This window comes from Prinia subflava, chromosome Z, assembly GCF_021018805.1.
Source record: "Prinia subflava isolate CZ2003 ecotype Zambia chromosome Z, Cam_Psub_1.2, whole genome shotgun sequence".
Lineage (NCBI taxonomy): Eukaryota > Metazoa > Chordata > Aves > Passeriformes > Cisticolidae > Prinia > Prinia subflava.
The window spans coordinates 100,831,517-100,975,695 of NC_086283.1; the positions used below are offsets into that span (position 1 = coordinate 100,831,517).

At 37.5% G+C, this 144,179-nt stretch overlaps 1 protein-coding gene across 3 annotated transcripts; it reads right to left on the reverse strand.

Annotated features, from left to right (window-relative positions):
• Nucleotides 1-11,169: 11,169 nt before the first annotated feature.
• Nucleotides 11,170-116,207, reverse strand: RFX3 (regulatory factor X3). 3 transcript variants are annotated; one of them, XM_063422485.1, is made up of 17 exons: nt 115,862-116,207; nt 64,797-64,921; nt 56,589-56,686; nt 46,425-46,683; nt 34,949-35,023; nt 30,680-30,861; nt 30,005-30,124; nt 27,371-27,492; nt 26,056-26,168; nt 25,181-25,296; nt 24,448-24,602; nt 20,264-20,361; nt 19,850-19,999; nt 18,185-18,393; nt 17,091-17,244; nt 15,003-15,045; nt 11,170-14,108 (listed from the first exon to the last, which is right to left on the reverse strand). In XM_063422485.1, the coding sequence occupies exons 2-17, from the start codon at nt 64,911-64,913 to the stop codon at nt 13,870-13,872; spliced, it is 2,250 nt and encodes a 749-aa protein (XP_063278555.1). In that variant the 5' UTR covers nt 64,914-64,921; nt 115,862-116,207; the 3' UTR covers nt 11,170-13,869. The 3 variants fall into 3 exon arrangements, with proteins under 3 accessions (XP_063278555.1, XP_063278554.1, XP_063278557.1); XM_063422484.1 differs by lacking the exon at nt 115,862-116,207 and adding an exon at nt 115,562-115,668; XM_063422487.1 differs by lacking the exons at nt 34,949-35,023; nt 115,862-116,207 and adding an exon at nt 115,562-115,668.
• Nucleotides 116,208-144,179: the final 27,972 nt, after the last annotated feature.

A 144,179-nucleotide genomic window follows, 5' to 3' on the forward strand; every position in this document is an offset into this window, starting at 1 on the left:
AGGTGCACACTGCATGCAGTCAGTGCTTCAGCATTCAGCAGGATTATTTGCACCCAAAGCCAACTCCACACAGCTTCCTAATTAACATCTAGTCCAAATACCAGTGATTTCTGAGCTGCCAAATTCATTATTGCAGTGAAAGGTTGAATAAATACAGGTAAGGCAACACTGCATTTGTTTAGCACAGAAGAAGATATTTACAGGTAGCTGAAATACAGGGCAAATACCAGCTGAGAGTTGTAGAAGTCCAGTGGATAAGCAGGAAAGTGACATTCAGATGGATTTTACCTGATCACACATTGGTAATAAGATGGAGCAACAGCCAAGATGTTGTTGCCCACAATGCTCTGGAAAAGATGGTAGCAAAGCCAGTTTGGAGGGGTTTTTTTCACACATACAAGGAGATGGAGGAATATCTTTCTTTTACCAGGATCTTTACTGGATGAATACCTCACCTCAGCGAGGTACCCCTTCTGCTGAGCCGGGTGGTCATCTGACACTGACCAGCTGGTCCTCAGCAGCTTCTCATGCACATAAAAGATAAACAGTGTCCCAAAAAAGAGGCTGACTTCAGGCAATGGCTGTTGCTGCTTTTACCTCCTCAGCTTCAATTTCAGCTTGGGTTCCAGCTTCAGGCACCACCACCAGACCACTGAACAGCTGTATGCCCGTGGCTCCAGTACACTAATTTTTAGCTGCAAGAGTGAGTTTAAGTGCAGGATTGCTTCCTGAGCCAGATATGTGTGTTTCTGAGGAAGGAAGTGGGGAATGGGGACATGCAGGGAGGAGTTTGAGATAATTTCTGTGTTGTAGCCCTTTATGAAACATACACTGGGCAAATATGTTTTCTGAAGGCATAAATTAGTTTCAGTTATCAAACCAAATAAGAGGGCAACGTGTCTGAAAAACCTCACATGCATTCATAAAAGACTGAACAACAACAGCTAGTGTGAACTTGGACTAATGAAGACAGGAAATTTTGATCATTCCTTTTACCTCTTAATGCACATATTGAATTGTGAGGTGAATCAGAAAAAAAACGCAAACCAAATCAAAACAAACCAAAAAAAAACCCCAAAAAACCACCACCACCACCAACAAAAAACAAACAAAACCAAAAAACAAAAAACCAAAAAAACCCCACAAAAAAACCCCAAAACAAAACAAACACCAAAAAACAAACAAAAAAACCCCAAAACAAAACAAACAAAACCAAAACGAACCACCCCCAAGTGATAATTTATATTCTTTCTTTGTAATTTCTGTTAATTTTCCTGTCCAGATTTCCATCAGTCTCTTTAAACTGTGGTGTTATTGAAGAATGTGAAGAAATAACTTCAAGGGTTATTGCTCAAACAAGTCACTACTATATCCCTCATATGGTGAATTCCAAAATTTGACTGTAAACACTGCACAAGATGTTGCTCACCTGAAACTCCTACCTTGTTGTGAATGCTTTATTGTGTATGCACCATTTTGGTTTCAAAACTGATCTGTGGAAGTAATAGGAAAACACTTTTTAATTTAGTTTTGTCTTTCATTGGCCATCAACAAAGTCAGCAATATCTGTACTATCAAATTAATGCTACTAACCAGCCCATCACTAATGCTATAAAGACTAGATTTTCCACATCTCTTGCTACATCAAATATTTTTAACTTAAAACCAAATTTAAGTCTTGAATTGCAACAATATGTTCTATTAAACATTATTGTTAAGCTGCTGCTTTGACATTGAAGGCTAGAACAGATCAACCAGCACTTGTTCCACAGGCATACCCTGTGCTGTTACACAGATTTGGGTTTGAATGTCACAATCTTTCCCAGCTGGGCTGTTGCCTCTGCAGAGCCCCACTGCTTTTAAAGTGGAGAGCAGCTGCAGTTACAGCTTAGTGGGTTTAAAGGTATCAGATCTGGTGGTGTTAAATGAGACTAGCTCTTTCCCCTTCAGGCATCACAGGATTTGTCTATAATGGATTACTTATTTGACCGCTTTTTTATTTTTAACAGAAAGAAAAGTCCACCTACACTTTAAGGAAATTTAAATCAATTAAATTCTCTTTAGTAGGAAAAAAAAAGAAAAAAGCTTGATTGGGGTACATTATTTAGAATAGATCTTGTTAGTTATTCTGGCAAGTTTGTCAGCAGAACCAGCCAAAACCAAGGCTTTTTTTGGTCTACTTGTTGGTGTAGTAAAGCATGGATTTGAATTTGCCATAATAAGTGAATGGAGGTGAAGTGTGCAGATAGAAGAATTATACTTCCCAAAGACATGTAAAACAGTCCACCAAGAAGTTCACAGGAAGGGAATGTGGTCATTTATGTGGTGATGATTAAGGCTGTCCCATTTTCTTGCAATTTTATTATTGCACCTTTTGATTTGGGCTATTTGACTTTATTGGCTGAAACTAGAGGAAGAAGGGGAGTCTAACTTTTTCTTTGGCCTTGGAAGCCATGGAAGACCAGCGAAATAAACTGATTAAATGATTGCTGCTGTTCTGAGCAGCAGTCACCTTGTCACTCACATAGACCACTAAATTCAGTGCCTGTGTTGTAATGACACAATTTGTGATCCCAGCTTCAACATGTTGCTCTTGCTGCTTTTTCAGCCTTTTCTGACAGTCTGCCAGGACACCATTTATTGTGGGGAAAGGTAACATCAGCTGCAGGGCATTGAGACAGCAGCTTTTAAACATCTCTTCCATTTAGATCTCTGAAAATATGTCTGTTTTACTAACAAGTAGGTTACTAAATGAGTACTGACCAACTGTATCTGTCATGAGCTCTGATCTTAAAAGCAGCAGCAGATCTTTTGTAGAGTGTGGCTATGGCAAATGCCTATATACAGAGTTACTGCTACTAGACCAGTTTTGCTTATGAAACATTTAGAATAAAAAGTCAGCGAAACACATTTCAGTCAAGAAGGGGTCATTTTGGTTTTTGAACAGGAATCCTACATGTTAGGTTAGTTAATGTATTTGGAAGTATATGTACCATGGAATTTAACAAAATTTTGAAAGAGACCAGCAGAACCAGGCCAGAATAAAAATTCTCTCTAGCATACTGTTAACAGTGCCAAAAATAGATCAAGGTTTCCTCCTCCTTGCCTTGGTCAGATGCTTTTGTGGAAAAAATAACAGGCTTATATTTAATGTGTTTTTTGGCATAGACCTTGATAGATAATTAAACAACTGATGCACACCGGATTGCTGCAGGCTTTATGTGATTTTACATAATTAAAGTGAATGCTTCAGGTAAGTCAAATTAAATGCACTTAAAATAACTCGATGTAGAATGACAAAAACATTGTGCAGAAGATTACTTACAGAAGAAATAGAAATAGAAATAATTTATTACCTTTCTTACACTTCTGTTTTCTTACAATACCCAATATTTTCAGGTTTCTCCTACAGTTTACCTGTACCTCAAGCTTAGAGGTCTGGATCTGTGGATCTGTATTACTGTGAACAAAACTCTCATAATAGAATCAGTTCCATTAATATGAACAGCAACAGAGGCTGAATTTTGCAGGGTCTTCCTGGTAGCACTGTCAGTGGAAAAGAGCTGAGCAATGTAGGCTGTTGGTTAAATCAAAAGTTGGTTGGTGATCCCTCTAGGGATGATGTCCCCCTGCAGATTATTTTCCCATGCATGTGTCAGAGAAAAACCTACTTAGTCTCAACAAGGCACCTGCTAGAAAATGAAGCTTCATCTCAATTAGCAAATCAATTAGGAGTATTTTGAAAACATAGAATAGCATGGGGTAGCACTCTTAGGGAGTGATTTGATTGTACTGAAATTGATGATTATGATGAAGATGACAAGGCTGAGTGCTGTGGTAAAACAGGGGAAGATCAGCAGGGTGAATATCATGGTGGGAGTCTGTTACAGACCACCCAGCAGGATGAACAGGCACATGAGGCATTCCTCAAGTGGCTGGCAGAGGCCTCGTGGTCGTCCTTTGTAACTGAATTCTTAGAGATTGTGAGCAAAATGTGCTGTGGAATGAGATTTGAGCTATCCCAAACTGGGCCTGAGATTTTGGCCCGTGTAGAAGTAGATAAGCTTTGTGGTGCAGTTAGAAATTGGGTTAAGGTATGGGCACAGACTGTATAGGGCAATTAGAGTGAAGATACGGTAGCTGCCTTAAACTGAAATAGTTTACATACTTGTTCACTTGTTCAAATAGGTTAGTTTAAATTGTAACTGTATACTTAATCAATATTAGAAACATTAGCAAAACTAACTATAGATAAAGCCATAGTGTTAGAAACTTTTTTTTCCTTGGCAAAATACTATGAGAACAGGACATGAGACCAAGGACAGTTAGAGAGAAGTGTCCCTGAAGATTCTAAAAAGGGATTGAGAAGAGTCCAGGAGCATTGAGATAAGCCCAAATGTCCAGATGTTCATTTCTTTTTTTGTTATAATGGTACTTAACTATTGAAGCACACACATGTAACTAGCAAGGTCATACAAAGGACATACAAGGAAGAGGAGTAGCCTTCATCACCTGTGACCACCACATGGAGTCAGAAGACCCTCAAATAACAACTGGAGCACGCACGATGAAGAAAGTGACACAAACTTCAAGAATCGAAACTGGGAGGAGACAATCGAAGATGGGAAGAGATGGGGTGTTGGCTACAGTATGAAAGTACAGATGAAATAGGCTTTGATTCATACATGGGGTAGGGTCCTGAACCCTGCACATGTACCCTAAAAGGCCAGCCATCCTTTTGCTCATGCTTTATTGATACCAGATCCATTCACTGTTAAATTACTTTTATAAAGAATGCAATACGTTTTTATTTGAATGTATCCATTTATTTAATTATATTAATCTCAATTAAAATTTGCTGCTAAATTTCAACCTAGATGTTTTTGGGACCTTTTCATTTATAATATAACCACATTGGTTGTATCTGCGTTTGCTCCAATCCCAATAGAGACCCTGTTATCAGTCCTTTCATGTGTGTACGAGTTCAGCTTACCAAATGGCTGCTAGAAATAGAACACAGTAAGACCAGAGGGTTCTTGGAGTGTGTGGAAGGACACTTCTTGACACAGCTGGTGAAAGAGCCTACCAGAGGAGATGCCCTGCTAGATCTGGGGTTTTTTTGTGTATGTGCTCATTTTGGCAAGGGTAGAGGTAACCTTCTTCATTGTGGCTGGCATGGGGCTGTGTTTTGGATTTGTGCTGAACCCAGGGTTGATAATACAGAGATGTTTTTTGTTGCTGCTGAGCAGGGCTTGCACAGAGCCAAGGCCTTTTCTGCTTTTGGTGCTGCCACACTGGGGAGGGGACTGGGGGTGCCTGGGAGGAGACACAGCCAGGACAGGAGACCCCAAGTGACCAAAGGGATGTTCCAGACCATGGGGCATCATGGCTTAAAATATAAGTGGTTCTGCTTGGATTGTGTGCAAGGCTTTTGCTTTCCCTATTCAACTGTCTTTATCTCAGCCCACAGGTTTTTTGGCATTTGCTCCTGGGATTCTCTTCCTGATCCCACTGGTGAGGGATGAGCAAGTGGCTGCCTGGGGCTTGGCTGCTGGCTGGGCTTAAGCCATGGCAGCGAGCAAAGAAGGACTTGTGGGTGATGCAGTGGTTGGTGGCTGTCTTGGGCAGAGAGACCATGAAATATGAGAGTTTTTAGTACTGTATGGATTTAGGAGGGGCACCAGCAGAACTTCCACCTTGGATTTCCATCTAGAAAACTTTGGCCACTTTAGGACATTGATTGACAGACTCTCTTTGCAGTCAGTCCTGAAGGGCAAAGGAGTCCAGGAGAGCTGGAGGTCCTTTAAAAAGGAATTATTACATAATCATCCCCAGGCAGCTCCACAGGCTGGGGCAGAGGGGCTGCAAAGCTGCCACAGGAAAAGGCCCTGGGGGCTGTGACAGTGACTGAACAGGAGCCAGCAGTGCCCAGGTGGCCAAGAAGGCCAAGGGCATCCTGGCCTGTGCCAGCAATGGTGTGGCCAGCAGGACACAGGGATTGTCCCCCTGTGCTCAGCACTGGTGGGGCTGTGCTCAGATCCTGTGTGCAGTTCTGGGCCCCTCACTGTAAAAAGGACATTGAGGTGCTGGAGCATGTCGAGAGAAGGCCAACACAGCTCATGAAAAGATTTAGAACATCTTATATGAGGAACACTTGTGAGAACTGGGTTTGTTTAGTCTTGAGGAGGCTCAGGGTGGACCTCATTCCTCTCTACAAGTGCCTGAAGGGAGGCTGCAGTGAGGTGAGGGTTGATCTCTTTACTGTGCTTGCAGTGAGAGGACAAGAGGAAATGACCTGAAGCTGAGACAGGAGAGATTCAGATATAAGAAAATTTTTTTCATTGTTAGGGTGGTCAGAGATTGGAACAGTTTGCCCACAGAGGTGGAGAACTGTCCCTGGAAGTGTTCAAGAGGCATCTGGGTCTGGTGGTGTGGTTTGGAGGTTCATGGGTGACAGGGGGTAGTGCTGAGTGGGCACTGAGTTGGACTGGGTGACCTTGAAGGTCTTTTCCAGCCTTGACAATTCCACAGCTCTTTAGCTGCAGCTGGTCACTGGTGTAGCTGCAGTCTTGTAGGGTAAGATGCAGTGCAGAGACCAATATTGTACTGTACAAAGCTTTTGGTTTCTATTTGAAATTAAAGAATAGACAATGAGTGGACCATGATTTACAGCTGAACATCCTGAGAAAAGTAAGCTCTAGGGTTGCAACTCTTCTACCTTTACCAGAGTTTTGTGTTTTGATCTTGGTATCCAGTTGTTATTTTGATGTTCTGGCATCTATTACTTGGTGGGTACTCCCCATTAAAATAAAATTCAGTATTTCTTTATATGAAATATACTATGAAACGTATATGGTGCCTGCAACACATATTAGAGACCCATAGAATAAGTGAACTGGTAAGATTAGGCCTTCAACCATGTTTTCTGAAATAGTCGAAACATCTAACACACCAGAAAAAATTTACAGCAAAAATTGCTGAAGTAGGTTCTGCTGGTACCAAACTGACTAATTCCTGGAGGCCAAAGTCTGCATGCCTCCAATATTAGCTGTTAACTACCTAAATCTGTAATGGAAAATTACTGTTAACATTGAAATAAGGGTGGGCTGGATGAGCTGATCTTCAGAGGTCCCTTCCAACCCCAGCAATTCTGTGATTCTGTGATTCAAAATACTTGGGTTTTTTGCTTTTTTTTTTCCTTAGTTCTGTTGTTGTTAAATAAAAAATGTGGTCTTATTTCTAAGGTGCAAGTGCAATAATTTTTCTCTCACAATCAACAGTACAACAATCCAAAATATCTATCTATGTAAAAACTGAAGCCATTCAGATGTGTTTGTAACAAGAAAACAAATTTATTGATTTTAAAAGACAAGACACAATTTTGTTTTGAAAAACACAAGAAAGCTAGCCTGAGTTCAAGTCTGAAATATTCAGAAAAATCCTACTGTCTTTAGTATGTTCCAGTCATTTTTTTATACAACACACTAAAAGTTAATATATATTTTTATAATTATAAAAGGTCCCCAGTTATTGTACAGTACACAATACAAATTGCCAACAAACTATTATTTAGCTCCTGCCAGTTTTGAGAGGACATTATATACTAAAAGATTTAGCATTTGTCACAAAAATCACATCAGGAAATACGTATTTACAAAATCAAATACATTATACAAAAAAAACCATCACGTTATTCTGTAAAGATGTCTTCTTTAAATAATTAAAAAGTATATTCAACGGTAGCCCAAAAACTGGAAAAGAACATTACATTATCTCACACATACAATCTACAAAAAGTTGCTTACCTCATTTACATAATATATTCAGTCAACTGGAAAATAAAGAGTTTGAGTATGTCCTAGTGTTATGATGTTTCTGTGCTGTGGGACTGGATAATGTAATCTGCCACTTACTAAGTGAAATTTAAATGATGGCACTTAAAAAAAATACAGTATAAAATAAATGCAACAAGGGAAGTTTCCTAGAAGGTAAGAAAGCCCTGAGTGATGATAAAATTACTGATTGGTAGCTCTAGAATTAACCTAATTAAAGTTTACCACCTCAGGCACAATTTTCCAAGTTTTTGAAAGGCACTCAAAGTTTCTTTAACAGCCTCATTGGTTATTAACTGTAAATCCAAATTTTCAGTGGATATGAGTGGAAATGGGCAACTTGCTTTGGTACAAAGTGGTATTTTCCCAACACATTTTAAATTGCTTAACTGGGTTACTTTAAGATGGGTATTTAATGTTTAAATACAAGGCAGTCACTTTAATATTGTATGGAAGGAAACTTTACTTGGGGAACCCATTAAATATTCTTTGTGTAAAAAGCTTTTGCTGGTATCAGTGAGTCAAAAAGAATTGAACTGAGTTCCTGCTAAAAACCAATCTATTCAAGGTTGTTCCTCTGAAGTCTGAATTCCTCCTAAAACAACATTTATTATTTCAGAGTAAAATTATTCTAGAACTGAAAATTCCTGTAAGATGTTTGCACCATAACCAAGAAAGTGCTTAAGAACATACAAAGAACATCTTCCTGAATTAGTGAGGCTCATTTGATGCCCACAGGTTTTTTCTGGGCCTTGTTTTCTACAGTGAATTTCAGCCTTAATGAGCAATCTCCAAGAACAATTCTTACCAAATGTTTAACTACTCAGGGCTTCCAATCCCAAAATGCCAATTTATTGTTTTTAACAGGAAAAGGAGAAAAAAAAAATCAGAACAAAACAAGAGTTAAAATGATCATTTTCAAACTAAGGCATAGTTTTACTTCAAACAAACACTAGGCAGTCACTTTGTAAGTGGCTTTTACTATTTCTTAGTTAAACTGGTAAATTAAACTCAGGTCTACTGGCACATAAAATCACTAGCAGCAATGATCAAGGCATGCAAACTCAGAAGCATTTACAGTAAATTATGAATAAAAAAAGTTGTTAAATTAAAACCCTTTGAGTATTGCATTTATGTTAATTAATTATGCATTAATTTGCATTAACTGACTAAAAATGTTTACAACTTACTTGCACTATACTACTGACGTAATTCCCTTAAATAACTTCAAATGATACCCTTTTCTCTGCCCTCAGCTAGACTTAAATAAGTACAGCTGCTTTAGTGTTTGCTGACTGATATTGCAAGAAACCAGTAGAAAATGTACTGTATTCTCACTTAGTAAGGTGGCATCAGATTCTCTAAGTTAAAAGAATCTTTACTTGCTGCTACACGTGTTCCCTTGTTCCTGTAAGCAGTAATTGTAAGAACAAAGGGGCTTTTAAAAATATTTGCTCATGCAATTTCTAGGTTGGTTCTAAAATTCTGACATTCAGTAAGGGCCATCCAAACTGTCCCCTTGTATGTGAAATTTAACAAAATACCTTCATCTTCTAGCTAGTCATTATTGCAGTGACTGAGTTTTAAAAGGAATATTAACATAATTGTGCACTTTTTGTTCCTGTTTCTCACAAACACTGCCAAAAATTTCAATGCAAACACATCAAATATTCTGCAAAATTTATTATTACTAAACCTTCTTTTAATCCTAAAGATTTCTCTTTTACAGTACCAGAGTATTCCAATACTAATCTATCTCAGGAAATTTTCAAAATAGCTGAATATATTTTCTAAACCTTTATCTTCTAAAGGCATCTTAAAGTAGACAACTTCCTATCTGTAGAATCATGTTTGATTTTCTTTGTATATATATATGCAGTTACGAAAACCAGGGAGCTGAAGTACTGCTTTATATTACACAGTACATATCAATGGCAACAAATATTTTGCCTACATCTACACAGCCCCCTATTAATACAAAAAAATCCCCATATTGTATGCAAGTATTTACTTGAGACATGATTAAAAAAAAAAAAATTTACAACACTACAAGCTATTTCAAAGTATATGCTCAGTGGACTAGTTAAATTATCTAAAAATCTTTGTTCTCATCATGTTACTTACAATGCTCAAAGGGTTAATGCAAGGCATTATATCAAATTAATTTCCTAATACTAGAACTAAGCACTGTGTTTATGCTTCTATTCCAGTTTTTATTGTCGGTGTTAAATCACCAAACAAATTAGCAGAGATACTAGAATTCCATTTATCAATTTGCTTTAAACTGTATACAAAGAGCATGTCCTGTTAGTGTGACAAGGGCCCAATTTTCAGAAATTCATCTTGCTCTCTCAAATTTGTATTTTAAACTCTGAAATTATTGTTGTGTAGTTTTATCACTATTAAATCTGGGGTTTTTGTCAGCACATTTATGGCTCTCAGTGGTTGGTTTTGTTTTTTAAAAGCATTCTGAATTAAATTGGGTTGCAGTGCATCTCTAACGGGTTTTTTTTGAAACAGTGCAGATGTCAATGATGAGAATGATAAAGATATCAGATCATTTGTCCTAGGGAAAACAAGATAAAACAAAAAGTGTTTCGTATATTTAAAAATACCTCGCTTTAAATTAAATTTGTATATAGACCTATGCATTCCTGAATGACAGAACACTATTTTATTTTTTTGAACTAAAGGCAGTAATGCTGTAAATCATCATTTTATAGGCAAATAATTTAACATCTACTTTCCAATTTGTTATGAACTTTTTAAAAATGAAGGTGCTTAGAGCATGCTACAGTACAAGTGGAAAAAACAAAAAAAAAGAAAAAATATGTTTTAAAACCGATTTAGCACAAGAAAGATGAAAATGTAACAAAACACTTCAACAAACAGAAAACTTTTGAAAATTGGGCCCTGTGCTTTGAAAAGGTAGTTCAACAAGACCTCTTCCCCCACACTGTTCACTGTGCTGTATTGTGCTAATGGGGGAAACGCCTCTAAAATGATTATTCTGGATTCCATTTGAAGATTAGATAAAACACAGAAATCGTGTCAGCTCTCATAGTGTCCACCCTGTGCACACAGGCTACACCTCTCTGTTACAGAATACACACTGAGGTATTCACATCTCTCACTTCAACCACAAACAGCAAGAGTGTGCAAAATGATTTATCTAAGTGTTTGATTGGAATTTTGTAAAAACAAAAAATCTGTGAGTTTACAACACAGTAAGATAGTCGCTCTAAAAATATCTAGTTAAGTCTTTAGAATTTAGGCCTAAGGATACAGACTCCAGTCAGTTTTCTGAACCTGTGAAAGTTCCAATTTCTCTTGATAATTCTTTATTTTTTTTTTTTTTTTTTTTTTTGATAATACATTCCATTTTTTGTATCCAGATTTTTGTTCAGTTTTGTTTTTCACTTTAGGACAGTTTACAACTGAGTGGAGTGGAGAGCTAAATAATGAAAGACACTCAGGTCCCACCATATTTAGCAAGCTAGGTTTATCTCTTACAATTGTACTCTTTTCTCAGCAACAACAAATTCAACATTAAACCAAGAAAGAATAAAAATAAGAAAACACAAACGAACACAAAAGTTAAAACAACTACTACAGTATTAAAAAAAGCTGAAAATGAAAAAAAAATTATTTCACTTTATTTTACTTGTAAACATCTTATAATGCACAATGAAGGGGAGTAAATATTTATCACAGCTTAGTTTTAGCATTTTTGGTGAAGGGTACAGATGTGCTGATTTCTAAGGAAAAATCAGAACACACTGAGCGATATATGTGACAACAAAATCTATCATGAGATTCAGTGCATTTATGAGTTTAGAAATAATGAATATAAACCTCACTTTTATTTTTTACTGAGGCAGAAGCCATCTACTGACATTAGTAGGAATTATGCCTACACAGAATGAGCTGGATGGATAGGTTCACAATTCTGCAAAGGGATTAAAATTCATTTCTGTGCACCAGTAATGCTAGGACATTTTAGTTTATGTGCAGCTGTATTTGGAGCATATGTAAACTCTAGCAACAAACTTGTTTGCTATAAATACACTTCCATTTTACATGCTCTTCTCCCATTTGGTATATATGACTTTAGAGTCATTTTCAGACACACTAGATAAATCAGAATAAAAGAATCCTAATTTTTTTACACAGTCTTTTCTGTAAAGTTGATATTTTTGTGTTCTCATTCACTTTTTGGCTTTTTTTTTTATTATTTAATTCCACTACTTTAGTGTAGCAAATTCATGTGTCTGCATGATGAAATGTCTGTGAAGAAAAACTTGAGTTCTTTAATGTCAATTAATATGGTCTCTATAAACTGATATTATTTAACCATTAAAATGTAATATCTGGCTGATACACCACAAAATATAGAAATTGAAAACATGCACTGCATTATGTACCTGCTCATTTATTTCTTTTTAGTTTTTAAAATTAAAAGTAGGCAAGGGTTTAAAAATATATAATCATGCTTGGGACTATGGTCAATCTATTTTGACATTTGAAGTTGGTATTAAAGCTAGTTTTGCTTTGCAAATTCCCAAGCAAATTTTATTTCTATTAAAGTGAAATCCACCTAGAAACGAGAAAAAATAGGTCTATTGTCATTCTAAGAGGGATATTAAAATCATTTAATAATAAAAAAATCCTTTTATACTTTTGAAGGCTGTGTAACCTGTCCTTACTTCTTAGGGAATTTGAAAATGACAGGCACACCTTGTTGAATGAATTTAAGAGTTAAGAATAACAGAAAGTACTAAGTCTTAGCTTCAGTTCTGTTTAAGGCACCATGTAATAGCCGAGGTACAATGATCCCTGATGTACATTCTTAAATGGCAATGGTCCATCTAGCCACCTATTCAAATTCTACACAATTGGGAATAAGTACAAGTGAGGTGTGCCAGTTACACTGCCTTGTCTAATTTTTGTAAAAATTTAAATCCACTTTAACAACAAGGAAATGTTTTTGAAAGGAAAATGATGCAGGTTGCTACATTCCTTGCATTCTATAAATCATCTTTTCTAAGAGCAGCAGATTGAACCACTAGTAGGAAAAGACCTGGAATAGAAGAAAGTCATCCAAATGGAATGTTTTCCTGTATGTCCAGTTCAGCATAAGTAGCACATACACTTAAAATTAACAATAATCAAGTCACTTCCATTTTAGCTTCAGTTTCTAACAACTACAGTGCCACTGAACAATCAAAAGCATCTGTTCAGTGGCCTCACATATAATAGAATCAGTAGTCTTCAAAACAGAGGAACTGGTATGCAAATAATATCTGAAACTGTTGATTTCAAATGAAGCTTGCATTGTTTACATCATGTTCAGATAATTAGGTACATTTATGCCATACAGATTACCACATTCTAATACAATTCCATCATTTAAGCAGCTTCTTCCTCACAGGAAGAAACTAGGAGATCTTCTCAACCCTCCAGCATTATTACAAAAAAATCCCCCTGAATACTCACAATTTTATCAAAATAGTGTCTTCTCGTAGTACGATGAAAAGCACCTTTAATAACAAATTTGATACATCTGCTGTCAAATAAGTATGCCTCCAGTGTAAATCAAAGAAAATAGTTCTTTTGATATTTCACAGAAGTGCATCTAATTAAAAACCTATCTATATGAAATCAGCATAATAACTAATAATTAACATTAAAATATTTTTAAAACTATGAAAAAATTAAATTATTATAAGAGGACAAAACATTAACATTAAACTTCTTGCAAAAATCTTCCTTGCATTTGATACAAAGAAACCTCTTCATATTGAGTGGTCAGTGTGAAATGATTTCGTTTACAAAAATTTCTCTGTTTCTAAGCAGACCTGGCAAAACACGTACACCCATTCCATTTAACAACTCCAACAAAATAATGATCAGAACAGTTACATTTGACAACAGTCACCCTTCGGACTTACTCTCTTATTTTTTTTTTTCTTTTTCATGTTAAAACTAAACAGCTAATGCCATGGGGTGTGTGTCGGAGGCCAGGGGAGGTTTCACATTAGACTGCAGTGTATGTGTTTCCAGTGGCACTGCACTGTCTGATAGTCTGAGTGGTTGCAACGATGTGCTCGTTGTGGATTGGGTTCAGGAGGTTCTGCTGGACTCCACTCTCCAGCACTGGCTGCATGCAGCCCACCTGGAAGGCCTGGTTCAGCTCAGTTTTCTCCCTCTTAGCTTGTGGCTCTCCACTTTCATCCAGCTCTTCATCTATTTCACTTTCAACTTCGCTGCCCTCATCTGCACAAACAAACCAGCATGTAACTACCACAAAGAGAGAAGCTTCTAATGCAAGGCTCTTTATTTTTTAAGCAACAGTTGAAATACAGGAGAGCAATCTGATAAAGCACAAAATGAAAATTAAAATTTTAATAGAAAAAAGTCAACTGTTATCTCAAATAGATAAACAGATTCAGGTTTGATCACTTGAGGTACACACTTTTGATGTGGAAAAAACAACTGCAGTCTCAAAAGGTGTAACAAACAATGTTAACTTCATGTTGGAAAACACCTCATTTCCTAAATATGATGAACAAGAGTTGTTACTTTTAGATACAGATAGGGAAACTGAGGTGAGGAGAGTTGTGGTCACTCGACCCCAAATTTTGACAAACATTCTTGTACTCACTAGTTGAGTGTTCTGAGGTCACCCCAAATCATTCAAATAGTCAATATAAGAATGCATGTCAAAAGAGGGCATGAAGAGAATGTAAGAAATTAACTTCTCCCTGACTGCTTGTGTACAATTCTGCTTCTTGACTTAGCAAAACATTCACTACAGTGAAATATCCATACTTTGTCTTTCTTTCCACACCTCTTACCCTCCTCCACTCTATTAGATATAACAAAATTTGCATAAAAATTGGAATATTTCTTTGTGACATTAATAAGCATCTTTAAAATATTCTTGTTGTGAAACAAACCTACAATATTTCAGTCATTGTTACATGTGGCCTATTACATACACAGCTATTGTATTGTATCAATGCCTCCATACAGCACATACATGTACTTCAAAGGATGATACAGGTATAAATTCTGTTTGACTGTGTTTTTAAAACACAAGGATTTATTTTGCTCAGAGACACATTAGCTCTACACAGAATTATACCCTGGAGATACTAAAATGCTTACCTTTATCCATATTTCCAGGGGACACAGCATTTAAATCACCAAACTGTAAAATAAACAATAAAAAAATGGATACAGTCTTAAGCAAATGTTGACTTAGAATATCTGTGATGTAGGAGATATGTGCTCCACTGGTTTTATGGTTGCATCCATTCAAATGCATGATCTTAGCTGCATCCACAGGTGAGCAATTTCCCATTCCATTTCACTCTTGTGCTTATTAAGACAATTATCACTAAGTATACCCTCAAAAATTGGAATGGAGAAGTACAACCTTTTTTAAAGATTGCTTCGTCAGGGCCTTTGTTATTTGAAGTGAGCTATTTCCGTGTTTTATTGAGCCATAAATTGTATTGGGTATTCATTCTGAACTGCCAATATTATAACAAAAAACTCTCTTGAAAATTTCCCAGGCACCGTTTTAATTCTGCTGGAACAAAACTGAAGTGTGTCAGTGTTGTTAATCTACCTGTAAGGCAAATGAAAGGCACTGCTGAGGAAGGGTTTATAACCTGATAACTGATTTACATCAAAATCTAGGCCTTTTAACAGAAGCTGCATATAAGTTAGAAACCTTCTTCCCTCTCCTTCCTCCGTTTCTCTTGTGTGAAATTTGGAAGAGTAAAATGCTACCACTGGGTATCAATGAAAAACTCGTTGTTAAATAGATAAATTTCTAACCACAAATTATGATACCAGTCTTTTCCAGAAGAATTTTGCCAATACCTGTGTCCAAGGGTGGAAAAAGAGAAAGGGAGAAGTATGAGAGTGCTGTTCTCAGCTGCAGCCAGTTTATACTGTTTTACAGTGCTTGTTGGACTGTAATGTTCCTCATTTTATTTCAGCTATTGAATACACAGAAACATCAGAATTCATCCATTTCATGCATCACTTCTATTCTGCCCCTCACCTCCAAAAATTCTGCAATACTTACTTCCTCACAATATTTCCACCCTCAGTCTCATGAACTTTACAGAAGGCCCTATGCTACATTTATATCTAACATACAAAGTCTGCTGAGACAACACGAATGTAGTAACTGCATGCTTGTGTAGTGCTTTCTGCAAATGTAAGGCAAGAAATGTAAGAGCATGTGGTCTTTCTAATAAGTAGAAACATCAACTTTTCTGAAACATGTCATGAAACATGATATAAACTAATTTTGACAAAGCAAGCTGAGACATTTTCCAACTTCTCTTGAAAGTATATAATCTCTTTATAATATTTAATAAATCTATCAATATATCATGTGGAAAGAATGACAACTCCACTAGCAAAACTACCTGTTATTTATAGGTCACACAGAACATGACATGAGTGACTCGCAAGTGTAAAAATGTAACAAATCCGTTCTAGTAACGTTCTAGCGTATTTTCAAATATATCCATTATTCTTTGGGAACAGTTCACGCTTGCCTTACTGCCTCACTCAAAACAAAAGGTCAGATGAACTAATGAGAAGAAGAGGTATCTGCCTTGCAGATGCTACAGCTGAGTATAAAAAACCAGGTATGAATTGAGACTCTACATCTGCTTTTTAAACCAATAGTCTTTGAAACAACTGTATGAAAATGAAATGTGTTGCAAACCTCTATGTATGTCTGTGCTGGTATGTGAACAGGTCTGTAAAAGCCAAAATTCTGCATGTAAAGCAGCCTTCTTACGTCAAAGAGGGTATACAGTCTGTGTGGGAATTATGTGTGTAAACGCATGTAACCAGAACCATAGAATTGACATTTTCCTATTACTACACTCTTTTTTATTTTCACAGAAAATATTTGGGTCTCAAAAAGTGGAAAATGGTCATAGGTTAATCAACATTTTCCAAACTATGCACATGAATCTGTGTTCAGATCCGTAAATGAGCAACTTCATTTAGAAATAATTTATTTTACGAATTCAGTGTGATTTCAGTACTCTTATAATGAACCAGTGACACAAATTTGAAGCCACTGTATGTGTTTGTCCCTCAGTCTGCTGTAGTACTGCGGAACATCTTACCATTCTACACACACGCCTAAAAATGTGCAAAAACCACTTTCTCCAACTCACCACTGGATCTATCAATTTATTCTCTTACACTTAATCTTACCTCTCCCATAACTGCAATGGGTGTCTCTCCTGTTGCCTGAGCAACACGATGTTCCACCAGGTAAAACATGTACTCATCGTAAAGCAAGCGGATCAGGTGGAAGGAGCCAAAGCTAGCAGCACTGCGCAGGGTTAGATCCCGGATCACCATGGAACTGTTTGAAATTAAACATACAGACATGTGCAGGAATTGTATGTCACAGCCATTTTAATGTTTATCCATGTAGACAGACATTTCACCTCAAAACCAATATTCTCAAAAGCAACGTTTTCCTCAAATGTCTGATTTAAAGGGATGACCAGGAAAGAGCAATCCTTTGCTTCTCTCCTTTCTCTGAAGAAACACCACATAAGAAACAACCAGACTGGTTTGGTTTTGGTATTGACCTATGCATAACTATCATTAATCGAGCAAGTGTAAAACTTAATGTGAAAGAATTTTGTTGCAAACATAAACAACTAAAATGGTAAGAAAACAAGTTCGATTTTAAAGAAACTATGGCTTAAATAGTGTCTGTTGTGGCAATCTTTCCAGGGGAAAGCTTTTAATTGCCAGAACTTAAAAAGCTTTGAAACTTAAAATTCAAAACCAACAGACTTGTGTGTTCATACTATATCTTTGCATCTTCAACAAGCAGTTGCTCCAGTGAGGTTCAAAGAACAAGGTTTACTCTGGTAACTGTTTCAATGAGCAGCTACCATGGAATGCTTGTCTTAATGTTCTTTTTATATACTAAAAATAGCTTCTACCTTTCTTATCTAATAAACATTGATGCCACAATGTTTTAGTAAGTCATACTAAAAAACAGTGACTTAATAATTGCATAGTTTTTTAACTGAAACAATTCTTAATATGAACTCTGGACAAAACTACACCTGCATTCATTTTCAGATGGCCTTTAAAAAAATAAACAAGGGTAATTTAATTCCCTGTTCATTTGCTGATAGCCCTGAGTTCAAGGTTAATATAAAACCCCGATGTTTTTCATGGTGTACCAAGCCACTGTTTGATATTAGATTTGTCAGCTTCAGCAGAGCACACAATTCAGCCATCAACAGGACAGTCAGAATGTTTTAAAATCTATTAAACACTACCTGTAGAAAGACCATTTTAACAGGAATTGCCGTGCTGCTTTGGGAAAGCTGGGTCTTCCTTCGTAGGGTTTCAATGCTTGCATCATCACGTTATCAAGCCAGGCAGCCCACTGCTCCAGAGTGCTCTGCTGTTGAAGAGTCATCTTGAAATCTGTCTCGAGTCTCTGAACCATGTTGTCATCACACTGGCACACCCAGGAAGCCTGCTCCTGTTACAGCACACGGCAGCTCTTGAATTGGCAATGCATGAGCCAAAGCACAGTGTAATTGTACCTCAAAGGTTAAACTGCTCAGTGGGTGGAAGAGACTGGACCCACGTACTAGACAAACTGAGAAGTGGTTTTTATTTTCTTTCTGTTGTGATTTTGTTGAAAGCAAATAGGTGGGAAAAGCACAGGATAAAAGAACGGACATCAAGTTAAGAAATTAGAACAAACAACAGAAGTTTCCTGTTTCCCACATTCATTTGTGAAGAAAGGCAAAAGGCTTCTACTTCTGTAATTTGTCTACTGAAATACTTATATCTTGTAATTTTTGTCTGGGATTTCAGGCAGGGCAGGCAGGAAGAAGAGTCAAATGCAGGGGACTACAGTAATAAAAGATGAAGTGAGAAATCAAGTGCAACATTCCTTTTGTTCTGAAGAAGTTAAGCTTAAAGATCAATCCCGTTACATCGTCTTATAAAAGAAACTTTGTATGCAAACAAGGATTGTTTGCTGCCTCTAGACATTAACAGATTACACATGACTTAAAGACAACATAAGCTGCACCCAAGTGGAGAAACACACTATGCATACAGTAATCAGCAATTCAGTCAGTGTTACCAGGTTTAAATAAAGCTAACTGTTCAATTCAGAAAATGAGAAAAAAAATGACAGCTCACTAACTGAAGCCATTTCCATTTAAACTCTCGTTGTCATGTGCCAAATTAACATCTCATTCACAGACTCTGTATCCATATCAACGTATTACTGTACTTAATATATTATATCTTTGGTCAGGAACTCTTGACTAGATTTCTGTGAAGTGTGTTAACATTTACATTAAACAGTCATTCACAACAAAGAGAAACAGAACTAACAGGAATCTGAAACCTTTCACTTTACTGGCCAAAAGAACAAAAGTATTTTTCCTCAGACAAGCAAAAACCTGTAGAGAAATCAAGCTTAGTAAAAACATGAATTTATGCTCTATATGTTCTAACCATACTAATCTAATTCATTATTCAGGAGATCTTGTAAATTTAGGTAGTGGCACATAGAAAAAACCATAATAATGTATGGGGTTTTAAATGATGGAGAGAGTCTCTACTGAAAATGCTATGCATGTAATACTTTTAAGAGACATTTAAGAAATCTAAAATATCACTTTTGCTATTAGTAAGACACGATTCGTGGTACCCATTCAAAGAAAGTATTTGCTCTACATTTGCATGAAAGTTGGAAGAATATGTGCATTTCAAGAGAGCAAATGGAAACAGATAATGGTTCTGAGCTCTTACCTTCCTAAAGAATATGCTGTCACATTTGGATTGAGTCACTACGTTTATGAATAAGCAAAATATTAGCACTTAACCTTCTTGATAGAACGACGCCTGACAATAACATTGAAAATCATAGAGGAAATAACATTTAAAAAGCCCTGATATTCAAAACTAAATTTTACCTGAACATTGGCAAAATCAACACGGTTGAGATCATTGAGCATCTGGTTGATTTGAGAAGTATTTTGAAGCACAGCACGAGCTGCTTGAGCCAGGTGATTAAGAGATGTGTATCTTCGCAGAGTCTGGGCAAAGGCACTTACAGCGGCAACCTGTGAAGACATTTGTTTATTTTTAAATATTGTACTCCATAGAGTAATTCTACAGATTGAGTCTTGACTTTCATTTTAATAGTGTATACTAATGGGTCCTCATATTTGAATTATACCATGTAGCAGATCAAATAATATTATTTCCTCTCCCATTATCTGATGCTTGTTGCTAAACAAGAAATTTAGCATTACAGATAAAATGCTTCTCCTTTTAGATGCTGTTGCCCCCCCCACTGCAAGAATAGTGCTTCAAATTTCATCTACCTTGGTTTGTATCATCCTCTGTGGAATATTGTTCATGGCATTTGAAAGCCAACCTTCAAGGCTTTTTGCAAAATTGCGAATGGCTTGGGTCAAGGCACCTGTGCATTGGAGAACAAAAATAGAATGAAAAGAAAGCAGTGCACCTCTCTGGAAATGCTTTGCATCCCCAGAACTCTTGTACTCAACTTTCAGGTCTGCTGCATTTACTTGCTAGACAAGTCTAGTCTAGGTTCAAAATGACTAACTGAGATAAAGATGACACAATAATGATTTTATTTTTGGTTTAATAAGCAATTTTCCAAAGAGGTTTGTGACTTAGCAGTATTGTTTGGGGCACTCCTATACAAGAACAACACCAATTGCAGCAGTTATGATGGAATTTTCCATCAAAAACTTTCAGCTTTCCATTTTACCTCTTTTACCTCTAAGCACCTCTTTTAAAACACCCAAGTCTGGAGAAAAATCTGCTTATAGGAATACTGCAGTTTCCTCAAATAAATCCAAAGTAATCTTAAACTATGTCATAGTGCTGCTTAATTCAGTTTTAAAGAGTAAATTCCGTTCACATGCAGTGCTAAGGATTTCATCAGTAAGCAGGACACACGAGTGTGTTTCACTGACAGCAAGTGAAATTATTCCAATGACCAGAGTTTGATCTTACAAAGTATCTGAGTTAGCTGAGCCTTCTCATGTTATCAGGTTTTTCCTCCTTGAAGATTTACACATGAAGAACAAGCTTTTTTCTTCAACCCTGTCAATCCCCTAGCTCACCTGTGCTGCTTTGTAAATTATTTATGTGCACTTACTAATTGATTGTGAATTCATTCACATATTCTTACCTACCAGGCAAGATGGAACTAATAATGTAAATATTGTATGAATGATACTTAGACATGAAAGGAAAATATTCCTGCTTTGCCACTTCTAGTGTTCTCATTACTCTTTTTTACCCATGTGTGTTTATATATATCTCTTACAAAATTATTTGCATCACTGCAATGCTGATCTCCTTTAAAAATAAATATAGAAAAGCAGCTCAGGACTTAAGGAAGGCCTTTAACTAGAATGGAAAATGAACAAATAAAAGGACTAAGTTCTGAAGAAATAAAACAGCTAAGGTAGCTAATCAGGCATCAGTATTGTACAGAACCATCATGAATTTCTAATGAGCTTTGGACATATATTAAAAACAAAACTTTTCTCACAGCCTTAAGTATACATCTAGCGATTACCAAAACCACAAGTAACCATCCTTGAACTTTTAAGTTCATCTGAACCTTTTGAAAGAATCTTTCCATGATAAGCACAGTGCAAAGTAAATGGCCTAAACCATTAGGTGTTACTAGTCACACACTGAATGATGTGGCAATGGAGTTACTGAAAGTTTGATTTGCATAAGCACCTAAAAAGCTTGGCTTCTGAACCAAAACCCCTCTGATTTGTACAAAACTGAGCTTTACAGCGTTTCCAGTACTTTAATTTTTCCTCTGTCTGGAATTGTGCAATATGGTGTGTAAGTGTATTTTGCATAAATTCTCCACCTACCATGGAAACTAACTCACAAGCAAATTTGTTACTGTCCATTCTGCCATGTGTGAAGATGCAAGATGTCCATTCTACAACTTAATAGCTCCTGTCTATTGCCAAGGATGTTAGATAATTATGGTCTTCATTTCTGACTCCATTGGACAGCATTTCACTTTTTTTAGGAAAGCGAATTTTGTTGTTTTATACACAGCAATTCTTCACCCATTCTGTGGGTGTGAAATATTTCAGCTGACAAATTTAATACCAAAGTTCAAAATAAAACCATTTTTATCCTCAGTAGTTCTTTTTCTTTCTACTCCAGTAATATGTATCAACAATAGGACCTGTCTAAAAGACAAAACACTGAAGATCTAAATAAAAAAAATAACCTTGAAAAAGTTATGCTTTCTTCAAGCCCCTTTCAAATTAATATTTTCCCCTACTTTGAGCAGCAGCTGCTGCTATCTTCCCATTTATTAAAAAAAATCATGAACATGCCTATAATGAAACATTTAATCCCAGCTCCTCTACAGAGTCCAAACTTTCCTATAAACTGCTCTTTTCCCACACAGGATGATGAATTTGTCTGCTTCTCCCAGCTGCATTTTTGTTACATTCAACCTTAAGCCATTATCTCGGTCTCCTGTAATGACTGGAGATGATTTCAAAAACAGGAGTTTAAAAAAAATCATAAAATTTTAACCATTCAACAATGAAGAAGAAATTTGGATGGCCCATCTTTAAAGGGAAACAGCTGAAAAAAGCCATTTAGCTGGCTGGTCCTAAAGGACAAAGTAAGAAAATAAGTTAGCTGTCTTCCAAAGGTAGCTCAGTGAGTGCAATTCTGAGCAGAAAACCATTTGGACATTCACAAAATGATGAATTTGTCCTGGGACCAGATGATGTGTTTGAATCCAGCAGTCTGATAACCATCCCCAGAAATGGAATGTCAAACACAGCAGGTATCAACTATTCAAATATGACTGGTAATTCCAGAAAGAAGGAAGTAGCATGAAAAGGACATGATGCATGTAGTTATTGATATTAATTGATTTTTCCCCATTTTCTTGAAATCCTGCATGGGCAATGCCCAATGCATCTTGTGAAGCAAGGCTGGAAGACAGCATGATGTGATTTAAACACCTCCCTAAGGTGCCAGGCTTTGAAGGAAAAGCAACTGAAAAGGAGAGGAGCAGGTCTGATGAAGAACTCAGTCTGCACTACATTTTTATTCAGAAATTAGCTTGCTTTTGCAAGTGAGAGTTTTCATTCAACCTATTAAATGTTATAATTAAATTTGTGGGGATTTTTATGATTACCTAATTGTTTGTGATGCATTATATTACTCTAAAGTCCTACCTAATGGTATTGTCCTTAGAGAAGTAAAACCTTAAATACAAACCAATGCAAAATAATTTACACAAGTAATAGTTGTCAATCATTGCATGTATTTGAGAAAACATTTTTTCTTTATTCTGCTATACAGATGCACAAATTATGTCAATTGCTACCAAGAACTTGCTCATTCCTGAAAAAAAAAGGTAAAATGGGCATTGTAAATGGCAAACCTATTGTATACTATTCCAGTTTCAATTTTTTTGGTATTATACATAATTTGCTAAAACCTGATTTTATTCCACTGGCAAGCAGGAAGTCAAGAAAATGTTTTTGCAAGGCACCAAATATTCTTATTGAGTGCTTATTACTGCTGGAGTCACTACAGCAGAGGAGGTGTTCACAGCATGAAGACATAGCTTTGTTACCTGCAAAACTACTTATGGCCCTAATTTAAAAAAAAATCCAACTTCCTAAAGTAAATACTATCTTTCTCATTGGAAGAAGATAACACATAGGAATTATGAGGGTTTTTGTGGGTTGCTAACATTTTTTTTATAATATTTAGGACAGTATATGTCAGACAACAAATAGTTCATGAAGGAGTTCAACTTTCTTCATGTAAATTTGTTTTCTACCAAAGGCAGCCATAAAAATACACTGCCAGAGCAATGACAGATTCTAGTAAAATTAAATTTGAAAAGAAAGCTCTGCTCCTGGTAATAGAGGTGTGAGTGGACAATCACTCACTATTTCATGCAGGATGTATGACAAGAAAACAGTAGATTGGAGTAATAAATTGGAATAGGAATTTTTCATTGCCTTGACAGTTATTAGAATTGATTTCAGCAGTCAGGGACAAAGGACCACCTCTCCAAACATGGAATCACAAAGACCACAGTTCTCTTCCAGACTAATCAAAGATTAATATGTGATGTTTGAACTGAAAATGACTGAATTAAGAGGAAGGATTGACTGACAATAGTGCACATTGCCACGGAGCCACAGGTCCTCTTTCCACCTGGCACCCTGGAGCCAGGGTAAAAGGAAAACATTTTTACCTGAAGATGTAACAGATATAGAGAAAGAAGTACATTTAATATGAACTTGTATCTTAAAAACTAGATCTACCAACTTTTAGAATTCAAGGCATTTCCCAGCACAACTCCTTACACAACAAGGAATTATAAGGATGAATTATAGACGGTATTTTGTAAATTTCAAACATTTTTCTTAAGCTGCCCTGTGAGGCACAAGTACATCTCCACCATACACACACTTGCAGAAAAATTATTACAAAATGTTTCAGGTGTTGAACTTACTAGGAATAGGTCTAAGGACGTCAGGAATGAGAATCTCCACCAAAGCCTGGTACATCACATGGTCACAGTTACACATCCATTTCAGAATAGACTCATTCTTGCACAGAGTAATCAGCTTTGCTTTAGGAAGTCGACTTTCTATTTCACTCAGATTGCTGGTGTTAAAAAGAATGTAGCAGATTAATAAATGAAAATGCATTTATGCGGCATGATTTAGCAGCTAACATGGCAGTGCTAGGTGAACAGTTGAATTTGACTTTTCTGACCTAAAGTTTCTATGATTCCGTGATTTACAGAAGGTAAAAACCTGCATGTTAAAATGTACTTTTTTATACAGGTCTCACAGATGTCTCAGCTGTACCCAGTATAACTTATTTACATGTTGTCTCACTTGGAAATGCATTTAAAAAAAAGTCTCCATAATTCTCCTACAGACTATAAAGAGTGTATACATATGAATGATCCTTTTGACTTAAAAGAAGTGGATTGAATGTTGGGAAGAGACACCTTCACTGTAGTTGTCCATGCAAAATACTCCCATGGATGACACAACTGTTTCAAGAGTGCCCTTTGGTATACATCCAGGCTATGCAAACAACTGACAGACAACATAAACTTAATTTGGAAAATAACAACAGGAGAAAAAATTATTAAGTTAAAACGGATATGATGTTTTTAATTTCACACTTAGGTTATCACGAGACACATTAAACAAAGAGAAACGTTTACTGACCTTGGCTCATTAACAGGAGTGCCATCAGGTGGAGCAGAAGGAGAATAGCGCCAGAAAGTTTGCCACAATTTCTCTATCAGGCTGAATTGAAGATTAACAACCACATCCAGTATTGCCTGAAAAAATAAAACGTGAGATCATACTGTCTTTTACCAGAATCCCTCCACTCCCAATTCCAACTAGATCTACAGCTCTTTTCCTTCATCACAGTGGAACCAAGGCAAAACATTCCTCCAGTTATAAATGGTGTCTGTTTGAACACCTTTGATATCCATGAATTATCCAGCACTATAAAGTGTTGTGCACAGAGACTTGCATAAGGCTTGCATGGAAGCCTCCAGGAACTATCATGGCCTATGTAAACATATCAGAGGAATTTAAGCACATAAAATATTTACTGCTACTGCAAATAAAAAAAGAAAACCTGACAGAGTGCTCCTTTTCATAATGCCTTATAAGTTACAAGCACCTTCAAAAATAATTTTAAAGGACATACTCAGTATCAAATGTGGTTTCAATGTCTCAATGTCTCTTCGCTATGAGAAAAAAGTTGCTGCTTTTAATGTGAAAGGAAATTAAATTATAATCTAATCTGATTCATATTTCCCATTAATTAAATCAAAGATCTGCATGCACAATCTAAAGTCTAACCTTCTGAAACAGCATTTCATTCTCAGTATCTATTACATATTACTCTTTCCCCTGTAAAGGGGATCCTCCAGAAAACTCTTTTTGCTATCCTTTTCAATGAGATCAGTAAAATATTGTGGGGAAAGTCACATGCCACTATCACAGCTGCAATGTATTTGGCACTATCCTCCAGGCCTCCAGGAAAACTCACGAACTTGCAAAAATAAATGGTTTATAGGAAATACCTCACAGTGCTCTCGATAAAGACTCTGTAGTGATTTGATGTCCTCAAAGGTTGTACCATCTGGCAGAGAAGATATTTCAACTTCTCCAAACTCTGGCAGTACTCGAGATGCATCTGTTGTCATGACAACACAATGACAGAGGTGCCAGTGACAGTATGGTTTAAAAAAAAAAAGGATATTATACAGAGAAATAAATAAACTCCAAAAGGTCATAATATTCGAAGAGGGAAGTATTTAATACCTGTTGTATGCCAAAATACTAAACACATGAATAATTTTTAGTAAAAAACAAATACACAATTAAACTTGAGTACATTAAAATACTATCATGTACATAGTATACTTATATAGAGAAGCTAACACATGCTTTTTCAGACTATTACAGGGTGCAAGAAAATATCTAGAGTCAGTGCAAGAGAGACTAATCCTTGAATATTTTTTTTTGTTGTTCAGCTGAAGTGTTTCTATGCAGGCAGGTGTGATGGGGCTGAATAAACTCAATATACATTTTTACTTGACATTTACTAGACTTTCAAGTAGAACCAACGTGTTCTTTAACTATTTGCCACAAATGTTTCCGAGACATAAGCTGGTAAGATAAAAACACTGAACTGAAGGGTACCTGAAAAAAAGATTCATAACAATTTAATGCTACCCTTATGCTCCAAGTGGTTTTAGTAAAAGCAAAATCAGGCTGAAGGATTGGGGGTTGGAAATCCTAACCACATAAGCCTACACTAATAGCACACTCTTATCAGCACAGCCAAGGACTCTTTTTACATAAACAATTAACTAAATTACAATTTGTTTCTATGACTGGAATACGTGCTTAACTGGGATCAACAAATCCACAATTTGGATAATTTTGAACATGACCTTTAGGGTTTTCAGTACTTGCCTCTTTCCACTTACAACACTAGAACAACCCTTTCAAAACAGCCAGGGGTGGTTAACCCACATGGCAGTGCAAGGCCATCCTCCTACCCAACCTTCATGAAATAAAATGCACTGTAGTGCACATGAAGGAAACAACTTTCATGGCAGGAATTTCAATAATTATGTAAAGCAACTTCACTTATGGAATATGAAGTATATCTCATCCTGTTTTTTGATTTTATACTTACAAGATGCATATTAAATATTACAAAAAGCTCATGTGTAATTTAGTTGTCTTTCTGTTCTGTTGAGAGTAAGGATTTTAGAGAGGGCATGATAACTTCAGAAGCAACTATTGTACTTGTGTGTAATGATATTGACTGTGATAACAAAGTTCATCTTACTTATTTATATAGCAGCATAAAACCTGCTTCCATACCTAGAAACTGTTGATGATGTTGACTTTGGGCAATTACAGTTTGCTCAACAGATGTGCCTGTCTGTTGACCACTTCCTGTGAAGCCATCTGCAACTCCATCCACTTTCTGCATAGGCTTATACCTACAGAAATATCAAGCACAAAATTGTCTTTTCTGTTTACTTCTTCATAAATGGAACACAGAGTTCGATTTTTCCATCTCAAAATAAAATTTTCAAGAGAAGTGACAAAAGAATTTAGAGATTCTTACTTACTTTGTAAACAATAGAAGAAAAAACCACTAAGGGAAGCTAGAGTGTTAACAATGCATTACAGAATTCACAAAGGTGGTATTCCAGCATTATTCCCAATTTCTGGTAGAATTTAGCTTTGCAACAGCATATTGTAACACTGGCAAATTGATACCAAAAAGAATCAAATCCTTCCCTTTCCACACAACTTGACACAATTGTGTGATATAAAGGTAATGTTTCATTACTTTTAAGAAGAAACAACATTACTGTCTGAGGATAACGAAGACTCCAACATGAGCACTTTGGGATACTGAAATTATGCAAATACAAAAGGTGAATGGTTCCCACATTAAGAAAAGGAAAGAAGAAAAATTATGTGTGGCATACATTCAGCCTACAGCCTTTGCTGAAGAGGACTAGAAGTGTTTGTTAATTACATGTGTCTGACAGAGATGGTACATTTGGTATAACTACCCAGAAAAAAACTGTATTGACTGCAATTTACCACTAATTAAAGACAAAAGAACCACTAGAAATACTAATAAGCTGACCAAACAGCAATATTACCATAATCATGAAAATTGCAATATTCAGTCTTTTAGTTTTCTCTTAATAAATCCTGCTAGAATTTTTCAATACACTTGGATGACAATGATAGGAACACATACATAGTCATATATGGAACACTAAAGTTCAATACACAGCCTCCTATAGCACAATATTTTTCATGTGACAGCTGCCTATTGTGCACAGTGGTACCTTGCAGTTCCCACCCCTTCATTAACACCTTTACAGATTCCCACAGCAGAGCTTAGGACTGGTGTGAATCCAGCCCAAACTGGTGCATGTTGGTGCAAGCACACGTGTGCAAGTGCAAGACATGGGGCACAGGAGAAGTGTGCACCAGCTGCACACAGACCCACTTGTGTGATTTTGTTCAGACAGAATCAAGGAACAAGGAAGGAATCAAGTTGAGAAAATTATGCTGAACATACTTAGGTAAGAAAAATAAGGGAACTATGTAAGACATACAGTGATGTTAAATAAAGTAGTCAAGGGAATAATACACAAAGAAATATCCAGTCCTAACAGCTATATAATGAAATGCCAAAATCACTTTTCCATTGTGAATCATGAAGAAGACAAGAGATGTGACAATGTTTAGCTGACTGGCATAATTTTTCCAGAAATAGTCCTAGTCAGACCATTGTGGCATATGTTTTGGTGGACATATGTAATGTTGAATGCAAGTGGATAAAACGTCTAAGTGAATGAGATTGAGTGGGTAAAATAAGCTTGCTGGGAGATTTAGTAAATATCTCTTGTCATTCCTGACTATATAATCCTGCCATGGTTTTTGTAACAAGCATTTTCTACGTGATGTTTTTATGAGACATCCCATGCTCCTGTGCTCTGCTCAGCAAAAGATAGTTAAGACCATATATCTTACCATGAGCTTCCATTTAGTAACTAATCTGTACTGTCTGGAAATGACAATAAAATAATTTCAGATCAATGTGATCTTTGTATTTTAAGTCTAAACCTGTGTTTTCCATATCTTTGTGTACAAAGACACAAAATATGCTTGGTACACTATACCAAACTCTTCATTCAAGTGAAATTTTTTTGAGAACTAAGTGTTCTAAAGGTGACTTGCTTGATATGGTGCTTTTCTATCTATGTGTGTCATGAAATTATGCATCTAATGTATTTTACTTTGGGGTAATATGGGTGGCTAGTGACATCAGTCAAATCAAAATTAATTTCAAAGAAATGTACTCATTTCCATTTTTCCCCTAAAATTTTCTGTTGAATGTTTTGATACGCACATTCACACATTCTTTCACCACCATTACCGGCCTGTCCCACTGCTTTCAACTACTTTGGAGCTTTTCACAGGTTCCTCAGGAAAAGCAGATACTCTGGGAACATGCTTTCATGTACTGGGAGGAAAACCATTGTGGTCACATTAATTCTTCACAGGGAGATGAAATACTTACCAAGCTTACTTAAGAGTAAGTTCTCTGATTAGAACTGTGAACATAAAATGGTATAGCAATGAAAAGAAACAGGAATGTTTGAAATTAAAGCTCTTACTCCTTTTATTCAGCTTGTGGGACAAGAAATAAATATAGTTTAGAAGAATCTGTTCATGCTATAGATCACTTTGTTATTACTTATATAACCTGTGCATGTCCTTTTCTGCAAATTTTTGACAATTTCTAGGTAAATATTCTTTCACGTTGACCGGCGTCTGATATCAGTGACATCAGCTGGGTATCCAGCACACTTTTATTTTCACAGCAGAAAAGCTGAACAGGAATTCCAGCCTGTCCATGTCAGGACAAGGAAGACTTGATGGAGGAGAAATAGCAGTGGACAGTTGTGTTTCACACTTTACCTCTGTTTCTGCTGCATGGGCTGTTGTCTCATGGCCATATATTGCATGTCCTCTTGTAGTCGATTTAGAGGAGAGTCTGGCTTGACTCGAATCCCATAGTAATGATACTTGGAGTTCCCCCTTTAGGAAAGCACAAGAATTAAAAGAGCAGTAATACTAGTTTTCCATATTTACATTACATTTACTTTGCAATTTACATTGACTGGAAAACAACACACACAAATCAGGTCTGGCTTTCATGTCATACTTGTTTTATATGAGTGTCACTGTACTACCTCTGGGAAATTAATTCATTCTCTTAAACAAATATCAGCATAATAAATCGCACTCCACTTGAGTAAGAAAAATAAAATAGAAATAAATACACATTCTCTAGTTATGGAAAAACAGTATTCTTAATGATTTCCAAATGGCAAGTTATGTTTTATTTGTAATGATAAAAATCTGAAGTGTAGTTACCAAAATATAAACACATAAACTGTCAAGACCAGAAGAAATAAAACTATAATAGCACCTTGAAAAAACATAGAACTCTTCAACACGAAGAAACAGAACTGGCAGAAAACACTAATATTTTATGCAGGTGTTATGTACTCTTTTGCCTCACAGACAAGCTTCTTAATCATAACAATTACCTTTATTTTGATTATAATTCAGGATTTCAATTGCACAAACCTAGTTCCAAGCCTTCTGGTGCGCAGCCCCATGAAGATTGACCGTATGAGCTTCCCAAAGGAGGCAGCATTGACTGGATCCAGCTTGTGCTCCTGACAGTGTCGCAGGTAATGGTTGTAAAGGGTGCTTCTGGGAAGGCTCACTCCCTCTGCAGTTTCATAGTTGTCTAAAAGCCACTGAAGCTATATCACATACAAAACAGAAAGAAAACCCCTATTATATACCTTATTAAAAATATTGTAGCCATACAGGATTAACTTCTGATAGTTGGAACCACTCTTCAGGTCTATTAAAAAATTACTTCCTTCCTCAGAGTGTCTTTAAATGTTAGTTAAATAATGCTTTAATGTTGTCAGAATTACCAGGAAATAGCAGAACTCATTGCACTTTTGACCTCAGGAAAGTGTCCTTTTCTTAAAATATTTTTTGATTCAGTACCACACATCAGTACGTGATAAAGGTATCTATGCATTGGAGACAAATTGTTAGTACCACAAGAAATAAAATAATCATGAATGTAATACACATAAATTGCAGAAAACAAACCCCTTGGACACGATATGTAGTTAATGTATTTGTAAACATGGAATATGATAGCGTTTCTCTTTGTTAATTGAAAACATTGAGATCCACGTCAGAAAAAAGCTATTGCATAAAAGTCAAAGAGCTACCTAGGTAACATTGAAAATAACTGATACATCTATGAATCATTAGGGATATAAACCCTTTCAGCTGCAGCCTGCTTGCCTTTGACTTCCAAAAGGAGCAGAATGAGTTTCTTGGAAAAACAGTAATCTTTTCCTGTAATTGTGGTAGATAATTAGAAACATGCAAGAGGAGATTTTATGTAACATCACTGCATGTTCTAAGTACAGCACACTCATGAAACACCTCTAGCTGTTGCTAGTACACAAAAAGAAGTTAAAAGGACAGTTTAATACTCCTAGATTTAATATTAAAGGAAAATGACAAAATATATCGAAACCAATATAGTCTGAAAATACATTAAATTTCATTGTTTTAGTTTTTTGACATGTCAACATTTTCCTTATTTTTCCCAGTACTTGTCATGGATCCCTAGAATTTTCTAAGCTCTAAAAAAATACAAAATCTAGAAAGAATATGCAAATGCTTCCAAGACATTAAATTTTTAGCTTGGTTTGCAGGCAATTTTGCATTTCAAATAAAAGAAAGTGGAGAAGTACAGTTAATCATCCCTATATAATTGTTTCATATGTACTAACATTCCCAAGTGCTTCCAAACTGAGAGTTGGTCATTTTGAAATAAAGCTAAAGAGAAGGTAAACATTTGAGTTTTGTGTGAATGTATTAAATTATGTCAGATCACTATTTCACTAGTGATCTGACATAAACCTGTCTTGCCTTACAAACAAAGGTAATTATAACTTTCAATGGTTGCAATCTATCCACATTGAAAATCTGTTATTAAATCTCTATTTTTATAAATACATTTCTATAATGTTTATCATATATTATTACATCTAGAATTGAATCAGAACGATACTGAACATGAGGAACTTCTGCTTTCCCCAAGGGGAAAAACTGTCAATCCCAAAAGACTGACGAACAAAAAATAATTATTTTGTAATTAAGTTCTGTATGTAGCATTAAAGATATTTTCCTCCAGATGGTTTCTAATCTATTATTAATCACTTCGAGTGCACTTCATTAATTATATGAATTTCTAACAGCTGTTATTTCAAACATAACTTGCATTATTCAACACATAAAAAAACCAAAATCAAAAGTTAAGTGCAATGTAAGAATTTTTGGTCTTGGAAGGAGGTACTTAGTATCAAGGGCTTGAAATCCTTACTTGATAGATTATAGCCTGAAAGAAAAAGTGCAGTTAATTCATGATTTTAAGAGAAAATTCAATCCAAACATTATTGTAAACAACTTTTTGAAGAATCCAAACATTTGTCTACCAAGTTGAAATACAAATCTAAAACTGTTAAGGTTTGAGTCCTGGCTTATAAATTTGTAGTACTGACCATAATGTATTGATAAGTGGGAAAGGTGTGAAATATTTACAGAGCCCGACCTGTTAAATAGAGTGTGACTTCAATTAAGCTGCAATGTTTATAAAATACTCAACTATCAATTAGTTGAATAAGTTGATCCTATGCAGAAGTACATCAAGAAACAAAAGAAAACAGTGGAGAAATGACAAACTCCTTTAAATGAGAACTCATGTATTTAGGAAAAAAAAAATCCTACAAAACCTCATTGAGGTATGAAAGGTTGAAAATTTATACCCCAAATTAAAATATTCCCACAAATTAATCACCTGCAAATTGTAAAAGTTAATTAAAAACACAATTTAGAATTCTATTTTAAAATCTTTTAAGCCAATTATTTTAATAAATGGCACATCAAACCATTAGAAGGCAAACTCAAGAAATATTTAAAGAGACAAAGTGTACATCTACAGTTCCTTGACACTGTCCTTGAGTTTGAAGACAATAAGCATTGCTTTAAAAAAGCAAAATATCCTGTAGGCTTGATCTAGTTTTTAAATTTCTTTCAAAATGACCAAAACCAGGAAAGACTTATTGCCACAAAAATATGTACCAGAGTTGTTTTAAATTTTTCTTTCCCCACAGAGTCAAAGACATATCCCTATCAATATTTTTCACAGTGTGTTCACAGGCAAGAAGTACCATGATAAGTCTTCACAGCTGGAAAGATTTGATCTTCTGTGCAAATCTTGTTATTAGGAAGATACTGTGAATAGTGCCTAGAACTAGGAATGGGTAAACAGAGTATACTGAGGCACTGCAGTTATCTTGTAATTTTTCTTGGTTTATACAAAGACTGTGGACTTCTTAATAGGTTTAAGCAGAAACTTATAATAGTTCCAGTGTTTTAAGTACTTCCAGAGTTTTAAAACATTGCCAAAAAATTAGGGTCTGTTAAAAATGACATTTAAACAATGTTTTTGATATTATCAGTCTAATAATATTTATTATCATTTAATATAATAATTTTGATACCGGCTTATCTTCAAAGTAATTATTCTGAAAGCACACAAGGTGAAACCTAAATGTCCTTCTATATAATTTCTTCTAACATTTTATCATACAGTTTTCCTCTTCCAATTTTAGATTTGAGAGGAAAAAATAAATTTGCCTAAATTCTGTACAAAACATTTTTCATTTTAACAAAATTAAAACAAACTCCTACAGGAAAAACCAAAACCACACCCCTACAGGAAAAAAAAATCCAAAATCCAACCCCAGAATTTCTAAAGCATACATTTTTAATTTGATTTCCAAAGGACAATCTCTACCATCACATTTTACATTCAGACTGCAAACTAAATTTCAGTTTTTTCTGTAAAGCAATAAGAGTATTTGAATTTATATAATAAGTAAAGCTGAGAAAGGAAAAAATAATGTGAGTACAAACCAATCAACATGGCAAAAATACAAAATTCAAAACTGTAAGTACTAATAGAAAAAAAAAAAACATTTCAGAAAGGCTAACAACTTACAAAGTTATAATATTATTTATATAATAAGTTTAAAATTAACTTGGTCTTTTTCCTGTATTTTAAAGTTATATATAATGAACTTATCACTATATTTGGAGATCACGTTTTTGCCCAAATATCTTTTAGCTTTGGCTATGAAAAGTTCTTAACTGTAAGACTTGCAGGTTAAGAAAAAAAGTAAAAGGCAGATGAATAAGACATTTCTGTGTACTTCAAATTAAGGCACTGCTTTCAGTTTTTACCAGGTCATCATAAGGATCCTTAGGGTTCTTAAATAAGTAATTTCAAAATAAACTCTCTAGTCAGAATAAATGAAGAAACACCTAGGAATAACCTAAATATATTATTTAAGTGTGCTGTTTCTTCTCTTCCTCTTCACATTCCCCAAAATTAGTATATGGAACACAGTTCTTACGACATTGACAACTGTATTTAAAATGCCAAAACCCAGCTAATTTAGAATTAATTGAAGCTTAGCTTGACATTTACACTGTAATCCGCAAAACAGTCAAACGTTTTAACTCATCCTAACACAGGTGTAGAGCATAGGAAACAGGTAACACTCTGCAATATACCATAAAGACATTTAATCTGACAAAATAAAGCCATGGGAGGTGTAGTAGAAGATTACAAGCAACTAAGATGGGAAGATTAAGAGCAAAAAGTAATAATAAAATAAAACAAACATTTAGAGGCAGGCTAAGCATGCAGAACAAGCAAGAGAGAGTGTATGTGAAGAAGAGACAACTTACATGGCTGTTGAGAAGAGAGCTTCTGTGAGTGGACAGACCATCAGACTTTTGCAGTGTCTCAATCGCCATTTCAATCTGATAATAGATGTCATTAAAAAAAGGACTCAAGATGGGATAGTAAAAAAGCCTGATCAGAGAAGTTTTGACAGATTCCTTAAAGATCAACAGAAATGCCTGCTTTATTCCTGGCTAGGGCATATATTTTATCAAAATGCCACATTCTAGAGTCCCAGTGAACACAAGCCTCCTCAATGAGGTCAGAAAGTCATTTTGCTTATATGTATACTGCAGAATCACAGCTGCAAAGTTCATTTTACCTTCCAAACTGCTCAGAATGAGCTCAAAGAAGTAGAATTACTGGTGAGCTGCACTGAAATAAAAATAACCCAGATTGAACAAAAATATAATCACTAAAGTAAAAAAAGTATTAAATAAAAAATCCCTAAACAATTTTCAGAAAGGCCTCCATATGTTTTCCCTTCAACTAGACCAGGAAGAAACATGCAGAGCTTGCAATAAGAATTGAATTAGAAACAAAACTTTAACTATCTGAAATCACAGAATCAAATCCCAAACCAAAGTAATTCAGTAGGCTTTACACCATTAGCTTCACTGGGACAGGACATCAAGCCTTACTCCTGCCAGCACCCTTTGAAGATCCCCAGCTGTCAAAGTAAATGGAAAGTCAGGAGTTACACAGACTGCAGGATCCAGCCTTTAGAAAAGCAGATTTGTTCACAGTAATTTTGATTTTAAAAAGGAAAAGAAAACACAGTATAACTAAAATACAAAGTAGATTTTTTTTCAAATGTAAATGTACGGTTACTTGCACGTCCATTTTCTTTCTTTTCCTTTTAAATAACAATGGATATTTTGATTTTGATCCGTTTGGTAACAGCATTAAAGAAAAAACCTAAGTGTAATTTATCTGGGAGGCCAGAAGAGCAAAAACCAACAATGAAAATGACAGAGACAATGGAATGCACAGTAAGAAAAGGCACACAATTATTAGCTACAATCAATGGCCAAAATGAAAGCAATGGAACCACCACTTAAACTTTTTAAAAATACTTATAATTATCTCTGTAAACATTTTTAATGAGTTATCTCTATTCTAATTCAAATACCATAGTACTAATTACAATTTTAGTGACATAATTTATCAATATTGACTGAATTTACTCTCTGTATAACAGAAACAGAAAACTACTATAGCTTATATTAGAATTTACCTGTAAAATTAGTTTCTCCTTTTTTTCCAGGGCAATTATTTTAGCGTATTAGCTGTGAGGAGTAATTTCTCTTAATTGTGTAGTATTAGCTTTGCAAGTCTTTAAAAAAAGTTACATTATCAAACATATACAATTATTATGTAAGAAAACATTCTTGCTTGGCAATAATGTTGTTTAACAGTCTGACTTCTTCACTGACTTGCTTCAGTGGAAAATACCATGAGGTCAAAGTATTCAATCACACGGCTAAGATCAAATTTTAAAAGCATGCTGCAAGATAAAAACTACAAGCTGAAAAGATCATCATAAGGTCAGTTTACTATATATTGTAGCCAGAGAGTTTCCCTTGCTATGATCAAACAATTGAGACTGTATAGACATTTAAATCCTAAATCTGAATGTTTGCTCACAGGTACCACAGCAGTACTGTACACTGGGGTCACACCGCCTGCTGCTCATTCCCACTGCTGCCCCACTCTTATTTTGTTGCTGCAACTTGTGGCTTTCTTTGTTCAGGGAACTAATCTATTAAAAAGATTGCATCTCTAGTAATTTCACATGAAAAGTGGCATTTACAGATGACACCAACTCCTCACTTTCATATTGATTCCATGGCTTTTGGGGGTAACTGCTGGGATTTTCGCCATTTGGGAGATTTTTGTTGCTGGAGTTTCTTTTACTAGATTTTATCAGTATGGCCACTGAAGGCAAAGAATCTGTGTTCAATTTTAATGCATCACATAAGCCAAGCAACACTGGTTACCACTAATACATGTAAATTACTTTATCAAGCACAGAAACTGGATCTAGATTTAAAATGAGTCTCCACAATATTCTACTAGGACAAGCTTAAAAGAGAAATTGTTTCCACTACTAATTATTTTGTTCACATTATTAGATTTTATTTTGATAAAATGAACTTTCACTTTTATCTGACAGATATCTCTACAATGGCAGAAACCCTCTTTGCATATTGGTTGTAAAATTACTTCTTAACTGGTTTTGAGTATAGAATATGATTTTGATTTGAAGACAGATTTTTTAGACACTAAGTGATTCACTTGCCCTTTCTGAAACCTTATGGCTGCTGATTGTTTTACTCTATTGGTGCCCTGCAGGGCTCAGTTCTAGGGCCAGTTCTGTTCATATTTTTATCAATAATCTGGATACAGGAGTTGAATGCACTGTTAGTTAGTTTGCTGGTGTTATCAAACTGGGAGGTGCCGTTGACTCTCCTGAGGGACAAGAGCTCTTGCAGAGAGAGGGATCTAGATGCAGTGGAGCACTGGGCAGTCACCAGTGACACAAAAATGACAAGTCACAACGCCAGATTCTGCACCTGGGATAGAGCAATGCCAGACACAAATCCAAACTGGGAGGGGGCAGCTCTGGGGTTACAGGGAGGGCTCTGGGGGTGCAGAGCAGTGTGCCCTGGCAGCCAGGAGGGCAGCAAACCCCATCCTGGGCACACCAAACTTGACATGCCCAGCTGTCCAAAGAGGTGACCATCCTTCCATGTCCAGCGTTGGGGCAGGGCCTCCCCTCGACTGCTGAGTGCAAGTCTGGGCTCCACCACTTCAGAATGAGGGGAAGGTCCTGGAAGGGCAAGACAGCTGGTGGAAGGACTGGATGCCATGGCCTGTGAGGAGCTGCTAAAGGCTTTGGGCTTCTCCAGTTTGGAGAAAACGAGGCTGAGGGGCAACCTCCTGTCTACAGCTTCCTGGGGAGGGGAAGTGCAGAGGGAGGTGCTGATGTCTTCTCCCTGGGATCCAGTTATGGGGAGTGTGGGAATGGTTCAAAGCTGCACCAGGGGAGGTTCAGACTCGTCATTAGGAAGCATTTCTTTATAGGGAGGGTGGTCAAGCCTGATGATGCCCTGAGCCTGTCAGTGTGTAAGGCGCATTTGGACAGAGTCCTTAACAACCTGTTTGACCTTTGGGTCAGCCCAGCAGTGAAGCAGTTGGGCTAAATGATTCCTGTAGGTCCCCCACAGCTGAAATACTTTATTTTCTTCTACTCTGTTATTGCAGAGTTTTGGGTTTTCAAGCAGTTCTACTGGATACAGAGTACCATGTGTACAGGAAATAGAAGCTACCTGAGTAAAAAGTGAAGGATCTGTTCCATCAAGCTTTTAGATTCTAAATTCTGGCCAGGGACTTCTATTTAGTCTCTATAAAAAATGAGCATTACGTCTCTATTCAAATAGCACAACCACAGAATAACTACACAGGTAACATAGTGTGTATTATTATGATATTCTGTAGAAAGATGAAATTAATTTTAACACTTAAAATTATATTCTGTGTAAATAGAAAAGGAAGACTGATACCCTTCAATTTTTAACAATAAGCAGTGAGAGATTCCAGGCACAATTTTCTACATGTTTATCTGATACGTTAAATAAGAATTTCACTTATTTGAGTATGTGATCAGTCATACATTCTCCCTTCTCTTAATAAGACTAAAAGCATTTATTTAAGAGTTCTGATAACTGAAATGTACACTATCACTCTCACTTCAATTCCAATTAAACCATGGTAAATGTTACACTACATGTAGGAACACTAATCAGTTTGTACAGTTACAAACATAGGCAGTCACTAAATTAAGAGCATTACAGGTGAGAAAACCATGATTGTGAATTTCTTCAATTTACTTTGTTTGCCAGCTAAAATACTGCCCTTTACTCTTGACACGATCATTAAGAAATCAGGATATTCTCCTGGGGTTAAAAAATTCAGCAGTTTGATCCTAGTATGTGCATCTACAATGTAATCCTTTCATGATCTACTGATTTGGAAGTTATTGAATGTTTTTGCGAGGTTATATCTTAGTATTCATTAACATGTTACTAGATAAACAAATTACATATTATAGTTTAAGATGCATATAGTACAGACATAGCAAACTACTATCCCAAACCCACTTTGCAAAAAACTCCCTTCCTCCTAGGAAGAAGAATGAAATTGTGCTTTCCCATAAGATTCAACTAACAACTTCCACCATCAACTAACAATTTAACAATTAGTACAAAATGTTTATCGTAAGTTGCTCTGAGGAGGTCAAAAGAAAGAAAACAATGTGCAGAAATTGAGGACCTGAAGTTTAGTGAATAATCTGGGTACCCTGCAATTTTTTTTTCTTTATCTGTTTGCATTTGCAAACCAGCAGCAGGGCAGGCAGGTGGTATCCTACTATTCAATATATTGTTGCAACATGTTGAATAAAGATAGCTCCTGTCTCTTTTTCCACAGGCACCTTTCATTCACATCGCCCTTTATCCACTTCCAAAGGTTCACCCTTTTAGGCTTTAAAGGAAGTGAAATTCTAAAGCAGCAATCATCACAATGCTCCATTATGAAGGAATTAATAATTCATCATATGTATACAAAAAAGGACTGATTTGGTGGTACAGCTAGCTAAGTCCTGGGTACTTGTGGCAATTGTGCCTACCCAAACAAGGCAGAACTAATCTGAAAATACAAGATAAATGGACACAGGCCTTTTGAAAATGTGGCACTTTCACCCTTTTAGGATGCCACAAACATACATGGTTTATGGTGGCTTTCAGTTCTATTTAAGGGCAGAGTATTCATGTATGTCACGCTGTTTTGTGAAACCTGTGCCAGAGTGTTAGGCAGACAAGCTCACCCACAAGAAACAAGGGTTGAAAATGAAATTGTATTGACCACGTGAGTAGAAATCCAATCCAGCTCATACAGCTGGGAGTCTTAAATCTAAAAGATTTGCATTTCTGTCAATAGAAAATGCTGTAGCAACACCTGCAAACAGGTTCAGTGAAATTTTCCTCAAAATATTCAAACAGTACTAGGAAGACAGAAAGAAGGATACTTCTTTAGGTCTGTGGAATGAAAGAAATGTAAACATGCAGAAGAGAAGAAAAAAAAAAAAGATGCAAAATAAGTGCAGTATTTTACATAAAGCTGTCCTTAAAAGAATGCTGATAAACCTTAAAAACTTAGAAAAAGAAACTTTTTTTTTTTTCCTAACAACTCTCCTGATTAAATTGTAAATATGAAAGTTTAATATACATTACAGATTTGGGTCAAAACACCTGCTGCAAATGCACACCACCAGTAGTTTGCAGGTGCATAAGGCATGCATTCTGGCTAATGAATACAGCATGTTCTCTAGTGATTATAAAAGAATATACAGAGTCATTTGTGAGAAAAAGCACACCTAGCAGTCACAGACTGAAAAATAAAAAATGCTTGGAGGTAAATCTGATTACCTTTTCCTTCCCAAATTTTCAAATGTAATGTTGCTGCCTAGGTCCCAAGGGACCTTGACACACCTGAGGTGGGCTAATGCAAATCTCCTGAAATTCAATTAAGTGAAGTGCAAGGTCCTACACTTGGATTGTGGCAAGCCCAGGCTACAGGTTGGGTGGAGAAGTGTGAGAGCAGCCCTGCAGAGAAAGATTTGGGGCTGATGGTTGAGGAAAAACTCAACAACAGCTGGCAATGTGCACTCCCAGCCCAGAAAGCCAAACGTGCCCTGGGCCAGGGAGGGGATTCTGCCCCTCTGCTCTGCTCTGCTCAGAGCCCACCTGCAGTGGGGGCTGCATCAGCTCTGGGGTTCCAGCACAGGAGGAACATGGATGGACGTGTTGGAGCTCTCCAGAGAAGGGCATGAGGTTGATAAGAGGGCTGGAGCACTTTCCTCATGGAGACAGACTGAGGAAGTTGGGTCTGTTCTGCCTGGAGAAGGTTTCAAGGAGACCTCAGAGCAAGTTCCAGCACCTGAGGGGGACCTGCAGGGAAGCTGAAGAGTGACTCCTCATAAGGAACTGTGGTGACAGGAAAAGGAGTAATGGGTACAAACTGAAAGGGGAGAAACAAAGGTTGAATCTTAGGAAGAAATTCTACTGTGAGGGTGGTGAGGCACTGGAACAGGCTGCCCAGAGAGGTTGTGGATTCCCCATCCCTTGGGGGTGGTCAAGGCCCGGCTGGATAAGGCTGGAGGGAGGTGTCCCTGCCCATGGCAGAGGGCATTGGACTAGATGATTTTTAATCTCCCCTACCAACTCTTACCAATCTACAATTCTATGTTTATCTTCTTTGCTAGAAGTTCTCAAATGTAGGGTCAAATCAACTAATTTACCATCTTTTCCCCAGATCATCCAGTTATTTGTATACCTAATGTCTCTTATAAATGTTTTTAAACATATTCTAAACTTTCTTCTCTGTGGTCATTTTCCCCACGTTGGAAAACAAACCAAAAAATCCCATGTAAAAATCTGTTGTCAAGCTTGCCATAAAGACTTCTAAAATATATACATTCCACCTAACACTAAAAACCACATGTAAATACATCAATTATTGGATGTAAATACAATATTCACACCAGAGAACCAAAACAGAGAAAGTAAAAAGGAAATTCAATTCAGATTACTATTAAAATCAAATTTGAAAAAATTTATAGCATGACAGCCTTAGACAGAGAGAGTGGCCATTTTAGGACAAATGTGTATTTTATCAAAAACAAAACCTGTAGTCCTTTAGAAAGGTGATGCATTTGTGCCATTGATAACCAGACTGCTTTGAGAACATCATGGCAAATCTCCTGGCATCCAGTTTATTATGCATTTTCAAACAAAAAAGTAATTAACACAAATTCTTCCCATGGATTGAAAGATACCTATTTTTGACTTCTTATGATTAAAAATTGTGTCTCCTAAAATCTTTTAAAATCAGAAACTAGAACACTACATTGGAATAAACTGAGTTTCGAACAGCTCGGGTTTTTGATAAACAAATACCAGAAAAAACATTAAACTGCCAAAATTGCAAACACTATAGTTGCTACAGGGCTTTTATGCAGAAAACACACTAAGAGCCCATGAGGCCAGGCTGTATCAGAGGAGAAGCAAGAAGCACAGACAGATGAAGCCAGAATGCAGAAGGGTAGGTGTGGCTGACCTCAGCAAGAATCGCTCTCCCTTTTCCCCCACATTCCTTGTCTTGTGAAGATGACATTGTCTCAGTGCAAGACTTTATTTACAGTGTAGCAGCAAGGCACTCAAAGGGACAGAGAAATACATAAATTATTTTGGTGACTGCTACACTGAAACCTCTTGAAGAGAGAGGGAGAAGCCATGATGCTCCCCAGCTCTGAAGCAGAAACCAAAGCAGATTTATCAAGGCACAAGATCCACCTGATAACTCTTTTTTTCCAAAAAAGAAGCCACTGTGATCAGTTGCAGAAATGATAAGTAAATATCTTTTCTGTACACGATGTCAGACAAAAAGACCTAATAATCTTTTTCGCATAACAGTTTGCGCATCTTTGATATCATCAGAAATATTTTATTTTATGCTAGAATGGATTTAGCTACATCAAAATTATCAGAGAAGTTAAGAAATAGAGGAGGAAAAAGCTCCTGTACCAAGAAAGAAATTAACAAGTAGAATCTCACCTCAAACTGAAATCCAAATTATAACCTGGATGCTCTCATGTAAGATTTGCTAGTTTTTCTGAAATAGTTATGATACTTCCACTAGCACTGTATTATCAGGATATGATATTTACATTGGGCCTTCTTACTTCTTCTTCTTGTTTTTCTCCAGTAATTACAACATATTTTCAGCAGGTGCCATCCTCCCTTTAAAGTTAATAGCAACGTCTGCATGTTGTGTTTACTAGCAGAACTAACAGTCTGTGGTGATACATTACATCCGTATTAATTTTGATTTTATTTTCATGCAGATCAAGATTTGCACTGAAGTAGGATGAATTTCTGTAACAGCGTGAGTGGAGACCTCCTATGGTTGGTGATGACTGCTGAATGACAACTGTAAATTGAGGATCAGTCTTAAAGCTTGTTAGAAAACAAGACTAATAGATGGGAGCCTCTCACTGACTGACAAGCATAACAACACATTTATTACTAGAAACTGTATGAATTTTTAAACCTTGTGGTATTATGAAATATGGTGATTAGATCACCTCTTTTCATCACAAGAACAATCCTTAGGTGTTTACATATGGGGAAAAAATGGAAGGTGATTTATATTTCATTATTAACATGGAAATCCAATTTTTTGTAGAGTCCCTTACATGTAGTGGTTCCTTATTTAATGAGAGCTGCCAGTAAACCAAAGAGATGACTCTTTCATACAGGTTTCAACATGCAAATTTGTTTCAAATAGACATCCAGCTAGGCTAAATCAGTTCTTCTTCAATGCAATCACAATATGTTCTAAATAATCCACAAACATACTCACATGAAAATGAAAATTTTGAAAGCTGCTTATCTACTGAGCATCTTATATAGAAGTTCTTAAAATCTGAATGCCTTTCTGGTTTTGTGAAAAAAACCTTTTTAGCACGTAGATAACGTAGTTTAATAGGCCAGCAGGGTATAATGGGAAGAAGCAGTGAAATCAATGGAAATGAAAAAAGTAAAGAAAAAGCTAACAAATGTTCTTCATGCATACCAGCATAAACCACTACTGTATATATGCTGGAGTAACTGTGACAGAGCACAAATCTTGATATTTTGGCTATAAAAGCAAAGCTATAGCTACTGCACGCTATAGTTTAATAAGGACAGCTTTCTTGTATGAATGTTTGACAGAAAATTAAAAGAAATTAAATGTTACAACCAAATATTAGCTCTTCATTAAAATTCTGAGGCAGAACTCAGAATTACATTAAACCATAAACAAAAATGCGAAAATAAACTTAAGTTAAAAAATCTGTTTCATTGAATTCTGCATAAAATAAATAGCTTATCTGCTGAAGAGTAAATTAGATTTTTAATTTAATTTATCTAAAAGACAGTTAATAAAATTTACCTATTTTATATATTTGACTTTTAACCTAGAACTCTCTTGTTTCCTTCTTTTAACTTAAGCTAGATGTATCAGAAAGAGGTAACATCATTCATACAATAATCTGCTTATAACAGAATGTAATGATTTGATCAGTGAGAGTGATAAATGACATAACAAGTGAAGTTATCAGTTGAAAAGAGTAAACAGAACTAGTACTTCTATGGCAAAATAAAGAGAACTTGTGATGACCACATAAATATGCAAATAAATTCTTATTGATTTCTATATCCTTTTTCTCTATATGAAAAATTTCCAAGCTAATTCAAAATTGGGAAAAATCTTCTGCATATTATTCTAGCAAAATAGTGTGGATACAGGTTATTTTGATGGCTCCAGTATATTCTCTACACAGAAATGAAAACAGTAATTCTGTTAAAGATCAAATGAGGATCACAAGTGAAACAAGCTCTGCCTATCTAAGGTGCAATTCCACTGAAGTATTACACTGCTCTATTTAACTCAGTTTAATTATGCCCCCTAGTAAAATTAAAACAGACTTGGTGCTTTCAAGTGAGTTTAAACTGAATCTTTAGTCTTTCAATTAATTCTCGAACATTTCAGCTGAAACACATCTGTTTCTATCTAAATTATGATCTAAAATCATGTTATGTCCCACCTCCTTAGCAATAAATGTACTTCTGACATACTCTAGTGTATCATTCTTATAAATCTCTATTATACAGAAGAAATAATACCCTAAGAAACAGGAAATTAATTTAGTTCCAAAATGAAATTTAATAACTGTTGTTTAACTAGCAGTATCTTTCCTACTCCTAACAGTGAATTGATATAGCAGTATAGAATTTATTTTGAGCAACTAAAGCAGGGTATTTTGTTGACACATAGAGGAAGAGAAAAATGCTGCTGGAGCCATGAACTTTAGCTTTTGTTCAGTGTTAGCAAATTCTACTTTTAATTTTTGAAAAAAAATCAAACCAGTTTTTAATTTGCAAAATATAGTGTGGAGTTCTGACATTCAAGTAATGTCAGATTTAGGATTTTCAACTTCAAGGTAACTCTACTGCTTTGTGTTTACTGGATACATTTAATGTGAAAACATTTCACTTGTTTTCACAGTCAGTTAGGTATCTGAAATCTGAAAGAGGAATGACAATTTTTTCAGAAACTGTTCTCCTCTTAAGTCAGGCAAAATACAGGCAAATGTTAATACACGCTCTTTTTCATAACTCAAGTATAAAATTCTCTGCTGCTGTGAAAGCTCCCACTGTGTTCATGTGGGATAGTTATACCATTCATGAATTATGACTCTTCACATGTTTTCAGGAAATAATACTGTATGGGTCTTTTGGATAAAGTAATAATTCTTGCATGGTACCAAAAAATTTGTATTTGTCCACACCAATCATCTTAAGCTTCAAACGGGAGAGAATTTCCTGATCATCTAAATTATCCCATGCTTTTACATTAGTTCCTAAAAATTAAGTCCCCTAACTTTATTGCCTTTTTGAATACTGACAAATCTGTATTATTACAGATGCTTTATCTCCTGTCTATATTTTTTAACTGCTGCTACCCTGGGCTTCACAATTCTCTTCCCCATTAGTTCCAAATCTCTACATGCAGACCAGAATACTCAGAAGAATGAGGTAAAAACACTCCTTAGGGCAGTAAAGGAAAGATTAGTATAAACCCATTTTCCTCACTGAAATACAGGCTGATTGAGTAAGCTCTTAGGGAAAGTTCTCCATGCTCATGTTTATGTATCCACAATATTCTATACCACAGTTGTAACAGAATGCATCTTCCCACAGCACTGTCAGACATTCCCACAATGTGGGAATCTGGTACAGAATTTGGAGAATACGTACTGAGATAAGGAAGAATAAAGTGTTAAAACGTACTACCTCAGTATGCTGAACAATTGGAATAAGCTACCAAAACTATACTAATATCAGGCAAACAAACTGATTAAATGCAAGGAAGTTACAGATACTGAGTGATAATTTACATTACTTAGTATTTACATATTATATTACATGACATATTATGTTATTTGACATTTACATCTAACATAGTTGCACTCAACAAAATCGCATTTTTCTTACATTTTCAGAAAAATTACAAAATGTTAAAATATAACATATGAAATGTAATTATGCTGGAAAGGGAAAGGGAAAGGTAAGCATTCATGATTAAGTTTTTACTTAATTCTTACTCCTGTATCTTATACATGGTGCTTTTCTTACAAAAAGCACTATGTAGTCCTTATTCTGACAACATAACACCGCAGTGCATTCTGTCACAGAGACTGTGCCAGCCTGCAGGAACATCTGAGTGCCTAAGAGAGCTGTTTCAAAGGTTTTGCATCAGTCTGAAATACTTAAGGCTGTTCTCAAAGGGTTTGCATCAGTCTGAAATACTTACTGTCGCCGGGGAGGCCCGCGTTGTGTGAGTCACTGTGTGACCAGAATTTTCCATGGAATTGCCAATCAGATAGGTCCCTCCTGAGCTGCTAATGAGTTGTCCTCCTGTTACGCCCATCTGAATCCCTCCAGTGCCCACCATGCTATGGGATGAGACCACTGTTGTCACCTGTGCAGAACTTCCTTGAGTATCAAAATAATTTCCCCCAGTGTTTTGACTGTACATCTGGGTTTCTGTGTAAGGATAAGTCGTTGATCGGCTTCAAGGAAAGAAAATAAAAAAAAGAGGAAAATACATTATTTGTATTTCATTTAGCTAAGGGTAATGTTATAACTCTAGAAATTGATTTATGAAAACTACAATCAAGTAAGATTGGCACACAATCCTTGACTCCTCAGAGAATAACAGTTAATCAAGTCAAAGCATTAAATAACTAACTCAGTGTCAATGACAAGCCAAGTATCCACTGAACATTATAGATGAACTATCAAACTTACACAAACAGGAATAGAGAAAGAAACAACAAAAATTAAAGGCAGGCACATACAGCTAATCCAATTATTAATATATAAAGTAATTTATAAAGTTCCACCTGCATCAGCATGTTTTAAAATTTGACAATAGAATCATGATTTCTAGTTTTCGGATGTTACATGTTTTGCACAATGTACAGTTTGCAGAATTACAAACAACTCATATAAATGTCAGCTAACAGAGTTCAACGTTCAAGAATTCTCTGTTGTCTATTGTTTCTAAATTCACTGAACCTCTTCACTGAAGCTTGAAAATCGGAGTCTGCTGGTATTTTGGGAAATGCAGTTATTTGCACAGGGCAACCCCAAAATTAGACATGAATTCATGTAATGATAAAAAACCAGCATTTAAGAAATAAAACCAAACAGAACTATAACAATGTAAAATGGTCTCAAAGATTAAAGAAGTTAAAGGAATGCTACAGTAAAATTTTAAAAATACTTAGCAAGTATCAAACATTCACCTGTCATTAGGCAGTTCAGCCTAATAAACTGCTCAGCTACTGAAATCTCCTATCATGTGTTTCATGTTCTTATTTATTTATTTTGAATAATTATTCTTCATGTGCTATAATCCACTTATAATTTTTGAATTTGTATTTGTTCCCACAAACTAAATTTGATATTTAACTCAATGTATTTCAAAATCATGACGTAAATATAAGTCATTATTTCAAAGACTCTATCTCTGTATGTTGACAAGCATGACAACAAGTAAAAATCAGTTTACCCAAACATTAATTTTCCTATTTAGGCATCACAATTGGTAACATTTCTTGTAATCCACAGGCAATATCAATTTATACGGCATGTAACTATATAAGTTAAAAAAAAATCCCAACAACCCAACAACAAAATCCCAGACACTTTTGTACGGAAATACAAGAGGTGGATGCAACACTCATGTTTTATGCAGTAAGCTGGTTATTAAGACAACTGTGCAAGAACCTGAAGTCAAGCTTTTCTTTCCCTTCATCTATACAATATTTACTTTTTCATTAATACAGAAAAAAAAAGTCAAGGCAATTTACTGTTGTTAATTTTTTAACTATGAAAACTTCTGTAAGATTACTTTGTTAGTAAACAACAGACCTAGAAATCATAATTTCTTCTTTACCTTGAGAAAAGAATTACTTCTACATAACAGGAACATAATAGTACCTCATCAACAACCAAAGTCAGAAATTTTGCTTTATTAACTATGGCTACAACAGTTTCTCCCTTCCCCTGCAGAGACTTCCAGAATCTCCAAAACTGAAGTTTTAAAATATGAAATGTTTCATAAGCCTCAAACTACTTTATTCCCTCTTACCCCCTTTAAGCTACTTAAAAACTTTCCATTTTATTTTGAGTATTTCAAAAGCCTCAAGATCAGCTGCAAAAAACCTTGAAGCTAATCCAAAAGAAATGCCTTGCAGTCTGCTGAAAACAAAGCACGAGAGTTTTTCTAGGGACTAATGCTCAAACAGACATTTAATCCATTAACCTTTCTTCTGGAAGTTAAAATCAGTTGATCTTTGCATTGCAATAACCTATGTACTGTGCAGGTCCTCATTAATCTGTTCTCTCAAGCCAAGGTATCATGGTGATACCCTGTGACACCTTAGGGATACTCTTTATCTTAGAACTATGGAAAAGATCTACTGAGTTAAGGTTCGAATAAAATACTGAGTCCAACCATTAACTGAAGGCTGCCATCTTCATCCCTAAATCATGTCCCCATGTGCCACATCTAGATGTTTTGGGGACATTTTCAGGGATGGTGGCTCCACCACTTCCCCACACTGCCTGTTCCATTTCCTGATCATCCTTTGCAGTGAAGAATTTATTTTTAATGTCTAACCTGAGTGTCCCTTAGTGCACCTTGAGGTCACCATCTTGTGCTGAGCACAATTACACCAGCAGACTGGATGTTACATCTATATTTACATCTGTGAACAATGCCATGCAGCAGAGGACAAATGTAGGGAAAAATGTGATGTAGGCTCAGGGGAAACAGTTCATGGAAATGATCACCAAGTGACTGACACTGTAATTTCTCCCAAAAGAGGAAAGAAAAATCTTGGTATCAGCTGTCAGAAAGGAAATAATGAAAGGATAAAATCATTGTTGACAGCAATAATAGACATGGCTAGAAGAAATACACTTTACAAAAGATGCAAGAAGAACAATTCTCACCTGCAAAAGTGGAATTGAATATTGGAAGCAATGCAAATCCTAGAGAATGCTTCAAATTTCAAAGAAAACTAAATCACAGACTCGGTGTGGAATAGGAGACTCAATATTTGTTTGCTTTTATCTTGTTTGGGTATATCTGTACATCATATGTATCATCTGTATACCTCTTTATCATACAGTCTCTAAATAAGGACTGATGGTAACAGAGTACCTATTACTGCTTATAATAGCACTCTGTATCAGTGTATCAATTGATCTGACTCCAAAATAAACACACTATTCCATTTGGTCCATCAACCAGCAGGCTTTTCTAGAATACCTGATCATTGCAGATGACTTAGCAAACCTTTCACAATAGAGAACAACTGTGTACTTAAAAGTGAGATGAAACTGTTATTATTGCTCTCAGTAATAATTGAAACTTAGCAAAGAGATGTTTAATGTAACCAAAACCATGCAATCTGGAAATTAAAAATGCAGTGGATGAGATGATGTTTTGGAAAGCAGTTTTGAGAAATGATGTTTTTAGAAAGCAGACTTAAATTCTTTAAGGTCACTGCACATGACAACATGACCCTTTAAAATAAAGCTGCAGCAAAGAGAAATAACTTCAAATAAGAAAGTGATCTTCTATTTCTTCACAGCACTTGTAGCACAAATACATTATACTTTCTCAAATAGCCTGACATACATGATAGTCAGTTCCTTCCCATTGCAAAGGTTGTAAAAGCATTCCTAGCTCTTCTCTCCTTCAACAGCTGCATATAAAATCACACAGGGAGTAATCTCAAAGTTTTCTTGCTCAGTATGAGAACACAGTGATGATTAACTCTTGTTTGAGCAGGAAGGCAACAGAACCTGACAGTTCCTACTATTGAAACAATGGGAAGTTTGGTGCTTACTAGAATGTGGCATTAGAAAGCTTATCAGTTACAAATAAATTTAAACTCTAAGTAGTTAGGCTGCAGAATCCTAGTTTCCAGAATGCTGTGCAAACTAGATCATGTTTACCGAGAGCAAGCAAAAATGTCAGGCACTATGTGAATTCAATTCAGATTAAGCAAGACCAGAACAGATGCCTGATGTTAAGATCCCACACTAGAAATTAACAATACCAGCAAGAGTGAGACTGGCATTGCAAGGTACAATAATTCAACGCATTTCCTATTATGCCTCACTGCTTGCTCACACACATTTATAATGATTTACAAAATATAATGTTAGAAATAAAAGAGATGGAGATGTGGTATAAAGTTGTTTAAAACACTATATTTTTTGCACATGAAAGCAGAAAAGAATTAATTTCTACATTCAGTAAGCCCCATCATTACCACGCAGATCAATTGCAATGTGTTGCCCGACATTGCAGACTTTTAATATAATGTTACTGAGCTCAACTTTTACAGACACTTCTGTCTCTTCAAAGACACTGACATTCTGAAAAACAGAGGAAAATAAAAGGAGAAAATGGCACAGAAAGAGTAAACTGATTCTTGTCCTCCTGTAGTTTTCAGTGTGCACATGCACACATTGTAAATAATTTATTCCCTGTGATTAGATTCTGTGTAAATACCCAATCCTTTGACTACTATGTATCAATGGTTAACCTCAGAAAACCTCCAAATCAAGAAATTCTTTCATGCCAGAACAGTATCCTCAATCTCCTTTAAGTTTTTGGGATAATCCTGTGGCCCTTAAGCTAACAGTGAGTGTCACAGAAACTAGAGAGAACAGAATCCTTTGTCTAATACTGAGGGAAGACCTTATCACAGCCAGATTCTGGAGGTGATGTAGCCTAAGCAAAGGGAAGAAAAGGAAGTGCCATACACCCTGAGACTGCCACAAGAGAACATGATACAGCCACTAAAATACAACAGCAAGGCATTTATTAGCCTTAAAAAGACATGAGATCTTCAACACTCAGTCCAAGACCATTTTTCACATGGAAACAAAGCAATAAAAGCACACACGATCCACAGCTAGAGAAAACTCCGCAAACTGGGGAATACAGTAAATGAAAACAAAGGTGAAATTCTACAAATTTTATCCTCGGGAGCTTTAATTTAGACAGTTAAGGAAACATTAATTACAGATTTCTATAATTCTGATGAAGTACAGTAGATCTACAGTCCAAGAAATATGGTATTCCCACTGTTAGGAACGTGTAAAAGGGTGCATACTAACTCTGCAAGACCACAGGGGTCGGGCTTTTCAGGTTCTCTTTGTCTAGGCATCTCAGTCTAGAGTTTTGTTCTAGCAGTGATTACTGAACAATTAGATAAATGTTACTTAATCTGTTTCCATTTCAGCTTAGCTTTCTGTGACTGTGTGGCATGAAACCTATAATTAAAATGCTGAGGCACTGTTCTGCCTAACAGACATTAATATCAAATAGCTGTTCTGTACACAAAAATAAATAATAAACAATCCCCGACCTAGGTCAAAACTGTAGCAAAGGGGACCATGAGCTGGCCCAAAAATATTCAAGAAGTATCCATTCGGGCAAAAACAGACTACATAAAAGAAATTCAGATAAACTATGGAGATGGAAACCAGTGAAGAACAGGTAAGGTATAGACTGTGGTAGAATACATTAAAAATAGTTGTTGCAAGTGGACACAGTGTGGAGTGGCCCTCACCACCCATCATACACTGTCCACACATAATGCCTGTGCTGGTGGTAAATTGCTGTAACTCTCTGTAATTCACACAGGAGCCATTCACCTTAGCATGCATAAGGCAAATAAAAGGAATAGGATAATGCCAGAGAAAAAGGAACAGATAATAGTAACTAGTGGGAAGATAACTTTAACTATATTGATAATAATTACTTTATTAATAATTACTTTATTTAAAGATTTCAATTAGGGTAATTGTAAATTCTTAAGTTTGCAAAAATGGTATATTTTGCCAACATAAACACCACAAACTGCTGTACAACAAGTTGGTGAAGAATGTGGTTTGGATCCAACTGCAAAAGCAATCCTTGCACAATCCCAGCAATTAAAACCCTCTTTGCAGCATCAGAACTACCAGGTAAATGGCTGCATTTTATTCACGTGTTAAAATTTGTAAGAAGAAAGTTCATGTCTAGTATATGGAAACAATTGACTTCTTAACATAGTTGCAGCAATAATAGTCTTAATGTATTCTCAACAGCCAGGTAAGCCTGTACATGCCATTGCAACAACAACGCACTTTTGTTTCAGGATGGGGTGACATGCTTGACAAGCAAAACTGTTGTTAACTAGAGAGAAATGTAGATAACATAGTTCAAATATTCTCATATCATACAACGTATGTGACAAGTTGTATGCTACATCCTTTGTATTATTATATTGACTCGAATTATAATAAAACCAAGTAACTTTTAAACATAGACAAATCATGATATAAAATGCGTGGGAAGAATTGTATTACAGGAATACAACAGTTACACCTGACAGACTGTGAAACTTGACAAACTTCTTTTATAATGCAAAGAATTTGGTACCTTTTTTTCCTTCCTGATATATATTGTAACTGCATCCTTTGTTGCTTTTGTATATAGATGTCATGGGTTAATGTAGTTTGGTTTTTAGTTAAAGAGGAATATAGAATAATGCTTTGTTAGGACTTTAAAATTGTTTTAGAAGAGATAGGCACTTATTAAAAGTTTGACATATTATTTAATTACTAAAGAGGCTGAATGCAACTTCGGGAATACCTATATAAATCCTGAAGTTGTCTAAGCCAGTACTTTTTCCTTCTGGCTTCTTGGCAAGTTACACCTTGCTCTGGGGCTGTTTTAAATAAGGTCCGTGCTGCTCTCCTCTGCTGTGGGGAGAGCTGGCCTGGGTCTGCCTGTGCCCCTGGGGCCCCTGATGGCAGCTGTAAGCCTGGCTGGGCTGGGCTCACCCTAATTATCACCACGGAGTAGAGGGGGAGGCATCTTTTGAGATCCCTCAGCCTGAGTTTTCTTCTTCTCCAGTCTGCATGGCCTAAAATCCTAGCAGCTGCCGCCCGGCAAAGATCACATAACCACTGCAAGCCTAAACAAAAAAATTAACTCCTTCTCAGCACAAAATAAAACTTCTGAAGCTCTACCCCTTTGCCTCACCTTTGAGAACGAGGAAAAGAATAAAGTAATTAAACTATAACAAGATACAGCATAAACAATCAGTAAACAGAAAAAACAAACCCAATTTTAAAAAAAAATTAAAGTTCACCATTTTTAGCTAAACTCTAGTAAAAAAAACTATTTCCTGTAAGATATAAATACTATCTAAGAAAAATGCATAGCTCTAGTTAAAGTTATAAACTAATATAATTAAAATGTAATAAAAAATTTGAATAGAGAAAAAGAAGTAATATGAAGCCTTTTACTCCTAAAACAAATCTCTGGTTTTAGAGATGAAGATAACTTTGGAGATAAAAAAATCTTTGTCTTATACTAAAAAAGAATCCTTAAACAATACTCCTAATAAGCTAATAAGCCCACATAAAACCATAAAAAAACCTGCTAATAAGTAAAATTTCAGTTTAAAAAAGTTTCTTTCAAGCAGCTACAAATTTATAGCATAAAAGCCGTCAAAAGAATGGTTTCTTTGTAGCAAGGTCTCCATAAACCTCTAAAAAACCCTCTTCTCCCGAAAAACTAATAAAAGATTATTTTTAAACAGTAATTTAACTAAAAAATCACAAATTTTATCTCTTTATGCTACTTGTAAAAAATAAACACTTGTAAGAGGAGAAAGAGTGTTTTAGCAGTTTCATTTTAATTCCTTTTTTTCTCCTTTTAATATGTGTTAATAAATCTAACATTATACTTTTCCATCAGACCTGCTTACGTTTCTCCTAATCGTATCTCACAGGGAAAAAACCACTCAAACCACTCACTACACTAAATCTAACAAATTAAAACAAAGAAACTTAAAACTACTACAATGGATTTAAATCAATGCTAGTTTGCAAGTGCTGTATTTTAAAATAAAGGACAATTCTTTCACAGAATTGTAGAATGGTTTGGGCCAGAAGGGACCTTAAGGATCTTCTAGTTCCACTCCCCCCACCATGGGCAAGGACACCTTCCACTCATCCATCCAACCTGGTCTTTAACACTAACAGGGATGGGGCATCAACAGCTTCTCTGGATGACCTTCCTCACCATCCTCTGAGCCAAGAATTTCTTCATAATATCTGATACAATCTACTCTAAATTTCTCCTCTTTTAGTTTAAAACCACTGCCCCTTTAGCCTATCATTATCTGCCTGTACAAGAAGTCCCTTGATTGCCTTTTTTGTAAGCCTTCTTTAAGTGATGGAGGGTCACACTAAAGCCTCTCAGCTTGTCCTCATCTGTCCTCACAAGAGAGGTGCTCTAGCCCTCTGGTGATCTTTGTGGCCCTCCTCTGGAGCTGCTCTAACAGGTCCATGTCTTTCTAATTGCTGAGGACCCCAGAACTAGACACAGCACCCCAAGTGGGATCTCATGAGAGCAGAGTGGAAGGCGATGTCTTTCATCAGGCACCCTGTGACAATTTATTCCAGAGATTGCTGTATGAATTAATGTCTTCACCCAACCATGGTTTGCAGACTTCTTATTCTATTGCTAGAGCAGTACTGTTGCCTGCAGATTACAGAAAAATCCTATATCTGATTTTGAGTTAGAATTAAGATTTTGATTTATCATAGAATATATAAAACATATAATTATAGGAAGACTACCCAAAATCTGGTGCATAAAAGCATATGGGAAACGTGCTTCACTATATAGAATCTTTAAAAAGTCTGAGTAGAAACACAGACTGGGTCCCTTCTCCATCAGTGGAATTGCAGAGATGCTAATCTTTAGAAATGTTAATCTTCCTGTAAGGACTGAACAACAAATTGCTTGTCCACTACACTACTGCTCACAAAAACACAGGTAAAACCTTCCTTGTAGGAGGGAAATACAATCTAGATGTGGCTCACATGCTAAGAAGAGCTTTCTTCTATATCCTTGTGACTGATTTTGCAGCAACTGACAGAGGGATTCAGATACAGAAATGCAATAAAACAATGGAAACCTGAAGGTTCATACCAAGTAGTCACATCTGCTTCTGTTTTTCTCCTGGACTGTAACCAGTAGTGTAGCACACTTTTTATACACTGCCAAAAGTCCTAGCAGTACATATAAGAATTTAAAAGTAATGAATGAAAAGAGAAGCTTGAGAAACAGCTTATTTAAGAATGACCTGTTTTGGAGGCTAAGAGTAGACTATCATGGTCACCATGATGTTATGCTGCTGTATGTGTGTGCTGGCTTTGGCTGGGGTAGAGTTATTTTCTTCACAGCTGATAATATCAATGCCATTTGTAGCACTAGTCCAAAACACAGCTGTGTATTAGTTACTAGTAAGAAAATAAATCTATCCCAGACAAAATAAGTACAATAGAGAAGCCTAATGCATATTTAAAATACATTGTTTAAGATTTACGAGTGAGGAAAAAACAGAGAAGACAGTACGTGAATAATTAATAAATTAAAAAGAAATGACCAAGGAACGCTGTCAGTGTTAGCATCCTAAGTCTCTGAATGAAATAATACCACTCTTTTGAACTGCTTTTGGATTGCCATCAATAAATAAGTACCTTCAGACAACCAAAAAGCTTTCTAAATTCTAATTCTTCATAAAGCCAGTTAGAAAGCAAAAATGGTAAATGAAAAAATGACGTTGAGAAGCTCCTTCCCAAGCAATGCAGTCTACTTTGAAGTTTGAGCCAATTTCAAAGGTAGGGTTGCTCCAAGCCTGTTATTAGACTAGGTAATGTCTAGTGGTCAGATCAAATCTAAATGGTTTTTTTTTAGTCTTTTTCAGCTTGTGTATTGAAGAATGAAACTTGATGATGAAAAAGCTTGTTCAGGAAACCAGGAAATGCACAATCATGTGAAAAAAGATGGTAAAGAAACAGCAAAATGAGAATGTTGATTTCCTTCCTCTGCTTTTCCTCATTCCTTTGGGAAAAAAACCAAACTGATCTCATTTTATGAAGCACAAGAATGGAATTACATTAGTACTTTCTTTAGGTAGTAACTACAGCTGCTGTACCTTTCTATCATTTGCCACCAGGACAGCAATCAGGAAGGCAGAAGGCCCTGCCTTTTGTCCTGAGGGCGGAAGTTACACAATATGTCTTTCAGAGAGAATGTACTCATGATCTAGAAGATACTTTTTCAAACAACATATACCATACAGGGTGCAACTAAAACAAGCACAAGAATACCAGTTACTCAAAACTTCTGCCTTAATAAAAATAAATAGTCTGAATAGTGTGAATTTTTATCTAAAAAACTATTTTGACACTAGCAGAACTGTAATTGAGTAATTTTTCTTTCCAATTTAATATACAGTAGTTGATAGAATCTAACTGAAAACATGTATTTAACTTACATTTTAGTTAACATTTAAATTCTGACCATTTTCCAACTTACATAGCTCCATTAGTGTAGACTGTGTCACTTCCCTCCACATACTGAACCTGGGCTGGGTAGACATGCTGTACCTGTTGCACAGTCTGTACTTGCTGTACCTGAAAACAAGAAAACCAGAAATTTGAGATATCATAAAAAAGTACCAATGCTCCTAGTGGCTTCTAAACAATCTGGGATATCTCTGTTCTCAAAATTACTAAAATTATACCACAGCACTAGTGAAGAAAATTGCTTTTCTTCCACAATATTTGTGCTGTAAGTTTGGTAAACAGAGCCCTAACACTGAAGATGCACACTCATGAAGAACACATATTTTCAGTGCCAAAGACATAACAAACTGGAGAGCACAAAGATGAGATGAAGTATAACTGTGCTTTGCACTACGCTGAAGAATTACATTAACTACAGAAGAAAGTATAATTTCATTACATTTATTATGTAACAATAATATTGTTTTAATTTCTATTATTTCATGTAAGTCCTAAATAGTACAAACATTAAAATCAGAACTCAAATACGTTGCAGTAAGTTTAGAAATAAATGTTTTCATTAAGATGCTTTAGCTCTTGTTTAACTGGAGTTAAATTACACTGATAGAAGATTTCTTTTGCAGTGTACAATTATGGGCCAAAACCCCCAGTCTGAGTTACCCCTTTCCCAGAATCTTATCAGCTTTTAAAAACTCCAACACAACCTGCTGGCTTTACTTCAATGAACTAAACAGCAAGAGGCAGTAAGGCATGGATTATCTTCACATGTATTGCTAAGGACAGTTACTTATCAATGACTTTGATTCATATACCATTGTAGGAATGTTTCAGGTTATGTCAATTTTTTTTGCAGTCTCAATTTTTGTCTTCTCCCACAGTAAAGATGAAGACTTTCATCTTTTACACCTTCCATCTTTCAGAGAAACCATATTTTAGTCCAAGAGCATTCCAGAATCTAAACATGTTAAAGGACTTACAGAGACCTCACAGATGGAGGCAATTTTACCCAAGGAACTGAATCAAGAAAGTATCAATGTACTTATTTAGTAAATGGATTTAACATTATGCAAGAACAATTTTTCTTATATTTATTGTTATAAGGCTACTTCAATCTAATCCAGCTGGTTCTTAGGACTGCAAACATCATAATCCCAGATCAGTTTGGGTTTCAGGCATTCAATGAACCCCCTCCAAGAGATCCTTAAAAATATCCTCATCTAATACTTTCACCTGTGTTGTGTTTTAAAAAGTTCTGCCAATAAGCACATTTCCTACTTTCTCATAATATTGACTCTGACTTTGAAACAAAAATCTAGATTTTCACATAAAACTTCCCTTAGGTTGACATTAAAACCTAAAGTCTGAAAAAGAGACAAAACAGCCAAAGTTTAGAATACAGCTATACTACCATGATGAAAAATCAAATATTTCTGTCCATTAACAGCAACGAGATAGAACATGATGGCTGAAATACCCATTGAAATCCAAAGTTTTCTGATTTCCCACATGAATCATTACATCAATTGAGAAATACATCTGAAATACAAATTCTCAACTTCAAAAATTATACTTTGAAGATGTTTGCTTTATTATTAAGGTAAGGCAACTGTGTACATTTCTTCTCCCAACAATATTTAATTATTTAACAGAAAGATTCAGTTTTCAAAGCAAACACAAAAAACTCTAATCACAATTATGCACATTACTAAGACCTTAGAAAATTCTTTGAATTAAAAAACATAAATAGCTGTATTGTGCAAACATCCTCCAAAATTAAATAATTTCTATTCCCATCACTTTTGACTTCATAAGTTAAATTAATTCACATCATAATTCATGTAATGGGCTTGATTCAAATCCACTATAAGAAAGACCTGTAAGCTTGTTATTCATCTGTACCTCTCAATATTCAGGTCAGCCAAACTCTGACAAAATGATCCACTCATGCAATAGTTGGACAAAATATGTACGTGCTTTAGTGCGAAACATATATGCAGCTTACTGTGGTATTTTTAAAGTTTAACTCTAGGCACATTTCTTTCTTTTGGGTGAGTCATTCTGTGATCTTCAATCAATGGGAGAAGGGGAGTCATTGTTGATCAGTCTATTGCAGAACACCAAACTGATGTACTTGACCTCTGCTGTGAAAAAACATCTTGAAAACATGCTTTGTTCTTAAAACCAGTAGCTTGTCACCTGACATGTAATGGATATGCCCCATTTTCTCTCTCAGTAGCACAGCTGGGAGAAACACTGTGGCAATGATGCTGTTGTCAGTATCAATTCCATGTTCTCATCCAACTGCTCCCAAAATGCACTTTGTTCTCTATTCACACACACTGAATATGGCTTCGTTCCTATCAAAAATAACCCACACTATTTTGCTGTTAATAAAGGAGACATGATTTTCTTGCTGTAACCTGCAAATACTGGATAAAATGGGACTCTACATTGTATAGAAACACAGCATTTAAACAGAGAGGTCACGTTCCTTTTCTATTATATAGAGGCATTATATCCTCCCAACATATACAAGGCATTATCTCCTCCAAGATTCTCAAATATAGGCTGCTACCCATTTCAAGAACATCAGATTCAGCACAGAGCAAGACCTTTCTGTCAGAACTGAGATGATACTGCAGTCCCATACAAAGTATGTATACAGTGCATCAGCACCTGCTGTCTATTGGACAGGGAACTGAAAAATTCCAAAATGTGCTTCTCTTCTAATATGGAGTAAGAACAATAAAAATATCATTTACCATGAAACAAAACACCAAAATCTATTAAAATTAAGATTTTCATTGCTTGATTTCAATCTTCCAGCAACTTTTATGTAGGTTCTTTACCAGCCTAAAATGTAGTACTACTTCAGGACTGTTTGTGCATAGCAAATAACTTATTTTTTAAACCAACATTTAAGAATGGATATGCTACAGTGCTATTAAAACATTTTACCTACTTCTGAAAATCCGAACATTCTTTCTTTAACACTTACATTCAATACAGAGAGGGCCACTGAATTGTTTTTTTCCAATACAGTAATTTTAAAAGCTTACAAAAAACTTTGCTTCAGCTTCTCTGAAACTCATTATTGCTACAGTTAAACTCATTACCTGCCAAAGGAAGCTGTGGTCACTACATGGTATTGAAATGTACTAGGAACTTAAAGTTAGGGGAAGTTATAGGCAAATATTTTTCCTGTCAAGTTACGACCAATAAAATAAGTAAGGAGTCTTTAGCATAACCTTGTATATGAAACATCCATCACAATGAAAATCTTTCTCATATGGTATTTCCAATACTAATTTTATCTCCTATTTTATTTCATTTTAATGCATTAAGGAGTTTTAAATCTAGTGCCTCTGAATTTTCTTTTTAATCTTCAACAGAATAAAATGAGATGGGTATATTTACTTTCTATGAACACAAGATTGAGAGAAGCTGGTTATGAGAAAACAAACCACAATGAAAAACTGTGGAAAATATGAAAAAAGGGGTTTTTTTCTTCACTTCTGTTTTGTTTGTCATTATCCTTTCACCTTTTATTAAGCTTTTAAAGAAGTCGTATCAGCTAATTCATCTAGTTTTTGAGGGAGAGCAGAAATTGTTGAGTATTCTCCCAGTGTTTTCCAGAGACATAAACCTAAATTCCTGTATTAAAAAAACCTCCAATAATTAATTGAACTGGGCTCAAAACAGAAAACACAATAAAATATTTATTAAAGAGCAACAGCAGGCAAGTTTATATACTATGTTCTGGAGTGGACTGGTGAACTAGCCAGGGTAATTTTCATTATTGTCTGGCCGAAAAACAGAAAATTAATGACCTTGTATAGCAATTTTTGACTTAAATAAGATCGGACAGTAGAGCTTTCATTCCTCCTGCTTCAGTGACTCTAGCCTAAAATAAAAAACTGGAATAGGATTAGAAGCTAGCAGCTGAAACGTTGCAGGACAGCAAGAGGTGAATGAAAACTTATTTCATTATACATGTATAATTATATTCACTAGGTGAAGAAGAAAAAAAAGGCAAAAAATTTTTGCATTTCTAATTATACTACCTCAGAGGAACAAATGAGGGACTAAGTTGTTTTATCTATGAAAGTTTGTCAACAAAAATAAAGTGTATAAAAGCATACTGAACTTACACTGAAGCACAAATCAAAATATAAGAGTCAACTTTGATTTCCAATAAAAAGTGCTTCTGTTCAAAGAAATACCAAGCAAAGACTGGAACAACAGAATATATAAATTCCATTTTAAAAAGAACATATAATTATCCACTGTGTCTTTGCAAACAGCTTGGATGTGCAACATTTTCTGTCCTTGGAGATAAAAATAATTTTTTTCCTTCATTAGTATGGATTACTTTTGGCAAGTAACATATAAATAGCACACGCTGTAATATTCTAAGCACATTCATATTTATATAATGGCTAATGTCAGCTCATGATTATGTGTTTCATATGCTAAACATGATTTTGCATTAAGAGCAATTTTGATTAGCAGAAGTCTGCATCTCCAGTTAATGAATGATAGAATGCTTTGTGAATGCAATGGCCACTGAATTCAGTGACTCTGAAGAAATGCTTTGCCCAGCTTCAGATGCATGGATATATTTTTATAAAATAGCTTATTTTTAGTTTTATTTCTCCAATTCTTCCATATTGCATGGCATAAACTCAAAAGTGAGTTTAATTTTGAATCCTTAGAAGCTTACTGCACTGAACTGAAGATTGCCTGTTGAAAAAGCAATGATATATTAATGAAAAATTAACCCCATATTCAAAGAAACAGAAAACCAAGAGAATTCCTCAGGCCGTTTAAACAGAATTTAATTACATTCACAAATTTTTGGTGTTACTGTTCTGCTTTTTGCTTCTTATCTGCCTCTATCCCATCTCAACAGTGACTTCTGCTGTGTTGCATGAAACCAGCTGCCATCAGAGTCACTTTTGCAAGAGGAAAAATCCAGGTTTTCATAAATGGTACCTTTATTGTTCCTATTCTTGGAGCATTACAGCAGACTTTTATGAGCTGCATATTCATACCAAGTATATGGAAATTAGGGATTTGTTTTAGCTGAAAATATTAAAAGTTACTCTTTTTTTGATTGTTGAGAAGACACGATGCCTGAGTACTAACACAGCTGAAGAGAAAAGGCTCTTAGTCTGCCCCTCCACTTATGTAGCTTGTTCTTCTTCAGGGAAAAAACATTTCAGTTTGAAAAAAATGTACATTTTGTGTGCATGAAAGAAACATGATGTCACGAAATCATCACAAATTTAATGCATTCAGGCAATGCCATTTAAATATGGTGTACATACAGGAATAGAAACATGGGAGACAGAAACCTCCCTAGCAAAATGAAATACTATACATTGCTTTAATATTAATCAAAACCAAATTCATCTAAAACTGCATTATTCACTAGAAAGCACTAATAAATTACTGCAAATCATAATAGGCAAGTTTAAGCTTATATTAAATTGTTCTATATACATGGATACATGTTACAATATGCTTGAATTTTACGAAATCCCAGGTGTCCCATTGTTTTAGCAATGTCTTTTCACAAGATAATAAAATAAAAATGTGAATATTCATATGTAATTTAGATACAGCCAAAATCATTAAGTATATTCATTATAAACCATAGAGAAAAAGAAACCATATTTTATATACTCTTGTCTAAAATCTTCTCTCCAGCTTTCAACATTGGTAACTTTGAATGTGCAGAAACAGTAAGTCCTCCCTCTGCCATCAAAAGAATGTCTTTACTAAAATAGCCATTATAATGGCTCTTTCTCCTAATTTTCTTCAAGCAAATTGGCCTAAAGAATTCCTACTAAAGCTACATAGAGACAATATTAACTTTAGGCCAATGCAATCTATACACAGGTAATTCCTCAGGACAGATCATACCTGCAATCTTCTCAACACAGTGATTGCTTTTATATTTGCTATTCCTTCTTTTTTCAACCCTGCAACTGAAATTACCTATCCCACCTACATTCTTCATCACATTTCCTGCTGACATACAATATTCACATCTTCACTCTTCCCTTCCTCCTCACTACTTCCATAATCTAATCATCTCTCTCTACACATATCTCCCATACTTAGGTGTTTCAATCACTGCAATACTGTCTCCATTGGATTTCCCAAAATTCTTGTTGGATCTTTAATCCCCGATCCTTTAGATTTGTGTTCTCAAACATTATGCTGATTATACATGTTAAGAGTCAGTTGGAAAAATATAATTTACAATGTCCACAGGGAAAAAAACAATCCAGTATAATGATTCAATACAAGTTGACACTCAGAAGCAGCAGTACTAAAGGAGAGGTATGTAGACGTGATCAGGAACAGTTTTACACACTCAGGGAAACAAAAAAATACTGTTTGCTGTTCTTATTAAGGTATAATCAAAGAAGGAAAAAAACCAATCTGATCCTTGGCTTCTGCGTTTTGACACAAGTGTAACATTATTAATGGACAACTAGCATTACTTTAGAAAGGATATAGACAGTTGGTGACAAAGATTAACGCATTATTTATGTGGGAAAATACATTCAGGAGACTTCCCAGTCTGACTATTCGTGAGACACTCTGGCAGTCACACTCCCAAGCAGAGGCTTCAGCTGAGGCCCCTTCACAGCAGGTGCCTCTAGTCAACAAACAAGGAGCCAATTCTATCCTAGAAGTTTTCAAAAAGGTAGAAACTTTGCACAAATGATGTTTACAAATACCAAAGTCCTGCTCGTTCTTCATGTTGCTGTAAGAGTAGAACACAAATGCATAGAACCTGACCTTGTAGTTCAATCAATACAAATACCAGGACTGCTCCAAATTATCCTATGTGGCACTAACTGGTTACCAGTTTTCAGTCCTTCACACGGACCAGTACTTCACAAATTCAGTATGTAATATTAGACTACTGTATGTATGTCCAAGATGCTGAAAACAAGTAACCATGTAGCACTACCAAACTGCTATCTTGTATCTGAAAAAGCAACATACAGGAATAGCAAAGAACAAGTCATAAAAACTATGTGTATTAAATACCTGTCATCAGGAAAGAAGATATAAATCAAAGTAATTATCCAGATTGTATTTCACAAAGGACAAAAAGTATTTAACTCACAAATCTTACAAAGGAGTTATAGACAAATCTCCTACAAAGTTTAACTAAGTTCAAGCATCACACTATAGTAATGGAACTATGAGGCACTACAAACTGAGTATACACAACAGGAAAAAAACATCAGTGAAATGTATGAGACTGTGAAACACATATATAAAAATGCACTGAAATTTAAGAACTCAAAAAATGCTGAAGAATTTAATTTAGAGAGAAGTGCTCCACCAGCACAGAAAAAAGTGGCACTATGTAATGAAATATATCTAGTTCTCATATTACTGATTTGGAAAATGGGAAGTCAGATTTTGTTGGAAAACCTCAGATGTCATCCAGAATACCCATGACATGAACAGCTAATTTCTGTGTTTTCTGGAAAAGTCCTGGACAGCCATCATGGCTTTCACACTAAGTCCCCATTTTCAACCTCCATACTTTTCCTTTTTAGCTCCTCATTTCCTTCTGCCTCCATTTCTTCTGAAGCTCATAGGACAGCTGCACAGGAGGAACCACCTCATGTAACACAACAGTGCACCATGCTGGGTGCTACACAAATCTTTTTCCTTCCCTGGCAAATTTACATTATGAGTTACTGATTGTCATACCACAAAAGCTCTCATGACATTGTGTATATATCTGCAGACAGTCAAGCACACAGCTGCAAAGAACAGTGCTTTTCATATTTACATTTGTACTGCACTTACTTGGACATCCAAACAGATGAAGAAATTATATAGTCAGTAATTTCAGAAACATATGCATTATTTAAAGGAAAAATGTAAATATTCAGTAACATAAAGCAAACTTCTGTGAGCTACTGCATGAATTATATCATAAATAACAGTTAGAATCATGTACGAGTACTACCAGAGCTTGTCAGATGCTCCAGTTAAGGAACAGATCCTGAAAACAGCTTGCTTTTCTCTGGTTATTTTAATTCCAGCACACTAAAATTCATAAAAGCAGAAAAGAAGTTCCTTTAGCAGTCTTGCACAAAACCAAGTTCTTCATTGTATTGCAAAGAACTCTTATTAGGATTTTTTTTTAATCTTCTCAAAATTAACAGCTACGTACCTGTTGCTGAACTGGTACTTGCTGTACTACCTGTGTGGGCACTGCTGCCTGGCCAGCCACAGATGTCTGTAAAGTCACAGTCGAACCTGTATCCGCCCCAGTCTCTGATGTCTGCATTGTGATCTCTGAATAAAATTAAAATATGAAATCAAAAAGTTAGTGCATAAAAGTTTTTATTTTGCCACTTACATTAGTGCACTAATTTGTCCCTTATTTCTATTAATATTTTAAAGTTAGCTAATACCAATCTCATTATGAGCCCAAAGATTTTTCCACCTAGTAGCACATGAGTTAGTATAAATGGGGTTTTATGTTATTTTTATCTTATATTTGAAACATCTTTTGCTTACATATGAAGAAACATGTCACTTATCTGAGCTTTATCACTTTAGGAATAACTCAGAGAAATCAGCAGCAGATCTTCTCTCAGCTTGTAAATAACTGGTCAGTATTCAAAAGCATTTTTTCTCTGTCTTACCGAATTACACTAAAATCTCTATACATTCAAATTCAAAGTTGAACTTGAAGCAGGTCACAGAATGAAGGCCTCTGCTCTGGAAACCAAACCCTGAAAAGCATCTAATGAGTCCCAGTGAAAAAAACACTCCAATAACCTTCTTCAGTAGAAAGCATTAAAGCAATTAGTAAGAAATGTTTGACACTAAAACCATTTAGAGAAAGATAAATGGTAGGCAAATGCCTATGATCATGGCCCTGATGTTTAAAGGAACAACAAAATTTGGGTAGAATTAAATGGTTCAAGAATCAGGGAAAATACCTGACAAAGAAAACTTATCAGAAAGACAACCAAGAACGACATGCCTTCATATGAAACATTGATTGTGAGCTGTGATTGTGCAGATTCCTCGATTTTGCTCAACCAAAATGACAATACAATTGGCTGGTGACAAACCAAAATGAATTCAAAATTGTGAATCAGCCTTTTATTTCCCTTTCCTCTTAAATTTCTTTTAAGCAGTGGATGATTAACCAGTGAGAATAATTAACAGATGAGGCAGGTTCTTCTCCACCTAGTGCCTTCAAAAACAGAAGACTGTATGTGTCTGTGAAGAATCACAGCAAACAAACACAAATTACTAGTCTATAATCGAAATGTTCTGAGAAATTTTACTGTCCTCAGTCTCTATTAATCTATATTAGCAACAGAATACTTTAGCAATTTGAGAACCACTGTCATTAAAAATGAGTAGCTTTATCATGCATAACAAAAGAGACTTACATGAAAAAAAAAATCTATAGATACTTAGAATGACCTATGAAAGTCATTTTTTTTCTTCAGTTTAACTCATGACACCCAAATGGCTGACAGTGAAGAAATTGGACTTTAATCCCTACCACCATCACCAAATAACAAGCTCCCCCAAAAACTCTAAATTTTTTTTGAGACAAAAGCATAATGAAAAAAATGAGGGACATACCACAAGACAGCAGAAGGAATTAATTACTGCACCTAAAAATTTTAGTGGTCTCCTTGTTTGACAATAGAACCACCTGTCAACAGCAAACTTCCCTCTAAAGGCTGGGTTCCACAGCAGTGGAAGGTCTTAAGCTGATTTAAGGCTGGGTTTCTGCAGCTCCAACTATCTCTAGTTCACTTTGCATTCAAATGCAGCCACTGCAAAGCACAAAACATGTATATAAATGTAGTATGAGGTCAGGCAATAGGGCCAGGACCTTGCCATTTGGGACCATTCTTGGTTTAAACCCCAGGAAACCATGGCTATGGCACACCTGATTGATTTAAATTCCTCTTCTGAAATATTTGGAAAGACTGATAAATTCTAGATCAAACTAATTTCAAATTAATCAATAGACTTTCAGAGATTCATGTTAACTGAACCCTCTACTTTTAGGCAGCACATGCACTTCAGGACCCAGCACATGCGACAATAACCAGCATACAAAAAAAGAAGAAAGAACTTCAGATTACATTTATATATTAAAATCTTAACAATTAAAACTGATGTCCACACAATAAATAACTGAGGAGTTGGAAGCCTCCATGCTGCTAGACAGTTACAGCCTAGTTGTCAGTACTCAAAATTGGTGAGATGAACCCCACGGGTGGAGTTCAGCCACCAATGGTTACAGACTGTTCAGAAAGAACAGGTGAGGAAGCAGAGACAGGTGCATTTTGATTGTCTGCTGAGGTCTGGGTAGCAAGCGAGGGGAACTACATACTCCAAAGACTACTTTGAGAAGCTGCCAGAAGCTTCCCCTATGTCTGATGAAGACAGTGTCAGCTGGATCCAGGATGGAACTATTGCTGACCAGAGCTGAGCCCTGAACCTATCAGTGACAGTAGTGTCTCTGAGATAGTATTTTTAAGAAGGGGGGTAAAAAAGGTATTGGACAGAAGCAAATTGCAGTCACAGAAGAAAGGAGTGAGAATACGGTAGAGAACCTGCAGACATGTCAGTGGAAGATCAGCAGAAGGTGCCTGAGCTGAGACTGGAGCAAGCTTGGGGACTTGTGACCCCAGGGAAAAGCTGTGCTGGAGCAGCCTGGTCCTGAAGGGCTGCACCCCACGTAAGGGACCATGCTGGAGCAGTTTGTGGAGAACTGTAGGCCATGGGAATGACTCATAGAGAAATGAACGGAGGACTTCTGTGGGACCCTACACAGAAGCTGAGGAAGAATATGAAGAGTTCACCCACGAGAAGGAAACAGCCACAGAAACAACGTGTGAGGAACTGATGGAACCCATTCCAAATTCCTCTGCGCTGCTGGGAGGAGGTAGAGAGTCAGGAATAAAGTTAAGCTTGAGAGAAAGCGGGGTGTGAGGGGAAGGTGTTTTGAAGATCTAGGTTTATTTCTTACTATTCTACCCTGATCTAATTGGCAATAATTCAAATAATTTTCCTCAAGTCAAATCTGTTTTGCCTGTCATGGTAATTGGTGAGTGATCTTTCAATGCACTTGTAGTTACACTTTCTCTTCCTTGTGCAGCTGAGGACTGGAGTGATAGAGTGGTTTTGGTGAGCACCTGGCACTCAGCAAGGATTGCTTCCATTGTTCTGGTTTAAGTCTCTATCCTAAATGCAAAATTTTATTATAGTTCAGTACACTGTGCAGATTTTTCCCTCTAGGTGCTATATGATATGGTTTGACATTCAACCTTAAGCATCTTCCTATTTGCTGGAAGTTCTTCTAGCATCATGTCAGTGATGCAGTCAGTGTAATTCCTTTACATTGCATCAATATTGAGAACACAATGCTGGTTTTGGCTAGGGTAAAATTAACCTTCTTCATTGTGGCTGGCATGAGGCTGTGTTTTGGATTTGTGCTGAACCCAGGGTTGATAATACAGAGATGTTTTTGTTGCTGCTGAGCAGGTCTTGCACAGAGCCAAGGCCTTTTCTGCCTTTGGTGCTGCCACACTGGGGAGGGGACTGGGGGTGCCTGGGACAGGTGACCCCAGCTGACCAAAGGGATGTTCCAGACCATGGGGCACCAGGCTCAGTGTATGAAGTGAGAGGAAGAAGGAGAAAGGGGGGGACATTTAAAGCAATGATCTTTGTCTTCCCAAGTCACTCTTATGTGTGATGGGGCCCTGCTCTCCTGGAGCTGGCTGAACACCTGCCTGCCCATGGGAAGCACTGAATTAATTCCATGTTTTGCTTTGCTTGTGTGTGTGGCTTCTGCTTTCCCTTTTAAACTGTTTTTATCTCAACCCCCGGGCTCTTCAGCTTTCAGCCTTCTGATTCTCTCCCCAAACCCCACTGGTTGGAGAGTAAGTAAGTGGCTGCAGGGCTTGGCTGCTGGCTAGGATTAAAGCCACAAGAATAATCTAAATAAAGACTCTGCCTTTTTTTCACTGACACTCCATGTAAGTAAAGGAAATGAATATTACAGCAGAAAAGACGTCATCCTTGCCTAATTGGACTGTCAGGTGTATGACAAACAACAGATGAATGTTTGACAAGCTCCTTTTTATTCTGCCTAATTAAGCAGTTGGACACACCCATCTGTTAATGGTATTGCTTTGTATAGCCAGTGCTTGTTGCATGATGTGAATGTAAGCTAAACAGGCCACATTCTGAAAGAAGACTAATTAACCTCTCCAAGTGGGAAAAGATACTGTCGGGACCCAGCTGCTGAATGCAACAAGGTTAGTATTTCCTCAGTATAATGGACAGAACTCAGGCAAAGCTACTACACGGAAAATTACTCCTTTCCTGTATATTCTGTGCAGTTTCATGTTGTCTGTAAAATTCCCTCAAGATTTTCTAATATACCCAAACTCTCAGTTGGAATCCTTCTGGTTTCTAGACTTGAAACATGAAGGCAGAATGATTTAAGAGTATAACTTTCACTCTTACCAAAAGAGATTGTTAAAATGTGTCAGATTACAATTTATTTTGTTCCTGGACTAATTCACACTGAACTAATTTACTTTTTTAAGCGACCAGAGTTTACAAAGTTTTGTTCAGCTACATGTGCTTTATTGTCTAGATCAAATAATGTAGCAGGCTTTAATTCAATGCAAAAAAAATGAAAGCCTGTAATTTACTTTCAAGTGCAGCAGGAAATTTCTTTTTTCTCTAGAAGGCTAAACAAAACATCACAGAAGATAAATTCAACTGGATCTCGTAATCACATGCAGTAATGGCAGGCTTTTAATAGTCATAATAAAAGGCTAATCTTAAGATCTTATCTATTTATAATGATGAATAGCCAATATCCTAATTAAGAATTTGCAGCAACATAATGTGTTTCACAATAAAGGAAATCTTCTCAGAACATTAAGTTTCAACAATTAATACAGAATTCTTGGTTCCTGAACTGGAGTATAAATGGAAATATTACTCAGCAATACACTAGTTTCACATAGGCATTCGTTTTCAATTTCTGTATAAACAAAATTTTATGAATAATTGACTTCATAATTGTGTTGTGTTAGCCACAGAAGACAGATTACACAAGCTATTCACAGAGGAAGAAGAGAATATTACTGTACTTTCCAGATACTAATGTATTTTCATGTTAGAACCCCAGTTTCTTATCAAACACTATTTGTTTGTCTTCTCCCAAGGTTCTTGTGAATCCCAAAGCAGGCACCTGGACTCTGCCTAGTATTAGTACCGGGTGCTAAATATTGCAGTTAGTAATACAAATTTCCTTAGTCTTTTTTCAGCTTTTCACAGAATTATGGAAGAGTAACAGTTAACTGAATGGCACAGAATGAGGTTTAGAAGCTGCCTCTCTGGACTTACACAAATACTCCTGAGTAGTAAAACCCTGTAAAAGAGTAACAAACAGAAGGGTGAGATACACATGTGCACACTGGAAGGGACCTGTGCAAGTAGAAACTCCTGGTAACTCCTTCAGAGAAAGTTCATATAAAAAGCATTGTCCTGATGATCAGTTCACTAAATACCTAAGAGAAGTATTAGTCCATAACAGTCATAAATGAAATTCCATATTGCCAGCAGATCACAGCACATGGCTGCTTAGATTGAATGACTACTTCATGATGCTCTCACTTCGATGTACTTACTAATTTTACCTTCAAAACCACCAAAATTTTATTTAATCTTGCTGGAAAATAATCAGTATTACACGGCAGCCCTCTCATTAGTACACACCAGCACCAAGCTTACATTCACAAACAGGGTACAACTTCTTAAAATTTTTGCTGTGAGAAAACTAGCAAACCATTAAACAATTACACTTATGCTATTCTAGAGCATTAGCTTGTCCACTAGAGATTCTGTGAGCAGAAAAGTCCAAGGTGTTTTTCTTCATCCTGGGTGCAAGGGTGTGAGGAAGAGGACACTGATACTGCCGGTTGTTGGTTGTAGAACTGGCATTGGCAACAGAGCTTTAAGATCATACAGCCTTCCCTGAGGTTTGCAACTTAGAAGAGATGGGATGCACCTCACTAATTGGGGCAGAGATTATTTTTGCCAGCTGACCTGGTAGGAAGGGACTGGAATCAGGAATGACATGGGGAGGGAAAGAGTTTCCAGCGGCCCTGCGAACGAGTGGTGGACAGGTTCAACAAGCAAAGGCCTGGGGTGACATGAATGAAAGGCAACACATAAACAAAAAATGAGGCTTAAGCAGGGTCACCTCAAGAATGTGCATATGAGCAAGGAAGTGGCTACAAGGCACCTTTATGAGGCAGCCACACAGACCTTCTTTCAGAAATCAGCATGCTAAGATGAATGTCTGAAGAGCTCATATGCAAAGGGGTATTCAACGGCCTCAAACTCAGCATGGTGAACACACACGAGGAACAGAGACCTCTGTGCACTTGCAGGACAATTGTCTTGTTGAGATGACAGATGACAGTGGGATGGCAAACATGTCTGAACAGCAGCAATAGAGAGACATAAGCTATTTCACCTTACAGTTTGTTTTTTTCAGAAATAAAAATGTCTTTAGGAAACAATCTAGGATGAGGTTGACAGGAACTTCCTTGCTGGGATGGTATTTTGTAGTGTTTAACAAGAAATAAGTTTTGATAAAGGATTTTAGTACAGAACATTGCTACAAGTTTAGTGTGCTTTTTAAGCTGCTATTTACACTCCTAAGTATAGCACATAACGGCTTTTAATTCAGATTTAGTCAAGTATTATCCATCTTTAATAGTACTTTTCAGATACTGAGGCATCTGTCTTTATTATATTAGCGTAATTGTCATGGGCTGGAATGAGCATGTTCACAATCTCCCAAAAATATCTCTATGCAGAATGATACTTACAGTATCAAATGAAATTTCTAGCTTGAGCCAAGATCTTATTCTAAGGCACTAATGATAACAGCAGAATTAATTATAAAGTCTAACATGTATACTTCTTCATTGACAACAAAATGTATTTTGATTATTTTCTGGGGAAGAATATGAAAGCTAGAGAACCACCTGGATAAAACAGCTTTTTTTTTTGCTTCTGCATCATTTATACAGTTATGAAAGGAGATCTCTAGGTTACTTCAGAAGTGAGTTATGGATGTTTGGGTGGGTTTTTTCCTCCTAGTATGATATTGTGCTACAGTCCTTTCATCAAAAGACTAAATGTGTACCTGATAAGAATGAAATAAAGGGAGGAAAAGTGATGTCAAAATGGAGACTATATTTATTTTGACCATTCAGTAGAACAAAACATGAAATGAAAAATTCAAAAATTTTTATTATAGCTGGAAAAATTATAATTTTTAATTATAGCTGGAAAAATCTACTTTATTAATAGAATGAGCAGTATGAGAGGAAATCACTTAAGTTCTCCATGTGTCACAAATTTTATGTTTGTGATTCTTACTGTTGGACTTTCACCAAATGACAGTATAGTCCCAGAGAGTGGAAGGCACATGCTCAAGCAGTGCTACCTACAGAATTCTATCCTTCTGCCCAGGACCACATCCAGGTGAGTTCTGAATACAGCCAAGAATAGGAACTCCACAGTCTCCATGGACAACCTGTGCCCATCCTTGGTCAGCCTCACAGAAAAAGCTTCGGTTCAGGTGGAGAGAGAACCACCTGTTACTGCCTCTTGAACCTGCATTGGGCACTACTGAAAAGAGTCAGCTCTGCTTTAGCCCATGTCATAACACTCTAAAAGTTACGATATTAGTAATGCATTGCCATCTTTCATATGCTTCACTCAGTCATTTCTTCACCAGACACAAGAGGAAGGAAAGAATTCATGCCAGATTTATTTGCTGTGTTGTAATTTTCTTCCTTTTCCCATCACCTTAGCAGTAGTTAAATAGATGGTGAGAAATGTGACAATCCACAGTTCCCCTACGAATAGGGATGGGGGAAACCAATTAAGAAAAAAAAAGAAAGAAAAAGAAGGAGAGAAAAAGAAGGGAATGTAGATGGAGACACAGGTTTCACCTAATAACAACCTCACCACATCATATTCAGGTTATCATCAATATCATTTGCCTATCTAGAATTTACTGTCACTGGATAAGAAAGAAGGCTTAGGGTAAAATCTGATGAAAGCTCTTAAAGGGCTATTTAGAGCTCTCTAGAAACTAAAAGTGGTCCAATATTAAAATATCTTTAAATTTTGGAACATGTAAAGAATAAAAGGTTAAATACCATGATCCTGTCTTGCTACATCATATTAGAGAACAACATTAGTTCTAATGCAAGTTTGTGCACCTAAGGGAACAAGAAAATGAAGAGAAACATCTTTTCCCTTCTTCTGAACTGCACCAAAGTTTGCTTCAAAATTCATACATCACAGAAGCATCAAGATTCCAAATGGCTAAAGTTTTGGGGTTTTTTAGTTAGGATGCATAAATCTTAGTATTTCAGTTTTTGAGAAGTTGAAGCAGTTCAAAACACTGAAAGTGAAAAATACTATTGACACACTGAAAGTTATTTGGAGATGTATATGCTAAACATCTCAGGTTTAGGCTCTGAGAAACGATCATAAATTATCACAGAATCATAGAATCATTAATACTGGAAAATACCTCCAAGAGCGAGTCTGACCTTTGACCAAACACCACCATGGCCAGTAAAACACTGTACAAAGTGCCATGTCTGCTCCTTGTTGGAACACTCCCAGGGACAGTAACTCTACCAGTTCCCTGGGCAGCCCATTCCAATGCTTAACCACAGTCAAATTTCTTTTCCTAATATCCAACCTGAATCTCTCTAGGCAACTTGAGGCCATTTCCCCTTGTCCAGTCACTTGTTCCCTGGGAGAAGACGCTGCCCCCCATCTTGCTACAATCTCCTTTCAGGCAGTTGTAGACAGTGGTGAGGTTCCCCAGAGCCTCCTTTTCTCCAGGCTGAACACCCCCAGCCCCCTCAGCTGCTCCTCACAGGACTGGTGTTCCACACCGTTCCCAGCTCCACTGCCCTTCTCGGGACCTGCTCCAGCACCTCAATGTTCTTGTAGTGAGGGGGCCAAAACTGAGCACTGGATTTGAGGTGTAGCTTCATCAGTTCCAAGCATGGGGAACAATCCCTGCCCTGGTCCTGCTGGCCACACTGTGCTGAATCAAGTCAGCATGGCTTGCTCAGCTACACATGAAATCTATTTGGTTACTAAATACAGAAGCTACAGCTGTGTTTTAACTATGAAAGTATAAAGAAGGAGACCTCAACAAGAATATTGTAACTCTGACACCAGTAAGGACTATATTGGCTTAAAACAAAGAAGCAAGCTAAGACAAATCTTTTCTATATTGACCTGGGAAATGAACAAATAGGCCTACAGCTGGGATATCTGCAGGCTTACTTCAGGGATAACTATATGCAATCTACTTAAACAATGAATGGAACTGATAAAACCTCACTGGTTTCTCCCATTCCTGTTTTCCTCAACCTGCAATTTTATTTCATAAGAGAAGAATGTATATCATGCATGTCAAGAGACAAGTTAGAGACTGTTTTATTTTGCTAATAACTGAGGCATCATCTGAAGCATATCTTTGCTTGGAGCTTTCCTTTCCTGTATTGAGAAGGTCTATTTGTAAAACATATAATTTTATTCTTGCTCTGCGACACTACACTGTTTGCTTGAAACAGAAAAATGAAATAAATTCTTATTCACCTTAGACACCTAAAAAGAATGAATTAGAATCAGAAATACAGTATTTTATCACATGCAATTGTGTACCACAGTCTGCAACTATTTGCAGGAAACAGATGAATGGAGAGATGTCTGAAAATAGTTATGAACCCTCTGAAGAAACCCAAAGACCAATGTATTTGATTAGTGCCTGGCTCTTGGCTTGTAACAGGCTAACCAGCTAGTAGTAGATCATATAAAAATGCATGCATGCCTGAAGTTTGGAGATTTGATCAGTCTCTCTCAGAATATTACCATTATAAAAATATCCAATTACTCAGCAATAAGAACTGCAGGAATTCACACCTTAGCTGCAACTAATCTGCAACTTGACACTATACCAAGCTGAGTATGGTGGTATGCTTGGTATGGTGTCAAATCACCTGAAAATTGAGAAGAAAGCACTGGGAATTCAAGATAATTCTGAAATACAATGCAATTAGAAAAGAATTAAGACGCCAACGGGCAGGAAATATAGAAGATGATAAGGACACACAGTGTCCAGATGAAATTCTTCATACTCATTTACATCTGTCATTCTGCACCTAGCAGCTGTGTAGCCAAACAAGTCTTGCTTACCCTTATATACCTTTCTTCCAAACTACCCTCCTATCCTAAACTATTCTTACTCTGGCTTATGTTCCTGATGATGGAGCATTAGTTAAAGAAAAAAAAGAAAAAAAGAAGTCCATTGTCATCATGTAAATTTTGACTGGAACAGAGTTTTCTCCACAGTGGTTGGTGTGGGACTATGTGCTGGATTTGTGCTGAACACAGGGTTGATAAAATAGAGCTGCTTTTATTATTGCTGAGCAAGGCTTGCACAGAGCCAAGACCTTTTTAGTTTTGACACTGCCATTTGGTGAGGAGACTGGCATTGCACAGGTTGGGAGGAGACATCAGCATATAAAGTGGGGGGAAGAAGGAGGAAGAGAGGGACATTTGAAACAATGGTCTCTGCCTTCCCATGTCACCATTATGTGTGATGAGACCCTGCACCCCCAGAGATGGCTGAACACCTACCTGACCATGAGATGCACTGAATTAATTCCTTGGTTTTTATTCTGCTTGTGTGTGTGGCTTCTGCTTTACCTATTAAACTGTTTTTATCTCAACCCGTGAGTTTTCTCACTTTTCCAGTTCTCTCCCCAATCCCACTGGCAGGAAAGTGAGTGAATAGCTGCATGGGGCTGAGCTGGCAGCTGGGGTTAATTCATAACAGTCCTTTTCGGTGGTCAATGCGAATCACAAAAGGTTCAAGGCAACAACAGATTTGACTTGAATGTACTTGATCAAATTTACAGCTAATGCCATTTAGCTAGTAATGAGGAGGCTCCTGTGCTTGCCATAGGCTTGCTTGCCTGACTGAATATCAGTCTAGTGCTCATTAGTGGCCACTTGTTGCCTTTGCTGCTTGCTGCAGTGCTGTGCTGCTGATCACCTCACCGTGTTGTGCCCGAGAGCATTTCCAAATCAGCCATGGCAAAGTGCCTGAGCTGGCAGGTGGCTGGAGGGTTGCTGCAGTTTTCTGTGCTGCTGTATGGACAGGCTGCAACACCAGTGGGAACCTGAGGAGGACGACGGGTCCCTGCAGGAGCAGGTATCCACCTGCAGCCCATGGAGGACCCCACGGTGGAGCAGCTGCATGACTGAAAGCAGCTGTGACCCGGCGAGAGGCTCATGCTGGAGCAGGTTCCTGGCAGGACCTGTGGATGCAGGGAGACAGGAGCCCCCCCTGGAGCAGGATTGCTGGCAGGACGTGTGACCCTCTGAGGGACCCATGCTGTTTCTGAAGGACTGCACCTTTTGGAAGGGACTCAGGCTGGGCAGGTCAGAAGAGCTGCAGCCTGTGACAAGAACCCACACTGAAAAAGTTTGTGGAGAACTGTCTGCTGTGGGTGGTACCCCATGATGGAGGAGGGGAAGCAAGAGATTCCCCAGCAGCCTGTTTTGGGGAAGACCATGGTAAGGAGGCACGCTGTCTCTCTGTGGTCCATGGAGGGTAATGGTGGACCACAGCAGGAACTCCTTGCTGCTAGGCAGGGTAGGAACAAGTGAAGAAGTTGCACACTGCAATGTTAAACCATTAAGTTTCTGGTTAAGCCCAAAAGGATGAGGGACAGAGCTTGTAATGGATATACTTTTACACTGCTGCTGTAAAGCATGATTTGAGTTCCATCGAATAGGAATTACTGTGGCAGTAACCACTCAAACCAAAGGAGGAGATGCCTTACAAGAAGCAGTTTCAGTGCAGCAGTGACCTGGCCTGAGCTGGCTTGGGTGCCCAGTTACTCCATGCAAGATACCACCTCCCCTGTCCCAAGTGACTGCCAGAACAGATGGAGCCCAAGGCCACTGACTAAACAAACTCAATGGACGTTTTGCTGAGGTGGTGCTCAGACTAAGGGAGTGCTATCTGTGCATTGTATCCAACAATGGAAAGGCGGTAGTGGTTAATGAGGTCATACCAAGAAGTATAGGACCTGAGCATGACATAAATGCCAAGAAATAAGGCTGGAATGCATTTGGTTTAGCTGGGGTAGAGGTAATTTTCTTCACAGTGGTTGGTGTTAATGATACAGAGATATTTTTCTTATTGCTGAACAGTGCATGCACAGAACCAAGGCCTTTTATGCTTCTTGCACAACCCCATCAGTGAGTAGGCAAGGGGTGTGCAAGAAGCTGGACAGCTGACCTCAAGTGACCACAGGGATAACCCTTCTGATTCTCTCCCCTATCCTGCTGAGGAAGTGACTGAGGACCTGCATGGGGTTTAGGTGCCAGATGGATTTAAACCATACTTAAACCTAAAAATATTCCAAAGAATAAAATGCAGTGCTTCTGCATTCTGTCAGAAGCACTGACAATGAAGCCATGAGAAATGAGCCAAGTTTTGTGAACACTTCAGTGCAGCTTTTTTACTGATCACATTCAGTCATGAATTATGTGGAATGCTTCGGCAGAGTGTGCAAACTCTTCCTTAGCACCAAAGTAATTAACTCTGCCTTGAAGCCTCAGTCAGCCCTGAACAATGGCATAGCTTGCTTATCATGGTCTACACACCACCAGGCAGATGTATCCTATGAACTCCCTAAACTGGAAAACATTTCTAAAGTTATTTCAAGGAAATTAAACTTTCAGACCTAGGAACTGATCAAATAATTCACATGAAGGTATAGAACTTAATATGGAAAAAAAAAAAAGTAGTATTTTGAATAACTTCAGGTCCTAGATCAACCACAAATTGATGGCTTAGTATTTCTGACTTACCAGAAGGCTTGTATGTTCCTAAATCATAATCTATTTTGTGTATCAATGGACAACATTCCTCTCTCTTCCTAAGACTACTTAAGGCTGTTCCTGTCTTGACAGCATTTGCTGTAGTAGAACATTCATCTTTCAAGACACTTTGACAACTTCATTTTATATTCCAAAGAGAATCTACAAGGACTAAACTGTTTAACGAACAGACAGTGGAATGTATTTTAATTTATATCTGTGATTTTTAAAAGGTACAAATCCCAGCATATTATGTGCTATTTTATTAATAATAATAATAGAAAAAATATTCTCATGTACTTCATTTGCCATGACAGTTTTAATTACGTATGACTTTAACTTGTTTCAGATAAGTATTTCTGACCTCCCTAGACAACAGTACACTGTAACATGTTTTAAATGTTGACATGGTATTTAGACACAACTGGAGTAAAGAAAATGGAACTGTAGATTGATACATCCTTGCAGTAAAGGCAACGAACAGCAGACTTGACTGTAAGAGGCAAGTGCCTCACTTCCAGATGTTAGATTCCACCTGAAATGCTCTATCCATCTTTGGACTCCACAGAAAGGGAAAAAAATACAAAAAAAAACCCCAAACCAAACCACCAAAAACACCACCACCACCACCAAACAAAAAAAACCCAAACCAAACACCACCAAACCAAAACAACAAACAAACAAGCAAAAGAAACCCCCACAAACAAAACAGACAAAAAAAAAACAAAAAAACAACAACAACAAAAAAAAAAACCCACAAAAAAAATCCACAAGTATATTCGACGTAGGAGGAAAGGCAGACCAGAAGGGATTTGTTCAGCCTTAACAAAAGAAGTTTACATACATGTGATTTCCTGAAGAAGGACCCCCAGGTAAACTGCCTCCTGAATTTCATGACATACCTTTATAACTTCAGAAGCATCCAAGTACTTTTAGTGGTAAATATGATGCATTACCAGCATTTCTCTGAGATAGCCTCCCCACATACTCAATCCTAGAAGTGGCCAATTTCCAGATGGACTTGTGTTCTAAATGCTAAAGACGATGCTTAAGCTGTAGCACAGTGACTATAAATCTCAAATAATCAGTAATCCAGTAGTTTTTTCTAAGGCAACCCAAACCTTGATTAAAAAAACCCAACAAAACACATACTCCAGCAGAGAGCATAGATTTCTTAATTCATTCTAAAGAAAAACTAACAACCTTCTTCCCATAACTCATTTATCTCTTCTTAACTCATCTAATATCTTGGGGAAAAAAACAAGTAAATCAGTAGATACCGAATTATTAACCTATATTCATGTCAACTAGACATTCTCACTTACTTACTGGTATCCTCCAGGCATCAAAAGAGCAGAGACTTTTATCAGAAAACTGGAATGTTTTATTTCCTTACAGATAGGTTCACTTACATTTAAGAAATCTGTACACTGAAAAAATGAAAAAAACATACTGAGTGGCTGCAGCAACTGACAAATTTGGCTACAGAAAGAATGGATCCAAATCAAACTAAGACAAGTTATTCACAGTATGGTTCCAGATTCAACAGTCTGCCTCTGATCCACTGTGGTTGTGCATTAAAGAACAGTGTGACCCAAAACCAATGCAAGCAGATTGGAAGATGAAGTTTAAAACACTATACATAAGAAAAAAGGTTTTTGAGGTAAGAAAATTTCCTGTTAAGAATGAGCTTGGATCTGTACATCATTTTCACAAGTAAGAGACGAAAAGAAAAGCTCTCAGATGAAAACAGAAATAAGAATCAAATTTCTCCACCATTTGACAGATGGAAATAGTAAGATTTAATTCAAATGGTTGGTCACGTGTCAGAAATAACTTGGCATACTTCCTAGTCCACATAACTTTGCCTTACTAAGAATGACCTTCACCATACACAATATTATTATTTGCCTGGCTTGGATTGCAGCATGATACCTCCCTGTCTCCAGCTAAGAGACACAAAAATTATTTGTTCTTTCCCTGCTCACATCCTTGCAGCATTACAGCAGTAGGCTTGTTATCCTTACTGAAAAAACCTGTTTGATTCCTACTACAGCTTCTCTTACACCTTTTGCTCCATAAGGCTTCATCCTATACTGTGAGTCTTTCTCACTTTGCAAAAATTACACTGGTGCTACTATGTTGACTTCTTTTCACATGGAAGGAGAGCACTGTGACGCCAACGTTTGGAACTTGCACTGTATAAACCGACGTGTACTGCCTTTCAGTACAAAAAAGTTTTATTGTTACAGAGCTAATGTTCCAAGTCTGTCTACAATTTCACAGTAAATAGTTCTTACCTTAGCTGGGCTTTTTGTAACTTTAGGAGGACAACTGTAGCATGAAGAGCTGAAAGCCTGAGCTACTCTCTCAACTATTCACTCATTTAGCATACAGAGAGACAAATATTACTGGCAGTTCCACTAGAGTTCAGCGAAGCAAGCAAAAACTATCAATCATTGTAAAGGCAAGTTCCTTGACTGCAGAAGAAAACTTGCCTGTCAGACCCCACATAATTAACTATGTGTTTTAAACAAGTTTGGTGAAGTGTTACTGTTCACAGCACATACGCCAAAGCAGCTATTATATTTACATTTAATATCTGAGATGATTTGACAGGTATCACACTGACTGCATTATGCTTAGATAAGCACTGATTTTTTACTTCTGGTAAAGAGCAGCTTTCCTTTAATTCTGTGGATTGTAGTTCAAGTTTCTAGCACTGAGTAAAAGTATGTGCCAAGCTACTTCAAGATTTACTTTCATTCTGAGTCAACATTGATTTGTTATATTGTGTTATTTCCATGTAAACAACACTGCCCACCTACCAAATATTTGTCAACATCCTAAGAAAAAAAATAACAAAAAGCCACATAACTCTACAACCATAACTAAAATACTTAGTCAGCTAAAATGTGCAAATCTGATATGTTTCCAAGTGATTCTCCATTTTTGGTGAATCAAGATAATGACACAACTACCTCAATTGCTTTGAGAAGACAGCACAAAAAAAATGTTGTTCAACTCACACCAAACACAAAATAAGATCTACAGGAGTTGGAAAATGGACAGATTATGTTCAGGTTCCTGCTGTATCCACTATATTTTCACAATGTATTTGCAAATAAGCACAATCTAAATGGTCTACTCACATCTGAAATGTCAGGGCTGCTGATTAATCAATGAAGCAGCCAGTCATATTTGCTATTTTTTTTTAACTACAGTGTTTAAACACTTCAGGCAAGACAGAAATTTCCTTATGAAGTACAAATTACACAAATCTAGAACAGCAGCATGAACTGCACAGTTATCACACACCACATCTAACAAAATACTAATGAAATAGTCTTCCCTTCTTTTAACTTGTTTACTAGAAGAGAGATGGTGTATGTCCTAGAATAAGACGATCCTGACCTGAGTTTTATGATATTTACAAGAATTGCTGTTTTTCTCTTCTCTCCTTTTCCAACTCTCCTCACACTTTCCCAAGATCCTCGAGGCCCTGGACAAAAGTTCTCTACACTGTAGAAGACTATATACCTAACACAAACCTTTAAAATACATTAATTTTGCACTTTTCATATCAACAGAATGTGCCATATTTTATATCAACAGAAACAATTCAGCATTTGCATGGTTTTCAGTCAAGAGATGGTGCACACAAAGAAACCATTATGCAACTACCACCTTACAAGATACAGCACAATAAAAGGAAATGTGTCTGAAGTTTCTCAGTTCAAGGTATATATGACAGAGTTAAAGTCTTTCTGGTAAGACTTTGCTTTAGGACCAGAAATTTGCTTTAAAATATGAATTGTATGTATTTTACATGCCACGAATATAAGGAGCTGTTACATAGAATGCTAAAATATTAAAAAGAAAAACAGAGGAAGTTCTGTGCAGACACAACAAAAATGAATCCCTGACCTACAGGACAGAAGAAATAACTAGTAAGCTTGACATACATGTATACATGATACTTGCCTAACCTAAAAACAACACAAAAAAATTTACAAAGTTATTTTTAAAGTTGCTCTAACTTATTCTAAGATGGGCCAGATGTGCTCAATAGAACACCAAATATTTAAACTTAATCTTGCTACAGCTGGATGCCATGTAACCTGAGCAATTCATGTGCCAAGGAAACACTCACATGTTTAATCATATTGATATACATATATATGCACAACAGGTTCCACCCTGAATTTTCACCTTGAAAGAAGCTAGCTCGTATTTTTCTACAGAAATCCCCAGGTGCACTATACAAAGTATTGAAGACAAGAAAAGGGGAGTGATCATGACCCTCTGCTCAATGGGGAGACCACACTGGGAGTGCTGCATCCAGTTCTTGAGTTCTCGAATCAGTTGGGTTGCAGAGGGGCTACAGGGTTGGCTTTTGTAAGCTTTCAGAAACTTCCCACATGTCAAAGAGAGCCACTTTCACTTGGCTCCAAGACACACTCACTGCTGACCAAAGCTGAGCTGAACAGCACTGGCAACAACACCCCTGTGGTAACATAAGCAAGAGAGGGTAAAAAAAAAGCCATCCAACAGCAGCTGAGAAAGAAAAGCAGCCCTGCACATCAAGTTTAGAGGTAGGAAGGGGAGAAGGTGATTCAAGTGCTGGAAGAGAGATTCTTGACCCTTGTGGAAAAAACATAATGACATAGTTTGTGCCCCCACAACTCAGTGAGGTCCACAATGGAGCAGATATCCATTCTGCAGCCTGTGACTGAAATACAGGAGGGTTCTTACTGAATATCAGGAACAACTTCCTTTTTCTGTGAGGCTGAAAAACCACTAGAAGAGCTTGTGCTCTCTCCATCCTGAGGATTTTCAAAAGCCATCTGCATATGGACCTGAGCAACTGACTCTTAAATGGCCCTGTTGAGCAGGGGTTTAGAAGAGACGGTCTCCAGAATTTACTTCCAACTTCTAAAGTTTTCTTACCGCAAGCAAGGGGTCCTTCTTCCCTGACAGATCTTTGAAGTGCCAAGACAGAGTGCTTCATAGGCACCAAGAGTTCCCTGCCTCCATTGCTGCACTGCCTGTTGCTAAGTCCTCACACTACGGGGAAACAGTCAGTCATTACAGGATCTGAGGAGACTGAGGCTTAACTCAGCTCAAAAAGCCACCACAACATGATAAACATCCTGTGATTCAAAGGTTTTCCCCCTTTCGGGGTGTTTACGATCCTCCTCAGGTGCTGGTTGTGGTGCAGGCCCAGAGACACAATTACTTGTTATGCCTGGGGTGTAATAGCCACAAACCCACTGCCCTTCAGGAGCCGGTGCTTTCGGTCCTGGCTCCTGTGAGGGCTCTCGGGGCCCTCGGCACCTGAGGGCTCCCAGCCCCCTCCTCCCTCCCCGCCCGCCTCATGTGCCCTGTGCCAGCCGAGCCCCACCGGGCAGGGGGAGCGGTGTGAACGGACATTGCTCCTGGAACGGGGCAGCGGAACGGGGGGAACGAGGGGGAAGCAGGCGTGGAAGGCAGCTGAGGCTGCTCGGTCACTTTCCGGGAAGGTCTCCTTCTCCCGCAAGGAGACCTTTCGGGAGATCTCCCGTCTCTGCCCAGCTCCAGGCCCGTCAGGCTCCGCACGGGAGCGGCTCTGCGGGGGCAGCGGCGGCGGCGGCCGGGCCGTGCCCCAGCCCTGCCCCGTCTGCCCGGGCTCCTGCCCGCGCCCCTTCTGCCTCGGCCGCGCCCCGCACACGCTCGGCGGGGACGGGACTGCCGCAGAGCGGGCACAGAGCGAGCGCAGCCCCGCACCGGCCCCGCCGGACCTGGGGAGAGCCCCAGGGACCCCCGACACCTCCGCCCCACAGCCGCGGGCAGCGCCCGGCCCGGCCCGGCCCCCTCCTGCCCGGCTGGGGAGGGCTCACGGCCCGCAGGCACCGGGAGTGAGCAGCCAGAGTTCCGCAGCACGCCTCTCTCACAGACACTTGCTGTATTACTGCACGCTCATTTCGTTACTAGCAGCGGTAACTTATATTTTGTTTAAATTAATAAAGTGTTTCTACGTTATTTGCCTTTTGTCCCCCGCAGTGGGTGGGAGGAGGCGGTAGCTGGGGGAAGGGAGTGAGCGAGAGGCTTCGTGGTGCTTAGTGCCCAACTGGAGTCAAACCCATGACACTCTGCATCTTTTAAAATGAGAGCTAAAACCGTGATGCTTTTTAGGGGGCATAGTAATATTTGCAAGAATTTCAGTCTGTCTTCTTAAAAGAACTTCTTATGCGCTGCAGATACTGAAACAAATTGCATTCCAAAAGTACAGTCCATTTTTCCTTTTTTTTTTCTACATAAATATTCCTTGCCTTGTATTAGATTGCCTTATACAGATAAACTGCATAGGTTAACAAGAAGATGGATTTTGTTGTTTTCGGGTTTTAGGAAGTTTTCAACAAGCGCTCACAAGTTTCTAGATAGATCTAAGCAAGAAAAAGGAGGAAAACCCAACAACAAACAAACAACAAGAAAATCCCAAGAGATATTGAAGAGGTACCACTGAAGAAAAGGATGGTTTTAACATAAAGTACGTACACAAGTAGTATACAAAGTGCAAAAGCACAATGTGACCTCAAGCAAATAAGGATATACTTCCTTTGGCAAGCTGTCATAAATTAAACTGTTACTGTTAGCATACTCTGCAATAAATGTCAGATAAGAATACATACAGGAGTTAATATATTACATCAAAGTCATAATATATTAGCACTCTATCATTTCTGTCTTAAAAGTTATTGTCTAACTTTTGCATGAAGATTGATGCATCTTCATGATAATCAAATTATTAAAAATTTCTGTTGTGTCTTAGATTTAGGATAAGCAGCACATTATTTGAAGCTGTATTTTATTAGAGCCAGAAACCAGACTGACAAAATGGAAGGAGAAGGTAATAACTAATAACAAACACAGACTCTGAAACAGGACAAGTAGCAACTATATCCTCTGCAACATGTCTCATGGACTAGAGAACATGAAGTGGTCTTTACAGAACCACAATAAAAATGCAATGAAACATAATAGCTTAAGAGCTGATTCTATTATAGTAGATTATAGATTATAGTATATTTGGTCACTACCAGCAATTAATTGAGACTAATTGTGAAAGCAGCATGTAAAACAACAACACGGAGGCAGGAGTTCTGCAGAGCAGAGCTGCTCCCCAAAAAGAGGCTGAGCCTCTTTATTTCTTTCATTTTTATACATTTGTGGGTTTGGTTATGGATTGGCCTCTGGGTTTACTACCCCTTCACCCCACTGGCTACACCAGCTGGCAACCAACATTATTTTCAGGCTAGAAATATGTAGACAAAGGACACTGAAAAAAACCATGAAGGTTTGTTTATGTTCCAAAATGTGAGAAACTGAAAAACTGCTCCTAATATTATGCAGAAACTAAAGAACTGGCTCCATCTTATGAACGAGTAGAAGGCTTTTAAAAAAAACTCAGAAAACCCAGGGTGACAAAACAATTGTTCTCAAAGTTAAACCCCATGCAGATTTGCACTTTATTGCTACATGCTGTAGAAAGAGCTTTGAAATAAGAAATAAGGAAAGTTGAGCAGGATTTATGTAATTTCACTCATTAATTAGAAAATAGCTAATAATTTAATAACAGAATAAAAAAGCAAAGGGGAAGAATGCTACTGATGAAAGCACAAGCCAAGGGAAGTGAAAGTTGATGAAAGGATTGTGTTTAAAAATGGATTTGGATAATTACAATCTTGTGTGTCAAAAAACCCCAAAGATTTGGTAACCTCCCCCACTTTCCTGCTCAAAACCACAATACAGTTACTTTGAGATACACCTGAATCCTGGTACTATGTGTCATCAGGAACTCAGCCATCATTAGAGGAAAAGAAAAAAATAGTGCTAAAATACAAGATTTGCAAAAAACCAGGAATTAATATTATTATCAGTCTAACATATGTAGTAAGAATTTGATAGCAATGCCTGTCATGCAACCCTTATGAACCAGTTGTTGAACCAGGGCACACACAACTTCAAGTATGTCCCGTGGGTGAGTCTTTTTATATAATCATACAATTGCAACATCAAGGCCTGAGAGAGAGCCTGCCCCACCAGAGACTTCTTAGGACTAAGAAAGCATGCATATTAGAGTCTTTGAAGTTCTGAAACGTGTTATTTGTTATTTATTATGAGTTATTTGTGTTATTTATTGTGTGTTATTTGCTGATACCCACATTTCAAAAGAGCTCTGAACAGATTTAACAAGAGAGGGTGGTCACTGGTGGCACAAAGTTCAGCAGGTGGGAAGTCACCAGTTGCAAGGATCAATACTGGGTACACAATTTTTTAATGTCTTCATTAATGATCTAGAGGATCATTGGAGGAACACAGTGCACCTCAGCAAGCTTGTGGGTGGCACACAACTGCAAGGACTGGTTTGCAGACAGTAGCTGGTAGGGACTAAAAGCCATCACAAAATCAATCTCCTTTTAAATTACTTCAGCAATTTACTTTCTTGCATTGACAAACAACGATAAGGATCAATCTTCGTGAAATAAATGGATAAGATTAAGAAAAAAACACTTATACTTGAATTCCAAAACATTTTCCTGGAGATTGATAGATGCTAAACAGCTTTAGCCCTCAATTTAGCCTCATTTCTTCTGTGCTGATTGGGATATTGTAAATTTTATACCAATATATTATTTTCCTCAGATAAAAGCTCTTCAATCTGATTGAAAAATACTTCATCTAAAAAGTACTAAAAAAATAAAAAGGTAAGTCAAGACTGGCATCTCTTAAATCCTAGCCATTTCCTTCTAAATTCCACAACAAATTCAAGGTGCTAAGTCTCAGTACGTTAAAAAACCTCACACTTTTGAGAAAAAAAGAAGAAAAAATTATCACACTTAAAAAACCCCATAATACTTAGGAACTCTGACTAAGGATCAGGCAAGAGGAATTAGATTCCTGAAAATCTTCAGGTATGTAGACTAAACAATTAATTCTGGACAACACACCCAGAATTACCAACACAGGGAACAGACAACAAGTTTTCAGATTAACACCCTTATTTCTGGATCTTCTTTCCTCTTCAATGCACATGACAGACACTAGAGGTAAGCCTTCAAATTAGAAAAACACATTATTGTAGCTCATAACCATCTCTCACAAAGTCCTACATAATTTCACATAAAAGCAGTATGTTTTTAGCATATTTGTTTCTTTTCCTGTGTCTTCCAATTTACCTGTTTGGATTTGACAGTTTTGACACTGGTTTATTTCAAACAGGATAAAATGTTATTTCAGAGTACGAAATGAATTTTCTTTTCTCTGTAATTTCCATTACTAATACTGCTGACAAAAATTTAAAAAACAAAACAAACAAAAAACCCACCAAACAAACAAACAAACCCCCTCAAAACCCAACCAAACCAAAAAAACACAACAAAAACAAAACCCAAAAAACCCCAAAACAACAAAGCCTTGTTTTCAAAGTAACATTTAAACAATTGTTTTCACACTTAAAGCAAACAAAAGCAACAATCATTTTTCAAGGCTACCTTCTGAAACGTGAAGTGTTAAGGTTTATACATTTAGGACATTCTTTAGGCTCTACCACATGCATTTTTTTTTCTGTGGAGAGGAATGTAGCTGTCAATCATGCTTTCTCTTGCAACACAAATGTTCTGCAACATTTTACTTATCGCTTCCATTACGTGTAATGTAGGAAGGTTAGCACTAAAATCAGCTGAAGAACCTGCATATGTTAATTACATAAATTATTATTAGAGTGACAGAAAGGTGTCTTGTGACTCCTTTTGCTTTGTTTATTAAGGAAGTGAAAGCTAATTAACTGCAAATGCCAACCATAAAGACCTAGATCTGTTTATGTTTATCTGTCTGTTTATAAGCTTTGGAAAAGCTAAAATATATTTCACATTTAAGCTTCACTGGCCCCTGTCCTTTTTGGAAAGCAGGATGTTATTACAAAACAAGTATCTACAAAAGAGTGAACACATCAGGCATAGAAACTAGAACAATTTATTTTAAATAAACAATTCTCTGCATTATTTTAAATATGCATATGATATATGAAATATCTTCATTTTTTGATTATCATATCTAGAATTTTGTTGTAAAGGATCACTCTGTATAAGAAACTTAATCTAAAAATCATAGCAAGAATATTGGTTGCAAATTTAAACCAGGTGGCATCGTTCAACCTTTAGACTAGAAAGGCTGGATATTTCACCACAAACATGGAAAATGCTGCAATTTTTACTTCATTTCAGATTTCAAAGAGAAACCTAAAGTCTTGTTAAAGTATGTATTTTAGGGACACTTACACGAAGTGAGACCTTTAAAACTCTCTTCTTTCATGGTCTTCTTCTATCACAGTTTCTTGTCTGGCAAAGTGTAAGAAAAGGAAAAAAGCAGAAAAGGGGAGAAAGCAAGGGCAAAAGAAGGGGTGGTGGACAGTCAGGAGGAAAAGGATGAAAAGTCTGTTTTCTGTCCTCGCTCTTCTAACTGTTAAAGCTACAGAAGTCACTGCCTCTAGAGCTTTGATGAAATCTTACTTGGTTTTTATTACGTACTTTTCAAAAACTAGGAATTACTATCTTTTATAGAAATCTATCTGTACTACAATAATTCTCAAACTTTTCTTTCCCTATTCTTGTACTGAATGTCTTGCCCCTTCTCCACCTCCATCTACAGCACATGCTTATTACAACACACTCTTCTCAATCCTCCATGCTATGGTCAAGGTCTCCCCAGCTGGCCTTACCTTCCCTCCTGTCTGCTATCACAAACACTTTGATTTCCCTGCACAAAACTTGATTTTCCAAAAACATCTTCCATTTAGAAACTGCTCTAACGGTCAACTGTCCAGAGAGAACAGTGTCCAAGTAGAGGACAACAAATGAAAAGACCACATTGTAGATCTGAAAATTGGAACTCCTGGCCATTTTTAACATCTTTGTTCTTATATTGACACCATGTGCTACAAATGAGCTGAAGAAAAAAACAGATTGCTAGAATCTTTAGAAATTCCAAACACTGACAGTAGAAACTTAAGTGATCAGGTTCCTAGGGGAGTTTATTCTGAATTTAAAACACTAGGAGGAGTTTTGTTCAACTACAGCTCAGAAAATAAAAACAGGTAGAAAACAACTGCATAAAAATCTATGTAAGAAAAAACATAACTGTTCCTCTCCAGGAAATCAAGGAAGAATTCATTCTAGAAAAAGAAATGAAATTAGCCCACAGGGTGGCAGAAAAGATACACACAAGTGAGGTGTAACAATGAGGTAAGGTACCAAATTATTCACATGGCTTTCTTACACATTCATTATAATGTAGAAAACTAGGTAATATATTATAATGTTGTAACTGCACAGTTTTAAGAATATTTCCTATACATTTTCTACAAGAACTAGCATCTAGAGATGCAGTTTAGTAAGCACAGCTCTTTCCCAAAGTGTGTTCTGTCTTATCCTTAAATTTAAAAAACTTTTTCATGTACTCCAGGGTTCCTGATAAATCTTTATTACAGTGAATGCTGTCTAGTTCTTGTTCCAGTTTAGCCTAAACAAATAATCAGGACAGAGGTCTACATGTTTTCAAGCAAGGTCAAAGAAAACCCCAAACATCAGAAGTTAACATTTCCTAACTAACATGCCCATCACCACTGCTGCCAAAGTATCTAAATGATATAACTACAGAAGCAGTACAAAGAAAGTAAAATAGTTATTTACATAGCTATCCTCAAACAGTTAATGGCATAGAAGCTGAAATCTGTAAACTCCCTGAAACCTTAAACACCAAGTGCATAAAAATACACTTAGCTACTGTAGAGATATTTGAAAACAGGCTGAAACACCAATGCTTATTTTTAGGACAAGCACCTACTAGAAATACTACAGACACATGGTAGTTTTTAACTCCAAATGCATGCCTGCATGAAATCCATCACCTAATTTTTTCCCACCTTCTCATGATTACTGATACAGACTGACTGACACCTATAGAGAATCTGAAGCTGCATGATAAATATTTAATTTTTCTTCTTTTTGATTTTTCTTGTAGTGTGCAGAAACTTCTTTAAAACATCTGAAATTAATGAAATATAATGGAAGATTAAAATATAATCACTGGCACGATCTTTCTTACCCACATGTCATTTTAAACACTTTGATTAGTCATCTCTCTCATACTACATCATATTGATAAATCAGTTATCTGACCACCAAGGTAAGGTACTACATTTAGAGTTCCCCTACAGTGACTGAGCTTATGAAACTTACTTTTTAAAATTCACTTAATGAAGATGTTACGAGGTCCAATAGTATCATGGAAGATAAACTGATAAACCAATGTAGCTCTATTATGTTACAGTCATGAATGAACATTAACTTCAAAAATTACCTTAATTACATTAGCTTCTGAAATAAAATGATGAACATGTGAATTACACCTTAATACACTAAGACCTTGATACACTGAGAATGTTGCTAAGCTACAGCTAATCCTGGAAGTTCTAGTCCATGGAAACTCTACTTTGCCTGCTTACTAACTTCATTTTATTAAAAATTGTTGTGGCTTATTATGTCACCTGAGTAGATTTGCTGATTTGGACAACTGCAAAATCACAGAAGGTGCGTACTGTACAACATGATAAAAATAAATCTCAGGTGATGTTAACTAGTTTCTTCAAAATGCAACTCAGGGATTAATCCTCTTGTTTTTCTCACTCTTTTTTAAAATGTTTAGAATTCAGCCCTCTAACAGGTGATACATGAGTGATTATATTCCTCTCATTAGAGGGTTGAATTCAGAGCTAGCAGCAGAACTGAGTCTCTTCAGCTCTAGACTCTAATAATATATACAAAATGAACATCTATCTCCATACAGACATTTACTGTTTTGCATGTTCTAAGTATTTCACTGACTTAAGCGTAGGAAAAAATTCTCAGTAGACATTTCATTCTCTCTATAACCTCTAGGCTAGCAAAACCAAAACAACTCTCAGGCATCCTCACCCATGCAGTGAAGATCCTTGTCTAAGAGCTGAGAATCTTCAAATTCAGTACTCTGTTTTCCCACACTCCTTTTCATGATTTTCAATATGTCTTTGCATTTTCAACCATCCAATACTCTTCATTAACCTTCTGATCTCTGAACAAGTAGTATCCAATAGTAAAAAAATGGCAATATACAGCAAAAAATTATTTATTCACACGTTTGTAGAATTCAAACTGTTGACTGTAACAGGTGAGTCCTGACAGATATTTCCTATGGAAATAAGATCTGCTTAATGTCTATGACCAATAAATCAACTGTCAAATACCTAATCATTTTAATTCAAATATTCCCAGATGAGCAATAGACACAATTGTATAATCTGCAAAAATTAGATTTCCCATTTAAAAGCAAATCACAAGGAATAGGCTCATTGCCAAACAGCAGGTCGTATAGTAGGTTAGCAGTGACAAAGCCACAGGAATGTTGACACAGCATCTTTTTAATCACACCAGCATAAACGAAAAGCAAGGAATAGTTCTATGCAACTTACTTTAGCATCTAGACTATCACTGCACCCTGGTATTTAGTTCAGATTTAGCTCAATTGGTTTTTTAATTGATTAAGGTATTTTACGTGACTAAATTAATGAAATTCAACTCACCATGAACAACTCTATTCTTTAATTATTTCCTTACATTAGTCTTTACTAGCAGAGTTTATACTATCGTAAAGCGTCTTTAATAAACCAGACAGCAAAACAGCATTGAAAGCATTTTAACTAAATCATATCATGTTGCATTCAGAATAATTTTTTTTAAACTGGTAGCTGAATAACTCACTTATCCAGTTCTAGTATCTGTTTTTAGTCAGTATTGTACCAAAAAAGAAAATACAATCCTAAGCAAAAGTGAACACTATGTAGATATCTATTAATTTGGGAAAAAAAAAGGATTTAATAAAATGGAGTAAGACGTGGAAAAATGTCTACTTATTTTTAGTAAGAATAAATATAAAACGACCGCATTTCTGTGGTAATTGTCTACAGACAGAAGCATGGATCAAAAATGTAATGAAAACACATATTCCCAGCCCCACAGCTGGAATATCCCCTGATCACCCTGACCTTTCAAACAATCAAGAGGGATTTCCTGGTGACATTGGTCAGCTCCCTCAACATTCTTGTGTGCATTTTCCCTGAACCAATGCACTTTTGTATGTCCTGCTTGTTTAAACAGTCATAAACCTGACACTCCTCCACAGAGGGCAATCCTTCCATGATCCAGAGGTTTTCCATTGGTACCTGCAACACCTGAAGGCAGATCTTACCAATAAAGACCAAGGTGAAGAATGTATCTTGGATACCTTGGCCCTTACCATTGCCCTTTTCTACCAGATCTGCCCCAAATTGCAACTAGAGAACTCAGCTTACTGTCTGGATGTTTCATTCCCTATCCTCCTTTTACACAGATTTCTATATTTAAATAATCCCCAAAGAGACCACTGACAGTAACTTATTTTCCACAGTGATCAGCTGTTCCCTTGTGATCAAACTCACTGCAGGGTATGCAAGACCAATGGCTTTGGTCATACAGCTACAGTTTGATCTTTTGTTGACTCAACTCAAAATTAAACTACTTGCTTTTTTCATTACACATTTGTCTCACATACTGAAGAAGAAATGGAAGTGAAAAGTGCAGGAAAGAAATATAGTGAGCAGCCACAAATGACTAACAGTACAAGTTGGGAGTCAAACTCTCCACATCTAAGGCATCATTACCTGGAAAAAGATATTTTTTCAACACTACAATGGTTTTGTTTCAGATATTAAAAACAACAATATCAAAAAAAGCTGAAATAGTACTAGAATTCATTTAGGAACATCCCCTTTTCCCCTTCCCCCAAACTCAAATAGATGGCACAACTGACATGTTAATAAATTCTGATAAAATTACCTAGTCAAACACATTAAGGAAGTGAAACTTTTTAAAAGAACTGACGTACGTCTGAACCTATAACACCATGTTTTTACAGTAAGTGTTACTGCTGTTTTAAATTATTTTGAAATAACACCAGAAACATCCTACATTTGCCACTTTTATAAGAGCACTGGCATGCCAATTAATTATTCCAAGGAACTACACTGATTTTAATGTCACATTTGTCATGTCAAAGCAACCTTCAAGTTCAAAAGAGACTGTCTTCTACAGAAAAGAAAAAACAGGCCTAGCTACTGAGACTTCAAGTAATTACAGTATTATTTATCTAATGATTAGAGGCTTAATATATTTTATTTCAGTGAAGTAAATGACTGTTAAGGTGGTATCACCACTATTCTCATACTCATGTAAAAACTGAATGGCATATTATCTCACAGCATGAATAACGTAATGTTACTGACTGATTTTGGCTTGGTAGTTATATTTCATGATCAAGGAAAAGAAATTTAAAACAAGGTTTGTTTTATAGGTCAGCATCTTCAATGGCTGTAATAGAAATTTTCTGTGCTTCTAGAAAGACCTAGAAATTACCCAAGTTCCAAACACAGGGCTTTTTATTCTAGGATGCTTCAAAAATTAAATCATGGGAGACAGCAATTCACACACTATAACTGTAAATTCTTAAAAGAGAAGTCATTAATGACAACATTCTTGTCAATAACTAACACATATTGGTAACCCAAGGGCTACATTTAAGATTGTAGGATCATAGTCACCATTTTCAGAATGGTCAAAAATCCTATTAAAAACATGAGACAAACACTAAGAACTAGTCATGAAAGTATAAATGTAAAGCTATATGTAATATTTAGCAATAATATTTAGATATTCTCCTATTTATTACAACATAAAATGCATTTGGAAGAAAAATAGCAAAACTGTATTTTTTCTCAGAATACCACAGAAATCTTAGATTCTCAATTGTCAGAAATACATGAAAATACCTCAGAAATCTGTAAATCTTAGGCAACTCAGAATTTTCCAATAATGAAACCCTTGCAAAAAAACCCCAAAAAAACCCAAAACAACCCACTAAAACATGAGCATTCTGAAGTAATAGTTTCCATAATTATAAAAATACATAAATCTCATAACCTGAAAATCCCATCTCTCTCTTCAAAAGGTCACCACCAAAGATTATTTTGGCACATCTTTGTCCTCTCTAGATAAAAGCAGGTCTGATTCACAGCACAGTAGCTTCCTACACCTACCTTTCCAATACAAGTAACTTTAAAGTTTTCAAGGGTGTATAAAAAATAGAGATACTGAACACTCAAGCACTCAAGTTCAAGTCCAATGCACAAAACAGCATTCTGTACTTATATCTGATGATTAATGGCTATGTTTATGTGATGTAGACCTATTAAGTTGGGTGTTAAGTATTTAATTAAGCAGAAAAACATCTCATTGACATTCCTCACTCTTCCTGGCAGAAAAATGTGGCATAAATAACAGCATACGATGAATACTGTACATGGGTAAATTTACGAAAGAAAAATACCATATACGCTCCAGTATAATTTAAATAGCAGTTAAGTCCAAAAAAATGAATTAGATCTTGTAGTCCTCCAAACAACAATTACATTTAATGCTAATAAAGCTTTTTGCTTGGAAGCATTCATTACTTCAGCCTGTTTCTTTACCCATTAAAAAAACTCAGTTTTTTTAATCATCTTGTAATTTTACATCATTAACACTACATAAACCAACATTATTGCTTGTATTTGTTATTTTAGTCATAGTTAGGGTCTTGAGAAAAGAAAGACATCACTACAAAAAATAAACAGAAAGCATAAGAGATGTCTGTTTCAGAATTGATTTCTGGTCAATTATTCCAAACCACACTTTTCAACTTATAGACATTAAACAAAACAATAATCATTTTGACTTCTTGCATTAAACTGTAGTGTAACTGTTCTTACAATAAATCAATATGAGAATAGAATATGTTTAGATGAAATGGAAAATTCTGAAAATAAATTTGCATATCAACAGCACTATTAGAAAAAAAAAGATTAAACATATAATCCTAAACCACAACAAATTATGTTTCATGGCAATTCAGTAGGAGGATAAATGTACAGCCCGCAAAACTACACAGGGTTTTTGCCAAACTTCTTGTTCTCTATTGTCCTTCAAACTTCAGAGACCTACTTCCTCACAGTCTTTCTTTCTACACTTCCAAACACTTGAATACATTTCCTAAAATTACATATTCTTACAGCTTAAAATAAATAAATAAAATCGGGAGTATGTATTTTCTCTTTTGCTCACCTTCCATTTTTGTTCCTCAAGATTTTCCACTGGTACATGCTACAAGACTCTACAATCGGTTTTCTGTCCTCTCATTTTTTAGTTATTATATTAAATAATTATTTTTCTTTAATAAAAACTGTAAGCTCTAAGAAATGCAAAGTATCCTTTCCAGATGTAAGTTTTACTTGAACTCCCCTAAAAGCACAGGAAGCAAAGAAACACTCATTACCATCATATCTGGCAGAGTGAAATATCCAACCTCTGCTCTTTTGATTTGAATAGAAAAGGGATTTTTGGGTTTTTTAAATTATGAGGCAAGCAGCCTGATAGATTAGGTCTGGATGAAGTTGAAGCCTTAACCCACAAATCCAGTTATTTATGTTTGCCCAACAAGAACAACATTAGTAAGTAACTATTCTAAGCAACATCTCTGGTCTAAAAGTAAAAGCAAGGACTAATATAACATACAGAAATCCAGCTATGTAGGAGAAGGGACACAGGGAACTGAACAAAGTTAATGACTGCACTTCGGGAAAGTAAAGTACATTCTTACAAAAATTCTGATTGTAATGCACATGATTTAAGACAATGTATTTGCCATCATAAATACTAGATACTATTGTTACAATGTAAGGTTAAAATGCTTGAGACTTCTCTGAAAATATTACAACTGTACCATACAAAACAATTCTCAGTGAAAATACCTTTAATAGTCATAATCTATGAATGCTGTAAAAGTTACATTCCTGTATTTTTAAATTCCTTCTTTCTATATCCTAGCTATAATTCCATTATCAGATCTGAACTTTATTCTAAGTTACAAACCTCCAATTCTGCTAAATCCTTCAAACTCTCCCAGCTCTCCAGCTGTGGCAGAAGTTACTTTACCACATAAATACTTCTGTAGTGCACAAAATTAGTTAGCAATCCACAAATGCTGCTTTTTCTTAGAGGTCAGACTCAGACTAGATTACACTCCTAAATAATTTTTTAAGCATTAAAATTCAAGAGTTTAAATGAGGGGACTGTCTAAATTACAAACATAACACTAATTCAGAATGTTGTTCCAACTACTGCTTAACTCACAATTCAAATAACAGAACTCAATTTTTGAATACAATCACATAAAACCATCTTGTTTCATTGAATATATCCAAAATATGTTCCTGTGACCATGCTAATACCCTTCACAATGATAATTCCAGGGTCAAATGAGGTAAAACTGAGTAAGGAATTCTTCACTGTGAGGTTGATGAGACACTGGAACAGGTTGCCCAGAGAAGTTGTGGATGCCCCAACCCTGGCAGTGTTCAAGGCTGGATGGAACAAGGTCATAAGCAACCTGGTTTAATGGGAGGTGTCCCTGCCCAAGGCTTTAAGGTCCCTTCAAATCCCTTAACATTCTATGACTCTACCAAAACGCTGAGATTAACAGCTGAAATGGAGAATATGAACTGTAGTCAGACCTAAGAGGTCCACTGAAAAGAAAACTTTCCTCAGAATTCAGTTTTAAAAATGTCTGAATATACTGAAACATCAAAATCCAGTGAAACATCTCAAGTCAAGTCTACAACTTACAAAATATATTTTTGTATTTTTTCTTCAATATTGTACAGCTCCCAGAGTTGCCCCTGTTATCAGCAACTAAAAATAAATGTTCTATATTCTATGTAAAAATGAATGTTTTATACTCCTAGAACAGTTTTCATCTATTCAGAAACCAAAAGGTGCCATATTAAGGGAACATAGCAGATTACAAATAACGAATTTGTCCTTTTTGTTAAGGTAACTGGCCTTTACTATAGTGATACTTCAACACTAGCCCAAAAACACATACAGGAACTGAAAAGAGGTGTTAATCTAGTGTCAATCTACATCTTTATTTAACAACCAGTGTCAAAATTTTCAACTGTTAGTCAGGTCAAAACATTTAAACTGAAATGTAATCATCCAGAATTACAACTATTGCTATTTTGTGAGATAATGTCTGTCTGTCATTCCAAGTCATTTGTTTGTCCATATAGTTCTACCTTTCACACATAGCAGGTCTTGAAAATATGAAATACTGACAGATTAGTGACATAAAACAAATCTGTTATTCAGTTTTATTCATTACCTTTTAACATTATACTCACAAGATATTTCCAAACTTTTCTAAACAACATGTATATCCATACAGCTAGGGGTTTCTATGAAAATCCAGTACAGGTGAATTTATAAAAGAAGTTGAGATTTAAAAGTGATTTAAAGTGGTTACTAAATACTCTTTTTCATTAACAACTAATTCAATGTGTTTTTCCCAGTGTTCAAACTACTAGACATCAAAGTCACTCATTTTAACCACCTTGTCAGGGTCTTGGTACCTCAATTTTCAAAATTACTTTCATTTTGCAAAGAGGTTCACCGCTTTGAGAGGCAGAATCTCCCTAAATTCAACACTAGTTGACTGTGAAAAGAAAACCATGACAACTGTTTGTACTCTTGCTTTATTATTACATCCGGCCTGGTCACTATTGGAAATTCAATCTATTGTTGTTGCTAGGAGCCTGTTGCTATGCAACCTAAAAGGGTTATGCGGCACTTTCAGGCTGAGAAGCCTTGAAAACACCACAGGCCTCCTCCTATGGCTCTAACCAGCTCATTTAAATAGATTAACACTCTCCTTAGCCAACCCCAATTCGAGGCATACCCTTAAAAAAAGTTACCATGACAGATTTGAATACTGTATACAAACACAACCCCCCCAAAATTACACAGAGGCAATACATCTGACCTATACTGCATGCTAGAACAAAGCAGACAGCAGTATTTCCTCTAATCCATCATTTAAATTAGCAAAGTTAAAAACTGTTAACTTCAAACCCCATCAAAGTTTAACCTTCACATACTAACCAGCTAGTATGATGGAGTTACTAAACATGCTCTGCAAAGATATTTTAAAATAAACTTTTGATAGAACAGTATGTTTACATACAATTTTCATATTCTATATTAAAAAGGCCCCATAAAAGTGGGCCTTTGAGGAAAAAAATGAACTTAATAAACTCTAAAATGGCAGAATATTTCTTATTTGTAATCTGTATCAAAAGATGTCCAAGAAACCTCTAAGCAGATTTCAACTGAGTTCTGTTTTTGTGTCTTTGTCACCTTTACCGTTCTACGTTTTAAACATTCATGTAAATCTCCACAGATTAATTTCTTTAAGCAATATTTTTGTAAATCTGCTGAAGAATGGCTAAGAAATGACATGCGAAAGAGCTGGTTATTATGGCTTTTCTTTCTAATAATGTGAGGCAGTTCCAGTTTGCATCACAGAACAAGCTGTTCCATAGCACCAGAATTAAGAAAACAGCATTTCCTCCAGCTTGGTCCTTTAAACAGATCCATACAACACTGTGGGATGGATTGTGAGTATTTGCTGCCTGACTATCCAAAATGCTGGTAGTGAAAAATAAGTTGCAAATGCCTCTTCTTCAATGGTAGCACCTATTCTTGCTTACCTTTTCAAGCTAATTATTTTGTTAGCATTTTTTTCTGAAACCTCTAATCCTCATTTGAATAAGATGGACAGCCATATCAGAAAAACAAATCAAAACAAACAAACAAACAAACAAAAAACCACAAACCCAAACCCAACTTAATTTAGGAGTATAAATTAAAGAAATTAATGCACTGTCCCAAACGTTATTGAAAATGTTAAGATTAGTTATCTAGACAACAAATGTAACAGACAGTGCCACAAAATGGATTCCAGTAGTCATGGAAGAAAGTGCAAGGGTTTATCCTTTCCAAAATGCTTTGTACTACTTAGTGGCTGATGTTTTCCAGGGGAACCATGAAAACAATAACAAATATGAAATGTGTTCTGAAGACAAAAATCTCAGACGGTTGGGAGTAAACCAGCAAATATCAGCAGAATGCATTGATTAATTCACTCTTCCAACTACAATACAACTTTGTTGCTTTTCCATAATTTTTAAGCTTGCAAAATGTTTTTCAAAGGCAAAACTGAACTTTTCTACCTGTGTCAGGGTAATACTCAAAACACAAAAAAAACCTCCCTTACCCCCTAAACTTGAGGGATTTAGCCTGGAACAGTTGACAGACACCAATCTAGTAGAGTCTACAACCAAATGAAACAGAATGAATGAAACACATTCTATCGACTTCTGCAGACAAATCCATAAATCTAAAGAATTGCTGTGTATAACCATCATCACTAGTTTATTTTTCATGATTCTAGAAAAAAAGGATCACTGTAATATGTTACCCTAGACATCCTGACCTCAAAGATGACAGGCTGCTTGGATACTAACAACTAGATACAGCAAGAGATGTAGTAGATGCATATAGCTCTACAGTATAGTAAAACTACCTATATGTTTAGAATTAAAAAGTAGGTTATCTGAATTAAGTTCTGCAGTCAACACTTTATTATAGCTTGCTACATCTGTGTTGTCCAAGAATTTATTAAAGACAAGGAGGACTTTAACAAAGAGAACAGATCCAAAGTTATGTCCATCCACCACCTTTCCTTAAATGTTCTTCTGTAAGTATTTTACTTTAATGTTACTGAAGCAAATGAAATTTCTAGACATCAGTGGTTTCTTTACATAAAACAGAAAAGGGCCTTGATGCCTTTAGTCTCATGAGACACTCCAGTTGTCTTCACTGACAATTCAGTAAAAGAAATTTGAACAGAATCTCAATATAATAAGCTTAAGGACGAGCCTAAGATTCCTTCATCTTTTATTACAGAAGGTAACTCACTTGTAAACTGGCCATTCAAATAAGCTGTGCAAGCTGAATGTTCCCTTGGCTCTAGGAGACAATTCCATATTAGTGGATGACTTATGAAGGCAACGTTTCTCCCATAATTCTAGAATACTATTCTTAGGATAGATTTCACTACCACCACAATTAGACCAGAACAAATGCATGAACAAATGCTGCTCCCCTGAATTTCCTGAAACAACAACAAGTACACCCCCTCCACCAAAACCCCCAAATAACTCAAGATCTTATTTTAAGATATTCTTCAAGCAGTCTACTCGTCAATAAGTGAGGTTGTTTTCTGCAGAGTCTGGAGATTTACCTGTTCTCATGTAGCTGTTAGAAGAAATAGATCCTGAATTTCTGAATTCCAGTTATTTCCAATGACATCAAACTGACTGAAAGAACGTTCTTCCAAATATATTTTCAAGTATCAATTTTGTATATATTGCCATGAAGCAGGCTAAAGCACCCCGAGAGAAAGCTAGAGATTAGCAAACATGAAAGCAAAGTGGTCGCTGGCAAACAAAAATCAGGCAGGGCCTGAAATCCAATCTTGGCACCTCTAGGCTATCCCCAGAACCAACTGGGTATATGTCAGCACTGTGTGATGCTCAGCAAACTAGTCACACCCCACTATTTCAGGTAAACTGTTAAATATTAAACCACATCCAATCCAGGCATCCAACAAGAACAGCAGAAAAAAAAAAAAAAAAAAAAAAAAAAAAAAAAAAAAAAGAAACAACAAACAGCCAAACTGTGGATACTGAACTGCAGAGCTTAATAACTAAAAGTGAACGCCACAAAAGTACTGAAAAAATAATTGTAATTGCAAAATATAAGTTAGCAAATATCACTGTCACCAGTGATGATATAATAAAGCAGTAAAAAAAGAACCACATTATAAAGTGCAATGGAAAGAAAACATGCTGACATTAAAAAATTCAAGACTGCCATATACTTTATTCTGAAAGAAGGAAAGAGGGAAAGAAACATTTACAAACTTAGAAATTTAGAAACCCATTTACAGAAGGCTGTCTCATTATAAAATACTGCTTTATGTCCTGAAGATATCCTTTATCCTGCCCTACCATATGAATTTTAAGTATCTCTTTAGAAATATATTATTTAGCTTTTTAACCATGTATTTGAAGTACTGTAACAAGGCAACTAATATTTCACTGTGTTTACCATGTTCTTTCTTTTTTTTTATTTAAGAAAATTATACTCAATTTAAGAGCAAATTCAGCAGTGGCAATTCTACAGGAAATACACAAGAAATGCATCATGTTGAAAGCAATGACAAAAAAATTTCTTGTTCCAAAAATACTATTTTAGGAAACATGCTTGCAATTTACTATCACACTTGACAACAATATTTAAGATATTAATTATAACTTTGCCTTCCTGTGTGACCTTTCCCAATACATTAGTTTTTACAAACATATTTATTCACAAGACACTTTTACTACTGGTGTTGATTTTGATGCTGCATGAAATTAAATATATTTTAACACTGAAATACATACAAATTCATACATAAAAAAACCCCCCAAAAAACTCTGTAAGCCAAACATACAAAAAAACCCTCCCACATGGCTTTTTTTGACCTCACTGTAAAAGACACTCAGTTCCAAACAGCACATTCTGTTCTGCTTTTCCAACCTAACAGTACTCAACACCTGAAAAGATAGTGATTTGAACAAGCCACAGCTTGTATTTTCTGGATAGATACCAATATTTTATTTTTATTCCATGTGTGACTTGGAACAAACCACTTCAACTTGTATTTTCAGCTTACAGGCATTTATTTATAAGAAATATCCTAAAATTATTAAATCCCCTTTACCCACCGCTACCTTTCTCTCAAAGAATCAGTTCTCTAAGCTTGTAGCCAAGATTGACTATAGAAAGCATTTGAAAACATGAAATTGTAACATGAAAACATGCACAAAGATTCTTATTAGCTAGGTTTATCTAGCATGGCTTTCTTGCCCTCAAAGAAAAAACACTGAGTTAAAAAAATGAAGTACAATGTAAAACCCAAGTGAAGTGAAGAGTAATGAAAACTATACCAGCACACAGAAATGCAAATAAAAAAAATAATAAAAAAGTAAAAATTTAGGGAAATTCATTAATTATAAAAAAAAGGAAATAATGTAATTAATCAAGCTGGTACTGCACAACAGTGAATAATTAACTAATGTCTATATTTACAGTGAGTGTACCTATAATACAAATCGAGTCTTGAGAATTGCACAGTTGGATCCAAAGCATATTTGTTTGTTTATGTTTTCTGGCTTCTAACATTACAAAACATTCCTAACAGAAATTTTCATATAACTTGACAAAAAGCTTGATGCCCAGGAAGTTTAAGTAATATTACTTTCAACAGATGGTTTGGCAAAAGGTAATGGTAATTGATTTTTATAATTATTAGGTAATTTTTCTTTATTAGGCTCCAGTCTACTGCACCTGTAGAGAATAAAAAACCAATTCAAATATAAAGAACACTCAGCAACAACATTTACTCAAGATTTATGTCATGAAAAGCAGAAACTGAATTTGATTTCTAAATCTTAAGATAAAGACATAAGACTATATAACATCCCTCTTTAACGTACATTTTCAAATTTGACAGAGGCAAGTTTAACAAATTATGAATAAAATACAAACACATAAACAATGTATTTGCTTATCCAGGCCTTAATCATTCAATTCAAGTCAGCTTATTAGCTGAGATGAAACATCTCTATTTAAATAAAGGCATTACTTTCTAATACTGCCATGATTATCAAGACCACATTTATCATCATTAGTAATATATACATATGTTTTTGCTTATCCCTCAAGCTGTGTTAAGCAAGAGGAAGAGAAATCAAAGTACATTAATTTTGCTATGGATCTGAACATCCCATCATGATGCACTGCAGCCAAAACAAACAGAAGACCCCCAAAGAGAACCACTTCAGTCAACAGAAGCATTGGTTATCAACCTATTTTTCTGATTTCACCAATAATAGTTACTGTAATAGACACTTCCTTAGATCCTTCCTCTTGATTTTATATCTGCAGCTACCTGACAAGGCAAACACTTTTTTTAAAACAAACATCTCTTTACATAGATTCAAAAATTATCGTTCTTGCTTCTGAAATCCTGTTTTTTGGACACAGACCAGTTCTTATCAAAATGAACAGAGATATAAGCAAGTTACAGGAAAATATTTTAGATATCCTCATTACAAAAAAGAACCCTTGTCACATTGCTGCCTGTTATGTACATTGAACACCACTTATAAACCACTGGGTACTTAGCCAAGTATAGAATGTTTCATCAACACCCCTGAACTTGTTTCAATAAAGAGAGGAAATTATCCCGTTTATTTTAAAATTCTAAATAATTTCCAATAAATTGTTGTTTGCAGTTCTTCCTCTTTTAATTTGTTTTACTGTTTTGCTACACCAAAGGAATTAAAACCTGCAAACTAAGACTTTGATAAATACACACAAATAAATGTCCACAGAAATCAGCAGCTGGGGTTTGGTTTTGCCAGGTAATCAATCAAGGTCCTTCCTTCTCTTATATAACCCTTTGTTCATCATTGTCTTTTCCTGAAGAGGTATAAAGATTTTTGCTTTCCTGCTACTGCATTTTCGCTACTGCTTTTAGGGGGTTTTTGCCTCTGCAGAACTCCAGTGGGAAGTCTTCAGGTTTCATTCTAAAATAAAAGTGAGGAATCCAGTCTGTGTCCAGGCCTAAGTTTGCAAAATCCATAGAATAAAGTGTTGGATCAAAATAACAAAAATGTAACACGCTGAAGAAAAAACAAACACAAGAGTTGGGTTTTAAGGGAGATCATCTCCCGGGTACCCAATGCAGGTCTTTTTGATACAAGTCAAGAGGACTACTTTGTGACTGTAGCTCCATCCCTCCCCTTTCACCTCCAGATGTAAGGACAAATGCAGCCCTAGGAAATTGAACTGGCCAACAATACTGCAAGGCAAACTAAACCACATCTAGGATCTAGTGAAATCATGGTATAGCTTAGGCTGCCACGCATTTCAGGAGCTGCCAAGCCCAGCTTCCCTCCCAAAGCAAGTTCAGGCTTGGCATTAGACCAGTTTCCCAGGGCTTTATCCAGTCAGAGTGTGAAAATCTCTGAAGATGGAGATGGCAAAACCTCACTTGGTCCAAGCTGCATTATTGGGCTGTCCTCATGAGGAAAAAGATTCTCCTTGTCTCCAATCTAAACCCCTCTTGTTTCAACTTACAAAATGGTCTCTCCTTTCACTGCACACTTCCAGGAAAAGCTGCTGTTGGGACCCCTGTAACTCTCTCTTCTGAAGACTGGACAAGTCCATGTCCTTCTGTGCCTACTCACAGACATGTGCACTCTAGTTCCTGACTGTCTTAGTGGCCTTTTGCTGAACTTACTCCAACATCATTCCCACAACTGCAGAAGAGTGCAGGTAAAAGCAGAAATGCATGTGAATGTTGTATAACAAACACAGAAGAGAGGTAGTGTTCTGGTTTAGGGTAAATTTGGGAGGAAACTTCCAAAGGTGTCCCTCCAGAAAGCAGATTCAAGAGGCCCCTGCTCCAAATGGCTGGGGAAAAGATTTCCCTGGAGAAAAGTGGGGGAAAAGTGTTTATTTTACAAGCAAACTATTCACAAACATTAAAAAAAATTGAATAATATTAAACAATAAAACCTCTCGCTGTTCTAAAGAGAGGGCAAATTCAGAAAGTCCCTGACCTGGGGTGTAGCTTGGCTCTCTCAGTCTCTCATCAGTCCCTCCGGCACTGGAATGCAGCGTCCTGGGCCCCGGTGGGCTGCAGGTGTGAGATCCCGGTGTTCTTCTGGGTTTTCAATCCAGAGCAGGGACAATCAGTGCCAAGAAAAAGAAAAGCCACAGTCCAGGAATGTCCCTGCCTCAGCTAGCTAAAAAACTAACTAAAAAGCAAAGAGGAGCTCTCTCCTGCTGTCCCTGCCACAGACAGCACAGTCTGGGAGCAGAATGCGGAGGAGTGAGTGCAGGTTCTGAAAACAAACGGTGCGCTTCCTCTCCCCACCTTCACTCTCAAAACCAGCCTTAAAGGTGCAGAACTTCATATCCAGCATAACCAGAACAGACAACTGGGGACACAAGCATCACAAAGTCACCCTAAGACAGGTGGATAAACATTTCTCTCAATTTCCTGCCTATACTTGTGTTCATACAGCTCGAGAGACATTTTTGATGTTCTCTGCAGCCAAGGCACACTGCTAGCACATGTTCAGCTACCTGACAACCACAGACCTCAAGGCCTCATCCAGCCTCTAGTCCCAACCACTCTGCTTCCAGCCTGCAGCCTGTGGCTACAGATCTGTGAAGCCCTGGAGAGCTTCACAGGACTGGCATTCCTCTCCCTTTTGGCCAGAACATTATTGTAGCAGTAGGTTAAAAGAGCATTTCTTTCAGAGACCATTTTTGTTCCAGATTTCACTAAGATAACTGTGTTTATAATAGGTCTGTATGTTTGCTGTAAAAAAGATACGCTTTCTAGCACCCTGTGAAGGATGGTAAACAGATTATTTGAGAAAATATGCTCAATACAGAAATGACATACCAGTCAGTGATGTGAAAACCACCAGTTTTACCCCTTGCCCTAACACAAGTTACTCCATCTGACAAGTTGAAGCACTAGATTAAAATAAAATTTTCTGCTAGATGATTCTTATTCCTATGAAATTATCTGCCACATCTCCTTCACTGTTCAAGGAAAAAAACCCCAATGAATCAACCAAATACAAACCAACCACAAACCCTGGAGTGAGTACCCTAAGCATCTCCTGTTCCTCTGGTTTTATTGATGCCTTGAAGATCTAGAAATGAGCAACACACTTTTGAGACAGTATTAGTGTAGGAGGTAATGTAAAGGCTGGTGTTTATTAGAGGACTCCAAGGGGCAGGTATGTAAAAATGCCCATTCCACACAGGGTGAATACAGCTTCATAAGTTTAGCAAATTAACATAATTGAAAAGAATCCGCAATTAGAAGCACGAGTGATGAGGTAACTCCCCCTGACTCTATCCTTTCCTGGATCCCCCCCCCCCCCCCCCCCACCTTAGATAGGAACTAAACTTTGTTTATGAAAATGTGACTCCAAGAGCTGGTTTGAACCTTGGCTCCCAAAAAGATCCAAGACGGCATAGGGGCCTTGGACCCCTGGGGCTTGGAACTTCTGGAATCTGTTTAGTCTTTCTGCCTGTCAGGGTGGGGAAAAGTACAAGAGGAACTACATAACTGTACAAAAATAGTCTACAAAAATATATATATGAAGGAAATATAACATCAAAAATCATTCTGGCATCATTACAGTAAACGTAACCATTTCCATACTAGCAAGTTAAATACTGTAACTAGAGCACACAAAATGCTTCTGAATCAGTTGGTGGAAGGCAGAAATACTTCACATAGAATGAACATATTTTTAAAAATTAAATCTAAATATTAGCCAAAGAGAACAGATCATTGGGAGGTCAGAAGCATAGTGATAAAACAAAGTTATACCTATGACCATGCAGTTTGTTTTATGGAGATGACACAGATGATTTTATTAGAGGACTTAACATACTGTGAATCAACATCTCAATTCCCATTATTAACAACCAATTACATGTTCAAGCCATTTTTAATGGCCAAAACCTGTTACTCTCCTCTTCTTATACTACAAACTCTGGGACAAGTACTAAAGCATTTCTGACCAAAACCTACACATGCATATACCGCTTTCTTTATTGCAGATGACAAAAACATATATTCTATTTTCCTATCTGCCAGATCCACCTGTTTTTCTGACGAGGACATTATATTTTTTCCCATTTTATAAAATATGAGAGGAAAATGCTGGTAGTTGTTCAAAATAATAATTATTTTCAAGTACAGGAAAAAAAGGAACTGCTTGCTCCAGCTTGACGCTTTTTTCAGTACACTACAGATGGTCAGTCTGTTGATGTTGAGCTTTCAAGACATTCAGCTGTGTCTGAAGAGTTACCATCCTTGGATCATAGCAAGTAACAGAAAATGCAACTATGCTGACACAAGAACTTTTGAGTATCTCAAACTTAAAACTGTGCTGAGGACACAAGCCATTAAAAGCTGCTGAGGTTTACAGCACTGAGTTGTTACAAGTCTTAGCCAAATAACCTAGTATTTTGTCCTGAAATCAAGCAGTGGAAGCCCTTATATGGCAATCTTTCACATGCAAAGTAATCCTAATACTCCTCTTCATCTCAGTTGCCTGAAATATGTTTGTGATAAACAAACTTGTAACCAGTGATTTCAGACCACAAAAAGTATCTATCTTCATCAGGTCATGAAAGTTGGTCACTGCACTGAAATCGTGATTCTGTATCCAGCCCTTCCCTGAATTCAATAAATGTCATTTTCTTCAGAATTCAATAAGGAGAAATATATACTGAAGTAGGCCAAGGAGTGAAGATACTGAAGACTTTCAAGCCCTATTAAGGGCAGGAAATTTGACTCAGTGGCCCATATCATGATCATTGCAGGAAATTTTAATATCTGAAATTTAAATCTGCCTCCACAGGAAGTATGGATATAAAATAGTAACATAAACCTGGATATCCCAGACCACACAAGTTCATCAGGTTACAGTGTTTGTCAACTGAGCATCTGAATGACCTTGAAACGACAGCATTAAAAAGACTACTATACCAAACAGATACAACTGAATCAGTGTAAACCCAGAACTTTTAAAACACTGGAAAGTCAGTTTCGTAGGACAGAATCATTATTTACATGATAAATTATGCTATTGCTTTGCAGGATCACCTCTAATTCTGAGTTTACTGCAAATAAACCTTTCCTCAGGGTGACATAAGTTTGCTAGCAAAGGGTACTTTGGACACAAAATCTATATTCTGTGAACTAGCCTGAGGTTTGCAAAGCCTCAGCCTTCCTCATCTCCATACCACTACAGACCCAGCATACTGAAATCTCAATATATTTACTTGCTCACTACTGTTCCATGAAATATCCTCTCAGGACTGTGCTCCTTACACTAGAAAGGAGTTTCAGAGCTGGAGAAAGCCAGAAAGGACAACCTTCTGTGAGAAAGTATCTGTAAAGATACCATGAAGAGCTGCATTTTCATTTAAATTCATTCACTCTTGCCACACTTCAAAATCTGGACTTGCAGATCAAAATTATTTCCATAAAATAAGAGAATGAAGCTGTATTTCTGCCCTACTTTCTGCCCCACTCATTAATAAATAATAATTATATTAAATTACATTAAATCTATGACTTAACAATAAGCATGTTTTACTCTCTAAAACAACTGTAAAGATGATACAGCTCATGGAAGAGTTTCCATGCCTTTCAGAAAGTCCAACGAATAAACTTCCTAGAAGCAACAGGGAATTGCTATTACTATTACCCAGAATAAGGGTAATTAGGAATAGAGGAATTAGAAACATACTGGATTCTACATTTTCCCATTTACTAAATCTGACAGGAAAACAATACAATGAATATGGAAGAGTTATTGACCAACTCCTTTGCAAAGTGCAACTCAGTTGAAATGAATTTAACACAGAGTGGACAAAACAAAATAGAGGTGAACTAAATACTAAAGACAAACACAAATGTTGATGTGCTCTTAGCTACCACAGTGTGTCAACTCGCCTTATGGCTAACAGTCAATTTGATAAATCAGCTACTACACAGGTAGCTCAACTGCTCCTCTCTATCCACGGCTAATGTAACTTTGAAAACAGCAGGTCTTTCCTACAGAAGTAATCTAAGTAGTTTTCATATGTTATGTATTTTATAAATGATTGCAACAGTCTCTTGAACTATATATATTTAAACAATAACTTTCTATAACTTAACTGTAAAATGTATATCATCTGGTCATCAAATTATTCCAGATTTTCCATCAGAAATTTTGAGAAAATTTAGTTTTTAAATGGTGATTGTAGAACAACTATTTTTCTTAAAAACACTGAAAAGGAAGAATGGGATTTTAATTAAAGAAACTAGTTCTAAGGCAAGGTTAATTCTTTATCATATCTTCTAAGTTCCCTGAGATACAAAGTAATTAACTCTGACTTCCAATAACAAACACAATATATAAAACCTTAACTAGAAAGACAAATGCCAATCCTTTGTGTATAGCCACATGTCCTTCCTAATGGAAGAACTACAATGTGCATCTCATCAGCAAAAACAGGGGGTAAGAAACATTTTTTCCTTCATTAAATCTGTAATGCTATTGTATCTACTGTCAAGCAACAGAATAATAAAGAAGTAAGAATACAGCAGACATCTTACTGGGAAAACAAAACAGTTAAGACTCTTAAATGGGGAATTGAAAATACTTTTTGCAGCAGTTAAATCGAAAATAAATCTTCAAATTTATGAGACATTTAACGTAAGAGACATCCTGACATTGACCACCGCTTCCAAAGGCACAAAAACTAGAGCTATTTTGTTATTTTTGCTTTCTTCTCCCAATACTGAATAGATTAAGACCTCCTTAGATAATACTAATTACTTTTTACTATTCAACTCTGTTATTTTCATGGCTAATTTCACTCCCAGCTCTTCGCAGTGCAGAATGCTACCACGATGTAAGGAAATAAAAGCTCAGGTGGTAAGTATCTAAGTTTGCTGAGATGCAGCTACACAGTACAACAGCAACATTTCAAAATGCTTTGTGGATAATCTGCAACAGGTCACACCAAAAGACAATAGCACAAATTGACAGTCCCGGTCTTCTAATCCACTAGAAAGAAAACTTCAGAAATTCAGTAAACATCCAATATCACTGTCAGACTAAGAGAGATGCATCAGCAAGACTGATCTCCCTTCTTCCTGCCCCAGACTTAGGAACTTTTGGGGAGAGGGGGAAGAAAATCAGACCAAAGGTATTAGAGAATCACCTGATAACTCAGCAGACATGAACTAGTTCACTGGAGCCAAAAATGTATTTTTTAATAAATAAATAGCTTTCTATAACCTTAATAACTGTCTTGTAAGTAGTTCTGTCACAGAATCCCAATATACTTTTAAAGTTCTTTGTAAGGGACGTCTAGTTTACAGCACATAAAGAAGAAATCAGAAAAAAACCCCATGAACCCCAAAATATCTTAACTGAGGTAGAATAATCTGACTCAACAGCACCTGCAAACTGATATACTTCACCTTTTAACAGATTTGCCTGTTTTTATTTCTACTTTGCAATGTTGCATGATTTAACTACACTGAGTTTAGCAAACACCCCTGAGGTGGTATGTATGAGAAAGCATAGTTAGATTAGATACAATGAGGAAGTAAAACAGAAGAGAGACTCCATTTACTTGGTACATAAACAGTAAACACGGCTTTGAGTCATTAGTTATAGTAGCAGCATCCAAAGCCTGAATAAAATCTAAAAACGTGGTTCTTGCCTTAAAGGGCTTATAAACTCACTTGAAGTCATTCTTCAGTAAGAGGAAAATGAAAGAACTAAATATATTGTTTAGAGATGATATAGATATAAACCACAGATAGTCTAAGAAGCTGAAATGTACTCAACATACTGGGTCTATGGGTGAATGAAATTACCCTTAAAAATAGTACAAAATTTCTCTTTCCTCTCTTTGATGAATGAATAAAGTTAAAAATGCTACAAGTACACTCCAATTCATATAAAATATTTGGCATTCTCATAGCATTGCTGTGAATGTCATACAAGAATTTAGGGAAGACAAGTTAGCAATAAATTAGATATTCAGAGAGGAAGTCTAAATTGCTAGAAATTAACCTTCCAATCTCACTAATATCAAACACAATTTACAATATATTCCATCCACTATCTCTTGATTTTAGGACACTAAAACTAAAGCTCCTAACTAACCAAACACCTTGCAACAGGGAAACAGGTAGAACAACTAAATTGTTTGCAACAGCGTGCAAAACCAAGCAAATTAAGGTGCACTACTCTAGATACAGTCTGCATCTTTTCACATGCTTCCAGATGGAAATTACACTAAACTAGACACCACAAACCACCTAAACAAAGAAAAAAAAATATATATATTGCCTTATTAATCTTATGAGGTATGATAAAAAGTAAGTATTACTAAACTACAGAAGTTACAACAATTAATTTCTAATCTGACAGGTTCATATATCCATAGAGAATTTTTTGAAATATAATGGTACTTACAAATATGTAGAGGCAGGGGTTGGTTTGGGTTTTTCTTTTTTCCTTTTTTTGAGGGGGGGGTGGGGGACAGAGGCTTGAGGGGAAGGTGCTTTTGTGGCTTTCTTTCCCAGAACTAATGATTAACAGAGAAAAATATCCCTTTCTTTTTGCAATTCATAAGTACATACCCCCCATGCCAATCTCAGTTTCATCTAGGAACAGCTCCAGTGAGAAAGGATAAAAATTCTATATCCAGCAATTCATTTTTTAAAAAGTGTGAGCAAGTTAGCATAAATGAGCTACATAAAATGAGCATATAGACTTACAAATAAAAAATATAACATACAATAAAGGTCACTCCAAAATGCATGTGTGTCTCAGATAAGTTCATATAGTACTTCAATAAGTATACGGCTTATATAATTTCAGCTATATGTGAAACAGACATAATTTACATGTAAATATTTGTTTTCTTTTGATGAACAGAAATTGCATTTTAAGTGTGTGAATCTACACACAGAGACAAAATCAGATCCAGAACAGCCAATTTCCTCTATGATTTATAACATAACATTGTCAAAACAGTAAGTTTGCTATATTACACTGCACAGGAAAAAAAAAGTGTGAAATTTTCAGTAATGTTTATTCAAGTCTCATATGCATTATCAATGCACTTCATAGAACAAACTTTTAGGATTTTCTTTCCTTTTTGTATTTCAAATAGCATAGCACCCTCTGGTGCATCTGCTTGAAAGAAAACAACTAACAATAAACAAGTCATTGCGATAAAAAAAGTCAACATAAAAAAAAGAAAAAGGAATCCTTAGAAACAAAAATAACAAAAATTATTAGAAAACCAAATTCAATTTCATTCTTTTTTATTAAAATATTTTGTAATTAAGGAAATTGTAACTGCTGAGTAAAAACTTTTAAGAGAAGCCTGCAGATGTGCTAATACAGCAGGGTGGCAAAAAAAAATATTGAACCATACTTTAGTTTGAAACTAATCCTACGTTCCTAATAGTAATTCATTTTTATTAAAAAATATTCTAAAATGAAATAATCTTTGAGTAGAAAAGATGAGCTAGTGAAATAAAATGTAGCCAGCAATGTATCTGCTCTTGATCCAGCAAGTATAACAATTATTAGGTCTACAACTATCCATACACTCAAACTGCTGAATTTCACACCAAAATAATCACACCTCCTTTAAAAGTACAATGAGAAAAGAAATTTAAAAATGATTGTATTATATGAAACATTTCAAACTCTGCTATGACATTTTAACTATTAAAGCATACATCTAATATGACACATCAAACTATTAAAACACACCTAGTCACTGGGAAAATAATTTCCTATGAAAGTACATTTTTCTAATCACAGAGGTGGAGATCACCATCTGCTTTAGGAAGCTCTTTTGTAAACCTCTGGAACCAGTTTCAACACAAGGCACAAGAAATGAAGTGACACCTGTTTAAATCAGCCATCTGTCCCTAAGAAACTAGATTTAGCCAAATTAGTATATATACTGATCCTTAAATTTCCAAAATATGGGTATGCATAGCATCTGTGAGAAAAGAGAAGCATTGTTTTGATTGACAACCAACTGTAGGCAAAATACATGGCTAACAAACTAGTGACTAATTGAAATAAAAAGTCTTAAACAGTAATTATTCATTTTAAAAGCCTCATTAAGGTTTTAGCCCTCATTCTTAGTTTAAAAAAGGCATTTTCATTGATAATTCCAAAACCATCTTTTTGTATTCTAGTACATAAATTTGACAAAGAGCTCAATTTTGAAATGGAACTCCAACTACAAGGACACTACATGGCCACTGAAAGCTAATTTTTTATTCTACATTGTAGAGCATTCACATGTCTTTCCAACTGACAATGATTTTTAAAAACCATTTTAATAGTGATATATATTTTTAAAGCTTCATTTTTTAAGCATTCTGCATGACACGTACCTGCAGAAGTCAGTCGTTGAAGGCTGTAAAAAATCCAAACTAATCTAGAATATTTTCAGAGGGAAGGAAGTCTTTCAAAGTAAAGCATGAAAATGAGAAACACTAGCTACAGCTAAAAGGAGCTACAGTGATAAAGTACTATTTAGACACTGGCTTATATTTTAAGTAAGAGAAGAAAAAACCAGCCTGACCTCTCGAAAGTTTAGTAAATGGAAATAAAGTGCAACATTTATTTCTCCAGGCAGTTTTTGATTAACAAACCACCTAGTCAGGGAGGAACAAGAAACGGGATAGTGCTAACAAAGCTGAACCTAATTATCTAATAAAGCACCATAACTTTAAAATCTTTAACAGCTTTTAACAGTGCCTTTGATGCTGATTTCATTTACCTACACTACCTCACTGAAAGGATTTCCCCAAAGTAGCATCCTGTAGGTTAGCTTCTAGTAACACAACAAAGCACCTGATCCTCACTGTTGCTTTTGGATGTGCTGAAACAAAATTAGATAGTGGCTCCGTAAGTCATGAAAGCCTGTGCATTTAAAATAAATGAATAAATAAAGAATCACAAGCCACGTCATTTTCAAGTACTGGTTAGCATCACAAACACCAACTATTTTGTTAGCTGTGGGCATTAGGGAATCAGAATGCATAATGCAGATCTCATCTGTGGTCACTGCCGTATCTCAGAAAGAATAAAGGGTCAATACTTTTCTCAGTAAAGTCCATAATATTAAAAGCAGTGATTACACCTGCTTTATTATTTTCTGAACTGTAGTTACTGGCTGAGGAAACTGCAGCCAAATAGTGCTATAAAGGTCTTTGGTTTCAGACAAAACCATGCGCTTTTAGTATGATTTTAAAGAAACACTTGCATACATCACCCGAGAGAGTGAGAACAGAAACTTTGTCTCACACACAGGCACACACCTTCCCTGGACACACGTTCTGCAAAGACAGATTTCAACACCCAGGAATGATCCCATCCTGAGTGGTATTCTGTCCTGCACCAGGAGAGCTACTCAAGAAAGGTATGGTGCAGAACTGACATCTCTTTTCAACAACAGTAGATGCCAGGAATTATTTCAAAACCAATGAATCACACAAACTAACAACAAATTCATAAAGATTTAGATGTGCCATATAACTGATACCCTACTAGAACTCACACTGAAAACTCTTAATGTATTTAGAACTTATTTACACCAAAATTTACAAAATTAGCACACAGTGGTTTCATCTTGGAGTAAAAAACTTAAAAGATGATGATGTAGATGATTTGGTCATTATCTGAAACAATTTATTTACTAAGTTCTTGTGAACTATGAAATATTAAAACACATTAAAAAACAGAAGATTCAATATGCCTTACCTCAAGGAATATCCGTATCAAACAAAGCACTAACTACTTAGCTGATTTTTAATTAATGCCTGCTTGAAAAAATTGCCCCAGTCACACTCATTGGTAGTTCCAATGGGAGACAAATCCTGTATCTTACACTGGATGTCTAAGGATATAAAAATGGAAAAGGTGTATATACAATTAAATGTGGGGTTTAGATTAAATACAAGAGCGTTATTTTTTCCCTAATTATTTTACTAAATAAATAAGGAAATAAATAAGTCACCACTTCAGAAAGAATAAAGCCTGCCAAAACAACACATGATTTGACAAGTCAAAGGGGAGAGCGCAGCTGGGTATGGAATTGTTAAGATGTTAAATATTTCATTGCCAAAAAATCACCCAAAGAATTGAAAAAGTATATGAAGTATGGTTTGACATCAATGACAACACAAATCTTTAGATCTTAATAAGCAATAACAAAAAGCATGAAGAAAGCAAGGATTTTGGATTGGAAATAGGAAGAAAACTATACCCATTAATAACATGAGTCCTGCTACATCTCTTTGAGGGGTAAACAGATGCCCTTTCCCTCTTCCACAAAAGTACACTTGAAAAGCAGCACCACTAACAAAATCACACAGACTTCTTTTCCATACTATTTTTTTCTCCTTTCTTTGCTGCTTAGCTCTGAAACCTGCAGTCAGTATCTTGAATTTTCTTCATCGTGGAGAGTTTAAGGAAACAAATGGATTCTCTCCACATGGACGTAACTCACTGTGCAATAAACTAGACCTACACATGCACTGTTCCATGCTACACTGTCAGGATGAAAGCATCATTTAAAAACAATTCCCTGCAGAAAGAGTGCAATAAGAAAGAAAAACCAACAACCTGCTACTCTGTGTGTGTTTTGGTGGGGGTATTGAATAAACAAAACCCCACTTCACAATACAAAGAAAACACAGCTTGCAGAAAAAATAAACGGCAACATCAATTATGAATAAAAGAAAAAAATTACACAGAGAAAGCGCAAAAAAAGGCGGGTTGATATGATCAAGAGTACCATTAAAAGAAACAGCAAGTTCACGAAAACCTGCAACATTTAGCCATTTGGTAGTCACATCAAATCAGAGCAAGGCCCCAGTAAGTGAAAGGGGGAAATCAACCCCTTGCTGTCCTACAGGATCCGTCTCCGGCTGCATCTTTCCTCCCGACCCCACGGCTTTTTTTTTTTTTTTTTTTTTTTTTTTAATTTTTTTTTCTTTTTTTGTAATTTTTTTTTCCACGTTTAAACCCATTAACCTTTGACTGCGGCCGCCGTGCGTCCCCCCATTTCTCCATCTCCTGGCCCGTTCAAACGAGACCCAAGTCAGACGCGCACCCACCGCATCCCAGCGATTGTCCCGGAGGTCCCGCAGCGTGCCCGCGTCCCCGGCATCGCCCAGCCTCTCCTCCTCCTCCTCAGCCCGCACGGCGGCCGGCCCCGCTCCCCGCCCGACACCCCCGCCGCCGCCCGCCGCCCCTCTCCCGCCGGCCGCGCGGTGCTCCCGGGAGGCCGCGGGGGCTCTGCGGGGAGCCCCGCGCCCCCCGGCCGCCCCGCGGGCACGGGCGCAGCCCCGGCGCGCAGCCCAGGCCCGGATGGAAGGAGGAGGGAGGGCCGGGGTGCGCCCGCCGAGCGCATTCACCTGTGCCGGGGCGGGCTGCGGCGGCGCTCCCGCTGTCGCTGCTGCTGCTGGCGGCGGCTACGGTTGTTGTTGTTGTTGTTGTGGTGGGTGACGGTGAGGCGGGGGGTGCGGAGCAGCGGCAGGAGGAGGAGGAGCAGGAGCGGGAGCGGAGCGGCTGTTGTTGATGGGTAACAGTCGCCAGGACTACGGTGACTATGGCGCTCGACTCACAAGGCAACGGTTGCTATAACTCACAAAAGGAGAGCGGGAGCGGGAGGGAGGGACCGACGGGCGGACGGAGGGAGGCGGGGGCGGCGGCGCGGCCGGGCGCCCCGGAAGGGGCGGGGCCTGCGGTAACGGCCGGCGCGCGGCGGCTCCCCCGGGCTGTCCCCCCGCGCCGGCGCGGGGCGCGCGCCCGCCCGGTTCTCGGCGCGCGCGGGGCGGGGAAGGGCGGGGCGCGCGCGGCGGGCCCGGCGCGGAGCGGGGCGCGCGGCGGCCGCGAGGGGCCCGGGCGCGGGGGGGCGTGGCCGCGCGGGGCCCGCCTGACGTCACTTCCGGCGGGGAGGCCGGGCAGGAGGGGCTCGGCGGCCGCCGTCCCTCCCGCCTCAAGATGGCGGCGGCCGGGCCGCTCCCCCACCGCCCGTGGCCCGCGCTGCCATTTTCCAGAGGGGGGGAGGAGGAGGAGGAGGAGTGGGTCGCCGGCGACGAGCGGCGATGGAAGGGGAAGAGCGGCCGCCACCATGCCTGGCGTCCTCCCTGTCCCGCCGAGTCCCCGGTGGCCTGCGGCAGCCGTGCCTAGCCTGTACTTCAGCGGGGGGCCGCGCCAAGGCCCCGGAGTGCCCGGTGGCTGCTTGCAGCCCACGTGGCCCTCCGGCCCAAAGTCATTTGTTGGGCCGCTGTCCCAGCTGCCACACCGGGTCACAGAGCTAGTTGGGTTGGAAAAGTCCTCTGAGGTCGCCGGTTCTAATCTGTGACCAAATACCGCTGTGTTATCTAGACACGACACTGAGTGCCACGTCCAGTCTTTCCTTAAACACTTCCAGGGAGGTTAGCACTAGGTGTGATAACCGGATGTTCTCTTGAGAGGCTGTATCTGCCTCTTCCTGCTGCATACAGAGTCACAGGGTTGGAAGGGACCTCTGGAGACCATCTAGTCCAGCCCTCCGTGGCGAGGCAGGGGCACCCAGAGCAGATTTCACAGGAACGTGTCCAGGTGGGCTTTGAAAGCCTTTAGAGAGGGGAGCTCCAGGACCTCGGTGGGCAGCCTGTGCCAGTGCTCTGCCACGTAAATAAGGTAAATAAGGTAAATAAGCTCTTCATGTGGGTAGGTCACTGAGGTTTTGTATAGTGCATCAACTGGCTGCTATTTTATCTCCCCATGCCTCCCCTTCCGCAGCCCTTTACTAACCAGAAAAGTATCTCAGAAGCTTTATTCACAGTTGCAGCAGTCTGTGTAGGCAGTAACACCTACAATCCATGTAAAAACCATGCAGTTCCCTCTTGACCTATGTACTCATCTCTGTCCTCACATGTTCTACCAACACATGGTTTACCAGTCACATCTTTATCATGCCTCCTGCTAAAAGCACCTGACATTTGTGTGGAATGGCCTACAATCGACTCTACTCCACCTATCCCTACAGAAACAAATTGAAATTGGTCTTACATTAATCGATTTAGTCTGATTTTCAGGGCCCCTGTGTCACCATCTTAAGCTATAGCAGCCATATACTAAAAAATACTGGGAAATAGGGTGAAGTATATACAAACAAGATCTTGACTGAGATTCAAGTCTGTAACAGAACTATCTGGAAAATGTAACATTTAAAGCACTTATACTGCTGAGGCTGTGTCTTGATACTTCTTGATACATCTGCTGTGGTAATTTTTGTGAGATGCTAAGTTATTAACTTCATCTGAGATCTTCAGCCTCATTGGATGTCTGGGTGTTTAAAGAGCTCACACTCACATGACTACCCTTTTCAAAAACATGAAAATGAGACACAGCTATGAGCAATCTGATTTAATAAAAATATATAGCAATGCATTCAATTAATTCAATTAAATGTAAAAGATACTTTGATGAGCATCTTCCATTATATCTAGCAAATACAGGTGCTCTAATTTAGCTTGTAGTGGAAAGGTTTTATGATTTATGTTTCATACAATTTTAAATTTCATATGAGCAAGGTGAAAACCAAATAGAGGTGTCCCATACCGAGTACTTTTACCAGAAAATTGTTGCCAGTGTGATGTGACCTAATCCCATGACAAAGCTTTAGCAACAGTCATGTTGTCTATGTTGCTAAAGAAAGCATTGACCTTATGTATTTTAATTCTGGATATTTTCCATTGTGTCAATTGTCATTTGCATTGTTATGTGCTTGGCAGCCTCAGTAGGGTGAGCTGTGGTGAATGTGGTAAAGTTGGAGGATGAAAGCACTGGGCTGTTGGTTTTCTTCCTGAAGTCATGGAACTTTGTGTGTCTGTCTGTGTGGAAAGAACAAATCAAGGCCTTGGCAGAAATTTAAAATGTAAATATCACTATACATCTTCTCTGAACCGGTATACTTGCAAATATTTTAATTTATAGCAACATTTTGGTCTATATGGTCAATTTCTTTGTCAAAGGGAAGTAGCTATTGTTGTTTTAGGAAGATTATTTAATCACTTCAATATTTTGATGCTTCCATCTATGAAGATAATTTGCAGAGGTGCTCACTTAGATCAGTCAGGACCAAATGGAATCTGTTCCAAATAATTTAAAATAAATTTCTGCAAATTTGTATAAAATACAACATTTTATCAATTTGATCTTTATCAAATTTTCTTTATTTTTGATTAAGTCTTTTTTTTAACTTATTCAACAGTTACTCGCTGCAAGACAATCAGTAAAGCATTCAGTCCCTTCATAGAATTTTTGTAACTAATGACAGTATTGAACAACCTGTGAAATTTAAATATGAAAGCACTGTTGATTAAAAGTGGTTGTGTTGCTAAAAGCCTTGTGTTTTGTATTTAGATGCAGAATATGCTGCATATATCAAAGTAATTTCATACCTTACTATGTGGATAACAAATAATCAGAATATAATCAAAGTCTTTCACTAAAAAATGGTTGGACAGAATTTGCTCATGTACCTTGAAAATTATCACTTTTTGTTGCCAAATTGAAGACTTCAACACCTCCGAAAAAATAACTGGTGCAGGAATTTCTACAGCATTTTTGTATGTTGGGAATGGTAATGGAGGAAAGACTATTCCTATGAGTTAGGGTTTTTTGTTAGTACTAGATTTATAATGCTTTAGGTTTTTTATTTTCAACAGAGCTCCATTGCTATCCCTCAGAACTTTTCCAAAATATAGAATCTTACACAGTTTGGATATTTCTTATAAAGTCATAATTAGCCTGTCTAAGTGATTTCATATGGCATTGTCCTTTTTTTTTATTTAAGTCCATTACATAGGTTGTTTGCACATCCAAATGGTTTCCAGATACATTCTGCCATTTTAGCATATCTGAAATTTACCATAAGTCATTCCTGTCAGCCATGTTGTGCAGAACACAGTAGCTATTTATCTTATGAAACAGACAATCCAAAATAATAAAGTCAAGTGTGTGAGAACAAACTGATTCAGACCATGGGTACATCTAATCCAGTATACTTACTGGTCCACAGAGTATGAGTTAATGCCTAACAAGTGCAATAGGAATCATAAGTGCATTTTACTTGTTTAACTTTCCCACCCTATGGCTATTTTCAGCTCAGCGATTCTCTGAACGCTGCATGATTAATCTTTTTTCATATACATCAGAGAATCTTTTCCAAGAATTCTCTAGTCACCCCTTAAACTCAAGTATAAGCTGTGCATTGTCAAAATCTCTCATCAAGAAAAGCCAGCTGTCTGGCAGCTACTATATGAGGAAGCAAGCCCTTTTGCTTTCTTGGAAGTCTGGTCCCATTGATTTTTGTGGTTTTAGTTCTCAAGAGTGTTCATGATGTGGGGGAGAAAGGCAAAGGAGTTATGTATGGATGCTGATGTTAAAGGATAGGCAACTTGAGCAGACCTAGACACTGCAATGTCCAACTGCTTGCCAGGCATGATTCTTTTGGATACTTTCATAAATATACAGAAGACTAAATTCTACTTAGTTATTTAGTGATTACTTACCTTTTGGGTAAATAGTAGGACAAATAATCTTACTCTTCTGTTATCTTATAGCCATAACAAGTAATTTGCTTGTCTCTTGAGTATTTTCTCCTTATCCCTCTCATGGAGTGAATGTCTCCTTACCTGGTGATCTGCATACCTTTACTCCAGCTGTATGTGGTACATGTTCTCCAAATGCCTACTAATATTTTGGGGTTTTTATAGGGTTAGGTGAAGTTGTCTTGGTCCATAGGGTCAGCCCCTTGGAGATTGCATGGGCTTTTTTATGTTGACTTTTCTGCTTCTGTTAGTATCCTGGAATGTCACAGAATCACAGTCCGAAAATATTTTGGATTGGAAGGGACTTTTAAAGGTCATCCAGTCCAACCCTGTTGCAGTGAGCAGGGACATATCCTTAGATCAGCTTGCTTGGATCAGTGTCCAACATGACCTTGTATGGTTCCAGGGCCATCCACCAGCTCTCTGGGAAACCTTTGGCACTGTTTACCACCTTCATTGTAAAATATTTCTTCCAAATATCTAGTCTGTATACCCTTCTTGAGCTTAAAACCATTGCCACTGTGCTATTGCTACAGGCCCTACTAAAAGATTTGTGTTAATCTTTCTTGTAGGTCACCTTTATAAGTATTAAAAGGGCTCAATAAAATTTCCCAAGAGCCTTTTCTTCTCCAGGCTGTTCAACCCCAAATCTCTCAGCCTTTCCTTATAGCAGAGGTGCTCCAGCCTTGTGGCCCTCCTCTGAACCTGCCTCCAACAGGTCCATGTCTTTCCTTTACCAAGGATTCCAGAGCTGGATGCAGTACTTCAGATGGAGTCTCACTAGAGCAGAGAAAAGGGGACAGTCACCTCCCTTGTTAATCATTCAGGTACACCAGAATTTCTCTCTCAGTTTGTACCAGGGAGTTGAGGAACTGAGACTCCTTTTCCTTTGCTGACTCAGCTGCCTGTGCAGTGTGCATGTTTGACCTGGGGGATGGGAACAGATGGCCCCACTGCCTTGCTGAGCAGGAGGCTCAGGTGTGCACACACTTTAGGGGAGCCTGGGCACTCTGTTATACTGCTATTCTGCTCTGCAAGCTTTGGGTTCTGGTGAGGATAAGTTCATACCTTTTCCACACAGAAAATACTTGATTTTCTTAAATTATGTTTTGTCCTTGCTGCTGGTGCTCTCATCAGTGGCTGATGAGACATCACTGGTAGACCATCAATTTTGTGTGTTCCTCGTACTGTGGTGAGCTCTCTGTCCACTCAGTTTTACAAGAAGTGCTCTTTCCTGGATTCCTGTAGGCTCCTGTGTGGCCCCTTGTTGATAATTTTGAGACACAAGTCATGGGCAACAACATCATTTGCAGGAATGAGAAAGGGTCAAGATTGCAAGAACTGATCATAAAGGTTGATCCTAAAGAGCATATAGGTGACACCTAGCCTTTTATGTGCATGGAAAACACTGCAGGGTATGGCATGACCTGTACCTACTGAGAGCTTTCTGCTCCTACCTCTGTGCTTGCTGTGTACTGGTGGAGTTAAGTGGCTGCAGCCTGATCACTGAGGTGAGGCTCTTGCATCTGCATTAGCAAATGAAACATGTTATGTGAATGGAATGCACGTGAAAACATGTTATGTGAATGCACCTTCCATGGGTTACATTGGAAAGTGTTTGAAAAGCAGTATGAAGTTTGTATGTACCAAGATGGGATCATGAAGGGAATCAAAGCACAAAAACTGAGTGTAATAGATTTGCCTTGACAGTGTGTGAACTAGAATGCTGTAGTACCACATCCATGGATAATGGATGGATGGATAAGGACCAGTACTTAGAGATTAAAAGGGAGGGTTTATGACCTTTGAAGAAGAAGTAGGTAACTCAGGAAGAGTACAAGGATGTCATTAGCACATGTAGAGAGAAAATTAGAAAGCCAAAAGCTGAACTAGAACTCAATCTGGTCACTGCTGTGAAAGATAATAGAGTGGTTTTATAAATACCTCAACACAAGGAGGGCCAAGGAAAATCTCCATCCTTTATTGGGCATGGAGGAGAACGTTGTCACCAATGGTGAGGGAAAGGCTGAGGTCCTTAATGTCTTTCTTTGCCTGTCTTTAACAGCAAGACTCTTATCCTCAGAGCAACCAGCACCCTGAGCTGGGGTGCAGGGAGCAGAATAGATCTTCTGCAATACACAATGAAGTACTGAGCCATTTAGATACTTAGAACTCTATGGGATTGCATGGGATTCATTCAAGTACTGGGAGAGCTGTCAGAAAAGCTCACCAAGAAAATCTCCCCCATTAGTCCTGGTTAACTGGGAAGGTCTAAGACCTTGAGGCTGGCCAATGTGATGCTCATCCACAAAAATGGTCAGAAGGAGGATCTGGGGAACTACAGGCTGGTCAGTCTGGCCTCAGTGCTGGGGAGGGTTATGGAACAGATTATCTTCATTGTGATTACTCAGCACATACAGGAGAACCACAGGATCAGGCCCAGCCAGCAGGGGTTTAGGAAAGGTGGGTCCTACTTGGTCAACCCGATCTCCCTTTATGACTAGGTGACCTCCCTAATGGTTGACAGAAGACCTGTGAATATTGTCTACTTCAGGAGAGCCCTCAATGTTGTCACCCATGGCATTTTGCTGTAAAAGCTGGCAGCCCATGTCTTGGACACTGTTCACTGGGTTAAAATCTGACTGTGTGGCCAGCCCAGGGAGTGGTGGAGGATGGAGTTATGACCAGCTGGTAGCCTGTCACCAGAGATGTTCCCCAGAGCTCAGAGCTGGAGCCAGTTCTGTACAGTATCTTCATCAATGACCTGTACGAGGGTGTCAGGTGTGCCCTTGCTAAGTTTGTGGACAACACAAAGTTGGGTGGGAGTGTTGATCTGCTGCAGAGTGGGAAATTTTTCGGAGGGGTCTGCACAGGCTTGATCATGGGCCAAGGTTTCCTGCCCTTGGCTCACAACAGCCCCAGGCAGCTCCATAGGCTGGGGCAGAGGGGCTGCAAAGCTGCCCCCAGGAAAAGGCCCTGGGGGCTGTGACAGTGACTGAACAGGAGCCAGCAGTGCCCAGGTGGCCAAGAAGGCCAAGGGCACCCTGGCCTGTGCCAGCAATGGTGTGGCCAGCAGGACACAGGGATTGTCCCCCTGTGCTCAGCACTGGTGGGGCTGCACCTCAAATCCTATGTGCAGTTTTGGGCCCCTCACTCCAAGAAAGACACTGAGGTGCCAGAGCATGTCCAGAGAAGGGCAATGGAGCTGAGGAAGGATCTGGACCACAAGTCCTGTGATGAGCAGCTAAGGGTTGTTTAGGCTGCAGAAAAGGAGGCTCAAGGAAGACCTGGTCACTCTCTCCAACTGCACTAAAAGATAGGCAGGGTTTGGCCTCTTCTCCCAGGCAACAAGTGATTGCACAATAGGAAATGGCCTCAGTCTGTGCCAGGGGAGGTTCAGGTCAGATATCAGGATGCCTTTCTTCACTGGAAGGGTTGTTAAGCATTTGAGTGGGCTGCTCAAATGAGGGAGTTGGTGAAGTCACCATTCCTGGAGGATTTCAAGAAATTATTAGATGTGGACTAAGTGCTATGATTGAGTTGACAAGGTAGTGTTGGGTCAAAGGTTGGACTTGATGATCTCAGAAGTCTTTTCCAACCTAATGACTCTGTGCTCATGTCATTTAAAGTTGCTTAGAGTTTGACTGCACTGTGTTTTTAAAAAACAAGTATCATACATGGAAGTGTCAGTAATTATTTTTAAAATTATATTGAGATATATTCCGAGAGCACCTTTACCTGTATAATGAGCAAATATAACCCAGCATAAGACATCTGTTTTTCTTCAGTATCTGATATTGCAAATGTAAAATACATTTAGTAGGCATATATTATGCCACCTTGTATCTGAAATAAATACAGAATTGTGTGAATGCCATGTAAAATCTGAGATTATAGAACCCACTGAGAATATGTATTTCTTTTTCAGAAAATTACAAAAATTTTCAGCCCTAATCCTGAAAAAAATTCCTTTGATTATAGAATTCAGTGTTTTTAGTTGTTTAACCAGAGTTGGGATAGTCATTTAAACAATTGCTGCAGATGTAATTTTGCCCCAAATTTTTAATGTCAGGGAATGGTGCCAAATTGATGACTTTTGCAGGCAATGTCAGACATTCCTGAGTCTAAGCAGTGGTGTTTATAGGACACCAGAGAAGTGTTTTGGCTGGCCATAGATGAGGCTTTAAATTTTCCTCTTTATGTTCAAAGACAATGGCAGAAAAATTGTTGGATAGGCTGATGGAATTATCCTCTTGATCTGTTCTGATTAAATCAATCTACTCCAGACAGTGACAAAGGGGATAAAGTAATTAATTGTCACCTTCTGCACAATAGTGTCCAGCAGAGTTAGTGCAAGTCCTTGCCTTCATCACGTTGTGGCTGGACTCCATAACTGCTGTAAAGACCAAGTTAGCATTGTCCTTTCCAGAAAAACAACTTTCAAACACCTGAAGTAGTAAATGAACACAGACAGTACTGTTTATGAGAACTCTACTGCCTACTCCATGAGTGGGTGACATTGCATTTGAAATTTAAAAATCTAGTAGAGTCCTTCTTAATACAAATATCCACCCAGAAGAACTACGCCTAGTAGATCTGAATTTAAATTCAGCATAAAATTATAACCCAAATCATCCACTTATTTACATAGATTTGGCTTCTTTGTTGAAGTCAAATGGTGACACTGGCTGGGCTAGAGTAGACAGATCTAAGGTCTTCTAGTAGGCTTGGCATCTGTAAACAACAGCCTTTGTTTGTGATATAAGGCTTTGTATGTTGAGTCAGTGAGCCAAACACATACAATATTATGAAAAACAGGTTTGCAGTGGGAGTTGTGGTATACAGTCAAGAGCATTACAGCCTTCTTTTGGTATAAATATGTACAGTTTTGCACTACAGTTTTTTACCCATTACAATGAACCCGGAGAAAACATTTATTCAAGACTCTTACGTATATTTTCGTTTCTTTCCTAATTTGTACAATCAAATCTGTCAAATTCAAAACCTGTTACATACTAAAGCTTAAAATCTGTTGCTATTTTGGGCTTTAATTTTTTTTTATTTTTTTTTCTTTTTTGGTTTTGGTAACATCTAAAAATAATGTGAAACGACCCAAAAAGATTGAGTATTTCTAGGGATGGAGACTTCACAACTTCTCTGAGCAGCCTGTTCACAACCACCCTCATTCAGCCTTCAATCAGTCACTCTTACAATAAAAAACCTTTCTTCTTATTTTTGAAAGGAATTTTTTATATTTTGATTTTTGCTGTTTCTGCTGTCACGGGGGACCACTGAGAGGAGACTGGCTCTGTCTTTATTCTGCTTATCAGATACTTACATACAGTGATAAGATCTCCCTGAGATTTCTCCACACAGCTCTCTCAGCCTTTCCTTCAGTGAGAGGTGCTTCAATCATCTCCATCATTATGACCCTTTGCTGGACTCACTCCAATATGTTCATGTCTCAGTTGTGCTGGAGAACTCTGGACTGTGCACAGCACTTCAGGTGTTGGAGTCTAGAACATCCCCCTGACCACCCTGGAGGGTTTGGAGAGCAGACAGGGGGTCTGGGATCTGTCCAAGGGGCTCAGCCAGCCTCACACAGAGCCCAGGAGGACACTGCCCCTGATCCCTGGCCATGGGAGTGAATGCCCACATTGTATGAAGAATCACAAGCTGAGAGAATTCAAAATAAGTACTATTTAGTTTATCATAGAATGTGAATGTAGATTCTAGAATTTTTAGTATATGGGGCTGAAGAGGCAAGATGGAGGAATTGGGGAGTGGCCCCTGTGCTCCTTGTTCTTGCTCTCATCCCCCATCTTTTGCTGAGTTGGATTTTAGAGATTGGTTTAGAGTAGAAATGACATGTTAGCATAGGTAGTAGGCATTGGTAAAGTTTTGTAAATAAAAAATGCATTTTGGATGGTGGTTGGGTCAGGGGTACCGTACATAAGGTGTGGGGCTCTCTGATCCGCCGAGTCCACCACGTGTCCTGCTCTGCTGGAGATGCCTTGCAGAGCTGAGAAAGAACTGAGAGATAATTAAGAATAAACAACCTTGGAAAAACGGACTGGGGACTCAGCTTGTCGTTTCTGGCTCCGGTGTGAAACACTTATGGCAAAGAGAAGACGAAAAACCTTATTGCCTTGGGGAACAGCAACCCCGAGGAGAGTCCCAGGGAACAGCAACCCTGAGATTCAGGTGTCTCTCATCAGGGCTGAGCAGTAAGGATGAAATCTCCCTGGCTGCTGGCAACACTCTTCCTGATGCAGACAAGGAAACTGTTGGTCTGTGCTGTAAATGCAGGTTGGTGGCTCATGATCTACTCATCCTCCAGGCCCTCCAGATTTTTTTTGGTCAAAGCTGCTTTCCAGCTGGTCAGTCCTCAGCCTGTAGTGGCATGGAGGGTTACTTCCCTCCAGATGCAGGACTTGGCATTTTCCCCTGGTGTTTCTTTTGACCCATTTTTCCAGCCCGTCCACATCTGCCTGAATAGCAATGCTCCTCTCAGTTTTGCATCATCTTCAAATTTTCTAAGGTTGCACTCTTGTCCCACCACTACTAGGCCCTTAATGAAATTGCTAAACAATAGCAGACTCAGACTAAATCCCTGTAGCAGACCAGTAGTGACCACTGCACACCAGCTGGTTTTGTGCTGTCACCATGTGTTTGTTTTTGTTGAGTCACTGTGACCCTTTGAGCCTGGGATTGAGGTGAGGATGATAAGTCTGTGGTTTTCCAAATCCTCCTTTGTGCTCTTCTTGAAGATGGGGATGGCATTTGGTTCTTTCCAGTCTCCAGGAACCTCTTCCAACTGCAGTGGCCTTTCAAAGATACTTAAGTGTGGCCTCACAAGGACAAGGGCCAATTCTCTCAGCACTCATGTACAACTTGTTTGGTACTGTGGGTGTATGAGTATCCAGTCTATTTAAATGTTCTCTAATCTGCTCCTTCTCTATCAGTGATAACTGTTCCTTTCCCCAGCCTTTCTCTGTGGTCTTGGTGAACAGGAATAGCTTTATCTCTTAAGACTGAGGTGAAGAAGGTGTTGACTATTTGGCCTTTCCCATGTCCCTTACTTCTAGATCCCTGGCCATTCAGCAATGAGCCCACATTTTCCCTTCTCTTTTTCCTAACAATGAATCAAGCTTTCTTTTTCTCCCCATATCCCTCATCAGAGTCAACTTTCCTAACCCTTCATAAACACCTCTCCTTTCACATTAGGATTTGCCTACTAATCCTTAGCCACCAGGATCCAGCCACCTCATCACCCATCCTAAGGCAGAGAGCCATCCCAGGTGTCTTGGGTTGCAATGCAAGTTGTAATCAAAAGTATGTATTCTATTCCCATCTGTTGAAAACAGCCGGGGAGGTGTTTTCTTTATCTCTTCTGTGACCCATTTCTCATAACTCCAGGGAGAGGGGACAAGTGTCTTCTGTTAATGGCCCAGCTGTTAAAACCAGTTGGGGCAGTGTTCTTTATCTCTTTCACAACCCATTCTCCAGGGGATATCTGCTGTCCATGGGCCATCGAGGCTCACTGCAGGGCTGATACAATTGCATCATCCATTGGGAGATGCTCCATGCAGTGAGAGGAGCCCAGCATTCCTACCTGGATAAAACCTGAGAATTTGGAACACAAGGACAGCTTGTTTCCTCTGGATTCTCAGAGGAAGACTGGACCAATCTCACCACCACTGGACCTTCAGAGGAAAACTACACTCTTCTACAGGATCATCTCTGCTCAAACAGAAACATACCTGGCACTCCAGGAGGACTTAATTGGACTGCTCCCAACACCCTGACCAACAGGGTGTCAAGTTGTATTCTAACTCTGTCAGTGGGTTTTTTTGTTTGTTTGCTTACTTTTCTGTATGACTACCTTTTTTATTTTTAATATTCCTAGTAAAGAACTGTTACTCCAATTCCCCTATCTTTGCCTGAAAGGCCTTTAATTTCAAAATTATAATAATTCAGAGGGAGGGGGTTTCCTTTTCCATTCCAAGGGAGGCTCCAGCTTTCCCTGGCAGATACCTGTCTGTCGCTGTGAGCCTCGCTAGAAAAAGACACACGGATCCCAGAGTTTGGGGAGATCAGAGCAGCAGGGTGAATCCCCTGCTTTGTTTATTACTTACTATTATATACCTTCAGCAAGGTGCCCATGGATTGGAGAGTGGCATTCCCACCTCTCAACCACATTGGTCAAGGGGACTATCACACAGTCTTTTCTATTCCAGCAAGGAACGTGAAAACAATGGCAATGTTTATAGAACACAACTGGTGTTCACATGAAAGGAGTGTGAGAAGGTGCAAACCTTCTACTTTAATATGAATGCTCAGCAAACTAGTAAAATCTCATGGTGACATCTGTCTTTCCAAACCAGGACACTAGGACAGAGACCCATGCATCCTGACTGCTCTCTCACATAAAAGATGATGTCCCCTTCTCACCTTCCCAGCCTGTCCTTCCTGCAGACCCTGAATCTGCAGTTCTCCCATTCTGTAAGCTGTCCCAGCATTCTCCCTGATAGCCAAATCTTGTTTCAGGCCTTATTGTATATTGGTGCTTTTAAGCACTAAATAACTGTCACTGTCATGATGACTAATGTATTTTCATAATCTTTATGAATCACAGAAATCCTATTGCACTTCAGTATTTGGACCGCATTTCACAAGAATCTAAATACAATATATGTGATAAAAGTGCACTCTTCACATCACTCTTAAGAAAAGTCAAGAGTATATTTTCTGAATTTAGACATCTCTTCTACTGAATTTCATTTAAAGTTTTAGATGAATGCATTTTTAAATGACCGTGATTAAGTGGATGTATCACAAATTAGAAGTTATTTCAAGTAACCGTAGCATGTTTTATCTTTTATTTTTGGCAAGGTGTAGGGGGAACAGTAAGATCTAGATTGTGCAAGTTGCTTACTGCCAAATTCAGTGTCTATTCAAATACAATGTTATCATCCAAAGGAGTACAAAGACAGATTTTTGAAGACAGGAGAACAGAAACGTGAAGAAGTGTGAAGATTTTTCCAGGATCACTCGCTGAACAAACCGATCAAAAATTTTGGATCCTCGTGTTCTGCATCTTGGTAAGAATATTTTTACTTCTCTGATACCTATGTAATTATTAGACAAGTTCATAAGGCACAATTTAAACCCAGGAATTTCATGACACTGACATTATCTCTTTGTCCATTCAGAGAGTACAGTCTGTAAGTTGTGGTTGGTGGCTGCAGAAACACAAGAAGCAATTTCAGCATGCAGTCCAAAAAGTTCATAGTCTCACTATGGACAGAATGGAAGAAATTTGGTTAAAATTAGTGCAGGTTTTGTCCAGGCAATGCAAAGGGAGTTGTGGTGGAAAGGTAGGTATTTTCAGTTCAATATCCAAAAACGTATTTGTTACAAAAATGAATATACAGTACCAAAAGCCCAAGCTAGGGTCCTGGCTGCCCATGAAGATCACAGGAAGATTAGTTGCCACAGAAGGGATCCACTGCCCCTTGTGGAGGCAAAAACCATTTAGCTTTCAGGCTACCCACAGTTCACAGTGTTGTGCTCTTAAGCCTTTCATTCTGGTAGAGCAACAACATAGAAACAACAGAATCATAGAATCATCTGGTTTGGAAAAGACCTCCAAGAGCATGAAGTCCAACCATTAAATTTCACTCTCAAGATCACCATTAAACTTTTCCCCAAATTCCACATTTACACACCTTCTAAATCCCTCTAGAGCTGGTAACTCCACCACTTCCCTGGGCAACCTATTCCAGTACTTGGTCACTCTTTCTGTGAAGAAACTTTTCCTAATATCCAAACAAAACCTCCGTTCGCACCCTTGAGGCCATTTCTGTTTCTCCTGTCACTTGTTACCTGGGGGAAGAGGCCAAACCCCACCTTGCTACAACACCCTTCCAGGCAGTTATAGAGAGCAATAAGATCTCCCCTGAGCATCCTCCTTTCCTCCAGTCTAAACAACCCCAGCTCCCTCAACCCTTATCACAGGACTCGTGCTCCAGACCCTTCCCCAGCTCCATTGCCCTTCTCTGGACATGCTCCAGCAAATTTCATGTCCTTGGAGTGAGGGACCCAGAATTAGACTTGAGCTGCAGCCCCACCAGTGCTGAGTCCAGGGGACAATCCCTGTGTCCTGCTGGCCACACCATTGCTGGCACAGGCCAGGGTGCCCTTGGCCTTCTTGGCCACCTGGGCACTGCTGGCTCCTGTTCAGTCACTGTCACAGCCCCCAGGGCCTTTTCCTGTGGCAGCTTTGCAGCCCCTCTGGCCCAGCCTGTGGAGCTGCCTGGGGCTGTTGTGAGCCAAGGGCAGGAGCCAGCCCTGGGCCTTGTTGAACCTCACCCCGCTGGCCTTGGGCCATGATCCAGCCTGTGCAGAGCCCTCTGCAGAGCCTCCCTGCCCTCCAGCAGATAAAACACTCACACCCAGATTGGTGCCATCCATACAGTGCCGGAGAGTGCACTCAATCCCCTGTCAGATCATCAATAACAGTACTAAGCAGAACTAGCCCCAGTTCTGAGCTCTGAGGGGGATCACTGGTGCCTGGACACCAGCTGGGATGTAACTCCATCCATGACTTCCTGGGCCTGGCCGTAAGACTGTTTTGCTTTCACAGTGTACAGTGCACCAATCCAAGCCAATTTCTCTGAGGGAATGCTGTTGGAAATGGTGTCAAAAGCTTTACTAAGTCCAGGTAGACAACATCCACAGCCTTTCTCTCATACAGTAAGCATGTCACTCTGTCATACAAGGAGATTGGGCTGGTCAAGCAGCACCTGACTTTCACAGACCATGGCTCTGGTCTCCTTGTTGCTCTACAGTTGCCATGTGATGAGACTCAGGATGATCTATTCCATGACCTTCCATGGCACTAAGGTCAGGCTGACAGGCCTATAATTCCCTAGGTCCTTTCCATCTCTTCCTATAGATGAGAGTCAGGTTTGTCAAAATCCAGTCAGCTAGGACCCTCCTGGGTAGCCAGAACTGCCAATAAATCATGGAAAATGGCTCAGCAAGCATTTCCACCAGTTCCCTTAGTACATCTGGTTGCGTCTCATCTGGCCTCATAGATCTGTGTGTCTAAGTGATGTAGCAAGTCAGTGACTATTTCCCCTTGGATTGTGTGAGCTTCATTCTGCTCTCCATCCCTGTTTTCCAGTGGATGGGTGCCCTCAGAACAGCCTGTCCTGCCATTAAAGACTGAGTCAAAGACACCATCAAGTTCCTCAGCTTTTCTTATCCTTTGTCACTATTTTTCTCCCAGCATGCAGTAAGGGATGGAGATTCTCCTTAGCCTTCCTTTGTTTTCTTTGTCTTTTATGACAGCAGTCAGATCAAGTTCTAGTTGGGCTTTGGCCCTTCTTATTTTCTCCCTGTATAATTTCATGACATGTTTGTCATCCACCTGAGTTGTACGCCCCTTCTTTAAAAAGGTTAAACTCTCCTCTTTTTTTCTTGAGTTCTAGCAAAAGCTCCTTGTTCAGCCAGGCTGGTCTTATTTCCTGGCAACTTGTCTTTTGGCACATGGGGACAGCGTCCTCATGTGCCTTTAAGATTTACTTCTTGAAGAATGTCCAGCCTTCCTGGACATCTTTCCCTTTCAGTATTGCCTCCCAAAGGTTTCTGTCAATGAGTGTACTAAAAAGGCCTAAGTCTGCCCTCCTGAATTCCAAGTCTGCTCAACTGAATTCCAGTTTTGCTTGCCTCCATTCTTTTCTTTCTGAGAATTGAAAACTGTCATTTTGTGATTGCTGTGCCCAAGACAGGCAACCATCACCACACCCACCAGTCCTTCTCTGTTCACAAACAATAGTTGAAGCAAATGCCTTTCTTAGATTGCTGACTCACCAGCTGTGTCAAGATGTTACCTGCCACACACTCCAGAAACCTCCTGGGCTGTTGTACTCCAGCAGACATCTGACAAATTGAAATCCCTCACAAGAACAAGATGGAAGGCTTCAACCCCATCATCACAATTATTAAGCTCTATCTAATCCAAATACTCCCTAGAACACAGGGCTACCCCACCCTCTCCCTTGCTTATCCCTTCTGAAGAGTTCATAGCCTTCCAATGCAGCATTCCAGTTGGCTGGATCATCCCACCATGATTCTGTGGTATTGACTATGTCACAGTATTCCAGCTGCACACTGGCTTCCAGGTCCTCCATTCCTTGTCCATGCTGTGTGCATTGGTGTAGAAGCAGTTCATTTGGGGTATTGATCTGCCACCTTTTCAGAGACAAGCTCTGAAAAGCTTATGTCACAATTCTCAGGCACATGTGTGGTTTCTAATGCCTCAGGAGCCCTCACATCTTTGCTGTTTCATGGTCTCAATCCCCTACATCTATTGAGATGGCCACATAAGCAATCTCACTAATACACCACCCCTCAAACAATGTCATGCTGCCCTCAATCTTATCTCTAGCAGGCCTGGTTTTATCCCTGTCTCCTAGACTTTCTCAATGAGTCCTGTTGGCTCCTGTGCAATTTCCTTTTTCTCCTTTAAGACAGGTGTACCCCACCTGTTGCCAGCAGGCCTCGTGTCATGTAAACCAACCATGATCAAAGAACTCACAATTTTGCCAGTGGCACCAAGCTCAGAGCCAGCTGTTGGTCTGTGATCTTCCTGTTTTTTCTGTCATCATTCCCTGCAAGTGGCAGGAGAGAGTACAAACACTACCTGTGCTCCTCATTCCTTAACCACTCATCCCAAGGCCGTAAAATCTCTCATTTTTCCATGGACAGAGACCAGCAGAGCCATGAGGCTGCAATTCCCCTGACTCACTGTTACGTAATGTGTATTTGTGAGCAAAATCCTGGGAAGGGGAAAAAAAGGGAGAAAAAGTGACACAAAGGTACTTGTTTCTGCAAATCAGAATGAAGAGGCCTGTAGGAGGAGGGAGAGAATATGTCCTAAAACAAGGCCAAAAAGCAGACAGGAAGAAGTAGTATCAGCAGCAGGTGAGCATTTCGACAGTTTTTAGTAGGTGTTAAGTTTAAGGGTAGTAAAAGAAGAAAATAAAATACCAGAATTTGTTGTTGCAAGGTTTTTTGCCCATTGAAGCTTGTTAACCTTCTCTCTTGATACATGGTGTCATTTTTCTGTATTACCCCTAGTAGTAGGATGCAGGCATTGCATGCTGCTTTTGATGCAGACAGCAAAGTTATGGTGATTGTAAATGATGGGGTGTTGGATGTCCCTTTTATATGTAAAGATTTTGGCATAATAGGTGAACTACTGAGGCAGCTCTAAGTTTAAAACCAAAGTTTGATTCTGGCATTTCTGGAATTCTAAGCATAACTTCAAAAATTTAGTGTTCTTCCAACCTGCTTTTTCAGTAGGGAATGTTAAATGTATCAGAAGCAGAGATAATTCTGTCATGTATATTCATAGCCAATTAGACTCTCTTCAACTTTTAGAATACTCATATGTGATTCTCTGTCTACAAACCCAAAGAGCCAGGAGGCTGCCTTCAGAAAAAAATTATTTACTTGTTTATGCACTTTCAATAGTTGAAGGAATAGGATTCTAGAATAAAACCATTGTAAAATTATATATTAATTCTAATACGTACTTTCTTATAAATATAAGGCATTATGTTTTTAATACTAGAGTGTTTTCTTTTACAAGTTTTCATCCAACAGTTCCTTCTTTATAATTACTTTCAGTCTTTTGTTTTGTTTTGTGGTTGGGGATTTTTGGGTTTGTTTCAGGGTTTTGGGTTAGTTTGGGGTTTGGGGCATTTTGTTTGGTTGGTTAGTTTGTTTTGTTTTGGGGTTTTTTCCCCCTAAATTCCTTGGAGATCTCAAGATTATTGCAGCTCTACTTTTTATTTCACATTTTGTATTTTTTTAATACAATATATGATGCAAAATCAATAGTATGCTATTTGATTCTTCCCTCATTATATACTGCACTTTTCTTGTCTGGGTTCAAATAGACTTAATCCAAACACGAAAAGCAATTTCTCTTGTGCTAGTCCTTTTGATTAAGTCTCTAGGCTCCATGCTTATGAAATCTATATAGTTATTAGTTTACTTAGCATGATAGTTAATTTCCAAGTATGATCTTTTCACTTTTCACCAAAAAAAAATCCAGTTTACGCTAATAATTAAAGTAAATCCTATCTGAAAAGTGACTGCATAATATGGCACCTTTTTTATTAGACAAGGATTCTATGTATACAGTCAAGAAGATGTGATGTGAACCCTGGAGATCTCATAAGCAGTGTGAGAGACAGGGGAAGAACCAAACAAGAGAGGAGGAAAAACTAATCTTCACAGATTCATGTAAGCACTGTAGGATTTTCTGCCCTTCTACTGAGAGAAGCTGCCCCAAAAGAAAAAAGGATTAAAGGAAGCCTGTGGGTTTGCAGTGCTTGCTTGTTTTTTATGCTTCAATAGGAAACAAATAGCTTGGGAGCCAGTCTAGGATGCATTTAGCCATCACAGAAGGTAGCATGCCAAGCACTGACTTTACCCACTACTCTTCAGCCTTCTGTTTGAGTACTGGAATCTGTTCATGCCTTCACAGGAGACATTTTGACAGCAAAGCCAAATATAGGTGACCGCAGTGATAGGAAGACAGAGGCTGAATAGCATTCAAGAACTAATCTGAAACAATTAAAAGCAGAAGAGGAAAATACCTGTGTGATATTGTGGTGTTAACAAGCTGTACTGTGGAAGGTAGCTTGCTGATACTATTGCTGGCTGCTCCTTTATGGAAAGTGTCATTCTATTTTTCCCTTTCATTGTCCCAGTAAGTCTGCCTGACAGTGCCTGAAAGTCAAAAAGTTGCACTGAAATTTTGAATGCATAATGTAGCAATTAGCCACAATATTCTTTTTTTTCTATATGATGGGTTTGTGTGAGCACACAAGTCCTTTTCTAATCAGTCATTGTTGGAAGGAAGCTAGCTTAGCATTTTTAGGAAGCTTCCCCAGGAGATTCTCTCAAAAGTAATTCTGAAGTCTTTGAGTAAATTTTCAAATAGAAGGAAATTTGAGTTCTAACAGCAGTCCAAAGCAAAATAAGCTTGACATAAAACCGTCAAGCTTTATGCACCAAGCTTCCATTACATATGTAAATTTAAGAATGGAAAACTGCCCTTAAAGACACGGGTGGTCTATGTCAGTCCCGCCTGTGCTGCTTCTAAAACTTTGAAAAGCTCAACCCTCCACACCCCAACTCAGATTGTTACTTTTCTGTGCATATTAGGAAGGAAATACTGAATCTCATTTTCTGGTATTTTATAATATCTATATGGCTGTAACCAGCTTGTATCAGTACTAGAAAAACACCAAGGAAGTGGTAAAGCTGAACACCAGTTAATGCCATGCAAGCATTTTGAGCTATTATAGTGCAATTTTGCCAAAGCGTTGATTTCCCAAAAGAGCTGGACAAAGAAATACTGCCACAGTATCTGGGACCAGCACCATCAAAAGAGAGAGCAGGGAACAAATCTAAACAAGTAGGTTGCTGATGGCTCTTTCAGCCTCCAAAAATGGCTGTACAGATTCTACTGTGTCTCCTGCTGAGAGAAATTATAGGAAACTCCGTCCTGACCTTTCCTGTTTGTCAGGGCCAGAAGCTGTGCTGCACCCCCTGCCTGGCAGATAAGTGTTTATACAGACCATCAGCCCACTCTTTGTCCCTAATAGCCACATTTATAGGACCTTCAAAATTATCTGTCATTCTTACGAGGTAAAAATAAGTGGCAGGATGTTTAAAGACTTCCCAGCAAAACGATGTAGGAACGTAAACTTAAGTAGTCCTACTGCTGCTAGAAAAGTTATATCTGTTTTTATCTTTGGAAAGTTAATGTAGAAAACAGTTAGAAGGTTTCTACTATAGTAGTAGGTTAATTTAGTAGTAGTATTTTCACTTTCATGGGAGCAAAGCATCTCTCAAACTGAAGAGAAAAATATGAAAGAAACAAATGGTAAGGAAATGTTTCTCCAGCTTTATACCTATAATGGCATTCATGGATACTGATTTAAAAACTAGTACTGCTAAAGTAGCCAAGTGAAAATAACTAGTCTCTGCTTCCAGCAAATACTTTCTGAAATTTTAAAGATTTTTAAAGAGGCTATACTTGCTCAGCCTATATTTACCTTGGCAACTATTCTTCCCGAGTCACACATTCCCAAAATGAAGTAATGATTAAAGGTCAAAATACAGCCTTAAATACATGTGACATATTTCCTCTAGTTGCAGAAGGATAACTGCTTTAATCCCCAGCCATTACAAGACAAACAACCTTCCTTTTCATCCTTCTAAACATGATTAATGTCTTGCAACATTTTACTTGGTCTTGCCTCCAATTACTTTGCAGTTTGTTCTTTGTACTCCTGCATCTCATTTACTTTCCTTCTCTTCTCACTATAGGGTTCTAGTGTACATTTTCTGACATCTGTTTTGCTTCTCACACATCCTAAGCAGCATTTCACAGTGCCCTGTTCAAATCAAGTATCCTCCCCATACACATGACAGCAAATCCTGGTAACCTTGATCTTCATTTTATTTAAAATAAAAAGGAAAAAAAAAAAAAAAAAAAAAAAAAAAAAAAGCCATACAGAAAGCATTTTAGCATCAACTTAACTTCTAAGAATGCCTGATTACTGAAAATTCAACTCTGCAATAATTTAACACACCTACATGTGTATGAAAATTCTCTGACTTGGGGAAAGCAATGCTTTGCTTTTAAGCTAGCAGAGCAATATAAGGATATCAAAGCTCAAAAGCTGCTGCTGTAATGTGTCCACTAAACTTGAGATAGATTTTGTTAATTCATATATGTAAACTGCATGGGGTTTTTTGCAGTCTGAATTTTCCACTGAGGTGCACTAGCTTACATGACTTCATCAGAAAACAAATACTAATTTTAGAGAAGAAGTGTCTATCCTGTTGGCTTTAGCCCTGCAGAAAGTAATGGAAATGCATGGACTTTTGGGTGGGAAAAGGAGACTACTGAGCATTACCACTTACATACCAAAATGTACACACCAAGGCTTGTCATCACTGCTCAAATAAATAAAGTACAAATGGAGATAATATACATTTCCTACAATGCCCTAGAAAAAGCTAGAACCTGTCCAGATGCAAACCATGTGCATTACAATAGTAAAGATAAGATAAAGATAAAGATAATTAATGCTAATGATAATAATAGAATTTTAAGTTCAAATCAAGATGGAACTAAGAAGTATTTAACCATTTCTCTTTGAAGAGGATTATGGAAGACTGTGGGATGACACAAATGACAGCATCTATATAAGCCAAAGTACAACACTAAAACAGCTAAAATAGCTCATAACAGAAAAGATTTACAATACATACCAAAAGACAATATAAATTTACATTGGAGGAAGCTCTGCTAGGACTCACTAAAGTGTAAATGGTTACCTTAGCATCTGATTTATGTCATCCATTACCAGCTGTTAGGTGTAAAGGGAATGGCTCATCAGCTGACTTGGGGACCAACAGGCTGCTTTGGAGCCTGCTGTTAAATCATAGCTAGTTTAAATGCCATTAGCTTCCAAGGAATGAATATTTGGAGTCACTGGAATAAAAATCTCTACTAGGATTAGTACAGCAGTAATACTCAACCACAGTCCTTTCATAGCAGTCAAAAGAGTCACTTCGACACAAAGACCTAAAAAAAGCCAAATCATGACCAAAAGAAGAAAGGCAGACAAAGCAAAATCAGCTAAAAATGTGAATACTCTGATTTCATTATTCTGCCAATACACAAATTTAATTAGATATTTTCCTTTGTATTTTAATTTATGCATGTTTACTCTTTCATTCCTGTGGAAATAGAGGAAATGATGTCATGAAATGACTGAAGGGTGAAGATGGCTTGAGACAGGTAGCAGAGATTTTAGTACAACTAACAGAGCTTAGCACATCAGAGTTAAGTATTCAGTGAGGTTTCTCACTGGTGTTTCAATTTTTATGTAGTAGGGGCTTTAGTGGAGGCCTGAGAAAACAGAGAGGAGAGGATCAGATGAAGCTCTGATTTACAGCCTTCATCATCTGTCTGCATTGGCCTTGAATGCACAGAAGGAGCTGAGAAACTTCCACTGGGCAGGCAAAACCTCTCCAGCAGCCTGTTGGTCTACAGGTTAGGGAGGACCTGTGCAGCCTGTGCCTGATCTTTTCCAATAATTTTTGTGTTAGAGTTAGTATTAAATTTGTGTGCTAGGAAAGTGTTTGGCCACAGATGTGAAATAAGTAATGAAATAATTAGGAGAGACCTTATTTCCCTCAGAGTATAAAATGAGTTAGTTTAGTGTTTGAGAGGAAAGGCCATGATTTGATATTAAAACAGAGAGTAGCAAATTAAGCACTAACTGTTACCAGCTAGCACTAGCTGACCTGCAGAGTCTTCTGTGGAGACCTGTGAGCTAGCTGACAATGCATCCAGTGAGTTCACATTGCAGAACAGCTTCATGACAATACTGTCATTAATCCTGCAAAACTCAGGCAATATTTTAAACAACAAGAATGGTTCCAAAACCCAAACTGTCTCAGCATGTCTTCATAGAAGACTTGGTCCTGCCCTCTGGTCATGGTCATGGCCCTCTGGACTTACTCCCTTGGAAGTCCTATAGCAGCACTCCAGGTGGGCTCTCATGAGATCAGAATTGAGGGGCAGGATCCCCTCCCTTGCCCTGCTGGGGCACTGCTTTAGCTGCAGCCCAGAACATGGGTAACTCTGGGATGCAAGTGCACATTGCTGGTTCCTGCTGAGCTTCTCATCTATCAGCATGCTCAGGTCCATCTCTGCAGGGCTGTTCTCCATCCATTTATCATCCAGACTGTATCCTGTTTGAGACTGACCTAACTCAGGTGCAAGACTCAACATACTGAGTTTTGTAAAACTCACACTGGCCCATTTCTCAATGTCCCTCTGGATGGCATTCCTTCTTTATGGCATATCAACTGCACCTTGTAGTATCAATTAAGCTTGGCATTGTCAGCAAATTTACAGAGGGTGCACTCAATTCCACTGTCCGTGTTGCCAACAAAAATGTTGAATAATACTCATCTCAGTACAGATCCCTGAGGGATCCAAGTCATCACTGGTCTCCACCTGGACACTGATCTGTTGGCTGCATTTTTCTCTGAAATGTTCTGAAACATCCAGTCAATTCCTTATCCACCAAGTGTTCCATCCATGAAATCAATGTTTTCCCAGTGCAGAGACAAGGATATAGTGTGGGGCAGTATCAAATGCTTTACACAAGGACAAGTGGACTACGTCAGTCATTCTTCCCCATCCACAAATGTTGTAACCCTATTAGGAGGCCAACAAATCAGGCAGGCACAATTTGTCCTTAGTGAAGCCATGTTGGCTGTCACCTGTCACTTTCCTATCCTCCATACACCTCAGCATAGTGTCACAAGGGTTTGCTTCACTATCTTGCCACCTAGGTGAGACTGGCTGGGTCTCATACTGCAGTTCCCTGGGTCTTCCTTTTTAACCCTTTTAAATTCTTTTTAAAAATGCAAGTTATGTTTCCCCTTTTTCAATCACTGGGAACTTTACCAGTTTAAGTGAAGCAATATCTCTTTTAACCTTTACTAGTCTCCTTGTTTGGCTTGATGGGACCATCACTTTCTCTAAGTATTGCTGTCTTATTAGTAACAGAACACGATCCATCTGTCCTGTGTAAAGAAAGCTAAAGTAAATTGTATATTTTTCTCAGTCATTCACTATACCTTGCTTAAGTACAACTCCTTTCATTGCTGGATATATGTATTTTTTTCTAGAATTATATTCGAAATATTTATAGTAATCTTCAATTCTATTAAAAATTTACCATATCATATTCATAAAAAGACAGCATAGCACAACATATAATTCCCAGTTCATGCAATCATCCCCAAACAAAACTAAATATGGGAAAGAAATACATGTTAGAGTCACTCACACTATATACACGCATGTCTGAAAAAGACAGTTTAATAAAATGTAGAAGTCCTTATTGGGTAATGTAGACAACTGATATTTAAAACCCAAACAAATTCACATGGATTAGGTTCATCTATATGAAATGATAATACTTCTGAGCTTTGTTACAAGGGACCTAAAGGTAAAACCAGAGTTTCTTTTGTATTTAATATATTGAGACAGGTATAGTTTCTAAAATATACTTTATAGAACTACGAATAGGTAAATCTAGTTCCACTTGAAATCTATCTAGGTGAAATCTTCTCTGTCATATCTATTTATCATGTTTTTTTCTCACCTGCTCAAAAAACACTGATGAAGATTTTGAAACTTATTTTACACCTTTCTAATTGTTAAATCACCAAAATAGTGTGCAGGATATTTAGAAGAATTGATCTTAGAAAGAACTGATCTTAGAACTTACTTACAGGTAACAGGATTTTAAAGAATTTCTGAAGCATTTTGGAGGCTGTATATATACAAAGGTACAATCTAAAACTGTTTTGAGAAATTAGGTAATAGTTTTTTCATTAGTGTTAATTATTTCTAACTACACAAAAGGACTAGATGAAATCTGCTTAGGCATTCGTTAAAATCACTGCGTCATATACCAACTGAAATTACTGAAACCTTTCAAAGTTCATGCTCACAGTAAGCTGAGAAAACACACATTATTATCTATCTTCTGCATGGGACATGAAAACTTAGAAAATCAAGATTAAGTACATTAGAACAAACTTAATTCCTGACAAAAGTTAGTAAGTTAGTGGCAGGTAAGGGGGAGAAGTATGGCTAAGGTTGAAATACACAATGCTTTTGAGCATGCGTTACTTCAAGCTAAAGAATGTTCCATTAAGAGTAAACATTATCCTTTCTCTCTGACAAATAGATCTCTTTTTTTTTTTCTTTCAGTTTATGTCATGATCTCCACTCATGGTGATGCTAAAGAAAAGGTAAGAAACCCCAATGGATAGGAAACTCCACCTCCTTAATTTAAGTGATAGTAGTAGTAATAGTAATTATAGTAGTAAAACATTTAATGTAAAGTGGGATATAAGACAAATATAGAGTAAGAAATCAAGCTTTTGTATTAATGCAAAACATATTAAAGCTGGACAACTAAAATGGAAAATGCAACGTTTCCTTCTGCCCATCCTTGCTGCTACCCTGTGATATCAGCATAAAATTTATCTGAAGTTTTTCAGCACGATGATCTTGATTTCACATTACCACATGATTATGATCTCATAATCCTGCCATATCTAAAACTCTCACAGAAGGAAGACAATAAATCTGGTATTAAGGAATATCACTCTTGTTTAAGACATTTCTCATTATAAAACCAAAACATTTCATTTATGCATTTAAAAGTGACTTTTGGCAAGGCAGCAGCTCTATAGAGAATTCTTGGCTATTGAACAATAGTGAATAAAGGGCTCCACACTTCTCCCCATCTGCTTTTCCAGTGGCTAAAATAAAAATAACAACTCTGAATGGGAATGAAATATTATTTTATACAACATTGCCTTGCAAAAAACATTTTCAGTGTTGTTAATTTAAAATTTCTTGATCTGAAATCACCCCAGTACTGATTACATCCTGCAAACTTTATTCTCTTGAGATTAGTCTTCAGTAATACAGATGTTAACTGATAGAAGCTTAAACATGTCCCGTGCCTTTGTATTATCACAGTGTAAAAGAGGTGATTAGGCCATGTCCCCAAAACATCTTATTATCAGCTGATAAGGAATGCTGCCAGGTCCAGCCTCTCCCTGGCAGAAGAAACTGAGACATACAGAAAAACCCCTGCCATGTTCTTCTTCTAAATTGCTGCCTGGTTTAGATTAATGGTTTCAAGACCATTACTTCAGGATTTTCAGGATACCAGGATACACACTTAACAAATAGCCAAGCAATAAATTAAAATAAGTATCACTTACAGATTATCCACATAAATTTAAAAATCAAAACTTGTTCCTGGTCAAGGCATCACTTTGAGGCTTTTACCACCTTCAGTTTATTTAGTTGATACTTTTCTAGTAGCTAGCAGATGGATCAAGCTTAAATGAGGAGAAGAAGTTACTTCTCAAAATTGTGCCACCCTTGGTATATGCATGGAAACAAAAACTTTTATCTCATGTGCTGGAAGGAATTGTCAACCATTTAACTACTGATCAAGCTGTGCTAAATCAGTGCTGGCTAGAGACCCTTAACTGAAAGAGGCAAAGGCCCTGGCTCTGAGGCACTCATAAGAGATGCTAAAACCTAATATGATTAAGAAAAGACTGTTAAGATTGAGACAGTATATATAAAATATATAAATAATATGAAAACAGTGCTCAGTTGCTGTGACAGTGTACATGGAACTGTAGCTCAGGAGCACTCTTTTCCTTTCACTGAGACAAGCTATAGAAAAAAGTAAACATAGCTATATAGTTTATATTGTTGTCCCCACCTTCTGATCTTAAGGCCAGACAGAAACTGGGGATGGGGTGGGTATTACTTCAAGATCTTACAGTCAGTTGAATGGTTAAAATCATTCTGAAGATAAACATATCAACCATGTACCTCTACTGCCTATTGAACATGAAGCACCTTACTGCTGAGAGCTGCTTTCAAGCACCTCCTATTGTCACATGGATTTGTACATCAGGTCCTCATTAGAAGTGTCTTTCCTGGTTGTTTCAGAAATTATAAAATGAGAAAGGTATCAGGAGACTTGAGCCCAAAGGCCCTGCACCTGTTACCAGCACAGGGAAATCAAATCCAATTCTGTGCATATTTTGCTCACCATAACCACAAAATAAATATTTCCTTGCATTTTGCCCTCATCACAAAACAAGAAAAATTCTTCAAAGATTTTGACAGACTACCTTTGTGCAGTACCTGGACATATATGTGCTAATCAGCCTCCCTGAGTTTTTTTAGGCATATTGAAGAAAAGACTGGAGATTAGGATTGCTGGAGAAGGCCATATGGAGATGCATAAAATCAGAAGATGACGTATGTTCTGTGTGCTTAGTAAACATCCAGAGGAGCTGGTTTTATTGTGATATCTATGACTATCAGGTCAGCATTAACTCTTCATTCACAACCAAAATGACTCATTTTAATATTAATGTCTTGGTTTGTGGCCTTCCATGTGAAAAAAAATGAACCATACTGCTGTTACTCAGTAAAGTCAAACTTGAATGTGGTGGTCAGAGAACCTTCCATGCAATACTTACTCAAGGTCTCAGAAATAAAGCAGACATTAAATTCTTAATGTGAAATAAGTCAATGTTCAGACATATATCATAAATTCATACCATGATTATTCCTCACCTCATATGAGTATCAGAAGTTTTTATACCGCATTCATTCTTTCAGTTAATCAGATTCATGAATCTCCCTTTTAAAATAAAGACAATGGGTTGATCACAACCCTCATATTCACTGTACAGCTTCAAGCTGAGAGATGAAGTGGAAGTACTCTTTAGTAATAAATAGATGAACTGCATATTTACTTCACCAGAACAATAATGGAAGAAAAAACTGTCATCCTGATTATCATCTGCAAAGATATACTTCATGTACCTCAGTGTTGAGGATGATGAAAATAGACATATTTACATTAGCATTACCTTCCGTCCAAGCATGAATTATAGGGTGTTTTACTGTAGTGAACAAGATGCCATGGAGCAAAAGCATATTACTGTAAAATAATACCATTCATCATGACTGAGGAAGAAAAATAAAAAGAAGAAAAAATAAACAGCTTGTGCTGACAAACATTGTCAGTTCTGTGTTCTGTCTTTTCCTGACTTGTGCACTTTTGGTAACGTGATGTAAAAAAGCTGCATCCTTGCATGTTCATGTTTTGTTCAAGTACCATCTGCCAGGGACTGGGAGAAGCTGACTGGCTGCCTGCAAATGCAATTTCTGCAGAGAAATGTCTCTTTTAACTGCAGGAAAGGCAGCTCCACCTACTGACATTCCTGTCTGTCTGCTTTTTAAAGGGCAGAAGGATTACTTAAAAGTGGCATCTAGTCTCATTTCCCAGAGAAAATGCTGTTCCCAAAACACTAGCTACTGAGTTCTGAGCTCTAAAGCTTGCAGTCAACATTGGGATGCATTTTCTCTCTTAGGATATCTCAA

Bases quoted from the DNA above. Each gene is read 5' to 3' on its own strand.
- RFX3 (XM_063422485.1), bottom strand. From the start codon at position 64,913: ATGCAGACATCAGAGACTGGGGCGGATACAGGTTCGACTGTGACTTTA. The intron at 56,687-64,796 runs GTACGTAGCTGT...TCTTGTTTTCAG, and splicing joins AAGTACCAGTTCAGCAACAG to GTACAGCAAGTACAGACTGT. The intron at 30,125-30,679 runs GTTTGTGCAATT...GCTTTCCTAAAG, and splicing joins ACCAGAAGGCTTGGAACTAG to GGGGAACTCCAAGTATCATT.